General features: G+C 42.6%; 1 protein-coding gene across 1 annotated transcript; it reads left to right on the forward strand.

Annotated features, from left to right (window-relative positions):
* Nucleotides 1-29,512: 29,512 nt before the first annotated feature.
* On the forward strand, nucleotides 29,513-100,524 carry TET2 (tet methylcytosine dioxygenase 2). Its single transcript, XM_058837925.1, has 10 exons — nucleotides 29,513-29,626; nucleotides 77,061-80,448; nucleotides 82,653-82,743; nucleotides 86,217-86,310; nucleotides 87,434-87,642; nucleotides 88,435-88,585; nucleotides 90,743-90,832; nucleotides 93,337-93,474; nucleotides 94,782-95,142; nucleotides 96,416-100,524. The coding sequence occupies exons 1-10, from the start codon at nucleotides 29,597-29,599 to the stop codon at nucleotides 97,831-97,833; spliced, it is 5,970 nt and encodes a 1,989-aa protein (XP_058693908.1). The 5' UTR covers nucleotides 29,513-29,596; the 3' UTR covers nucleotides 97,834-100,524.
* Nucleotides 100,525-122,796: the final 22,272 nt, after the last annotated feature.

Here is a 122,796-nt window from a genome sequence, read left to right on the forward strand (position 1 = left end):
AATGTATTCCCAGCGGCTGGCAGAGCTGTCACTGCCTGCCAGGGGGCTGTGGGGAGCAGAGAAAGGAGCCAGGTGGGGCTCCCCAAGATGGTCAGCACCTCTAGCTTTTGAAGATCTCCAGCTTTTTTGGAGTGATGGAGCTGCTTTTCCTAAAACCTGTGCAGGCTGGACTTGGTCAGCCTGCATGCTGCAGCCTGCAACCTTGCATGCTGGCAACCAGCCCCCTCCAAAGACAGAGGTTCCATCTGTGCTGTGTGTTCCCATTTCTGCCACACTCCTGGATATCAAGAGCAAAACTGCTGCCTAGCAAAGTGGTGTTACTCAGCTTCAGCACAATACTTGGACACAGCCCTAACCCAGCACTGTTACCAATCTAAACTCTGATGTTCGTATTTGGAATAAAACTTTGTTGCATAAAATTTGAAAAAAATTCGGAGGAAGTTTGAGGTGTGCTATAAAATACTTGATATCAATATAATCACCTTCCATATTCAGAAAGACAGTAGCAGCCATAGTTCCCTTCACTACCATGGTAAAAAGCCTTCCCCACCCCCCCCCCCCAGCATTTGGAAGACTTGTTCTTGTGGCAGGCTGGGGGAGAGGACCCCATGGGGCAGTGTTTACTATTCCCATCTCTGTAAAAAACATCTCACTTGGAAAGACATTGCAAAGGACCTTGGCTTTTAAAAAATTCAAGGCAAACAAATTAGCCAGTACTCCTAAGTGGGTAATCGTCTCCAGAGACACCAACTACCCCAGAATGGCTGATGTAAAGTCACTTTTAAAATAGGAATGAATATTCATGAGAAACATCACACTACATTCACCCACTTGCTATAGAGCAAGCCATTCCATAAATCCTGATCTCATTCCTCTGATAATGATCTGTCACCGTACACTGCAGGTGACAAGGACCAAGTTGCCCTGTGCCTTTGTTTTCAGGAAGAATCAGGTCATTATTAGAAGTTTCCCTTATTGTTTTCAATGTAGCCCAGCCTGACAAGAAAACTGGAAATATTGGTGACATTCCAAAGTTTAAAACTTTTAATTTCCAATACCATCTGCAGCAGTTATGATCAACTTCACCAATAAACAGGCTGAGTTGTTCAGAAATAACATTTTGGGACATGGGAGCAGGGTAAACAGTAAGTAAGGTATGAAATAGATTTCGTTCCCAGGAGCCATGCCATTGGGTAAAGACAGCACTTCACCTAAAAATATGCCTGTTAGGGATCCCCTGCCTCCCTTGCACCAGCACAGACTCTTCTAATTAATCCAAGTGACAAGAATGAGCAGTTTCACCTCTTTGCCCTCAGTGCATCACCAGCAGCACTCGTGGTGCTTTGCTGTCAGGAATGGCAGATCCCGGATCCCAGTGGAGCGGGTACCACCAGTTTTCACTGCTGGAGCAAGGAGGGTTGAGGCTGATGAGCAATGCAAAGGGCAGCAAAAGCATCAGCACCTCCCCTGCCCACTTCCAGCTGAGCGCGAGGCTGTGGGAGCAGCCATTCCCTCAGGTTTGTACATGCCTAATAACCAGTAGGCTGTGGCACTCAGCAAATTGTCGGTCTCGGGCTTTTTATTCCTGGTTGTTGAAGCACAAACGTCATTCCCTGTGAAAACAGGTGATTGTGCTCTCAGCCTGTTGGTTCAGGTTTGTACTCCCGGCACTGCCTTAGCAAAAGGCTAGGAGGGAAGGAGGGAAGTGACTATTAAGCTGCAGAGGCCTTTGATCTGGTCTGTTAAGTTTTACAAGGCTTTAGAGCTGGACAGAAGTTAGGGCTTGCACTTCTCATCCACTGCTGCCTTGGGAGGTAGAGCAGCAACAAATGCAGCTGGACAAGTTCCCCCCACCTCATCCTACGGGCATCCTTTGGCCTCCTTAGTTTTTTTTAGAATGCACCGTGGTCAGCCTGGGGACACAGGTGGGAATCAGCTCTGGGAAGGCAGGGCAGATGAAAACTCTGCTCCACCCCAGCCATGCAGCATTTCTGGCAGGACACTCTCACCCTCTCCACAGAGGAAGCTTTTGGGGGCTGCAAGTGAAGGAAGAGCAGGATGAGGCAGCAAGGCTGCCAACAAGCTTCCCTCTGACTGTTTCTTTGCTTGGATGGACTTTGCTGCCTCATGACTCGTCATGAAGCTTGGTTAAAAGACAGCATGTCTGACCTTGCCCAGATGCAGCTCATTCATCTCATGGGATTGATGACACACTTTCATACAAATTGAAGTGGTTCAGATAGGTATTCTTAATGCATGGCAGGACTTCCTTCTGTGAGTACTCCTACAACACAAATCTCTTTAAGAAAACTTACTTTCTGTTTAGCAGAAAGTTAAAGTGTTTTCAAAACACTGCATGGCAGAGAAAAAAATAACAGAAAAGTGTCTTCAAAATAGCCCTGGTTACTGGGAGAGCTATTTGTGCACTTTAGAAAACATGACCTCTTGTGGCCCAGGAGAAATATGGTGAGCACATTGCAGCAAAGAGGTCGGAGAACGTGAATGTGACTCTTTTCCTTCCCTTTTGTTTGAAACAACTACAAAAGCAGCTGCTATTTTTCTCACGCATGGGTTGTGGTGTGCTCAGCCCCTGGGCTTGGTTTCAGAGCTACAGAGGATCCCACCGGGGCCTGTGGGAAACCAAAGCTCCACACCTCTGTGAGCCAGCACCAGGATAACCGGCCTGATGCACACAGCACCGCGTCTTAGAGGCTGCTCCTGAAAGCGTGGGGCTAAGGAATGAGGTTCTCTGCTGCCATAAAGTCACAACGAGCTTGGAATGTATTAGAGTGGCCTCATCCAAAAAAAATCCCTCCACTCTTCTGTACAGGAAAGACAAAGCAAGCCCTCTCTGCTCCAGGGAGATGCTTTCACAGAGAAAACCCAGTCTCTAATGTAACATGTTCACAGAGTTTAAGAGAGCTTTGTAGCACACAAAAATACCCCAACTATGGTTATGTTATAAACACCTGCAAAAGCAGATTAGAACAGCCTGATAAAATGCTTAAATAATACCCTAGGTTAATTTTAGTGCAATTAAAATTTCCTGCAGCAGCTCATTAATGGAGATGTCAGTGATACTTCACTGCATGGCATATCTTGCAACAGCCCCCAGTGACCCTCACCACCCCTTCTCACACCAGCCTTTGCAGCAGCAGCAAGTTTGCATTGAATCATCCATTCCCCTGCTTTGGATTCTACAAAATAGCAAGGAGAGTATCTGAAAAAGGCCTGAGGTCTCTTTTACTTGACAGTCTCATGCTAACATTATTGAGGATGACTTTACTCAGACTGTAAACTAAACCAAAAGATGTGAGGTTTAGAAGGGGCAAAGAATGTCCTATAAACAATAAAAAACCCAGCCGGCTGTCAATTAAACTGAATAATTTAAAAAAATGATAAAAATCCCTTTCAGAAATAAAGCATACTAGTCCTGCCTCATCAAAAATCTTACTGACCTTGGGAAAGGGAAAACATCCCGTGGCTGTACCTGCTCTGGCTGATTTCCCTGCCAGGGAAATCCTCTTCATGTCCCTAAGCTGCCCATCCCCAGAAAGGCAGCACAGGTGCCTGTCCGCAGTCAGCCCTGCTTCCTATGCGCTGTCATGCCTTGATAAGAGTGTCCCCTGCCCATCCACTTCTTCTCTGTGGCCTCATTCTCCCATGCTGGAGAAAACCAGAGGAGCACCCAGCTCGACATCCCTACCCATGCCCAGCACTCAGCTCAACTCTCCCAGTGTCCCAGTGGAAAAATCCTACCCCAGTATTGGCCTGAAGTAACACATTTGTCCTCTTCTTCTTTAATAATAAATTGAAGGACATAGTCCCTAATTGAAGGGCGCTGATGTTGACACTGTTGCCTCAGAGGTGGGGATGAGAGGCACTGCATCTTTGTTTCTGCTTGATGTCAGTGAAAAGAAAATTCTCATATAAAAAAAGAACATTTCCCCATGTACAAATAAAGACTTGGCTGAAGTCTCTGGGTAAGATACATCCGTGCAAGTCTTTCCAGCAGATGTAGAAATTTGTTAAACATTTCCATCTGCTGACGACTCTGGCCATCAATTTGTCCTTCTAAATTCTTAAGTGGCATTGGTTTTCCAACACTGAAAAGTGGGAAACTTTATTTGTGGGAATATCCAAACCAACAAATATTGCACAGACATGCACACAGGAGGGAAAAACAAGGGTGGCAGGCAATGCACAGGCTTGTTCTTGCTGATTAGTAAGGGGGGTTTAGGAGTACTCACAAACTCTTCATGAAAATGGCCTTTTAGGCAGGCTGACATCACCCAGATGTTTTTAATTACAATGACTCTGGGACTAATTTCTCTGCTTATCTGTCACTGCCCTCCAGCACTGGTTCCTGTTGATTAAATCTGCCTCAGTAACAGAGTACAATTTTGGCTGGGAGTTTCCTGGTGACTGGGTGTTAAGGCTTCACTGCGTTTTCATGCAAGTTTATAAGGGAGAGCAGACCCATAGCACGCTACCTCTTTTGCTCTGACAGGGGTTCAGAGTGTGCTCCTGTCCCTCTCTCCACAAAAGTATTCCTATGTGTCCTCACAACCCCACAGGCCAGAAGCCAGTGGCCACAGTTTCCAGAGGGGACCAAAACCTGCAGCTTCATATTGAAAGGCAAGAAGATCATCTTTGAACACAAGGTCCTCTGCCCTTAGTGGTGGAAATGGTTCATCCCACAAGTGCAAGCCCTTCTCCCTTCCACAGATGGAAAACTCACAGGGCTACGTGAGATTCCACAGTCTGACACCAAGCATGTCGTGCCACTCAAGCCCATGAAGGCATCACCATTGGACTTAGCAGGGCAAGAGAAAATTTGTGGACTGAGGCCCCAGCTCCAAACTGGAACAAAGCAGCTGTACCAACACAGCCTGGTAAGAAAGCAAAAGCAGCATGAATCACTGGCAGCTCAGTGTGCCAGCAGCAGCCAACAAGCAGTAGTTTTTTCTTCTAAACCCTTAGTGATTCTCCAAGTTTCAGAGCACTTTAAAAAGCCCTTATGAGTGTGGAGCAGGATTTGGGATTATTAAACTAAGTGAAATTTATTTTTTTGCAAATCTCTGGGAGGACTTCACATCAAAGCCTGGTCTTGAGAGATATTTTCAGTCATTAATTTTCATTGGCTTCACTGGGGCACTGGGGAGGTGTATCTTGTATATAGCTTAAACTGTTTCTCTGAAACATTTTAAGAAAGCTACAGGGAAGAAAAGCCTGTCCTGACAACAGGTGACCCTTCATTTGATGCTCCTATTACATGGGCTCTGGGGTAGTCTGTATCTCTGTTTTGGTCCAAGAAGTCCCTTCTCAGGGCAACACTATTAGCTTTTATGAACTTCCCCTTACATATTTAAAGTGACTGTAGTTCCATGTAGTTATAATTGTTCCAGACACACATTAATTTTGATTTATTAACTTATTCAATTTCCCATATTGTAGTCTTGCCCACACTGTAAGTAATTTACTGTTTTAATATTGTGGGTCAATACTAATCATATCATCTGTAAGTTGTTTAATTAATAACAATTAGCACCTCCCATCAAGAGCTCATTTTCCTGAATGAGCACTGCTAATGTGATTTTTCAGAATCATTACCTGTACCCACTCCCAGCTGACTATTCAACATGTTTCACCAGTAAAGACACTTTAAGCAGATACAGTAGCTTGTCATCTCCCATGATTTTATCAAGAATCTTTTCATATTTACTTTTCTTAAGGCCTTGGCCCTCCAGCTGAGTAATATCATGTGCACCTCATTTTCAATGTAATAAAAAAGTATTGATACAGCATATGAGTGTATGAAAAGAGCTTTCCAGCATAAACAGCAGTTCAAAAACCAAAGGGTAAATGAGAACTAAAATGGTCTCTCTACAGATGTGAGTATATATTCCTTTCCTTCTTATGATTTTAAGCTGAATTCTGTTTTTTCTGAGCCCACCATTATCTTTTAATATCAACCACTGTCTTTTCTGTGGTGTTTAACAAGGAATGCACAGGTATAACAGTATTCAAGCCCCTTTCATATAGATCTCTCCAACCCCTCTATGGTATGGCCACTTGGTCTTTCATGTCAGCAATAAACACAGATATTAATACTCAAATTAGTCAATATCTATTTGCAAACCAAATACTCATCTTCTATCAGTTTTTCACCAGAAAAAAAAAATCTAGTTTCTGAATTAAAACTGAAATTAACCCCCAAAAACCTTCACATTAATATGCAGTGACATGTCCAGTGACACAGCAAAGGCAATGAGCTGTTACGCTTCAACAGACATGGATTGGTCACATTCATTTTAACATAGGAGCTAAGCAGGAATGGAAAAGAACTAGCAGGCAGTGTGTTGGAGGTGGGAAAGCAACTCATCTGCACAGTGGTTGGCCAGTCCTGGCAGCACATCCTCCTGGGTGCTGAAAGCTTACATGGGTTTGAAAGAGGCTTAGATGAGCTCCTACAAAAGAAATCCCTCCAGCACCATTATGGAGCACCTTTACTGGGGAAATTCTTGCTGGAAAACCCCACTGTAGCTCTGCTTTCCTCTGGGTGCCCACGAGTGTTTTGGCCAGAGGACAAAGCAGAGCCAGAGGCTGCTATATCCCCACCTACTGCTGGGTATGATTCCCGCCAGCAGTCTTCCCCTGCGTGGCTTTAAAATCCAGAAGTGAAGGCAAGGGATCAAAAATGCTGCCAGAGGATGCTACCTGAAGGGCTCAGAAAAGCACTGCTAGCACAAAACCTCCCCACACCAATGGAAGCAAAATAAAAGACAAAAAATGCACACAGCAAATTTATACAATATAACACAAATGATTGCTTTTCATCTGACCTCCTACTCAATTTCACTATGAGAAAGGTATCTTCTGGGTGTAACCAGCTTAAGTCACTCACAAACCACACATCACTTTTGTTGCCATATTAGCATAAACCCAGACTTTCCGTGTGGTCAACAGAAATGCACACAGGACATCAGCTCTTGTGCTCTCACGACCTCTCAAACCACCCCAGGAAATGTGGTTAACCCCTCACAAAGTACGGTAATGCCAGCAGTGACATAGCAAACAACATGACACAGAAAAAAACCCCATCAATATTACTATTTTTACACAGATAAGGTAATGCAAAGAGAGGTGAATGAAGAACTTGAGAAGAATGGACAGCCCCACAACAGACCTGAGCCAGATCCTTTACCCATCCTTCTTCCTTGTGGTCCCCAACATGGGACGGTCACTGCTCTTCACCACATCCTCACCTTTCCTCCCCTGAAACTGGCTCTGCTGTGGCAGGTGCCCATTCCAAGTTTGCTCTTTCCCAAAGGAAAGGGAGGCAAGGGAGCAATTAATATAAAGTTTCAGAAAAATACCAGACATGGGGGTTAACATGTCAAATGCTGTCAGAAAGATATTTACCCCAACACAGCTGGAAAAGGTGTTACAATACAATCCTTAACAGCCACTTTATCTTAATCTTCTGTGTTAAAAATTAAAGACTGTATTAATACAATGTCAGACTAACTTAATAGTACTCTTTTATCAAGTTGATATGATGGTAGCTAATTATTAAATGAGTTAATGTACATCTTGTTATTTAATCTACCATGACTGATAGTGAGCTGTGTCAAATACTTATTAGACACTCATTCCCTTTACACCTAGCTGACACTAACATGGCCCACAATTAAACACCCATGCTCCCTCACTGCCAGGCACAATCACACTGTCCAATATGAGCCCACTAGATATTCCTTAGTCCAAAATGAGAGCCTCATTCTCCATTTGCCTTATACTTAAATTTCTTCATTCAGTTCAACATCAGCTTTTTCATTAAGGTGGCGGCAGTAACTGAGATACAGACAAGATGCTTAAGAAACTCTAGAGCTCATCAGGCTCTAGAAACTTCATTGAAACATCCTTGAAGCTTCATTGCAAGAAGCTGAGTGGGAATCCATTGAGACATGGCTTTTGGTCACAGCACTGCCAAGGGAGATGTTTCCTTTGACCACAAGAGGTCTTGCACTGTCAAAGGATGACTGTCCCTCATCAGGAGGCAGCCACCACAAGGTACTGCTCAGAGCAAGCAAATTTCTTCCCTATTCCCAGAACTTTTCAAATTCATGTTGGACAGGGTATTGAGCAACCTGGTCTAGTGGAAAGTGTCTCTGCCCATGGCAGCAGGGTTGGAACTGGGGGATCTTTACATACACTTCCAACTCAAACCATTCTATGACTCTGTGATTCTTGGGCCACACTCTCATTGCCTTTCTGCATCACCATTCAGTTGATTCAGCATCAGCATTCAGCTAGACACAAAAAAACTCAAAAGGAAGGCACCCTCCTCTCTTCTTCAGCCAGACACACTGGCCACTCCTTTTGGGGTTGCTGTTAGGGTCAAACTGAGCCTCAAGGTAGGAGCGGTGAATGCTGTTGTACTGAAGCAAGGCTACTGCTCTTGGAACCAGAAAGGGTGGAGAAGAGGAGGAGGAGGAAGATACAAAGCTCAACATACCTAGTTTGCTTTAGGTCTTCTCGAACTGCTGCTCTTTCACCACTAAAAGAACAATTGCCAGTCAAACTGACAAGCAGCCTAATATTGCGTTCACCTCAGACATCAAAAAATACACCCTTCCTTAGCAGAAACTTCTCACAATCACCTAAAGCCACCAGCAGAGTGGGGCAATTTCAGACAGGCAAGCACTTTCTAAACACTTGCATGAGCCATCCTGCTAACTCCCCAGCCTGCCCCATCACTTTGGCTTTGTTTCAGCTCATGTCTGACTTCAAATCTCCTGGCCAGGGGAGCGTGTCTGCAAGCAGCCCTGAAGTTCTGACTGCGTGTGAGCTTGCGAATGAGATTTAGCAAAGCGCCTCTGTGTCTGTTTATACCTCTGGAAAACATCCCAGTGGGCTTTCAGAGGAATCTGAAGGCTAGGAAAATGAATGCTTTGAGTTATTCACACACCACTCTCTTCTCTGGAGAAGTTTTTATAACTTCTAGCAGGCTTAGGACAAATCTTCACCAGGGCTTTCGCCTTCTGTATTGTAAGGTCGCCTTGCAACAGGCCAGGGCATTTTGAAGTTCTTTCTACTGGGAAAAATCAAGAGTGGAGCAACTGGGTATTTTATTTGTTGACTTACTTGGAGGAAAGGGCAGAAGTCAGAAAGTATAATATTAAAAACCTGCCATAACTTCAGCTCATATACCGTCTCAGGAAAAGGCTTAGTCCTAAAAATGGAAGAAAGTTGTTTGTCTGCCCATAAAGAAGTAAATTGAAAATAGATTAAAATACAGACTGTATAAGAACAGCTTCCCACCTGCCTATGAACGCCTAAGGGAAATTACCTGAAAATGCAGAAATTGTTATACAGATCAAACAAAAGCACTTATCTATAATTACTGGACTTATCTGTTTGTCTCGGGACTAGCAGCAATAGCTCCCCTTGTCAGGAATAAATACAGTGCTGTGATTTGTACTCTCTTCTTCTATCTCTTCCACCAAGATCACTCAGGAAGGACTCAGTTTATTAAAAAAAATGTTTCCTTAACTTCACTAAATAAAGGCAAATTGAAGAGATTTGGCCAGATACATGAGGGAGGGAAAGAGAGCAAGAAGAATAACCAAAAGCTCTTTAGAGAGGATTTTCTTTCCTTTTAATAACTTTAGAGCTGGACCTGTTAGTATCTCAAAGACTTTTGAAAGTCACCTGGGAAACTCCTCACACTTCTGCTACATCCTGACTCTCATCCTACTTATTCAATAAATAATTATTAAAATTTTAAGTATTCACAGAGGAAACTTCCTGTTGCTTAGACTGAACAGGCTCCTGCCAACTTGACAAGCCAACACTGCACTGACGATACCGAAGCCAAAGGGTAATTATCTGGTTTATATGAAGCTGAAGGAAGTGAGTGCCCTGCTGGTTTGTAATCATTCGCTGTTGGCCAGTGGCCATAGGGACTTGTCTCCACCACACGCCCTCAAGTTTACAGCTTTCTTCTGGGAAAAGATGTGCCTGTGCAGCTCCCACTCAAAGGTAAAAGTGGTTAATCGTGCTCTACTATTAGAGTTAAAGAGGCAATTTTAAATACAATATAATAGAATACCAGAAGTATGTCTGTTATGCCCTAGGTATGCCCAAAATGCACCTCAGTGTGCAACATCGACATCCAGACAATCTGTCTGTGTCACATTTGGCACCACATGCAGATGGAGACCCTGCCTGCCTGAGCGGTCACACCTCCAAGTGCAAACACTCACAAGCCTACAGCCTTATCCTTGTTCTGTAGCTATGGCTACGTCTTGTCAAGCTATGGCAAGCTATGGACAAGATATGGTTTGTCCTTTAGCCATAGACTTGTCCTGAGAGAGAACAAGTCACTCCTGCCTGAGCTACCACCCAGCACCACTGCATCCCCAGTGTCACCGAATGCTGAGGTTCCAGGTGGGAAATGAGACGACTGTGCACCAATTCCTGCACTCTGCAGCCACCCCTGCATGTGCCAACACCTCCCTCCCTGCCCCACAGGCTTCAGCACCCAAGAGAGACCAGGCACAACCCTTGTGCTGGGGCCAGGGTGGGAGCTGTTTGCCATCTCTATCACATTTACACTTGCAATGAGGCTCTCATGTGCAAATGGGCAGCACAGAGGACAGAGCATGGGGCTCAACCTGTGGGGACAGACAAAGCTGAGAGGGATGGGGATATTGGAAGGATGAGGTGGGACTACCCCAGGGGGGTAAACTGCACAGGCTTGGTAATCAGAGCAGGTCCCAGTAACTTCTAAGCCATGAAACTGTCATTATGTCAGAGAGGATATAATTGCTAGAGGAATTACTTAGTTAATCATCAGAGGACAGATCCATTATGAAAAAAAAAGAAAAGCTCTATCCACGGGGCTCCCAAAAAATCAATTACTGGAAATGGTCTGCTGGGGCTCCCTGGAACCACTATTGGCTTAACTGATTATTTCTATTTTAATACAAATCACACACTCCTCCTCACATTTTCATCCACCCACTTCCTGGAAGCCAACCTGATGCCTGTGCCTAGATAAAATATTCAATCAATCCCAAACCAGTGTTGCTGCAGCCTTTTAGAGATGAGAATTTAGCTGTTAGATATTTTTGAGGCCTTAATTGTACCTTTAGGTACAACACTAAGCTCCTCCTCCAGCCCTCCAGACAAGGGTATGTCCCAGAAAATGCTGAGCCCATTATCCATTTCCAAGGATAGCTCCTCCATCTTTCTTTCTTTTTCTCCAAAGATGATAGAAAGTTGGTACTAAGGTGCACCAACAGCAAACTGTGGTGCTCTTCCGTGGAGAAAGGTCCAAGCTCTGGTCATCTTCCTACCACTTTCTCCTCAGAGGAAAGGTGTAAGCAGAGAAACACATGTCTGAGAACTGCAAGTCATCAGACAAGGGTTAGGATGAATTTCTGAATCAAACACACTTTTAGGATAAAATTGGATTTCCCACCAAGCAACTTTTTGCAAACCTTTGGCAAGCTTGCTTTTTTGGTAAGCCATCTAAAATCAAAATCCTTGGATGAGGAGGAGGGAGAAAGTGAGAAATTTTGGTTGTAAAGATATCTATTTTAAATCTCTCTCCCAGGAGTCCATCTCATGCTCTCTGGACAGATTTTCCAGCAGAAGCTGTCCCACGCATCCCACCCAGAGGTGGTGCACCTGCTTAGCAATGCAACGCTGCACTGTCTAAGCACAAGAGCCTGTGGAGAGAGGGAGGTGAACCCCACAGGTCCCTTTAAGGAACCCCAGTTTCCCAGGCTGCAGCCACCATCTCCTCCTGCCTCCAGCCTCAGCTGCTGAGGAGGAGCATTTCATCATGCACCATGGTCAGGGGGCTGACAGGGGAAAAAACATATGGGAAGAAAACCTGAATCCTGAAAGCTCTGGAGAGTTTCTAAGCAAGTATTTTTGTATTTGTAAGGAAACCAGCTTCTTTCTGCAGCAGCTGTAATGGGTGTTTGGGCCCAGACGTGGCAGAGGTAAAAATCATCATCTTGCCTCTGCACTTTTCCATCCTATGGGCCCTAGCCACTTACCCCTCAGCCTTCTCACCTTGCTTTCTCCAGCCTAACTGCAGTTCCCTACAAAACAAAGAACTGCACTCTCTGAGACAAATAATCAAAATTTAGCTTTTTCTGTTTGGTTTTTTTTTTTTTTTAACAATGGTAATTGTTAAAAAATTGTAATTGTATGGTGAGGGTGCAGTAGGCTGTGAGATGTCTGTGTTTTCCCTTTCAAAAGCAAGTGATACTGAAACTAAACTAGCCTCTTCTTAACTTCATCTATTTTTTGCTAGCTTTGGGGTTTTCTTAATATGCAGTAGGGAGTTTTTTAGGAAATGTGTTCTCTTCATAGCTTTTTTTTTTTTTTGTCCTACAGTAAACCTTTTTAAAATGCTGAGTATATGCTTGCTCAGATAAATGTGTATCTGAACACACAAGCAATTATCCTATTTTCATATAATTAATTTTTTTCAAGCTTCTATATGCATTTCCTGCTCATTTGACCATGCAATAATTAATTAGCATTAATTATCTTAGATTACACCTTCTCCATCTACACACAAATTCAATTAGAAAGGCAGGCTTTTTACAGCCCACTTCAGAGGGAGCACCACAAGGAGTAAAAACATTATCAGTGGTGAGGACATATTTCACACCTGCCAGAGTATTCTGAAAAACTATTACTATTTTTCAAGAAACACTAACGTTAAAATCAAAGACAGAAACCCATGTGGTCTCTGCTGCATCCATGCCAGGGACTGGACCTTCCCCCTTCACTGTCCCTCTTTTCCACATCCCTGGGAATATTTTCTTCCAGGAAGAAAGGGTATTTCCTTCCTCTGGATATATCTGTACTTTGGAAGTTCTCTCGCTGTCTGGACCACTCTCATGGCTCTTTGATGTCCTCTTGTCCATCTCCAGCTGATGCTTGCAAACACACAATTTAAAGCCCTCATGTGCCCAGTGCTCATTACCTCCAGCAGCTCTTTCTCTCCACTTCAGGAGCCAGCAATTATAACTGAGGACTAATAACTAACATTGCTGGTAGATGAAAGGATTTCACCTCTGCTTTGCTAAAAGCTGAATATGTGTTTTTCCTTGCTGGGTGAGTGTTTTGGTTTCCTTCAGGAGGGGCATGCCCACTCAATCCAAGGAGAGGCAGTTGGGGGGATTTTCTGGTAGTGTAAGACATTTTCAACCAAACCATTTCACCACCTTTAGACCAAGTCCTGCAAGAGTGGGATTGGAGGATGTCATGGTAATCACTGTCCTCCTAAATTATGAGGGATGAGGTGGCAGGGAAAATTATCACTCCTGGATAGCTAATGCTATCTGGATGCTACAAAAAGCCAACCATAAGTCAACATGAAAGGAAGGAGCAAAGTGCAAAAATCCAGACAACACAGCTTAGCACAGAGGAAGGGAAGTGGTAGCAAAGTTTTCTTTAGAAGACCAACCACATAAGACAGTGCCCCTGGGACTGAAGCTTTTGAAGTACCAGCACAAGGAGATTAATCATCTTGCCATTAAAAAAAAAAAAGCAAAATATAGAAAAAAACACATCTAACCTGAGACTGTGCAGATGAGCATCATACTGATGTGGGAGATGAATCATCTGCCACCTGTGCTGACTCACAGCTGCTCCACGGGAAGCAGCTGGTGCCAAAGGCTGTGCTGCTGAGCCCCTGCACCCACACATGACAGAAGACCCCCCTAAAGCCCCAAGGAGGGAGGGAGGGAGCCAGGGATGGGGGGGAACATGTGCCATGATGTGACATCTCTGTGCTACTGAGTCAGACCCTGTTCATTGATAAAAGCTTTGGGTGCACATGCCATACACGTGCATATATGTGTACATATGAATCTTCATATATATGTACATATATATGTGTCACCATGCATATGCAGTCATACTCACACCCCAAGACAATACACTTAATTTGGCAGCTGTTTGGCACTGAGGGATGTTTGTGACTTCTGAGAAACTGATCATCCTTCAGCCACATGTCATAAACCTGTCACCTGGAAAAGGGAAAGGAGCTTCCCCTCAGGGCATGTAAGCAGCTTCTTATCCTAGCCTTCCCAGCAGGGCTTGGTCCAGTCACCATCTCCTGCCCAGTCTCTGAGTAGGGGATTAGTTCCCTAGAAGTGTTTAGTGGTGCTCCTGAGATCTCTGCTTCCTTGAAGGGGAGCTGGCAGTGACATAATGCCCTTTTGCCCCTTCCTTATGAAGCCCCTTTCTGTGGCAGGAGCCATTTCCTCCCCAACAGATGTTGCAAGGAACAAACTTGGCCTCTAGGTACAGTGGCAGGTGTGCAGTCCCCACACCTGCCCATGTAGCTGGAGGCTCAGCTGTGGCAGGGAGAGCACCACCAGCACCCCTCTTTCCCAACAAAGCCAAGAGGAGATGAGAAAGGAGGTGGGAGAGACGCGCAGTAGCCACCTTTCCAGTGTTTTGGTCTGGTCCCTTGCAGAGCAGGGTGAAGAAGCAAGAGATTTATGGGCTGCCTGAAAAGAGCATGTTGAGCCTGGATTTTGGAGTCATGAGCCTGCTGTTCAACTGGTAGTCCTAACTTTGTTCCTGGAGCACTTCAGAGCATCAACCAAAACACCCTTTGGTTCTCCTAGGCTTTCTACATTTGCCTGAGGATTTTTAGCATGTGTCTCTCCAGCAGTGCAGCCATCAGGCAAGCCTGGCATTCCTTTGTCTCCTCAGTTTCCCTTAAGACTGTTTTTGGCAAATGAGATTAAACCAAACTGCCCCAAACCACCCAGCAGTTCTCCCTCCCACCACGTACAAGGAGACCAGCCCCCAGGCCCGGCCTCGCCCTGGTGAAAAGAACTGAAGGAATGAGGGAGGATGGTTTTCACATGTTGGTAGAAAGCAGGTCAAAGGATGTGCCATCAGCTGGGATGTAGCTGCACCTTGTGGCTTCCCAGGCCCCTCCAAAAAAGTGTCTTCCATGGAGGAAATATGCTCACCAAACATCCCTCAAGTCCTCAAGCATGGCTTAGGCACATGTGATGGCACTCCTCGACTGGGCACGTGTGTAGCCTTCTCTCAGGAGGCAGGCAACAGGACAGCTGTGGGCCATTACAGGCAAAAATGAGGTTGTCAGGTTTTGTTTGCTTATAGAATTTGGTTGTGTAAAGCAGCACCAAGGAGCTAAACTTTGCTGGGCAAATTATTTTCTTCTCACTAGGTTAATGATTTGTATACAGATAGATATGCCAGAACATGGTTACAGTTCATTATCTCATGGAGCCACGACCAAAAATCAGAAAATATTCCCTCAGGACAAAGCAGCTGGGCAGATATGTTTTTATGATGGTTGCCAACATCTAAAGATCATTCCCACATAGCAGACCTAAGGATGCAAAAGCTGCCCTCAGGGTTGGCATCCCAGCCAAATCCTACAGGAAACCTCTTGACACCTTCACTGTTGTGCAAATGAGAGACTTACACATAAGCATTCAGGAGGGGGAATTCATGTCCCTGCACATTTTAAATCCTCTGGAAATGTCTTGCCCGTAGTTAAATGGAGTAAATGAATTAGTGTTTAATGCCACCACAGGCTGTGTCAGTACCTGGCATCCCCGGTGGTGTCTCACGCCTGTGGATGCTGAAATCGCAGGAGTCAAGCAGTACCGCTGGCAGCAGCAGCTTCTCACCTCTGGCAGCCGGGAGAGTTTGCACAGGGAAATCTTCCACGAGACTGAAAGGCGATTGCAGGGGCCAGTGCTGCCAGGTGTCTCCAGCAAAGAGCCTTTCATCTGGGCAAGGCAGAGGTGATGGGGAGGAGGGTGGGAGGCTCGGGAGGAGCCCTGTTCACTCAGGTGGTGACTCCCGCAGCACTGGGATGTGGTCCCGAGGGCCAGGATTGCCCAAATGGCTGCAGGAGGGTGTGATGGGAAGAAGGGGCTCTCCCTGTTTCCCCGAGTTTTGTGTCAGGAGGAGAAGAAGCGCAATAGTTTGAGGAGGTAGAACCTCCCTGTTCGTGTAAGAACAACTTCTCTTTCCCTCAGTGTCCCAAGGAAGATTGAAGTTTATCCTTGTGCCTAGCCCAAACCCCAGCTCCATGAGACCTAGCTCCCCCCACGTCCCTCATGCTGTCTTCTTGCACCTCAAAATCCTGCAAAAAGGCTTGTGCCTCTCTGGGCTGCAGGATACTGGCATCTCCTCCTATGTCTCCTTGGAAAATAAATCCATTAAGGGACAGAGGATGAGGATGGCGGTGGGAGCAGCACACTGACGTCTCCCACACCTAACAAGGCTCGCCCTTCCTCTCAGCTGTCCCTGCTGTGGACTATACCAGCCAAAAAGCAAGCTGCTGCTGTTCAGCCCCAAGGGAGATCAAGCCCTTTCCCCAGGCTGCCCTCTGGGAACCCATAACATTTCATCAGAACAAGAAAAAAAAAGCCAGAGAAAAACCCCAAATGTCCCAAACCAAGCGGTCTCAGATTTTTCTAAATGAGAATTTAAATGTCTGCCAGCCTATCTGCCGATAGCAGAAAGCAGATTGCATTTATAACAGGATGCAATCGAGTCAGACAATTCCAGGGAGAGCTTAATATTAGGACTATTGGCATTCACAGCCTTTGCTAATGCTTAACGATTATTTGTGCTGATTTGGGTTGGCTTTGTAGTGCAGAGAACAACACTTTCTGTTCAAAACTGAGAGAGACCATCAAGGCTTTTACTGGTTATCTTTTTGCTGCCTTCTTGTAAATATATATTTTCCACACATTAATGTTAAATAAATACATTGACAAAATTAACAAAAAGAAGTCAACTCCCCAGACTCTACTCTCAGATGGACATCTTACAGGCAATTTTCCACCCAACAGCATTACCTTGGGAGAAAAAGCACACCTGCAGGACTCAGAGGGATTTAATGCCATTGAAATCCTGTAAAAAGCACCAAAAGAAGACAAGAAGTTTCTGCTGCCAAGGGCTACCTCTCTCTTCAGGGAAATCCCTCCCTAAATTGCCCCTGTTGCAACTGAGAGCTGTGCTGCTCTCTTCAATTTGGTGTGTGAAAGCCCAGGCAGGCTGGGTCACACTGTCACTCTCTGAGATTGCTCCCCTGACTTTAAAGTGCCTGTGTATTTAAATTAAAAGCACTTCTCCATGCTTTGGAGGTGAGTTTGGCTGCTCACTGAGCTGCACCAGTTGGTGTCCATCCTTCCTCAGGATGCTCTGCGGTTCATCCTGTACCAGCACAGAGGCACTTTGGAAAGAGGTCCCAAGCCCTCACCTCTGGGGAAGGGGCACCAAACAGAGCAGGCATGTGGGGATGGCCACCACACACAAGACTCCCAGCCACACATGTGAGACTGATCGGCACTTGCAAGGTAAGTACAGACAGCTCAGTGCCTATTGCTTAGCACCTAACAGCAGGAAGAGTGTCAGCTCCTTTTTGGTGGCTTGGAAATAGATGTTAATCATTAAATCTCATTTAGTGTTTCCCATGGGATGAGGCCTGGCATACTATGAGTGTTTTTTCTAAATCCACTGGAAGAAGGAAAGGCCAACAGTTAAGTGGGGAAAAGTGGGGGGGAAATCCTTTTTTTAAACCTGAATAACCTTGAAAGCCACATGACAACCAATGAATCTACTAGGAGAAACAGCCCCAGACCCTCAGCATCCTGAAACATCCCACCCAGAACAAACCAAGGTTTGCTTCTCCCTTCATTGGGCAGGAGCACTGACAGCATCCTGCTTTCCCCACACTCAGGCCAGCCAAAATTTGTGATACCTTAAAACAGGGCCAGTTTTCCAGCATGAGGAAAAGGAGATGAATGCAGGCTCCCTGCTTTCTTAACTGCCCTGTGGAGAGGGAGGATGTACCTTGAAAAGAAGCTCTCCATGGCTGCATCCTGTGGATGCTGCTACAGCCGTGGTGACGGGGATGCCAACCAGTTCCCAGAAAGGAAAGGCTGTTGCTTTCCTGTGGGACCACAGGGTGGACTGGAAAGGTGACTGGGAAAAGAGATGAGAAGGAGGAAGGATGAGAGGAAGATGAGCCCAGGACAAGGCCTTTACCTGGCAGGTTTCCTTACATGTCACATTTCATACCCAGCTCAGTGCTTTGCTGCGGAGCAGCTCCCTGCCTTCACATACCATACTAAAGACAGAAAACAAACCAGGAAAGCAAGACGGCGGGCAGGTAATGAGGGCATTGTTAAAAAATGCAAACTCCCTGCAGCTGCTGGATCAACAGAATATGCACACAAGGTCTCTGCTCTCCCATGCTGCTCTTCTCCACTCTTCCCCACCCACAGATACCACCGCAGGTGTACGCAGGCCAAAAGGGCTTGAAGGCATCATTAAAACAGATTGTCACCTCCGTGCACAGGTGATGCACATTGGGTACAGCAATGCCATGAAGAGGCTTCAGACAAGGATTTTTACGTCCCCATTGCTGCTGATCTGCACATAGCAAAACCATGGAGTTGGGAGAAATATATCGGTAAGTTTAAATGGACTGAAATGCCACAACCATCAATTCTAGGTGATGTTCAGCTCCCAGACCAGATCTTGCCCACCTTGCCTCAGGAAAGTTTGTCCTTAGTGAGACTCAGACTCTGGCCTGCACTGAAGCCTCAACGACAAAATTCATTGTTCAAAAGCTTCACCAGAGAAGAATAGTCTGAATGAGACAGCACACGGTAGGGGACAGAATAAATGTTGTCTGCTGGGAAAACATCACGTTCAAAGTGCAAGAGGAGCAAATGAAAAATTAAGAGCTTGTTTTCCAACATGTAAAGTGTGGGTCTCACCTAGGTTTGGAGTGAAGAGGCATTATATTCATCAAACTTTTAAGCTGTCTTTCCTGAGAGCATTTATGCATACATATGTTTACATCCCTGTCACTAGCCTAGTGCAGACACGTGTACACACGTACAGGCAGTGTCTGCCTTCGCTTGGGATCAGCGTCTTTGCCCTCAGCACAGCTGACCTGGTGAAATCCCCCAGCAGATGCCCAGAGCTGTTACAAACATCAGCCTCAGCAAACATCAGCTCTGCTGCCTGTTCGTTCTCTCTAATGCAATTAGGACAGATTAACATGGGTGACTAGATGTGAAAGACGACTGCACCTCACCATCCCCATCCCACCCACATTTATTAATTTGAGTCCTGCCCTTTTCATAAACTTGTTGCTCTCTTGACCTCCCTCAGATGGAGAGTTTTTTCTTGCTCAAAAATTAAGAAGAGTTCTGGCAGGGAAAGACAGCCAGCTGAAACAGTCAAAGCCACAGAAGCCCCACAGAAACAGCCCACAAAGTTTCTTTGAAAACCAGGACACATGTGGGAGCTTCGTGAGCTCCCTAGTGGCCTAGCAGCCACCTCTCTTGACTCCTCTGTCAATCCCTGGCTTCAAAAGCCCTGGAAGGACTGTGAAATTAACACCATTACAATTCTTTTTGCATGGGACATCTTGATTTTATCTGTTCACTTTGCCAGGCCTCTGCTCTCTGCATAGACCTCCAGCAACAGGGCAGACATCTTCAGGTTTGTGTCATGCTTTAGTCACAGTAAGAGCACAAATGGCTTAAAAGTGTGATCCACTGACTAAATTGGACCACACAACCATCTTTTCTTCCTTCTCACACAGCACAGCCTTTAGGTAACCAGCTAAAGCACCATGATGTGTCTTTTAGACAAACCCTTTTTGGAAAGGCTCTGGCACTTCCCCTGCTAAATTATTCCACAATTTAATAAAAAAAAATGCCACTTGCTCTTAAAAAGGAGAACCTTTCAGGCTGAATTCCTCTAGCTTTAGCCCTCATCTGCTGTGTTTCGTTTTCTCTTTGCCTGATTCCAGGTTCAGTCCACTCCCTGGCATCCTAGCAAAGAGCAATGTAAGGTGTGCCCCCTCCTTCACTTCTGACAACATGTTCTGTAACTCCCTAAGTGTGGACAGCCTAGCAAATGGCAGATCTCCACTATTTATCTTACTCCAAGCACACAGATTTTATTTACTGCATGGTCTCCAGCCGGGACACTATTGTTCTTCCTGAGACTCTTTAAAAAAGTCCGTCATTTTCTTGGCATGATAGAAACATGGGTGTGTGAAGGACTGGAGGTGGTTTCTGGTCCATCTTTGGCCTGTGTGGATGTTTTCTGACAGGCCTTACCCTGCTGAGCCTCTGGTATAATATCTTCTCCAGGCAACTTCTTTAAGTGCAGAACAATCTTTACAGTCAGAAATTATTGTCCTGGCAATAGATGCACATTGCTGCCAATTAGCCTAGGTTTTTCTTGCTTTATTTCCAGAGGATGTGAAGGGCAGTTGATCCTCAGCATTTTAACAGAATTTAACATGGAGCAGATGACTTACCCTGTCCTCACAGCTGCCAAAATCCCAATTCAGCAAACCCTTCTGCTCGGGGAAGAGCTTTGCTGTATAAGCTGTCATTCCTGCAGACCACCTCTGAACTCCCTCATCTAATTTATTACTGGAAGGACAGATCTCCAGCTGGCTGCATTTCTCCATCCAAAGCTTCACCAAGCTGTGAACACCAGAGGATATCTCCCTGTGGAGCACAGTTTGCCCTTGGACAGCACCATTGGGCTGCTGGCTCCAGAGCAGCCTGTTCTGCTGATGCTGAGCCTGTGCCCCTCCTGCGGACCTGTGGACCTGCGGGCAGGGGGCAGGTGCCCTTCACTGCCAGTGGGTGACTGCTCAGCAACTGCTTGTGCAGCACCTTCCTAAACATCTCCCTTCCCACCAAGGGGGCTGTAACAATCCTCCTCTTGACACCCTCCTCTCTTTGCTCTTTATCTGTCTCCAAAGTAAAAAAATCCTCCTCTTGCTTCCTCATGAATGTCAGACAAAGAACAACCTTCCCTTGTATTTGTCACAAAAGTTAACCCCCATTTTCTCTGCTCAGTTTTCCTAAATCAGCTGTGCCCTTCCATGTGCGTCTTTCCAAGCTGTAATCTGTCCCCCAGAGTCTCTGTGGTGCCTGTTAAATCCTGGTCTGCTTCTGTGCTAAGTATCCAAATACTTCCTGTTTATTTTCTGTACTTCTGGCATGATTTCTGAAGGAATTAAAACCAAATCTGTTTATCTTTGCTAAATCCCTCTGCTGATAAGGGTATTAGTGTTTTTATTTACAAATGGAAGAGCAAGGCAAAGTAGGACTGGAAGTAAAAATCTCATAAATTGAGTCCCTAATTTGAAATGTCCTGAAAACATCCCGCAGTTTAATTTTCTGAAAAGGCCAGATAAATATCCTCTAAAATTTGTGCCTCTTAAGGTGCTTCAGTTTAGGGACCTCCAACCAGTGGCATCTCCACTCCCTTGGTACTGAAGAAAATTGAGGATCCTGCCACAGAGGTGGAGAGCTCATCCACAGCTTTTTTGTGGAAGGAAATAAGGTAAGTATATTGCAGGCTATGTGGCAAAGTCCTTGGTCACAGATTACCTTCTTCTATCAGAGCAATTACTTTTTAATGTGTCTCCTAATTTTTCAGAGATGGAATTAGCATGGCAGATATCATACCAACATCTATAATTTTTTTTTTTTTAACTTTTTACCAACTTCATAAAATCATTTTTTTCCTTGTCTCTCAACACCTTATCAAGGGAAGCAGAAGACAGGGCAGGTTGTTACCAACAAGGAGCGCTACAGCTGTTCTTCATTTTGACAGTGGCATACTACATTGGAGGCAGTGGCTGCATGCAAAGGTGCATGTTGCCAGTTTAAGGCTGACCACTGAACATGAGCATGCAGCCCTCAGCCCTGCCCAAAGTACCTGCTGATACTAGTGACCAAAAGCAAATCCCACCTGCATCACCTCGCTGCCAGCCAGAAAGGGGCACACTTTGGCACATTTTGATGACAGAGGAAACCTTGTGATAGTGAAAGCTGCCCCAATAAGCCAGGAAGGCAGCTACCTTTTCCTGAAAGGAGAATTTGAGGAGTTTTTAAGCTGCTCTGGGTGGCAAGAGCTTCTGCTGGTGCCTCATAGCTGCTGAGCCCTCTTCTCACTCTTCAAATCCTGAGATAAAAATGCACCTTTTAATATAATGCAGTGACTGTGACTCTGATGTATGCTTGCATCTTTCAGCAGAGCTTCTCAACAGCTTTTTGAAGAAGGGCAGAAGGTTAACTGTGTGTAACATCCCCACATTCACCCAAAGAAAAAGGACTGAATGTACAGCTCCTTCCTTGAGCTGCAAAACCCCAGGCTCCTGCCAGTTCATGTCCAAATGGGAGATTCTTCAGGTGTCTTGCCCCTGAGGAGATATGGTGCTGACTCCCTGCCTAAATCAGCAGCAGACGTGTAAGAAAAAAATCAAAGCAAACTGACAACTCAGCTAGGACCACAGACAAACTGTTCTGCCAGAGAAGGAAATCAAAAGAGACAAAGACAGCTACAACATTTATCTTCTTTATACATTGCTTCTAGATTAGAAAATCCACACTAAAGAGATCACCGGCATGCACGCATTTACATTGCTTTTGAATACTATTTAGCAGCTTAAATGCATACTGAAAAGCAGTTAGCTTTGAATATAGCTTTAGTTTACAGGGTAAAATTGATTTAAGCAGAATTTAACTCAATATAATTGTGCCTGCACTAAGGGTATGGACAAACATGACACTTCTGCTCAAGGGCTGAGAATTTCTGAGTCACAGGGCAATGGCAACCCTGTTGTAAGGTTTGGGTTTCTCATCTGGATGCACTTGGAGAAAGGCAACCAACAAGTCTTACTGAGCTTCTTAAAAAGACTAATGATTAAAAACAAAAAAGTAAAGCTCTTTGAGTCACACAGCCTTGCATTCCCTGCCTTTCCCAGCTCCTGCCCAGGCACACAGCTAAGGCTCCTTCCAAAGACTGGCATTTGCTGTATCACATCCCAGGTGTCTGTATATCAGACTGTTTAACTGTTTCATCAGTCTCTTCTAGTTTTCCCTTGGCACTTTTCCCTTTGCAAGGCTTTCTTAGGAGCTAGCTTTCATTATATGCCAGGAAATCACAGGCTGCACTGCAAAAAGTGGCACATATCCTTGGCTTCTCTCAGTTAACAGCAAAACCTCTTCCTTCCTAACTGAGAGATGAAATATAGAAAATGACCAAATTCCTGATACCTAAAGCTGCATGTTTAAATATATACATTGGAAAATATCTAACTGAAAGGCACCAGTACTGATTACTGAGACTGTCACTAGTGTCACCAGCAGACATCAAGCTCACCTGGAACAGAGACACCTTTCCTCAGTGCTACAGACATGAGGAGCCTGTTTTCAGATACCTAATTTGAAGATGTGGTTTCAGGAGATCAGTGCTCAGTCACTCCTTCATCTTCTATCATGGTGTTCTGAGGAATGTGAAGTTGGTTTCCAGGGAGAGAAGACACTGAGCCCCTCTCAGGGCCCAGCAGCTGTAGGAATTTAGCCTTCCATCCATCCTGTTCAATTTGTAGTTGAGTAAAAGTCATGTTCAGGGACAGAGGAGAGAGAGGCCCTTGAAAACAAGCCACTGTTCAAACTGGGACACTTTCTGGTAAAGCTGAGAAGGCAGAGTGAACACTACTCACTTGCAGCAACAGAAGCACCAAACTATTGCAAAAGCCTCCCGCTCCCATCCCTGCTTCACACAGGCTCTGCCCACACTGCTACGGAGGGCTCATCATATGCAAGGGATCCATCACTCTCACCAGCAGAGACCAGGAGGAGCACACAGGACACTCCACAGCCTCAGCCACCTGCCTGTTCCCTTAGTGCTGCTGCAGAGCCACAGGGCAAGAGCTGCCAGCAAATGAGGTGATGCTGAGCAGTGCAGCAGACCCCATGGGCAGCACTTCAAGGATCCATGCCAGGATGCCACGCACAAGGCTGTGGAAGGCATTGAAGATAAAGAGAAAACCAAACATCAGTAGAGAAGGCAGAGGGGAAAAAAATCAGTAAAGGATTTGGCAGCTGTAGCCTGCCTTTCCACTGCCCCGTCCACCCAAGCCCTAAGCTATTCATGCAGCTGCAAAACGCTCACAGTTCAGGGGTTATCAAAGGATTTTAATTACTCCAATAATCAGAGAATAGATGGATACAACTACCAAATGTTGCTCTATCCCAGAAATTCAGTGAGAGATGCACATTGTCACATACAGAACCTGACACTAGTGCAGCAGTCCTGGTGGCACTTCATTGCTCAGTGATTCTGAGGAGGGTTAAAAGCAGTTTTCTTCTCCAGAGCTGGACTCACTGATGGTGTAGCTTCGAGCCACCTGATGGCTGCGTAATGCACTCGACAGAAACACAGCACAGCTCACCACACTGCTGTGACAGGCATTTGCCTGTGGCAGAACATTCAGCCACAGAAAGCCTGACTGACGGAGTGAGACTGGTTTCCCTCTCTGCTCACAGGGAGGTGTTTTGGGGAAGGGCAACCATGCTGCTCCTGTCCCCCTGCGAATGTTGTTCTGTGGTACTGGGTTGATGCACTTGTTTTCCCAGCTTTGCTGCCTTTCCCAAAGGTGCTGCAGTCCAGGAGTGAACACAAATGAGCAATGCTGTCAGGCTGGGGAGTAGGATGAGCAGAGCAGGAAGAATTGATTTTGATCCTGAATGTCACCAACTCAGTTGCATCTAGGATCTATACACACTGCTGAGCGCTCTTCCTTTGCAGATCAGCTTCTGGCCCTTCCTTGGAAGGTTATTACCAGAAGTCAACAAAGTGCCACTCCTCAGGAGTCACCACAGATCTGGTGTCTATCCCTCAGCCCAGACCTTCCCCTACATCCCATGAGTAGACCTTCTGCTTCTCTTGCATGGAGGATTCAAGATTTTACCCTTACAACCAAGAAAAAGCAAGCTTGGGATCCCAAAGAGACAATCTGTACCTTCAGAAAAGGTCCTCCTGCTTCACCTTTGCTTAAGCCTCCCTCACCCCTTCTCCTCTGCTAGGGGCTTCCTTGCTCCAGGGCATTCATCCCAACCATGATCCTGGGTTCAGGAACTGCCTAGCAGGGTGCCAAAATTCGGGCTTTCCAACCATAAATGCCTGAGCAATCACGAGGCTACAGTCACCTTAGAGCCATAAACACTAAAGAGCAGCACAAAGATATCTACAGCCACTAGCAAAAGCCAAGGGCTTAGAAGTTGAGCCATCTACAGCTCTTAGGAAATACACATCTCCCAGACTGACAGCACTGGGCAGACAACACACCACAGCATTCCTGCAGGCATCCCCAGCCACTGGGCACCTCACTCCCAAACAGACAAACAAAATTCCTATCTGTTTACTCTGCAACAACTCATTTGTGCAGTCCTGGAAAAGCCCCTTCCTGTCCAGGGTAGGAATGCAAAGACATGACAAATAGTGATCTTTGATGAATTCAGGAGGTAAAAATTGAGGTGGCATCCTGTCATCAGCATGAGTCTGCCAGGGCCGCCTCCCGCTGCCTGCCCCAGCATCAGTGTGATGCCTCAGCTCTGAGGTTGGACTCTCAAGCTCATGGATGAGCAGATGTCTCAGGACCTGAAAAAGCCCTGCTGAAAGTATAAACCAAAGCAAAACAACAGTTCACTGAACTGGTCCTGTTCCCTTTCTCTCACTTTGTCCCTCTAGGGCTTCTGGTGGATGCTGCTGTGATCCAGACTTGGGCCCATGAGAAGTCAGGGCCCCTTGTGACAGAGACAAATGTCTCCTGGTTAGAAAAAGGACATGAGAGATTTTCTGCAGGCGCATCACACTGCAGCAGACAGTCCTCTGGGCTCCAGAGGTTTGCTCAAGAAGGTGAAATGGGGTATCTAACAAATTTCTTCCCTCTCTCCTCACATAGCTGTTCACACTTTATTATGGGGGCAAGACAATATGGATAAAAACAACATGAAAAGTTGAAGTCTCAATAGAAACAATTGAATTATGGCTCTGAACTGGTTATTGCAGAGAAATTCAAAATCAGAGTTCAATTTGTCCCTGCAACCTATGTGAAGTGGGTAGCTAATACAAATCCACTTATTCTGCAACATGGGGTACAGGATGAAATATTATCTGCACTGTACATCTCTCTGGATGTTTCATCTGGGGCTTTGAGGAGGCCAAGTACATTACATTCCTTCAGTAAGTCAGTCAGGTTTGCTCTCTGCAGCTTTAGGAGGAATCTGGCTGCAATCTGGCCACCCTGACATCCTTCACAGTGAGCAAGCTTTCCTCTAGCAGAGGGGGCAGGATCCACGCTCTTTGAAAATGCCGGATTAATTGTGTGCAATTACACGCTGTACACATAAACCCTCTAATTGTAGGATGCTTTTTACCTGATGTTTTGCCCATGAAAAATGGTGTGGCTGGGATAGCTTTAGAAAAATCTTCAGAACATTGAGCTAAGTGTGTTTTAGCACATTTCCAAAGAAGCGGCATATATTTTTTTTACAGAATATACTTGCTTTGAGGAATGCATATAACTTAAGTCAGGGAACAGCATATTTGAGAGGTAAATAACTTTTTGCCCCCAACTCTTTAAGGGTGAAAAAAGTGTGGGGGGTTTTATGTCACTTCTCACAGTGGTCCTGTTCAGTCACATTTCTCCCAGTTTGATAGATACAGCAAAGCAAAATGTGTCAAAATATCTCATTCAATAAATACAATGAAGCAAAATGAACTACTCCCGGGAAGTATTTAGGTTCATGTCCCTCCCATCAGGCTGCTAACAGATACCAAGTAACACACATTATAGAGCACACTACATTTGACAGGGGTATGCCCAACTGAAAGCCATTGTCTTGGAAGCCAAAAGATCCTGGTTTGTCAAGATGTTAAGAGGATGGCACCGGGCCACTTAGGAGGTTTGTAGGTTGAGATAGCTGACCACAAGCTGGTGGTGCAGGGGAGGCTCTGGTAAATGTGCCTTGTGATCCACGAGGCAAGATAGTACTGCTGGTTCAGCAGGACTGCCCTGAGTTTATTGAGCCTGGTAATTACAACAAGCTGTCATTAGGGCAGTAAAGTTTAAAGAGAGAGAAAGTGAGAGAGAGCAAAGAATAGGGAAGGGAACCACACCTATGTCAGGAAGCATTTAAAAAATGCACGTGTTTCTCACATTCATATATGCAGGCAACACATGCATGAGTGGTCTTATATCTCCAGCAGAGGAGCACAGTCAAAACAAAAGAATCCCAGCTCAGTTTCAAAGTCCTGTTTGTGGCTTTTGGGTTTGGTGATTGCTGGAGGAGTTCTCTTTTTTTTTTTTTTCCATTTTACCCACCCCGTCTGTTACCCAGGTTTGCAGCTGCTTGCTCATGCAAAGAGAAGATAGGTCTTTGCTCTGATGCAGCAGCGTCCTGCCAAAGCCAGTCACCTGCCTTTTCCAGCCACAAAGGGCTCACAGGCATGGGAGGAATCTGAGCCATGCAAAGGAGGGTCACGTCTCCCAGAGCAATGCAAATTGCTGGAGAAAAGCACAGAGAGAGAGACAGGCCCTGCCAAACCCTGCCAACGCTGAGCCCTGGTTGGGCAGAACGAGATGGTGCAGAGGATGGAGCTGTCTGCAGTGCCATAAGAGAAGACACAGCGCTTTAAACCCAGTGAGAGACTGAGCAAGTTCTTTCCTTGTCATGTCAGCTCGATGTGCCACACCAGGGGATAAAGCAGCCCCAGGCTTTAATAAAACAGGCAAACTTAAAGAAGTTTTAAATACTGATTAAAGTCTGCTGGAAATCAAGCAAGTTCTGTGAAAGCACAAAAAAGCGGCAAAATTGAGGCAGACCTTGACCATTTTTTGCATTATTTACTTTTCCAAAAAGAGAGAGACCAGAGTCTATTTGCATAGATTTAGGCTGCACGAAATGCTGCTGAAGTCAGCTCTGCAGAAGTAAATACAAAGGTCTTTGTCAGAAGCCCCATGTGTTTTCTTACAGGATAGGGCTAGCCAGCCCAGCACCTTTCCAAGGGCTGGGGAGAACGAGCCGCCTCAAAAAGGTACAGAAGTGACATTCTGCCACCACCACAGAGCTATTTTAGCAAGTTGTAAGGGCAAACTTTTATCTCTAGTGTACTTCTGAAATGTTTCACAGAAATTAAAGTAAAACCAAAACTCAGACAGCAACCTGTGATATGAAAAACAAATTACTCAGTGATGACCTGAACTTCCTAGAAATCACCCTGATCTGCATCAAATGCACCGGATTTGTCTTCTTGCTGAAGCCCTTTTTCACCAGTCTGCCTGTGCCAGGCAGGGGACAGATGGGGATTCAGCATCTCTTGGGCAGCACCGACGAACGTAGCGCTTGTAAACCTTCTCCTGGCACCCCCTGGGGTGAAGGACACACCGGAGAGGGAGAGGGGGTCTGGCCGGAAAGCTAATGCTCTCCTAAAATCCTCCCGGGCCCCGCACGCGTCCCGGACAGGCCGGAGGAAAGCAGCCTGGAGGCTGCTCAGCTCGGCGCAGTGGGAAGTAGAGGGACCCGCTGGAGGGGAGGCCCCGGGGTCTGTCCGGCGCTCGGGACTCCGGGCGGTGTTTCGGCTGTGTGAAAGCCCAGCGCCGGTTCCCAGAGAGGCGATTTTGCATACTTTTACTGCTGCTCCCACCAGCTGCCCAGCCGAAAGGGCTCCGGCTCCGCCGGTGAAAGGCGGCGAGCGGCGCACGGAGGGGATGGCAGCGGGGACTGGCAGCCTCGGGGGCATCACCCACCGCTCCCGGGGCTGCGGGGCTGGCGACGGCAGCCAGACCTCCCTCTGCGGCTCCAGCTGTCGCGGGCACGACACCGCTTTTCCTGCGGCAAGCCACGAACCACGAGTTTGGGAACGGTGCCGCTGGTCCCGCTCGTCGCGCCCCGAGCCGCGGGCTGCGGGCGCTCCCGGGAATGAGTGTCCAGCTCACCCCGCGCTCAGCAATCCCCGCTGGCGGCCCGGTGTCTGCTGGCACAGGGCTTCATTCTGGGGAAGCCTGCGGAGATTTTGTCGATTTCCCCCCACCCCCCCCCCCCCCCCAACTTCTCTTTCTTGGCTTTTCATTTACGCTGTCAGCCGGCCACCGAGCACTACCAAGCTGCACCCCCAAGCCTCCCGCCACAGCCCGGGGAGAGCAGCCCGGGCACAGCAGACGGGCTCCCGGGGCCGTGGGAAAGTGCCGCCGGCCCCCGGGGACGGGAGGGATGCGGGACGGGGGTGTCCCACGGGGGGTGGCGGGGGCTGGCGCTGGAGGGCGGTACCCTCCGCCCCGCCGTGTCCCGCGAACCCACCGGCGACAGCAGAAAAGTCGGGGGGAGGGGGAGCAGGCAAGAGGGCGGGGGTGGGAATCCCCAAAAGGCCGAAAGAGCGTCAGCGGCCGGGAAAAAAGCCCCGCGCGGTCGGGACCGGGACGGCGCCGGTGACGATGCTGGGGGCGCCCCCGCGCCGCGCGCTGAGGGGGGCGGGGGGGGGGGGGCCGGGGGGAGCCGCGCCGCGCGCGCGGGGCGGTGCGCGGGGCGGGCGCCGACGTCAGGGCGCCGCGCGCATATTGATGCGGGGGCCCGGCCGCGCTCGCCAAGGAGCAGAAGGAAGCAAGATGGCGGCGCTGTAGGAGCGGGGAGCGCGGCGCCCGGGCTGTGCGTGCTGGATGTCGGCGAGGCTGAGGGACGCGGCAGAGGTCAGAGCGGGATCCCCGCGCCGGCCGCCTTCTCCGCTCGGCACCGCCGGGAGGTGTCGCGGGGCAGCGCCGCGCCGCGCCGCCGGGGGTCGGCGAGGAGGGGGCGCCGCCGTGGGTCCCCCAACATGGCTGATTGACAGGGGCGGCGGGGGCGCCGGCGCCCCCTCCCCACGGGGCCGGACCCGGGCTTCGCCTCGCCGCCCCTCCCCGCGCCTTTGTCTGCGGCCGGGGGACGGCGGCCGGAGGCGCCCCGGCTTTGTGCCGCTCCCCGGCCCCGGGCGGACACAAAGGCGGGCGCAGCCCGGGGAGAGGGGAGAGAGGCGGGGGGCTTGCGGGGCATGGGGAGGGCGAGGGGGTGGCGAGCGGACCGCGGTGCCGGGGGGCTCGGGAGGAAGATGTGCGTGCGGGCGAGGCGGGGGCTCTGAGCGAGGCCTCCCTTTTTCCGTGCGATGATCCACACGCGTGTTTTGCCCGCGTGGCTAAACCCCGCCGTCGGGGCACAATGTGGCCCCGGGATGAAAAGGAGAATCACTTTCCCGAGCGTGTTCCCCTAAAATAACGCTGTCGGCGAGGTCAGGCTCGTTCCCCGCCAGATGACAGACAAGAGCAACAACCTCACCACGCCTGAGTCGGACGCGCGGCAGTGTGCGCTCGCTCGCTCCGCGGCGTTTATCGGCGTTAAATCACCCCCGTAGACACCAGCACTCGTACCCAGAGTTAAAAGGGGGCTTTCGGCTCGCTGTCTGAGTGCTGGAAATTCAGCAGACTCTTTTCTGCTAAGTAATTTTCCTTTTCGGAGTGAGGTGAAGGGAAAAGTGATGTGGTCTAGCGTACTTTCATCGAAACGCTGCAGCCAAAGATCGCATCACAAGATTTGCTTTCCATGATGAGCGGCATGCGAATGTGCAAGCTTTGAGCAGTGGCAAGCTTTGATCGGCAGCTCTGAATATACGTTCAGCATCATTTTCTTTTCTTCTTCTTCCTTTCAATGTGAAGTTTTAGAGTTTCAGAGATGAGGGGATAACACTGTCCCTAGTGAAAGCAGGTCAGTGGGTGTTGTTTGTCGGCTAATGAGGCCGTTCTATTCGCGTGTTAATGGCAGGTTGACTTACTGCAGCAGGGGGTGAGTGCAGTCGCACATTCACTTGTGTATCTGCATGTGTATTCCACTATGGCACTTTGGAGGTTGTAAAGTGCAAAACAGGACGTGGTTGCCGAAGATACTGAGCAGGGAGATGTAAATGGTCAATAGTCATGTCTAAACTCGACTTATAGGGGAATCTGACGGCTGCTGTTAACTCTCTGAAATAATGTACCCATCTTGGATTTTATCCCTCAGAAAACCACCATTTGGAACCAATGAAAAAAAAACCTCTGCCGGGCAGTATTTTGTCTCTCTCACAGAAAGCTTAGTATGAACCCTGCCAATGAAGTCAGAAAACATTTAAATCTAGAAGCCAGGGTGAGGGGAGGAGGGGAAAAGGGGAAGGCAAAGATGTGGAAAACAACAGTGTTTTGGTGGTGGGACTAAACTGCTGTTAATGTGAGATGAAGAACTCAAAAGTCATATATCAGTGGAAAGAGTTGTTACATTTTGGGAAGTGACATAAAAAACCCTTTTTGAATGCATCCAGGGGACATCAGAATGTGGTTTTGTATTGCCCATTTTGAACAAATCTTCAAAAGAAGACAAGGTTGAACAGGAGACACTGAGGCACCTGAATCTACCGAATTATCACTGTTGGTAGTGAGGTTTTTAATGAGAACTTTGGCATTGTGGTGATTCACTGTGGTGGCTTTTAGCCAGGAAAACTGGTATTGTTTTGATACAGTGCACATGGTCTTAGACTTTGACATGTCAGCATTGTTTAAAGAACAAGAAACGTGTGCTTGTTGTGGAGTTATTGAGTTATCATGATGGACAGATTTCCAAGGTCTCTTGTTGGTACCAGTGCTGCACTGGGTAGCAGAAAGACGAGGTTGTAAATGTTTTGGCTTTTGCACACAGAATCAGGAGAACCTGTAGTTACTGCTGGAATGGACAGCTGCCAAAGTTGGATGGGACTGTTCCTTCTTGCCCAAGCACTTCAGATGTTGCTGGCCTGTGTCTTCCACAGTGTTACTTTAAATATTAACAACAGCCAGACAGTCCTAAAGAAAAGGGGGAAAAAAAAACCTCATCGTATTTTGGAAGAAATCTGCTGCTCAAAAAAACATGAAGGTCAGGCTAGATTAATGTTACTGACCCTGGTAAGGTTTACAGGGAGTGCCTCACTCCTAAGTTACTTGCATGGACAGTAGTGTTTTTATCAGAGTGTGCCTAAGCAGTGACTTTAAAACCCTTATTCCCTTTTGTTCCAAGAGGAAGATCTATTTCATGTTTCTACAGAAGCCAAATAAGGTCCTTTTTAAAAAGCTGACAATTTGTCAAGGTGGAATTCCAGAAGAGCTGTCAAATTTGGCTTGTCACAGCGAGTGATCCCTCTACCTCTCTCACTGGGCTGCTGCACAGTAGCTCTAGGCATGGTAGCAGCATCTGTAAACCAGCTTCACAACTGGAGCTTGGAAGTGGTAGAACAAAGTTGCCAAGTTTCAAGTAGAGTCAGTGGTTATCTTGGAAACTGTGCTGGAGAACACAACCACAAATTATTTTGGCAAATAATATAGAGTATTTATTTAGTCCAGCTCTCTGATTGCTGTTAAGGCAGTCAGCCAGCAGCATTAAGTGTTGTGACATCATTTTGAAAGGCAATGTGCTGGTTCTGAAATGGAGTGGGATGTACTATGATTCACTATTAAAAAAAAAAAAAAGCTGTAGTCAGAACAGAGATAAAGCATATGACTGCATCATGGCTGAAAGCCAAAAAGAGAATTGTATGAATCAATCACACTTGCAGCATTATTCCCATCCCTTACTTCATAAGGCTGTGAGTACCATCTTACTCATTTAGTGATATTTCTGCAGCAGAAATGTGCTTTTGAACACTGAACAGTAATGACTAACAAGTTGCCATAGTTCCGGTTGTTACTTTATCATCAGTGCTTACATGTTCAATTTGCATACCTCGTCCCAATAATCCTAGATAATAAAACCTTGCAAATGGAAAGTACTATGAGTAATCACTCTCGCAGTCACCCATTGAAAAGAAATCACTTCTGCTTTACTTTAGGGTAGATAAGTTTGCTTAAAAAACAAAATATATATGTGTGTGTGTGTATATGTATATATGGAGGATCACTCATTTTGCCAAGGAACTGCTCAGTGGATGGATGCAGAGATTGTTGAGGTTAAGGGATAAAATTCTGACCCTCCAGCATCAGCTGGACTAATCCCAAGGACATCTGATGACTGACCCAAAAAGGTTGTTTGGATTAAAATACTGGGAATGTGCCTTGCATTATGTAGCAGGGAGGAAGAAGGTAGAGAAAAACAAGGTCTGAGAAATAGAAAGAACAGCTAACTAATTTTACCTACATATCTCACACCGTTCTTGAAATGAAGAAAAAAAAATGTCCTAACTTGTAGGTGAATCAGAAAGAGTTTTCTACAGTAAAGAATTTTAAATCTGAGATCACTTAAGAGACAGTTTCTTTGAAAAACACTTTAACAAATAAAAGTCATAAAGATTTAGATTTCTGTCTTTTCAAGCAGGCTTGTTCATGTCTGTAAAACACCTTCTAGAATGCTGAATCATCTTAGTAACCTGAACAAAATTGAGGCTGTCTTTAAAAAGTGAAGTTTTCTGTGGAGGTGGGGATTCCAAGTTGGAGTGCTGTTGCCTTGTAGTATACATATGGCAAGAAATCCCAGAAGGATTATTCTTACAGATAAATAAAGGCTTGCAGTATTTGACCTAATTCCTCGTGTGTGTGTTTTTCCTCTTACGAAAATAAAAATAAAAAAAATAAATACAGGAGGCATTTCTGTTGCAGTGTGGAAAGAAATAGGCTTGTTCTATGCTCAAGTTCAGCAAGAAAGGATAATTCAGCATTTTAATCAAGTACAAAGTTTTGTTAAACCACAACAGACAGTTTCAAAGAAGTGAGCAGGTGAGTTTTTAGATAGCTAAGATAACCAGGAATAGCCCAATAACCAAATACCCCTTAGAAGTGTCTTCCCCAGGTACAGGGCAGTACCATCCGCATTATGATTAAATACTACGATGCAATTTAGACAACATAAAATAATCTTCACATGTTCCTACAGCGTTACCTCTAATCTGAAATATATTCCACATGTTGTCCCAGCATATGAATATTGGTTTTACCACATGTATGCACAAGGAGGGGAAGTTTCCAGGTTTAAGTTGAATTTTTGCAGCTGTGTAAAGAACATCTTCTGCATTCTTTACCTACCGTGTCCTTAAACTCATATTTCAGTGACTAAAGTTTAAGCAACTCTTCTGCCTAATCTCCTTTCCAATAATGCATCAGCAGTCCAAGTTTGTGTTCCAGTGTCCTGGCGTGAGCTACTGTAAGTCACATTGCGTTGGGAAAGGATTTGGCTCCATTGCAGCGAAACTCCGGCTTACCAAGTGGGTAGGTTTAGGTCAGGACGATGACTCTCCATGTGGTTGCGTGCACGTGGTTTGAGTGTTTACAAACAGTGTCCCAGCATCCTCGGCAGCTGCCTTGACGCAGCCAGAGCGGACGGAGTTCTAGGAATGTCCTTAGTCCTCATGGACAGCGGAGGAGGGGTGAAGAAATAAAAAAATGCAGAGTTTCAAGAACACATATCATAGTTTGGGTTTTGGCTGAGATTTCTGCATCCGTGCTGCATTCTAGACCGCTGGATCCTTTGTTGAACGCCGTTGGTTTTTTTCCTCTGTGCTTTAGCGCAGTCTGGGCTGTGTTGACGGGTTTGTCTGGAACAGACTGACCCGAAGTATGAGATGGGGGTTAAGGGAATTGTTGCAAACGTTTCAAATTATTTTTGTGCCCCTCCTCCCCTTTTAAAAATATATAATTAATTCAAGTCCCAAAAGCTTTTATGACAAAACATCTCTTTACAATACAAGAATCCCACTGGAAATGGTTATATATTTTTTCCTTAATTAAGAATGATTCACTGCCTGTTAGGATACTAGAACAATTCTCTTTTTTAAAAAACAAGAAAGAAATCATGAATCCTACTAACTTTATGAGTAAAATCAAATAGCTGAAAGTCTTTATTACTTAATGAGACATGTTGACACAAAAAGGTGTTGCTGTTACAAAAGCTTATACCACTGCAAGGCAACTTTTGGATCTCCATTAGATGTAAGAAGCTTGGTGGAACTTTCTGCATTTACCCAATCAAGTAAATAATGTCACCAGTCTGTTGCTCAGAAAAAAACAGCAAAAAACAAAAAACCAAACCCCCCAAAAAAGAGGGGGGAGAAGTGGTGTTCATTATTGGGTGTGCCTTGCAGAGATGAAAATTCTGATTCTGTGGAAATGCACTGTAGCTGGTCACAAGCACCCAACTGACAATGTGTTTCATGCTCTCCCCTGTGGACTGAAACCAAACCTGTCAGGCCAGTTCTGGTCTTCAGAGATACTTGAAGCCTATGCCTTGCATGTGCTGTAGGACCTTATTATCAGAGGTTCTAATGCTCCTTATCCAGTCCCATACACATTTTTCAGATTTTCTTAGGCAGTTTTGCGGGAAGCACTCAGAACATTGTGCAAAGCACAGCATTTGCTTTACAAAATGAATCCTAAGATCTGTTTTCTCCTCACAGGGAGGAAGCAGTTGGTACAAGTACCTCTCCCATGTTCTGAATTTGTCTGGATGAGTCATGGTATTCACTGTCATGCAACAGTAGGAAGGCTGATCACAGAACTTGTTCTACACACAGCTTCTGCTAGCAGTTCTATGTTCACATTGGTTGCTCCCATTTCATGTTGATGTCTATTAAAACACTGTAATTTTGTAATTACACTGCAGTGGTGTCTTCTCATTTGCAGAACAAAATTATTTGTGTCCTATCCATAATCTGCTTCTGTTTCAGTAAGCTCTCTAACATCTTTAATTTTCTTTTCTGGTTTTTTTTTTTCACCTACAGTTCCCATTACTCTTGCAGTAGTGGGTAGCAGAAGGTAGCAAGCAAGAGTAAAGCATGTGAGAGAATATGTGACAAAGGCATTCCTGAGTTTGTGCTGACTATTTGTTCCTTCTCTTGCCACTTCTAGAACTGTTAGAGAGACCATAGAGTAAACATTAACCCTGGGCCTGATTCTGGCAGGAGAGTTTTGCCCTCATCTTCTTTGTCCTTTAGTATCTTTCCAGATTTGTCCCTTCGAATGAAAGACAACAGCTGTTCATGCAACACTCACCCCCATTTCATGCCCCTGATGCTTTTTTTCATCTTTGTTTAATCTGTTTGTTCTTTCAGTGCTACTTCACTTGTGTTTGAAGTCACATTCTTTGAAGTTATAAAATTTTTATACTTGCCAAAGGACACAAAACTCTTCCAGTTCTTATGTAAGCAAAAAGGAGAAAAGAATGATTGCATGTTTTCTCTTGTGTGCAAGTAGCATTACTCTCCTGCTCACGGTAAAATGAGGAGAAGGAATTGTTACAGTAAAACAGGAGTTTCTACTGTCTTCCCAAAGTTAAAGACCATAGAAGTGAGGTATTTCCATGAAGCTTCAAGTGCATGTGCAGCTTAATAAAAGGAATGCCATTTATCCCTAAAAGAGAATATATGAAAGCTGGCAAATACATGGGACTCACCTCTTCCTGGGATATGGAACAGTGGTGGTATGTGCACATATTACAGACTTTAACATACTTTCTTTTCAGAAAGTATGCTTCCTCTGCACTCTTTGCTTGCTTTTCTATTTCATTTCAAGTTTATATGCCCAAAAAAGCTCTGAAGTATTACCTAAATGACAACACTAAAAATCAAAAACCTGAAATCTGAACAACTGGAAAGGGTCAGACTTAACACATTTAATTTTGTGTATCAAGTAGGTATTTTGTGGGAAGGAAAATGTATGCTAGTGTGTTTCCCATTCCATGCAAAAGTAGTTGCAAATATACACATCACATACCTAGGAGCAAGTGAAAATACAGACCAAATGGGGAAAAACACTCTTGATATTCATAAAGATGAAAACTGCACAAAGCGGAAAAATACAGCCTTTTCGTTTTCTATGGTTCTTTCCATAGTTTACATGGAACATTTGTTTTCCTTAAATAAGTTTAGACCTGTACTTTTCTGCTTCCCTGTAATCCTTAATGCAGAGAAGCTTCTGTAGGTGTGAGAAAGCAGTAAGAAAACCAAGAACTGTGCTGATTTCTTTTTTTTCTCTCTTTTACTGTGTCTAGTGTCTGGGAAAGGAGAAATCAGGCAGGAAAACACATATTTCTATCTCTTTTTTTCCACTGTGTCTATGTTGTACAGTTGACAATACATTAAGTATTGGTGGCTTTTTTTTTTTCCCAATGTCAGCTGACTTGTGATCCTGCAAACTGCCGTTTTCACAAAGCCCTATTCATTTTTCTTGTGCTCGCCAAGATATACCAGAAACACTTGGAGAAGTGAGGCACCTAGTCAGTCATATACTTTGTATCACTGAAAAAAGAAAAAGTAGTTTTGGGGCGCTTTTTTTGTTGTTTTTTTGAGGGTACAGGGAGAAGAAATGGATGGAAAGACTACAGGTGTAGAAGCTAAAAAACTAATTTTTAGTTAGAAATGCCAGCTTTTCAAAGCAGTTGCAAGTTAACGTGTATTTTTGCTATCGAATGTAGACTCTGGCTGATGAATAAGAAGTTATGCTTCTGGAAGAGTGGTTCTAACTACAAATAGAATAGCTGCTTTTTCTTGAAACAACAAGCTGGTTGGAGATACTTTGTTGGACAAGCTGGAGCATGAGTCTAATTCAGGATGGCAACTCTGATGCTGCTAAATATAAGGAGAGTGGATAGAGTGAAATTAATTATTGCACATTAGGAGGCACCTCATATCCCAGCCACAAAACAGAATCCCACTGTGCTTGGGGCTGTACAAACATAAGCCATTTTTGTTCTGTCTTACTATTTAATTCAGTAAAAGAGGCAGAGAAAAGGGGTCTGGCAGCACACAAGGGGCCAGAGTGTTAGTAACTCTTGTTTATAGCAGAGGCAGGCAGCTCCCTTTGAAAAAACTTAATATTTGCAGTAAATAAAGCAAAGCTGCTATTAGTGCCTGGTCTCTCTGTATGTGTGTGTGTGTGTGTGTGTGTGTGTGTGTGTGTGTGTGTGTGTGTGTGTCAGAGGAGTTCCTAAGCAGCACTGCTGCAGCCTTTTCCCCAGGGTGCTGATGTTAATGAGCAGGCAAAACATGCAAAGAAGGAGAGAAAGGGTATAAAATTAATAAGCAACAACTGAGAGCCAAAGCACACAGAGATCATGCAATGTGGTACAAACCCTGCTGTAGTCATTCATTTCTGTGCCTTTTTTTTCTTAACCCTAGAAGACCTACAGGAAAGCTGTGGTATAGCTGGGAACTGAACCCGTATCTGCTAAACCCCAGTGCTTTACCCATGATACCCTCCTTCCTGCTCATTCAAAAGTTTACTGATCGTTTTCTCTGCTTACTAAGATAACAGAAGTATCAATTTTAAGAAACAGAAACTAGACGCTTTTCACTTTTTATTAGAATTTGGTTTTCAGTAGCATTTTCTGTTGATTGACAACATGCTCTGTGTTTGCTGCACAAACTTTCGGACCTCTAAATCAGCAGTGCTTACCCAAAACAACTCAGCAAATTAAAATTAAATAAATCTCCTTAGGGAATAGGATGACTTTTTGCTCACTGCTTTGTGGCACTTTTTAAACCATCCACTCCAAGTGAGAAAGGATGCAGGGAAGAATGTTATCTCCATTTTACTGGCACTGTAGGTGTCTCCATGTACCTCCAAACAAATAATTAAAATAACAATTAAAAGTAGTGGGTTGTGTTAGTTAATCACAGTGTGTGAAACAGTTATGACATTTCTAAAAGTAGGTACTCCAGTTAACTCCCTTTAATACCCTTGATCCTCCTATTCATTCAGGCAAGATTTCCCACAGTCTGCAAGCCGTTCACGTACATCAGCTTCAATCTACCACATAATTCCCATTTGATCTGTTTTATCAGTTAAAGGTTTGTCAGGGACCATGAACCTTCAGGCTGACATCACACTTGGTAGCAGAGCTTAAAGGAGGGAAAAATACCAAAGTAAAACCAATATTAATTTGTTGTCAGAAATCTCTCTGCTGGAGATGAGATGCACAAACCTGAGTTAACCTGGCATTAACCACAGCAGCATTCATAGCCTTCTGTTCAAGAGTCTGCCTTCATCTCCCAGATCTGAATTGGAGATGGTAAGCTTTAATGTCTCTGGCCTTTGAGAATTCCTTTGCTGTGGGTCATAGTCATAGCTCAGCCTGCCTGGTTACATAGTGCATTTAACCAAAAGCCCACCCTATTTAACTTCAGCACATTCATGGACTTGTGATACAACCCATGATGATCTGCATTTGGAAATAAAATCCAATAGGTAATTTAGCTTGTGCAGCATCTCTGAATGCTGATAGATGCAGTTGACCGTGAAGGACAGATGGATTTTTCCCTGCCATGTTTAGAGATACAATACCACTGCAAACTACTTTGGAAAAAGATGGAGCAGAGAATTCAGACTTGCCTCCCACAGATGCTCCTCTCCCCACAGCAGTTTGGAGGTTCAGCCAGCTGAGCCCAACGTGGCTCATGTGCACATGGCCATGCTGTTTACAAACACCCTCCTAGGCGTCCCCAGGCACCACTGGGTGCCACACTGCAGCTTGTGAGAGCTCCTGTTTCTCACCCACGGTCTGGTTGCTTGTAGCAGTTGTGGCTAAAGGCAGGGCTGTGATGGGCTCTGGAGCCTGCTAGCTTGTTCAGGTTTGCTCATTTTACATTTAAGCAATATTCACGCTGGGGGTTTACAGCAAGGTTGTCTACAGTGAGTCAAAAATAGAAACTTCTTTGCTCGATAGCATAGTAGCACTGGAGAGCGCTAGCTAGATGTACATACAACAGTGAGGGTGCTTTTCTGCTTTCCAGAAACACCACTAAGGAACTGAGTAACATTTACAGTAGGGCAGAATTTCAAAAAGCCTATGGAAATGAATGGACACTTTCATTTTTTTCATTTCCCACTAACAAATCAGGGACCACTTCTTGTCCAGGTTTAAGAGATGGGGCTCAACAAAACAAAAGTAGTTCGGGGCAGCTAGTATTTAAAACCAGAGTTGCATTATCACTCAGAGAAGACTGCCTTAGTTCTGCTTTGTTTTAGCAGGCCACTGGCATACAGTGAGAAAGAGGTTTGAACAGCTGTGTCTTGCAGCGTTAAATGGCCTCCCATAGCTGAGGAACAAAAAGACAAAGCCTGTTTCTTTCCAGCTGCTCAGCTAAAATTGTATGCACTTACTTTTGCTACTCTCCTCACCAGTTCAGAGTTCAAGGACTCATATAGCTACCATACCTTGGGTTCAGATAACAAGATATAACTACACGGAGGGAATCAAACAGAAAAGTTCCTGTTCTTCAAAGACGAGCACTTTTTCTGTACTTGTTCCCCTGTTTTGTTTCGGGGTGTGCACAGTTTATTTTTCTCCCTTTGTTTTACTCTCCCTCCCCGCACCCCCTCCTGCTCACCCTCTGCTGTGTGCACACCCTCTTCCAGCCGCCTCTCTGGCCGAGAAGTGCAGACTCAGCAGTGACTGGTAACACTTTAACTCTTTGTCCTATTCTCAGCTCTCCCAGGAAAGGTCAAAGTAAATGACACTTACAGTTGCGCTTGAAACAGAGCCGCTATAATGGACAGGGACATTGACCACAGACTGTTCCCCTGTCACATGTTTTAGTTTTTTTTTCTCTTCAAGCATATAAAGTGTGTGGCCAGTGTGAGGTGAAACTTTGCGTAGGTTTGGGTAGCTGGATCTGCTTATTTCTTGTTAAGAGGAAATGAAAGTCTTGTGACTTTTATTTGTACTGGCCATATCATGCAACTTCTACTGATAAACAGAAATAATTTAGGAGCTACTTCCTCAAATGCCTGAAACGTGGTCTTAATTTCATCGGTGCAAAACTATCAAAAAGCTATTACAGACACGAGGTCTTTGTTACGTGTCTTTGAAGTCATTTTGAAAACTTTGGCCATGTGCCTTTAGACAGTTCTTTTCCCTAAGAGCCACAGTTTTGCATTGTGTTCTGGGACCATGTGCGCTCCAATTTTAGTGACTTAGGACAGAAAGGAGTTCCATTTTTCTTAAGAACAATTCAGCGCTGCCATTTGCTTACACTGACAAACGAACCTGCGGGGCCACCATCAACATTAGCGCACGTCCACGTGTGCCACGTACAGGAAAAAGGTTCCCACTTGCCCTTCAAACACCCCGCTGTGGTGTCTCACAGGGCTGCGAGGGCTAAGCGCTGGTTGGCTTAGCGACATCACACTGGCGCCAAGCTTTACCTCTGGGCTTTGGCACTCCAGGTCATGCTGGTGTCTCGCCACGTGCTTACGCGCACATGGCAGCAGTGTTTATAAACATGACCCCAGAACTCTTACGGGTAGTTATGAAAGAGGCAGCGAATGCCACATCCCGCGTGCCAGGCTGACCTAGATCACCAGTGCTGGGAACGAACAGTGAGGCGCTCGTACCAACACGGGCGCTGAGAGACGTTCAAAGCAGATGATTTTGCTCCCAAACTGTTTTGAAGTATCATTGCCACCATGAGAGCGTTTTCCACCGTAAACTAAAAATAACTGCTATTAACTAGCAGGAGCGGCGGGGAAGTGATTCAGCAGCTTAGGGATAGGAGTGACTGTATTCTTCAGCACTCTAAGTCTGTTTCTGAATTGAACTAACTCAGCACATAAAATTTTCACAACGGGAAGGAAATGCAAAGCTGGATTACCTTGCCTAAAAGAAAAGAACACTGCATGATCTTGTAGCTCCTGATTGACAGTTCCTTTTTTATTGCTTTATTAACACTTGCACTCAGGCACTAATGAATGCTTTGTAGCCAGGCTATGACTATCCATTTAGGAAAAAGATGCCTTAGTAATTTCAAATGAAACACTTCCATCTACAAAACATGAATACCACTATATGGCTGATTTGTTTTTTTGACATGGGCCTTAAGGAAAAAAAGCATAGCTGAAATGCTGCTTCAGTGAACCAAGCACCGAATGCTCAAGTATCAAATGTTCATGTTCTATCTTCACATGTATATTTTTTACAGTACACATCTACTGAAAAATAGAAAGCATCACTTTGTCACCCTTGAAGCTCTTGAAAGAAGTTTGTATTGTATGCCAAAGTGCTCCAAAGCAGCTTGCTTTCTAGAAGTTAGCACTTTATAGTAAAGTGGAGTACATGATCCAACAATTAGTTTTTGACAGATTCTAGCATTCTTGAAGTTGTCTCAGAAATCCATGTATGTGGAGGAAGACAGGTAATATAACTGTGAGTAAATGCTTAAGACAGTCAGAATTTTCTTGAAAAAGCTGCTAAATGAGCAAAAATAACCCATCCCTATTAAAAATCACCTCCACTTTTCACTTTTGGAACTGAAGAATTTAATCTCAGCTTTGCAAAAGCCTCCTAAATGATGAAAAATTCTTTTTCCCCTCCCAAATAGAAAGTTTGACTTTTCAGAAGCAGATGAGATGGTAGAAAGATGGAAGTACTATTTTATATTAGTTATCGTAATACAACTTAGTGTTTGTAAATATCATAATGATAAAGCCTGTAGGAAAGACACACTATGAGCTTCTTTATGCCTCTTCTGCAATACAGTTCAATCTCACTACTGAATAAAATTTTTCTAAGTATAGATGTCATCTTTTCCAACTATACTCATGGCAGCTGTGCATTAGAGTTGTCAAAATTCCTGAGAAGTTTCTTCGCTATGTAAACAAAATGAAACAAGAGAGGGTGACACATGTTCGCTCTGGCTTGGTCACTAGCTCATTTTACGTGGTCTCTGATAGTTCTAACCTGAGCTGGGGAACTGCTCTGCAGGTCAGCCCCTGACCCACTGCCAGTTTTGTCCAGTCTCCTAACTATTTTTAATCTTGTATTTAGAATGTGAGCAAATGTACTTTGTCAATTATTGATGTCTTTGCACTGCTTAATGTTCATTACAATGTTCATTACACTGTATATAATAGACTTAGAAATAAGAATGGAAGTACCAAAAATAGGTCACTGCTCTGTTCCTATTTTAAGAGCTCTTTGTAGCATTTCTCCTGCCTGAGGAAAGCAAATCCACCTTACTGTGAAACTGTACAAGTATGGGCAGAGTGGGAGAATGGAAAATTAGAGCCTTAGTGTAAAATCATCCCTTAATGTATATAGCTTTCCTCTTGGGTATATCGTTGTGCATCCTCTGGAGTCTTTCTTCAGAAACCCTGAAGCATAGTTTAAATTGTTCTGAATCAGAAAGTACTGAGGTTTACAAGAACTGGATTATTAGTATTTATGATGTCTGTGGGCTTTACCAGTACATTTAACTTAACCAGTGTAATAACTTTACAGATACACAAATTCTGTCTGGTGAATCTTTGACTCAGAGAATGTTCTTATTGTTTGTAATATTTTCTTACATATGAAGAGCTTCTTTTAGTCACTCAATGAAGAGAATATAAGGGAAGAAGTGCTGCTTATGATGAAGTTTGTTTTATTCAATGTTTGTAGTTGGGGGCAGGAGGTAAGGGAACAGTTTAAGATTACCATTGTATGCTACAGGGTGAATATCGCCATTGTGTCAGTTTAGATGAGTATCTCAAAATAAATACAGACTCTGTCATGGGTTTGTCCTCTAGGTAAAAAAACACTGGAAATCTTGTTTAACGAGTTCAGCAAAAGGCACACCTAAAGTTTAATTATGTCTTCAGATGCAGGGGTGCAAGTCTTACTAAAGAGTTTTACTCAACTCCCAGAGAACAGACTTAGGACTTTTGATTTTTCTTTTACTTAGATGGACTGATCTACAGTCATGACAGTGCAGTTTGGGGAAGAAAATCCCTTGGCATAATAAACAACTATTCCCAGCCACAGCTCTCTGCCACCTAGGTGTGGGGAGAGAGCAAGAGATTAGCAGCACCAGTTCATATTTTTCAGTCAATACTCCTCTTTCCCCACCACTCTGAAAAGCCAGTCTACCAAAACAGCAGGGGAAGATGGAGAAGAGATGAAACAGCACTTCTGGTATGTACCTGAGGGTTTTGTATTAATGTCCGTTAGAGCTTGGAATCTTGGATAAGATCTGAATTTCATGTCAATTGTGCTCCAAAAGTTGAAGCATTCAATGAGGCAGTGAGAGGACTTCCTGACCTAGGACGTAGACGGACAGGGGTCGAATTGTTCCTCTGTCTCTCTTACTCATTGTTTTCTCAGCAGAAGATGGTTTCTTAACAGACCAACTGCTTATTGGTTTTGTGCACAGAGAATAAAATGTAGAGAACACCTGCTGGACAGTACATTAAGTTACACTAACAACTGCCCTCAGCACTCAAAGGCAAAGTGGGAACATGCAATGGGCCTCCAAAATACATGTTCAGCATAAACCACTGGCAGAAAATGTTTCTCCTCACCCTACTTAAAAACATAACAAGTCCTGTAAATTCAAGAGTCACAAGAACTATAATATGTAAATAAGAAAACAAAAACAATGAAAGGAACAAGGAGCATTTCAGATTTTTTACAGTACTGGAGAAAAATACCCAGAGATGTTATTAGGAAAGCAAGAAAATCCCACCTTATAGAGTGAGTTTAACAAAACAAAAGATGGCTGAGCCATACCAGCAATGGCTCTTCTTCATATTCACAGGATTAAACCTGTGAGGTGCTGAGTTTCTTCCTACGTCTTTCAGTCCTACAAGAAACACTACTGTGCTTCGCCCACCATTCTGACTTTGGCCATGGCCAACCTCCAAAGCTTCAAAATATGACAAAAGACCTATTTCTAGTAGTCCAGTTATATATCAATGAAAGAAAGCAGCTGCATATATTTAACAGCCAAGCTGCAGAAACCCTGATTCATGAATTCAACAGAGATACACCAGAAACAGCAAAATCAGACCTTCTCTTCTACTCATGTTTCACTATCCTGGCAGACTTTTTTTTTTTTTCTCTGATTTTTTTATCCTTGCTGTAGGTCCACAAATGTGAGCATGGTTGTCTCAAGAATGGCAATTTCCATGAAACTTCATGCAAAAGAATGTCATGCTTCAGTGTAAAGTTTCGATGTGGAAAATTTGGGTTAGTTTAATTTTGAGGGGAAGAGTGGCCGGCATCTTTCCTTTGTGAACTCCTTTGTGGCCTATTCAAACTTGCTTACACCCTTATCCAGGAAAATTCTCATCAGGATATACTAAACAGCCTTTCCCTGTACCAGTGTGCAGCAGTGAGAAAGATGGACAACCTGTTCCTGAAAGTTTTATAAAATAGTCATGGAAGAGACCATTAGTTCCATCTCTTGTTCCATCCATTCTCCCAAGTCAGCCAAATCATAAAACTGGCACTTTTGATAAATAGGTGGATAATCTCCTCTAGAAGACCTCTGCTAATAGAGATTCTGTACTCTTCCAAGTCTTCTCATTTTGATGAACATTTTTGCCTTTTGGGCAGATAAAGCATTCCAGCTGAAGCTCTGCCAAGGCTTAAGAAGAAAAGTAACTTAAAGCCTGACAAAACCACAAAAAGACCCTGTGCAAAAATTGCCTTTTTTTTCTCAAAAAGGTTGACATAACTGCTCAGTTTGATGTTCACTCTAACTCCAGGAACTCCTGTTTCTCATTCAGTGTTTTTGCTCATGATTATTCCTGCCCTGAGACACTGCCTTCGGGCTACCAATACAAGAAACCACCTAAGAACTTCAGGAAGAAAGCTGGTGTGTGAAACAGAGAAGTTGGTGTCATCAAGGAGGAGGAAGTGTATAGTGAGGGGATCTTAACTAATTACACATTTTTGTGAGGGTCTGGTGATCCATTAGAATGTGTATTTCTTGGCCAATGACCATGCCCATGTTATCTGGGCACACGGCTGCTTTTGCACTGCATAATGCAGTTTTCTGCTGTGGATGAAGATCTGGACAGTACAATGAACAACTTCAGTGTAGGCACTTGCTCAATGTGGCAGTAAAGAGAAGTGGGAAAACTAGATCCAACACTACTTAATCTTAGCAGTGTGTATGGCTTTGTTAAGCTGTAGTGAATGAAGACAGAAACATGTTGCAGAGAATGCAGAACACTAGAAAATATTTCTCTTGAGCTATAATGCCAAAGGTGTATGGTTTGTCCATGGGAAGATCTAAACTCTCCTTCTCTTTCTTGTTCCTATGGCATTTTCAGATGAAATTTGCAAATTATGAGTGTTTCCTTGTATTCTGACTCCAAGTACAATAGCTTGTGCTGGATCAGGGCCTCAAAATGGGCAGCACAGATTGAGGGAGCAGGAAGTAAAGCACAGTGAAAACATCTCTGGAGTGTGAGCTAGATAACATACACTGAAGACAGAGAAGGGCTCTGAGGAGCTACCTTTGGCTCTCTAGCACAATTTGAAGAAAGACTAGTATTTAAAGAAGGTAGCAGCCAACATATTTCAAATTGCTGAGAGGAAACAAAGACAGTGGGTGTGCTTAATCTGAAGACCTTGCCATCACAGCCTGTCACTACTTAAGCAGGTTCCTTTGTAAATAGCAGACATTTCTGCGAATTAGGACCATGTCTAGGCTCCTGCTCCTTAAGGATACAATCTATAGGGGGTTTAAGTCTCATGATCTTGGCTATAAGCTGAAGGTTGGCTGAATGTATTACTGAGTAATTATACATTTCTCTGAGGCATTTGCCCTTTAGCAGATCATGATAAAAACAGACCGTTTGCTTCAGTGTGGCACTTCTCAGCTGCTGCTGGCTGTTTCCCTGTGTGCTCCTTCCTCTAAAGACTTCACCACAGTAGAGACTACTGCTGCTAAAACAGAGTCCAGAAAATCTCTTACCAGGAACATATACAGACTGCCTGCCTACTCCAATATGCTATTTTCTTAATTTGTTCATTTTTACAACACCACATAAAGTTGTAGTTTATGCCACCAGCAGCAAGTGTGGCCACTTCCACAGTTCTTTGGAAAGCAGTGGCACAAACTGTTAAATTATCTAAAAAGAGCAAACAAGTGTTGAGGTTTTTTCAAAGATTAGATTGAAAGAACAGGGAAAAAGCTCTCTTAGTTCTTTCTTTTTGTTTCTAGTTTTAATATTTAATGAACATGTGATATTGTTTTAAGCTAGTCCTGATGGTCTTGTGAAGTTAGTATTTAAAGCAGATGGCTGCAGTGCTTTAATAAGGTGGTTACTATAGAAACACAGCACTGTGAAAGCAAGAGTTTCTGTAATGCATGGTTCCCTCACTAAACATTTTAAGACTCCTGATCTACATGTAGCAGGCTCAAAGAATACTAACCAAGAAATGGAAAAGAGAGATAATATGCCTGGAGTATTTACTTCAGCTTAGGTCCACTTAAACTTAGCTGGATAGCTAACATTTTTGTGGCTTACTAAAGAGCTGCTTGAAACAACATGAAACATGAGAAGAGAGATAAGCAAAAATATTGATGGAGGAGATGACTGTAGGCAGGAGACAGATCATTTCAGTTATCTTTTTTTAGAAAGCAAGCTGGACTCAAACACTAACACAAACAAATTTAAAAATGCAAAACACCCCCAAACAGTTAGCTAATACACCCAAATATTTACTTAATAATCCTTGGGCTTTTTGTTTACTTCATCCTTGCATATTTAATGTTGCCTATCAACACACTTGTTGCAGCCTAATGCATGGGGAAGGACACATCATGTACTTTCAAGGATTTGGGCTTTTTATTACTGCCTCTGGTTTTCTTTATTTTGTCAAAACTGTTTTAACCTGAAAGTACCTAAATTCCTCTGCATGTGCCAAAGCATTTTACAGGCTATGCCACAGACTTTAGAAATCCTTTTAAAATGTTAATTATATATATGAATTTCATTTGACCTAAATCAGGACATTCAAGGGAGTAAACAACAGTCTTTTTGTAAGGGTTATGGGTTCTGTGTGTAGAACTGAGCAGGAAAGTGCTACCTCATCTGATTGTGTCCTTCCCTCCAGGGAATTTAGAAGTTGTTTTCAGCAGTCTCAGAGGGTGAATACATGGAAATATTGGTTGTAGAACTGTAGAAACTATGGAGCAAAGAAGATTTCAAAGCAATGCTGGATGTAAAGATAGCACTTGTGAGAAATAAACTTCCTTTCATACAATCTGGGCATAATGCAGAAACTCCTGTCTTGCACTATAGTCAGCAACAGCGCTGACCTAGACTAGGTTCAGAGGGAGAAGGAGACAACCAAGGCCTTTTCTTTGTTTTATCCTTTCTTTTGTTTCTTTCTGTTTTCCTAAACTCAGCAGGTGTTTGTGCTTGCTTGTTTTTTTCCTTTCCTCTGTACCTTAAAACACCCAAAGTGGGCAGGTTCAGTTTCAGAGTTTGCCTCTGTTAGGGAGCTGAACACATCATCATTTTAAAAGCAAGAAGGGAAAAAAAACCTGTGAGAAACACTCAACTAACAGGGTTTTCCTCTACCCTGAGACTTAAATTCGTTCATCAGTTCCTGTTTCTGTATGGTCATATCTGATTCCTTTATGGGCTTTTTCTATGACTTAAAACTTTCAGAGAAGGAAAACCACATGTGATCTAAAACACCTCCCACTTTTCTGCTTTGTCACTGTGACCCTCACCACTGACATCCTCTACACACCAGTCAAGGTACATCTTACCTACTTAGCTCTGTCCTTTAGTTTCTTTCCTTGTAAATATCTCCATTTTATACCCCATCTTGCTTATGAGGCTTAGCCTGCCTCATTGCTCTTTGTATTTCTCTCATGCCTGTAATGTATTACTGTGAGCAGCACTGGCCACAGCTTTGCAAATTTAACAAGTCTAGAAGTCAGAGGTACTCCCTACTCTGCTTTACTTACTGTCTGCTTTTGGCTCTGATGTACTTACAGTGCAGCAGTAGAGCTATGAACAGATACTCAGAAACAGGTATCAAACCCTTATCATGATGCTCACTGTTTTAAATAATTCTTCATTACAGCATTCACTCTCTGAGGATGACAGTGACCCTCAGACTATCTCCACATGCACTTACAGGTACATTAAATACACAGGCACAGCACACAGAAACAGACATCTCCATCTCTATTTTCTAAAGGGGAATATTTTTAGGCATGACAGATACTATGAAGGAACTCTGCCTGGCTGCACTCAGGATAGATGGGGCAGGCTATTTTAGGTTATTACATAGCAGCTCTTAAAAAAGAAAGCTTTGTAACTTGCAGGCAAAAGCTGAGGGAAATCTGTCCCTCAGACAGCAACAAAAGGAGCCCTAGGGGAATAGGTAGCCCTGTGGTCTGTATATAGATTTAACCCTGGACCCATTTGGTGGCCTCAGGAGGACCTGTGTGATCCATGAGCATCCCTTTCCAGTCCTGCTGGACTTTGCTGCTCCATGTAGGATTGTAGTGCCTGTACTGAAAAGCTTTTTCCCCTTTTCCTTTCATTAAAAAGAACATGAACGTGAGTGCTTTTCCACAGTGGTGATTAATTAATTTCACAAATAATGTCACTGACTGCAGTGAGATCACATGTGAGAACTTACATGCATCCATGGAAGAATTCACTCTATAGCCCTTTGGGAAGAAACATATAATAGTGAGGGGAGTCAAAAGGACATTTTACATCCTTCCAGTGTCTAACAGGAGGGCCCCTAGCTCAGCAGATGCCTGAAGTCATGCCTGTGGTACATAAATAGCACATAAATATTTTTTCTGTATAATCTGTTAATTATTTTTAAGTGCAAATACTGGGTAGAGATGCAAAGCTTGGAAGTGCATTGAGTGTGATGGTGTAAGGTTGGGAAAATCCTTGCACCCTAAACCTTAAAGTTCTGCTTTTATGGTAGAATATAAGAGTCAGAAAGCTCTTTGTAGGAAGACAACAACAGAAAAAAAACCCCAAATACCCAAACCCATGCTTAGTATGGCTTGGAATAGGAACATTCATGGCTTATTCTCTACACAAGCAAAAGTAGAAAAAAAGTCTGGTGATCACAACCTCTGGCAGATTATCTCATAGCACTATCTAGGTTAGTCCTAAAGGGCTGGAAACCTTTCACATTGATGCAGTCATAATTAAATGTGATCCAATTGCATTTGTGGAATTAACTAATCACCTTTATGAGTAAGGGGCTCACAAGTCAGCCAGAAGTTACTGTGGGAAAACCTCTGTGGGTTAAACTGAAAGCTGCTGAGAAATGTTGATATTTAAATGGCAAACACAGTAGCTCAAGAACACGGGGAATAAGCAACTCTGCTACTAACATTTCCTGGCATATGACAGTTTTGATAAGGGGATTACTCTAAACAAGATTCTCACTCTCACGTATGTTCATAGCTTTAATTAGACCAAGCATAGATGGAAATTCACAGTCTGCTTAACCTATTTAAATCTCTCTGGTATGTTCCCTTTGCACACCTGTTTGAAATAAAGTGTGAGTGGAAAGAACCTCGTGGTGCTCTTTCAGACTTTTATTGTACAAGATAGGTGGCTTTGTCTGCCTGAGTTGCCCTATTTCTTAGCATTTAGAATATTTTTTAGTAACAACTGGGATCTGTGTGTGGAGAATGCTTGTTGGTGTGTGCAGCAGGAAACTGCAAGGAGCAGGCTACAAGAGGATACTGTAACCTAAGTAGCACGAAGAGTCCACTAGCTAAGTCTCATAAATGGCCATGATCATGTGCAACTAATACATAATCCTGTCCCAGTTCTGCCTGTAAATTATATTTTCTTCAGTAAAACTATACTGTTCAGCCTTTCAAAACCACAAATTTGAATGTTACAAGCTAGGGAGGGGGTTACTGCTGGTCAGCAGGAGCTACCCTCATAGGTTAAAGTATGAATACCAAGTCTCTAATATGTGATTTTACATTAGCTTTCCAAAATATTCTGTGTTTGCTATATTGGGTGTTAGGTGTTAGGTCTGTTTAATTTTGAAAAAAAACCATGCAAGGGGCTGAAGATCCTTACTACAAAATAAAAAATCACTATTGTGTAGTAAAATTAATGTAGCAGTTGACTGATGCCAGCATGACAAGGATTACACAGCTGTACCCACCACACCTATCAGCCTTACCGAGGAGACCACAACCCGCAAGCTATGCTCTGAATTACAGGGTTTGCATATGTGCTGACACTCTTTTTAAACCAAAATTCTAAAAAGACCTTCTCACAAGAAGATGTAACCACATAAGAAGACTCTTGATTTATTAAAAAAAGAAAGAAGTATGCTCTGTGAAAGTCCCTGCCACACCCCCATTAAAATGATGCTTTTTTTAAACTTTTCTAAACTCACTGAAGTGAGTGAAACAGACCTAATTTCAGTGATCTTGGGATTATATATTTAAGTTTGATTAAGCAAATGCTGACCAAATACTCAGATATAAGGCTGTGAAGAATCACATCAGCTTTTCATTAGAAAGCTTTCATTAAATTCCCACCTGAACTGTATTTCTAATGAGCCCACCAACCTTCGGGATCAAAGTTCCTGATGATTTATATTTTAGCAGCAAGCTTGCCTGAACACTTGAGTATTCTGGGGTTCTTGCCTCCTGACTTCTCCCTTTCTCTATTCCCCTTATTTACTCTGTTCTTTCCCTATCAGTATGTGCCACTGTACTGTACATGGTGCAGTTACATTAGCATTTATCTGATGGAGTTGAAAGCCTAGATCTTTCTCTGTAACTTTTGTGAGCCAAACTTTAAAAGCTTCTCCTTCTCCTCCCCCTCCCAGATCCCTTCAGGGAAGAAGCAATATGAACAAGAGCACGCACAGATCTCTCAAGAATACAAATTATGTTCTGAACAGAAAGTTGGCTCATGCATGTCAATTACTTGTTATAAAGAATAAAACATTCACCTATAGTTAACCTTTAGAGGGAATGGAAAACACAAAAGTTATTGCTTGCTATATGCTTTTTACTGAAGTGGCAACTGGCAGGATGAACTATGTAGGGGTAAAAAAAGTTGCTCTAAAGGATTCTGGGAGAGTAATTTTGAGCCAGCAGAGAGAAAGTCTTGAAGCAAAGGACAAAATTGATTTGTTGCCAGGGTGTGCAACATGGGAAGAAGAGACATGCTCAGCAGTGGTGCTTAATTGTCCTTTTTATACTCACGGCATACTACTGTGTGCAGTCAGGGGAAAAAAAAAAAAAAAAAGCCCAATCCTGAGTCAAATAATGGAAATACTAAGGAGTTTAGCCTGCCTGATCCAATGGTCCTGCTTAAGCTCCTTGCTTATGTGTGTTACTAAAACACCTGTGGTTTTGGTCACTAGAAGATGTGCCATTAATTATTTACCATGATTGTTTCTGGTGTATCTATTAGTCGGCGCTTTTGCAAAATGCTTTTGCTTTTTCATTTTTGTCCTCTATTGCATGCTCTCAAAGCAGTAGTGTCCTTGGGAGAAGGCTGTATTGGCCTATAGCAGCACAGTTGTAAGCCTGTCACTCTCATTAGACAAGATCAGCATATTCCATGACTTACTAATGTAAATATATGGAAAAGTACAATTACAAGGGCAGGAGGAATAGAAATTGCTTGACCAGAGTAAAAGCATCAGAGCTGATGGACAAGGTAGTGAAACAACCTATTGAAATCAGATAAACATTTTTTATGAAGCTGCAAAAACTCAATTAGAGTGTCTAACTCTTTTTTTGTCCTCCAATATTAATAATAAACTGGACCTCACTCACTTCTACCCTTGTCTCAAGTGCATGCTGCTTCACACTGTTAGGGAGAACAGACTCACACCCTTCACACTGAAGTGTTGTGCTATATAGACTTCTTCATACATTGCAAGGACCAAAATATCCACTATAGTTTAGTGGATAAAATAAACTTCTTAGGGTACTTTAGAAGCTACAGACTTTTTTTTTTTTTTTTTTTAATAATAGAAATATTTCCTTGGTATCTCTCTGGTGCCTGTGTATGGGTATAAAGTCTGGTTTCATAACAGAAGCCAAAGGCTTCTCTGTTCATAGTTCAGATCCAAGTGGGAAGTTGACGTGTGAGGTAATTTAGTAGTCTAGACCCTGACCTGATGATGTGTACCTCAAAAGCCACGAGGAGCAGTTCATCTCCTCACTTGCTCCAGACACTCACATTCCTGACAGAGAGAGGCTGGTGCATTACTGTAATACTATCCATGGTGACAGTCAGGTGATGAGGTTGCTGGGGTTGCTCAGGTCTTTATATTACTCTTGACTTATGGTCACCTTCTGAAGGTGAAAGCAGAGCACTTGAGCCAGGCAATTAGACCACTGGGATGTAAAGGGGTACAGGAACTACATTAAATCATTCCTGGTTTGTTTGGGGTGGAAGGTCTTAAACAAGGGCATTTCCTTCTTTGGGAAAGGGGTACTTGCAATAGAAAGTTATTTTTAGTCACTCTGTGCTCCAGGAGTTGATACACAGAGCCTTGACCTGTCTGCTGGTAACACATTACCTCATTTGCAGCTTCACTGTTGACATGTGCTCCACTATGTCCTTGCTTGAACCTGGCAGGCACCATGTGGTACAGTTGTCATGGCATTGTCTGAAGGATTAAGCTGCAGCAAGGAGGTTGCTACCTTTCAAACTGATGCAGAAGCCCCAAATAAATTCTCAGTAGCAACACATCTTAACAGGAACGCTTGAGGGACAGGCTGACATCTGTGTTATACCAGAAATATCTGGAACAGTACCATTTTACAGGAGTGTAGTAACAGCCTCACTGTGTAATGCCATTGCTCAGACCTTGAGCCAAAACTTAACCAGTATGACTCTGCTGAAATCAGGGGAGCTACCCTGACCCACAGCAGTGCAACACCTGCCCTTGTCTCCGCTGTTTCTTGCAAAATTACCAGATATTTTTTGGGCAAAGCTAACAGGGCATCCTGGGCATGTGTTCAGTCTCCTTGTAAAGCTTGTCACAAACAGTGAGTGGCTACCCAATGGACTCCCTTCCTCCTCTCTGCCAGGTTTTCACTGCTGCCAGCACAACGCCACATCCATCTGGACAGGCAGACAAGTCAGACTCCCTTTGGAGGCAGCCCGGCTGCCTTTCCACGAACTGGCGCAGGGTTGGCATGGCAGTGTGCCGATGGACTGGAAGCCTTCCGCCGGGAGTACGCGCGTCACCTCTGTGGCACGCTCGACATCCCTTGGCCTGAGGCCCATGGCCTGCAATCCTGAGTCAATGCTCACACTGGGTTTGTCACCCAGCTGACAGTGTAGTGACCTTACTGCAGGACGCAGATTTGGTTCCACGTGCCATAGAAAAGATATCGTATAAGCCATTTGATCATTTTGAATGGGACGTTTTCACAGCACATCTTATGAACTAACTAGATCGGTAAATTCATCCTCCTGTATTTTTGCCACACCAGAGACCTTTTTCTCATCATGTCCATCACTGTTACCACTTGGACACACCACACTAGCTCTTAGAAGGAAAGAACTACAACTGACATTCACAGAAAGCTGAAATTCATAATTTTGTTAGATTAGTTTTAAAAGAAATCAGAAAATCCTATTTCTTATCTCATTTCTTGCCTCTATAAACTCTTTTTCACCTCTCGTTTGCTCTGTTCACTTTCTGCAGGTTGAAAATTATCACTGCTTTATTTCAAAATATGCTTTTGTAAGCTTTTTCTTCCACTATCCAGAACCTCTTTTTTCATATTTAGCCTTCTCCATTTCACATTCTCACTCATCCCTTCTTGCTGCCTTTAGGATCCTTTCTTTGATCTCACTGTTTTACCCAAAGAAAGCCAGACATCTGAATAATCTAACCAAGGTCTGCATCTGTATCTGGATATACACAGCACTCTCCTTACTCAGTTCTTGGCAGCTGTTTGCTCCCAAGGCACCTACACATTTTCTGCCTGTGTGACTACCCTGCTTCCCTTCATATCCTTCAAACTTCTCTCTTCAGTTCCTGCAACCAAACTTGGCAACTATCTTCAACTGTTTCCAAAACAGTTCCTTCCCAAGAAGGGACTTCTTCTAGTACATTCCCAGCTTTCTGACCCTTTTAGTTTGAGGCTCTCCAGCCTTTCATGTGTGTGTCACTTTACTGTATGTGAAATGTTCTCTGGGAAAACTTGTTGACTGGCACAAAATTCCTACCCTGAAGTTGCATGACTTAGGATGCATTTAAACAACACAGAACTTTTCTAAACTGTACCACCTGTCTGCCTATCCCCTTCTGAACCATTGCTCTGGGCTTTATTTCCGATTTACTTTCCCCAAAACATTACTTATCAAGCTTCTCTCCATAGAAGACAAGAAAGCTGTAAATCCATTGTACTGTCCTCTAGATAGTCAATTACAGTAAGTCTGTTGCTTCAGAAAGGCCTGCTCAGTTTCACTTTTTACCTTCTCACCTCTGTGATCCCAAACAGGGAGTGTCTTCCATGAACCTGCTCCACTTGCCTCCTGAGGAGCTCCTAGCATAACCCCCACTGGGGATTGCAAGGTCCAGGACTTGACAACTGTCCAGACTTGTTTAAAATTACCCTTCTCTGTTGTCTCCTCTCTACTTCCAATTCTTAAAGATAGTGTTCCCTAGTGTCTCTGACTTGTGGTTAAGGTTCTGTGTCTGACAGCTTTCTGCTCTTTGGCTTGAACATATTTCCTTTTTCCATGAATACCGGTGACTATTTTGCTCACTACCACAAACTATTGCAGTCATACATCCGTGCTGTGACTAGAAAAATATATATTAAGCTAGTTTCCCATCAAAAGGAGTAATATGGGATGATACTGTGCGTATGCACATGTCCATCCCCCACAAAGGAAGTCTGATTCAACTGTTTGCTTTCAGCCATGTATGACAGATTTAGTGCTCCAACTGTTGTGAAGATCAGAAGCTGAGAAAAGGAAAAAGACCCTGTAAACATTCCAGTGAGGGAACAACAAATGCATAACTTCACATGTTATTAAACACCAGAGAACCATCATGGGAAGAACCCTTAAACATGTTCCAGCCACAGGAAAAGCATCCTGTAAAGCCTGAGAGTTTCACAGCTGAAATTCTCAGTCACCCAAGAAAAGCAAACCCAGGGTAATCTTAGTCTTCCTGAGGCTTGGTGCTCTTGAAATTACCTGCTTGGAAAGCATGCCATGGGTCCCAAATCAGGAATAGCTCCCACACCAGCCAGAATAATTTAGCATTTGCATTTCAGCTCACGAGTACCAAATATTAGTTCACAACATGTGTTCTTCATGCTCAGAATTCCAGTAACAGTACCAAGAAGACCTTACCTCTTAGGTTCGCACTTGGTTCTAAAAAGCTGTATAACTCAGGATAATAATAGGTATATAGTGACTCTAGAGGAATCATCAGCCTGTTTGGGTTATTGGTCTACTAATCCTCCTGTTACAGCACTTTTACTTCCTCAACAATGAGGTGTCTGTATAACCTGCTCATTGCAGAATGATCTGCTTCAAAGAGACCGAGGTACAGCTTTGCAGGATCCTATTAGAGGTGTTTATTCAGGGGAAACTTCAAGACAAACCAGGAGGTTTTGAGGAAGTCTCAGAATACATCGTATTTGTACTGAAATAACTACCATAAAAGGCAAGAAAAATTATTTTACATAGTGCTAAAGTGATTTAGAATAATCTATGCAAGGCTATAGGGAAGAAAGAAAGCATATGGCTGAAAACACTCAGGAGTATTCTGGCTTGCATAGTGTCATGCTCACTTATACAGTTATTCACATTTCTATATATAGCTCTGTGTATCCCCAAGATTGTCAAGGTGTTCTGGATAGTTTACATAAATAAAAACCCAACATGTAAAGATCACTCTTTTCAGTTCTTGCCCTTTCCTTACTTCGAACAAAAATATAGCTAACTATTTCAGAGGAAGACAGATTTTTGTGCCTGTTAATAAGGCTACTTCATCTTTCTGTGTTGAGGATTTGCGGCTAACATAAAGGAAGCTGGATTTACATGTGGAAATATTAATCCTACTTTCTGTAGCATTTGGCTTTTCCTTGTAACTAAGTTTATTTACCTGCTTAGCAAGGTAGTTTCAGTATCAAGGTGAAATTGCTACTGCACTTTTTTCTGTTTGTTTGTTTTCATAACGCTTTGACCTCAACTTCGTAAGCCTGATTCAGGCAACTGTCCACATACTGGTAGGATCTAGTGGAGGTCAGCAGCAGTTCCACAAACTACATATAGAACTGCTAACTGAATGGCATAGGTTGGTGTTATGGAGAGTGGGCTACCAAAGCACCAGCAGTCCACAGCTGAACTCAGGTATCTTGGGGAACAGTTGTGTTCACAAGCATCTGACCTGTGCATTCTGTGGTCAGCAAACCTGCATACCTGACTTCTGGTCGAACAGGCCCTAAGGACCATCTCTCCAGCAGCATTCAGATGTTTGGAGAGTCAGACTGGTATTTCTATAATTCCATAGTTTATGTTTATAAATCCCCATGACATGTCCATCTGCAGGTCTATGAGCTTAAACACCACTGCACAATTTGGCCCATCTTTCATTAATTTCTTCAGTCTTGCACTCAAGTTCTGCTGAGTGCCACGCTGCCATCCCTTCATAGCCTCAGCAGGAATAACCACGGCTTCCCCTCCGTGTCCCTGTGCACTGCGGGCACTCACCCAGCAGTCTGGCTGTGCATGGAGAGCTGCTTCCTCAGCAGCTGGCTCACACCCAGCGAGGAGGCTGCCTCCAAAGCACGTGGATGCACATGCAGCTTTTTCCAGCACAGCAAAGTTGTCCCTTGCCAGGTCTTGAGATCAAGGTCCTCAGAAGGAGCCAGCTTGCTTCTCCCTTAGGAGTTTGTCCATTCTGCCTACAGGAAAACTCTTATGTGCTTGAAAGTTTCACAGCAATTATTCCCAAGTTTAGACAACAATGAACACACATGCAGTGGAGTAGCAGTGAAAGCAGTTCTCAGCATTTCATGTACACACAGGGCTGATGTTAGTCACGCACAGCAGCCAGATAAAAATCCAGCCCGTTGCTTCATGATCTCTGATTACTGTGGAAATCATTCTGTTGCCCACTTTGCAGCAGTCACCTCACCACTGCATTCTCCTCCTGAATTTGCTGGTTTTCCCCATTACACAACCCACTTAGCTATTTTTCCTGAATTAAAGTTATTCCCATTCCTTGCATGTTTCCATGATTACTCTATTATTATCTATGATGTAATTAAGAGCTCTGCCCATTTGGCATGGTGTATGCTTTCTGGAGTAATGCAGCACTCTGCACGCCTACTTGGTGCCTTCTGGTTTCCAAGCAAGGCCATGGGGGAACAGACGCTCAGCTGAGCAGCAGAACCCAAAGGGTTTCTCACTGAGACCTAACCTTCCTGGCTTCATGGAAAATCTGTTTATGCTCCTCACAAATACCCAAAATACTTTTGGAATAACAGAAACAGAATTTTTCAGCTAAAGCATATTTCCTCCTTTTTCCCTATAATTAAGAATTGCCTGGAGTGACTCACCTTTGCCCATACACCCCCTCTTGATGACTTCCTCCTGGACTGTACCCTCCCAGCAAAGCTGGCAGCCATTGGGGTGTGAGAGAAGAAAAGGACAACCACCCTTGATATTTTCTTCAGACAAAACTGTTCCTGAATTGTTCTTTCTTTGGTGTGTTCATTATTGTTGCCCATAAAATAATGAAAGGAAAAACGTGTCTATGTTAGCCTGTCAAGGGAAGGAAGCAGGGCAAGAGACTTGTTTTTAATTAGTCATTTTGTGAACATTTGCGCAAGGACAGAGTCTGCTGCCAAACAGCATCTCAATTAGCATGTCCCTGTGGGCAGACCTTGCTTGGATTGATCCGTGACTTACAAAGGTGACAGAGAGAAGATGCAGAAAGGATTTGTTTGCTTTTTTATTACCTCCCTCTTTTTTGTGTTGCTAGGAGAGGAGACTGGTACAGTGGGTGGTGTATAACTGGGAGCAGTGACCCAGTTCAATAAACCTGGCTTGGCTACTGTGGGATTGGAGCGAGACAGTGCAGAAGAGCTGGCTGGGACCACACCAGCCACAGAGCAAGAAGCTGTTTCTAGTGCTTTGTTAGGCAAGAGAGGTGAAACATGAAGCAGTAAGGCAAGGATGAGGAAGGATTTGAGAAAGTAAAAGTACACTGAGCAAAGACACAAACCCAGAGAGCAGGTTTTGTCACTGGCTGGAAGTTCTTTGAAAAGCATGTATCAAGTTCTCCAAACTTGGAGAGGATTTTGGGGAGGGCTGGAGAGGAATTGAAGGAAAGGAATACTTTTTTCTTCAGAAAAAGTTAATGAAAAATATTTTTTCCTGCTGAAAACAAGGTGTGCATCCAGGCTTAAAAAACACATGATATTTCACCAGAGATATTTTAAAGATTTTGGTGTTTTTGTCACACAGCAGAACAGTGTTTTGCATCACTGAAACTCCCTGAGGAGTGCAGTAGCATTTCTCAGCATGTTAATTGTCACATAGTGCAGCGGGTAGCTTCTGCTTGGGAGAGGGGGGTGGCAGTGAAGAGATTAAAATGATGATTCAATCAGGAGACTCTCAGAAATCTGCCTAGTGACAATTTTTTTTTAAAGACTCAAGCTCTGTGGCATAGTTACAAAGGAGAAGTCTTAATTAAAATTAACAGGCAGATGAAGCATTTGAATGGGCATCTTTCAATTCTTTTTCTCTTTCAGCTCTCAGTAAACCCTCTTCTTCTTTTCTGTCTTTTCTCACAACAGCTTAAGTTTGCTTGAACAGTTTTGCTTGTCCATTTTCTTTCCATCACAAAAAAAAAAACACAAAAAACCTTTAAATTGTAGTCTCTCCAGAGTGCCATGCAAATAACTTGCATTTCTATTATTCCTTTCAGCGAGGAACAATTTAGAGGCAGTTCTGCTTATCAGCCTGTGAGTTAGTCGGTATATCACTCCCTATCCCATTGTAGTTTTTGAAACAGGCACACAAATTTACTTAGGGTCTGCATCATGATTAGCTTTTGCTGGGTGTCCATAACAGAAGTTACACGTGGTTTATTTGCAAGTTTATCAGATCAGAACAGAAATGTTGTTCAACTCTGGCTCCAGCTGCATCTGTTTCTGACACCTGTTGATAGTTAGGGATAAAATTTTATGCACTAGGACAGACAAGTAGAAATTCCAGCTTTGGAGATCCTAAAGCTAACATGAGCCCTTGAGCTTTTATGTACATATACATACACATATACATACCATACAAGAATTCACTGCTACTAGCAAAAGTCATGTCATAGTACATGAATTCAGATATAGGTGTTATAAATTATGGTAATCAACAATTAAATTTGCACCTCCTGTTTCACTACCCTTTCATCATGCAGGAAAAGCAGGCAAAGCTCCATTGTGTGCTCTTACCAAAGAAATGAACACCCAAACCCATTCATATCCTTAAGCCAAATTTTCCTGACTGAGCAGATAGGAAAGAAAGCATGTACTCTTGAGTAAGTGACTACATTTAAAGGACACACACATGAAAACTTTTTGATTATCATTATCATATGCTTAAACAGAGCACAAGGCCAGGTAACTTGGCTTTTAAGTTTGTTACATTCCTAGATCTTGGAAGCTTTCAGTTGAGCAACTTGCTATGTGTGTACTTTGCCACACAGAACAAGCCTGCTTGCTGTATTTCTTGCTAGGGCTTGGAATTAAAATGTAGATTCAAAGCAGATGGGGATGTTTCTGCAGCAGCTGAATAGAAGTACACAGAAAATGAGAAAACTCATCCCTCCCCTCCCCCTCTCAAACAGAGTCAGCTATCATCTCCTTCTGACAAAGGCCTATTCTTTTGCAGACCACATAAAATTATCTATCTGGTGAAGATCTGAATTTATGTACTATCAGAGCTCTTTGTGAAGTGCTGGCGAGCCCTTGGGCCAGCAGAGCCTCATTGCTTGTAAGGCTGCTCCTCAACAGGAGCAGAGCGGCCTCTGTTCAGGAACTCCTTCAACGCTTGTTTTACATACAAAGGGAAGGGAAAACAAAATAACGAGAACCAAAATCAGTGAAACAGAAAATTATTTCCTAGATGGCTGGTACCTCACTGGCATTCAGTCTAACCTGTTCTGTATTGGAGCAGCACAACAAAGCCATCCTCCTGGATTAGAGGTTAGTAAGCACAGACAGCTGGTCTCCCCCTGGATCTTTCCCCTACACTGACCTTGCACAGGGAATCCCTCCCTCCTTTATCCTTAGATAAACTCCCATCGTCCCTGAAACTGGAATAACTGTGCCATCTCACAGTCCCATTGCCTCTGCATCTGTCATGCATCATTGTGAATCACATTTGTTTTCAGCAGGGAGTTTCAAGTCATTACCTGCCTAAAATAGGTTTCAATCAATGTGTTAGTGACTCTGAGAGTTTTCTTTACACAGGAAGATGTCTTGTACTTGGATTTTTTTTTTCTTGGCTATTAACTAAGCACTGCAGCAGATGATGACTTAAAAAAATCAAACAAGAACAAACCCAAAAAACCCATCCCCCCTCTTTCTTTCTCTAGAAAGTCAGAAAATCAGCTCAGTTTCAAATCTGAATGCTAATCTCTGCCATTCTACCCTTGGTGGGTGCATTTTACTTCTACAAGCTTTGGATTCCCCTCTTCACTGTTGCGGTTTCTTTTTCTTATTCTTTTCAGTGTAATTAGTCTCAGCTGTGATACTACGTATTTTTTTCTTCCCCTGGGCAAAATATCCCATCTAAACAGTTTCTGTCTGTTCTTTCCCTCCCTCTTTAAACAGTAATTTACCTTTTAAAAAAAACACAACTGCCTCCCTCTGTGATACTGTCCTTATCTCTTCCATGCACAGCAAGAACAAGAATTTCTACTTCTTGAGAAAACACCAATAAGCTCAAACAGAGAAAAGGTCAACTGTGACAAGGATTATGCATTTCTGAAACTCCTTCTCCTATCTAAAAAGATTCCTACTTTATGTCTGAACTACAGAGCTAGGGTTTACCCTTGCAAAACCAAAAAATCTTGCTATACCACTTGCATCACCTGCTACAAGGTGATGATACTGTTCTTCATTATGATAAAAGCTTGTTTTTCTGAATTGCTAGAATGCCATTTAAAGCTAGGAAATAATAATCCCTTTCTTTCACCCCTAAAGATAGCCAAGAAAGTTCTTAACTCTGTTTTACAATTGCAAGGAATAAAAGAAAAAGGAATATAGAACTTTTTATGTGACACAAAAAGTATAAGCACGAGATTTTCCTAGATTTTCTTTCTTCCTCGGCAGCTCTCAAATACAGCTAAAGTTGAAATGAAGACAATAAAAGCAACCAGCTGTGAGGACTGTAGAACTGAGGAAAAAAAAAATTTCTGCCTATCCAATACGGATTCAGTTTTCCTCTGTAAAGCATTTTTCAATTCTGCTTGGAAGACAGACACTGAACATGGACCCAAGTCAGATAGGGTACGAATAGCTCTCTGGGTATGGGGAATCTTTCAGGAATATCCCTCTTATCTAAGACTTTGTGCTGTCATTTTGACTTTCTGGGGCTCTGCCTCAAATGCTCAGATGCTAAATACGCATTCAGGATCAACATCATACAGGGTAGGAAACTAATGCATCTACTTTGTGCATTTTAAAATCACCAAAGATTTTAAGTGAAGAAGCATAGTTTCTCATTTTTCATCGGGGGTGACTTGACTTTAACTAAGCTTTGTGTTGTGAGTAGAGATAACAAGTGAGAGAACTGTGTAAATCTTCCCAGCAGATGATCTATTTGACAGCCTAACTTTGTCAAACGCACTAACTATAACACTGAAAGAGAAAGCTGATGATCTTTGCTGTTTTGAGGTGTCAGGTACTTAATATTATCTGTCTTCTTCATTCAGATATTATAGATTTTTTTCCCCCTTTGAAAAAAGAGAAGATTAGAATGAGATGAGAAGATGAGAAATACAGAAATTAGAGTTAAAAAATAAACTTAAAAGGCTTATAGAAGAGCTTCCCTTCAAGCAAAAAATATAAAGAATCCAAATAAACATTGGATTAAACACTTGGTATTACAACAGAAGAGCACTGCGGGAGTTACAGGGGCATGACCAATATACAAAATGCCACCACTTCTGTAATCAATGGTAGCACCTTTAAGTTACAAAAGTGTAATGTTTCTGTGCAAAAATCTGATCTCTGGCCTATTCAACATTAGTTTTTCCATCCATTGCAGTGGATGCAAAAGTTTATGGTCCCTCTTTTCCACGTACAGTCCACGGAAATGAAAGTAATAAAGTAATATATCATTTTGTAGTTATGTAAGTTGTTGTACTTAAAACTAAATCTAAATGATAAGGCCACAAATTAGAACAAAAGTTAAGAACAGGTTGTTACAGCTGCTCTTCTTTTCAATCAGCTTACTGAAAACCCACTAAGTCTCAAGTCAAGCAAGTTCATTTAAAACTTAAAAGCTTAGCTGTTAGTTTTACAATGTCTATGAATACTTCATATCCTTCATCCTTGAGTTTCTGGTTGGAACAAACCATCCTATATCCTGTTCTATGTGCTCAACATTTTGCCATGCCACGCTGTACACAGTTCACAGGCTGTGGCCATTGTTTTATAATGTCTGGCCACCCTGAATCCTTCAGGGAGAGTTACTCAGTTATGCTCAACATAACATGCACTAGTTACTGTTCATGTCTTCATGTGTGAAGTGTAAATCTACTTCTGAAAGATAATATTGGGAGTATTTGCCTTAATTAACCTCATTCTGTTTATTATAAATACCTATCGGTAGCTTTAGCAGAAAGAGGTAACAATGATGCTCAAAGTGCTTACATTTTGTGCATTGTTATGTATTGGTTACTGCAGTTCCCTGAAAGTCTGTATCTGTGGTTGTGACCTATATAAACAAAATAACTGGCAAATGCTGCTGTCCTGTTCCAGCTGGAGCATAAAGGAAGTGGTGTCATGTGCCCAGCATCATTGAGTAACTCTCTGTGGGGAGTGAGAGGGCTCTCCAGAGACAGCCTCAAAGAAGTTGGCTTCACAAATCCTACAGGTGGGATCTCAGGTCAAACAAGTGTGTGTGCTGGTGCCAGGCCAGATGGGAGGAGAGTACTCCAGTACAAGTCAGCAAAACTAGGAAGCCATTTGGAGCTGCTCTGCACTGGAAGGGGGTCAAAAGCTCATATGGGCCAGTTCCTATAAAAACTGATTTGAATCGAAGTTATTGCAGTTACATGGAAATGAGTCCCATAGTTGCAAAGCATGAGCTTAAGCTTTCAAGTAAGTCAGTGCAAATTCTGCAGCATGTTCCTAGTGAGCCAGATCCAGAGGGAGGCCTCTGTAATTAACACCCAACAAAGGTCACTGCCTGCCAATTCCAGGGTTCACAGGCCAATCCCCACAGGTGCTGCAGGGCCATCACAGCAATGGAGACTTGAAAACTGTTGGTCGGCAGTCCTTGGTAATTTAATCTCTAAAAACTACTATCAGTGTTTTTAGTCATCAAAACTTTTAGCCACAGTCTCTAGCTTCTGCACTGCCTTCCTCCAGCTTCAGCTTCTTGCAGTTTTGTGGAGCACATTCCCTCATCCCCATCCATTTCCTCTTATTAACCTTGTAATGGAAAATCTCTCTCAAAATCTCTCTCTCTCTCTCTCTCTCTTCCTTGTTGCTATCTGAAGTGCACCAATCTTTCCTCCAACACAATCTGACACAACAAACAGAGGGAGAGTTATTACTGCTGACCACATATTTAATCTTTTATAGCAATTTCCTTTGGAATCCTGATTGAGCTTTTCAGTATTCGGTAGACACAGGCTGTTCCCAATGTGTCTCTTGTAAAGGGGACTGCAAATCCTTGAGCTCTGTATTTGCCTCCTTTAATTTAAAGCAACAGCAGTGCTTACCAGCATCTAGTTATTTCCATGACAGTTCGCTTGACCAAGGATTTAAAACCAAATATCAAAGAAGCATCTTCTATATCATGGAGGTTAGATTCATTTACAAGGCCGTGCACATTTTTGCAAAGCAGTTCCTCAGCCATTAGCCCACAGTACCAGACTGGTTTTATCACAATCTCAGGATCTTTTGTCTAATTCATTGGCAGCAGCACCACTAGAGTTAAAATATTTTGGTGTTCTGTTTTAGCTCGAACATCTTTTTGCTGATTTCTGAATATCTTGTTTTACAATAGCCTCCTTCAGGCAATAGAGTCCAGAGCAAAATTTAATCTTCAGAGAGCGTAACAAAAGGAATCAGTCTTAGTTACCAAAAGATCATTAAGTAGTACCAGCTGCTTTCAAGACATTGAATTTTTTCAATGAAGACAGAAACTGAAGCTCAGACTAAGACTTCTGTGGTGCCTGGTTATATTGCAGTGTATGAGAAAACATCTAATAACTGAAGACATCTCTGCCTCCACAGCTCCAGGAACAAGGGCTGGAGCAGGGAGTTCAGGCAGGCGGAGGCTGGGAGTCCCTGGGATATCCATCAGTTTCCAGGATGGGACTGGGGCACTGCTGGATGATGCTGACACATAGCCTGCATACACTGCATACTCAGGTAGCCCCTCTGCTTGAAGAGAGGAGCATGGTTTTGTTGGGACCTATCAGTGACAGGACTTTAAAAGTGCTAGAGGGAAAACGTAGGAAATAGGATGGGCTTGGAGTCATCAGCACCCTGAACATAGAGTCCAAATAGCTTCATGACAAAATTTGTCTCTCTCATGCTACACGCTTGATGCACAGCAGTATGGGGACAGTATTCTGTCTCTAGCATTCACCTGATTTACTTTAGTCCTCCACATGCATTTTTAAAAGTTAACTGCAGATACTCTGGGATTTTTTTTTTCCCCCCATCTTGTTTTCAGTTCTAACTTTAGATGCAACTAACTTTTCAGAACATTTGCTTAATCACCAATACCTATCAGACTTTTAAGACAATTTTGGTTTGGGAAGCTGGGGCACACATCTGATTTATTATACACATTTCTGCATAAAGCTTTTGTGAGCTATATGAAACTGTTAGAAGGTCTGTTTGCTGGGGAATGTAATAAGCAGATAAAATTTCGTCATTCATCCTTGTCCCCCATCCTTCCCATAGTAAAATTATTAGCTCATTTTTTCATAATCAACCTGGCTGACCCTCAAAGGTTGACAAACCAAAGATAAAGTGCCCTTCTTTGCATTTGACAGTGACATGCATATTAGCTTAACTGACGGCATTAGACATTGAGTACCCTGATAGATGTCTGCTCTCTTCTCCCAACTACCCTGTATTTTTTGGGTTTTTTTTTAAAAAAAACAACTGTTCATTGCCCCCAGAAACTGTATAGAAGTACCACTACCAATCACAGACTGTGCTGTATTTCTCCTGAGTAAAACCAGTTACATATATCAGAGCTCAATGCCTATCATCCTTGCTTTGCCTCCAAAACTGTTCTCTCCCTGATGTGTTTGGAGGGGAGCAAGGGTGACAGAGGGACCATAGGTTTGCATTGGCAAGAAAAGCAGGGACTGTGCTGTGCAATCCACTTGGCATACGAGGACACGCACACACTTATGGGAACTCAAGCACACAATGCAGGGCGTTCTTTCCTACACCTGCATTCCTGAGCTCAAGACCACCACAGCTCTGAGGCTGCTGGCTGAAGGACCAGCCTGGCAAACACTCTGCATAACCTTGCCAGGTAGGAGCAGTTCTGCAGGGCTTGTGGGATCAAGTCCTCATTGCTGGAGGTGTGGATTTAAAGAATGGAAAGTCACCTGATCCTTTTGAGGAGAGCTCCCCTGCTTAGGTCCTCTTAGGAAGACTAAAGAGAGGCATTTAAAAGGCTTCTATTAACTTTCATCGTCTGTAAAAGATGTTTACTTAAGCTGAAAAAAGTCTCAGCTATGATTTATGAGTTTCATTCAAAGTAATCTCATATCTTAGTTTTGTCTGTAGTTCCCAGCTTTCTAAATCCAGTTGAGTGTGTACTTTACAATGGTGAGCTTTTCATCCACACTGCTTCTTTGTGCACTAAGAGCATGGCTGTGTTGTGGACAGACAATAATCAATTAGTGAAATGGTATCTCGTGACTGAGAATATGAAGTGGGCTTTGCAGAGGCTGACAACAGCTCTTTTAACTCACCCATTTCTGTATGTCTCTTAAATATCCCAAAATATCAAAGGTCTTTCATTAGAGCTTCAAACTCTCTCAAATCCATGCAGGCCACTAGATACCTCAGAAGACTATGAACTGATGTGAGCTGGCAGCAAGTGGCAAGTTGCCAGAACGAAGAACAACCGACTGTTTTCAAAGCTTTGAAAATATTTGAAAAGGAAGGACAGAGAGAGAAGTGTTGCACTTCCCTTCAGGACTGCTCAAATGCCACTCTTGCAAGTGTCAGCTGTGGGAGTCTAAAAGTCTTAGTGAGAGTTAAATCACAATCTGCCAGTTCCCCTGGCTCCTTTTAGCTTGGCAGCAGTGAATTTTCTGCCTCTTCATGTTGCATCCCACCACAAAGGGAAAAATTTAAACAGGAGAAACAATGTTTCTTTGAATTACTGGAAATTAAAGGAAAGCAGGAATGCCAGCTCGTTCTGGGGTCCCAACTGTCTCTCAGCACAGCAATTCCAAGTTTTTATCCAGTCTTTTAATTTGGTTAAAGGGAGAAACTTTCATGCTAGAGCTGTGTTTTTAAGCAATCATCCCATTCACAAAATCTAGACTTGTTACCAGTTTCCAGTTTCCCTGGAATATTGATATTCCACAGAAAGGAAAAAAGCCTGTATCCTTGTAATAATCTTTTTTCTCTAGTAGTTTTCTTACATGTTTCTTGTAACAAAATACATAGAACTCACCATATACTGCCCATTTATGCTTAAATACTAAGATGTTTTAAATGGCTATGCATAAAACCCACATCCTTTGCAAGTGGGAATAGAACAAGATAAGAAACTGAGAAATGGCCTCAGTTTTGTGGAAACATGAACAGGAGCCTATCACTTGATCCTCAGAACAAGATTAACAGCAGCCTTCTAAAGAAAAACCTAAAAATTCTCTTGGCAAAGGATATCAAACTAAAAAATTAGAAAGGCAAGAAAAATACTGTAGCCAAGATGGTGACTACCAAACAAATGTTTTTCAAGCCAGGCTTAAGAAGCTAGGCTGTAACATGTCCATAAAAGCTGCCATGATGTGAAGTTGGTGTCTCTTGACGGACAATTTGTTTGGCTCCTGAGCCCTTTTTTCTAAGAAGATCAATGATCAAGTTCTTCCCAAGTTTGTACATTGAGTATTCAAAATGAAAACATAGTCCCACTTCTTCATCTCAAACCTGAAGCTGAAGGGGATGGCAACAGTACCCATGCCGAGCTCTCTTGTGTTCTTGGAACTGTGGTACAGCAGCACAGACCTTGGCTGTTCTTAGGTCGTCAGCTGTCTCTGGTCATCAAAACCACCTTGTCTTTCATCTCTGTTGTATCTGGAGAGATAACTATAACTTTTCTCACATCTGGATTTCAGCCCAATAATCCATGCCATTGTTCTGTGTAGATTGCAATAACCCATGTGAAAACTGCTCCTGAAGACCACACACAAATGCAGAAAAGCTGAATGGCAACCTTAGCTCCAGGGAGCACCTTCTCATAGACCTCTAAAAATGCATTAGATTCTTATCTTCTGTGGTGCCTCAGGAACAGTGAAAGTCAGAAGAGATGTTTGTGTGAGTAGTTTGAAGACTTAAACACAGAAAGGTTTTAAGGAAACAACCTTTTCTATAAAGCTCTGCTAGAAGTAACAAGCCTGCTCTGTTGAGTTCAGTGTGATTTATACAGCGAGGGAATAAAACTGCTTAGTTACTGAGGGGAAATTCAAGGTAATTCATACAGGTTTTTGGAAGATTATACAGATACATGTTATAGCTGCTTGTATATCAAACATCTGAATTTGGAGAAAATCTAGCAGAGTGTAGCATGAGCATAATGTCTCCAGAGAACAGACTGTGGGTTTGCCATGTGACCTCGATGCATTTGGTCAGGGAACAAATGGTATGGATATAGATCCACCTAGGGAGGAGACTGGATGTCATGAACAGGGTTGTTTATTCTGTCTAAGGGGGGAGCATTAATGACAGTCTTTAGTTACATGGGGAGAAAGAAGCCATAGCACAGAAGGAAAAAAAAACCCAGCTCCACATGTCTGTGGCAGATGGGAAGAGCTGATCTAAGGTTATATTTTAAATGGTAGAAGCTTTCTGATAAGTTAGATTAATTACTTCACGTCACTGTGTGTTATTATGCAACCCTCATCATCAGAGACTTTTATAAACAGGTTGGAGTAGACTGGTACAGGTCTGGCCGGTGTTGCCCTGAAGCCAAGGAACAGGGCACTGACAAACCCATTTTTCCTATGTGTTCATGAGCAATTGGTCTGTAAGTCACGAAAGGCACAAACTGGGAGAAATAAAACTAAATCACAAGTGGGAATGAAAACACATTTTTAAATTAAATCATGCAACAATTAAAACAGTGTACGATCTTTCCAAAACAAGTACCCTTGTTTTGGCTCCTCCAGCTCCACTGTGTGGAAGTGAAGCCTCAGCAGGACATGCAGGGGCAGGCATCATCTCTCACAGGGACACAGGACATCTCGTGGCTCACTGCACCTGGCAGGAATCCCCAGAACCTGCCCCTTGGCTCTATCAGCACACACAGTGTACACTGTGTGGTGTGGGAGCTGCCTCTTTGGCTGCCTCTCATTTCTCAAAACACAGCAGCCAAAGTTGAGTTCACTACAACATCTTAGCCTAGGTGTGGCAGAGCCATGAGAAAAACAGAGGACGAATGGGTAGAGGGGTGTAAAGGCTACTGTAGTGAGGCCAGTGAAGGGGCTGAAAGCTCTGCTTTACCATCTGGACATGCAGGAGTACCAGCGTAGACCTTGGAGCCATCAACCTTCTTATGCTCTCCTCTCTGTATGACCATCAACTTTAAAAAATATTTAACAAAACTGCATTTTGTAAAAAATTCTGTTTTCAACAGAACTGTGAGACCAACAGGATTTCCTATTTGAAGTTCAAAAGATAATGGAAACCAGAGCTGTGTGAATAGGTTTCCTGAGGACACTACAGCCCACAAGGTTTTATTCTCTTCTATCAGTTCTTCCGCTCATATGTCTATTTTCTAATGTTTCTGTCCCAACACACGATGAAACCTTGAAATTTTTAGCTTTGTCAGTGTTTTTTTCCTATCCAGTGGTTTTTCACTCTGCCAAAAGCTGTGATGAAATCATCATGGATAACTGACCTTTGACTAGTGCTAGGAAGTCATCAACCCAAGAAATCCGTGCTATATCCAGGTCTGAAGCCAAATGGACAAAGATCACAGAAACTGGAAGATAATGATGACAGTGACCTCTTGGTAACCCTCCCTAAACAGCAGGTTGATAACATCAAGTGTGCCTTGAGGAATGGTTCAGCCACCAACGCTTGCTTATCCTGGCGTGCTCACAAGAGGCTGCACTGCAGAGCTTGGCCAGAACGGCAAGAGCAGTCAGCTGTTGCTCTCGGGGAGCTGATTTTAATCAGCAACCCATATCACCATTGCCATTTGACACATGGAATAGCTGAATTGCTGAGAGGAAAATCATCCCTCAAATCACATCCTTTCTGCAGAAATCAAAAATGGATCAAAGCACCAGTTGTGCACCTGATTAACACTGCTCAACACACCTAGCCTAGCATATTAGACTGAGATGAAGAAAAAGAGGGTTTGTTCTGTTTTCCAACCCAAACATCTTTGCCAGTGTTGAATTCACAGCACTGGGGAATTACTGAATTAGGTCCTGTGTGGGTCACAATTTGAAACAATTTTGCTGGTCCAGACTCCACAGAGAAGTTTCTCATTATGTAAACTCATCTCACTTAACACACACTTATTTGAGCACCACTGAGATTTAAGACTAACTCCCATTCCCGCAAGCTTCCTATTGTAATTATCTAAGATTCTCAAAAAACCAGCAAAGATGAAAGGGTGCTTTAGTTCAGCTTCCCTGTGTTTGTTAAAGACATCTAATAGTCAGGGTGGTGCTCAAGAAATTGAGAAATACTGGTCTTAGAGTATGTTGGCATCCCTGCACCCAAGGTAGTACTAAACAAGGTAACTCGGGGAGCAGTGCAGCTCTGTGGAATGGCCTGTCCATACAAACCAGCTGGATCCACCATACTCCAAACCTAAACTACGGAAAAGAGCTCACAACTGGCAAGAACAGACATAGATGCCAACATCATCTTGAATGATCTGGTTATTGCAACAGGACGGTCCTTTTGATTCTTAAATTCAACCTGGTTCTGAAGTTTGACCTTTCGAGAAACATTTCAAATCTGGTCCTACCATAGTGGCATTTAAAACAACTACTTTTGGAGCTGAGTTTTGCTAGAAGTGCTACATAGTACAATTAGGTACAAAGTTTGTATGGAACACAAATCACAAAAAATGGGAACTGGAGAGCTGTGTGATGTGACATTATTATTTCTGTTTACCCACATTTTATAATCCTGAATTCATTTCCTTTGCATAATTGGTTTTTTCCACCTGTACTGTAGAGGCATTTAATTTTACTTCCCTTGATTTTATGCAATTGTTAAAATAGTACAGTTTTTCACATCTGGGTAGAAATTACGCAGTATCCAGTCTTGTTGATGAGTACTGTAGGAGGGGAAATCACTGTTTAGCTTTACTATCATGCCCTCTGTATTAAGGTAAAAAATCAAACTGGTTCAAGTGCTTTCACAATTAGACCGTTGTATCACTGAAATGCAGGAACTGGTGTCAGTAAATTGAGGGGGGTTTAGCACTAGTTGATTTTAAAAATGCATGAATTTCGAAGCATCTGGCTTGGATAAGATTTAATGAATTATTAATCCTCATATGTCACAAATCCCATGCTCTTCATTCCTGTATGTCTGCTTATATCTATATTCACTAGTCACCATTTTCCCTGTAAATTAAGGATAAATTAGCTATAAATTAGGTAACAAATTTTATCAATCCCACATTTTCTTTTGTTTGACACAGATTATCATAGATCTAAATGCCAGAGAAGACAATTATATTCATGTAATATGACCTTCTGCACAATGCAGTCACAGTGTCATTGAGGAGTTTCTAGATTAACCCCTTAACTGCTCTTTAAAGTGACAAGAAGAGAGCAATATGTATATTTTAAGAAGAAATAAAGCTTTAACTAAAAAACTTCAAAGGACAAGAAAGGTATGACACCCTTATTCAAATTTTTTTCAAAGCATTGTTAATGGCCTAAATAAATAAGCTATCGAAATGGAGAGACAGTTGAACGTAGTGCAAAAGTACCCTATTGTAAGCCATAGATCCCAGCCAACAACAGTGTCCTTGTCCTTCTGGAGCCTCCTTTACATCTGCCTTGAAGTTTCACTGTGTTTTCCTCAGCCACCACATATTCAGTGGGGCAACAGTGATGCTGGTAAGGAGCAGAGGAAATCCTTAGGGGATGTTGTGGGGTTCTGAGCCTCAGTTCACCTTGGGTATGAATGCAGTTTCTCTTGAAGCTGTCCTGGTCTTGCCTCTCCTGTCCTCTAAGGTCATATTGTTTCTCTCTGTATAAACTACAGTACTTTAAGTGCAAAACATATAGGAAATCCTTCAACTATACAACATGTGTTCAACTTTTATCCCAGCAATAATGGAAATGTCTCACTAATAAGGAGCTTTGATGTGTTACATCACCCCTTAGCCATCTGAGTTCACTGCACATCTTTTCTCTTCTAGGGACTCTGGCAGCTGCTTACAGGTGTTAACCCAGGGCACAGCTGCAGCAACTGGTTTTCAGCTTGGCCAGGGAATCACATCCCATAATATCAAATCTTGGTGTTAAGTGTCATTGTAACTGCTTACTTATCTTGTTCCAATGTTAAAGAAGTTTCTGAATGTTAATCAGAAACAATTTTGCACGTATGCAAGTCCAGAAGATTTAAGGTTTTAGAACAGAAATTGAGCTTTCTGACAATGTCATGTATGAGTGCCCTTACCTAAGTAATAATCACTTGTGCTTCTTCTCAAATTTTCATTCATTAGTGAAATAGGAAAAAACCCAAACCTCTAACTTCAGGAGTTTTTTCACATGTTGGAAGTTCAGTATTTATAACTCTTCGCCAGATGCATGAGCTTCAGAGGAGAGATGCAACCACACAACAGCACATATGGATACATAGCCGCAAGTGAAGCCAGCTACTGTACACAGACACAACAGGAGCAGAAAGTACAACTTACCAAACTGGAGTTTGGCAAGACATATGGGCAAATTCACCTCCTGCTGAGAAAGTGCTGGAGGGGTTTCTTGTCTGGGAGCAATTTAGACCTCTGTGTCATCTGGCAGTGGCAGAAGGGTGCCAGCAGGATGGAGGCTGTGGCAACACTCTGGGAACAGCCCAGTGAGCATCAAAAAGCTTCTGGGTATCTGACTTCTGCTTTCCTGAGTGTCATACTGATAATCAGTTGAGCACAAGTCAGCTGAGACTTTGATCTGAGGATGTGTATTTCTGCTGGGGAAAAAAACCTCTGAGGAGATAAATGTCTATCCCAGCTAACCCCAGAAGGGGAAACAACCCATCTGACATCCCACCTTTTGGTCCTTTTAGGTCCACAAGTGCTCTACCACAGCTGTTCCCCCACCTACTTTTTCTCCTGGGAATCTTTCCCAGTTTTGCAGAAGATTGTACTCCCCTACAGTGGGTATATTTATCCATTCATTCATCTGAGCTGCTTTGCATTCACAAACTCCCCAGACACAGGTGCTATAGAAAATAAGCTATGAACCTCCAGAACTGGCTAAAACTGAATAAAGATTTTCTGTGGAAAAAATATGACACAACTTCTGATTCTGCAGAAATGTCTTGTTGTACTTGTAACACCTTCCACAGTATACTGATAAGAGGTGGCAGGAATATGCCAGACTAGTCCATAAAACAAACAACAAAAACACTCAGGCTCTCATTCAGTGCCTAGTTTCCAGTTTGTGCCCTGTGTGCAACAAGAAATAAATGTACATACATCGATTGTGTCTGAAAGAGTCAAACAGTGGTAGTCTGAAATATAACTTGAATGCATATTGATGGGATGAGATGCTGATCCATTTGCACAGTAATGTGCTATATTTAAGTCACGCATCGTGGCATCTTCAAAGAGGCCAGTCATAATTATGATGGATTAGACTGCAGAGTCAGTCCTAGATGCAGTAATTGTTTCACAGATGCTGCTGATGTGACTTGAATTTCTAATGAATTATAGCTGAAGAAAAATATGTGGAGGTTCTAAATGGTCTGGATAGAATACAGCTATGGGAAAGACTAAAAAGAATAACTGCTGCACTTGGGGGAAGGTAGATTTACTTTGAGAGGTAGAGAGTTCACCCCACAATGATTGTAAGGATGACCACAAAGACTTCCTAAAGTGCAAGCAAGTAAGAGTACTACTTCCTGGTGTCCCAGTTAAAACCAGTAATAAAGATATTGTGGCCATTTATTTTTTGCCAGTCCTACATTACAAATTACATTATTTTACATTTGCTGTGATTTGTAGTTGCTTGAGGAAGATTTTTACTCAGGTGTGTCTTGAGGATAATGAATAACTTGAGTGTAGATAGAGAGAGAAAGAAATATAATGCAAAGTCACCCCCATCCTAGATGCATTTCAAAGAATGCAAATCTGGCACTTTTAATGCATGAATTAACTTTGTATTCTGAAGAACCAAATGATTCCCATATTCTTTGCAACGTCTAACACCAGTGCCTTTTTAACTGAAAGTGGTCAGAATTTGAGGGTACATACCATGAGGTCTTTAAGAATGCCATGAACCATAATTCATCTCACAAGGTAACTTTGTGGGTTTTGAGGACAGCATGAACCTAAGACTCTGTTCTGACCACAGATGTGCTCCTTTGAGGGGTTTTCAAGCTAAGTTTAGAGAAATCAGGGAGCCCCTACTTCTAAAGAAAATGGTGGGTTTATCTGATAGATAGTAAGGAGTTGAGGAAGAAAGATTGCCTGGGAATTCTCAGAAGGAATTTGGTTGCAACCCACAGGTTACACCAAAAAAAGCTGCAAGGCAGACTTTGAGGGCCAGACAAAGTTTCTCACAGCTTAGTTGCACAGACTAAAACTTTTTAAAGAAATAAATCTTTTAGAAGCAGCTTGACAGCACAGTGTTAATTACTATGGTGCCCTTTATTTCATTTCATACTTGCAAAATGCAGCAGCCTACACACTCACGTCTGTGGTTCACCTGCAGTTTTTAGGAATGAAAGGTGTGAAGGCAAAGAATGGCTTCCAAATTAGTCTGGCATTTTATTTTTGAGACACTCCAGGAGCATCTTCCTGCTGCCTGGCCTAGAATGACACATCAGAGGAATCCTGTTCACACAGCTTTCTGCTCAGCATGGAACATTGTCTCCCTGGGAAAGCTACAAAGGCTCATGTCTTGTGGTACTATAAAGCTATGGTGGGAAAGACCTCTAGAAGGGAATAAGCCTACACTACCATGTAAAAAAAACCCACGCAAGACTGACAAACATATTTTTCCATCTCCCTGTTCTTAGCTTTCCCTGCAAAATTTCTTTTTTAAAGTACTGGTACTTGCAACAAGAACTTCTCTACTTCTGTTATAAAAAAACATAAAAAATGAAAAATTGAGTAAAGAAAGAAACAAAACCCAAACTTCAGGAGGTCAAAAGTAAATCTAAAAACAAGTCTGGCAATCGAAGGAAATTAATACGTTATTGAATAGGTGCTTGCTGGTCAAAATGTGCATTTGAATTGTCCTTCTACTGAAATCAGAGGTGCAAGCAGAGAGAATTCTGCTGGATGCAATGTATTTAATGAATTAATATTAGTTATAAAAGCATTTTAGAATGACATTACTAAACTGAGTACAGCAATACTGCACTGAAAACTATATAAATTACATTTAAATAACATTTAAATTTACATTTTAATAACATAAAAATATTAATGTAGGATAAATACATAAGCAGAGCAACTGTGATGGGAGAATTTTTTCAGCATAGTAGTTCTTCCTATGTAGTGGCAATACCAGCCACATGTAATGCTTCTCCTGACTGCAGTCCAAGCACAGCTTACCTGGTAATGGAAAACCCTTCAGATTCTCCTTAATGCAAACCAAAAATAGAAGCTTCAGAACAGACATGCATATGTCCAGATTTTCTCTGTGCAACTTCATATCAGTAAGACCCACTGTCAGTCTGCTTTCTGTCATTTGTGGCTGGTTGAGAACCATAAACCAACAAAGAATAAATAATGCAGAGTCAAACAAAGGCTTTATGTATGTTAACTGGGTCTGTGAATTCTGGGAAGATGCATGTGAACAGGATTAGCTTGTCATTGTATGGAATTTGCTCACTGCATATTGTCAGTACTTTTATCTAGCTAAAAACTTCACTTTGTAAATAAGGAGTATATGAGAAAATGGGATTTCCCATATCAAAAAAGAAGAAAAAAATCCTAGCTCCACAGCTGAAGAGCTCAATTCAAAACCCAATGCACAGTTTAAGCCATGCTTGATGCCTATATATAAATTTGAAAGGATATTGATACCTGAAAAAAAGCATTTCCATCAAACCTTTCATAAATGACTCTATTTCTGTCCACATTACCAATCTGTTGATGAACTGTATGAGTTCCTGAGGACAGCAGTCAAGCATGACTTTGTCCTGTGTATTGTGCCACTTGCGTGGTCTTTAGGAATTCCAGTTTAAAAAGACCCTGTCAGACAGCTGAGGGCAGAAAAAAAAGGTTTTCCCCTCTAATTGGAAACTTGGTGGCAATACTCCAAGTCAGACAAAAGAGGTTTGGCACACTTAATCAAATTACAGGATTAGGACCAAGTCTAGGAACCATAGTTTCAACATGACTTTCTGCCTTACCAAGGGCAAAATGTGATGACAGAAGAGTCTGTGCAAATCATTCAAAAGCAAACAATATTTTTGCACCACTGTGAGAGATTTCTTCTGGTAAAATACCTTCTTGTGTGTCATATGGGGGTAAGTCACTCCATATTTTCACTCTCTTTTCATCTTGAAAAACAGACCTTTAAGAAAAAGGGAGACCTGGGGGTGCAAGATGCACTAGGATAGTGAAACACCCCTTGGGTGTGCTTGCAGGTTCACACTGTGTTTGGGAGCTGGTCAGGGCAAGGGGTGCTTGAGTGGTGGAGGAATTGTCAGTAACTGTCTGTCCTTCAATGGAAACTAAAACTGACTTAGATTCTTTCCTTGTTCCTTATCTCTTTTAGATACGTTCAGAGGGTAGCCTTGTGGATGGCCCCGGAGCAGGCCAGATGGAACAGGACAGAACCAACCATGTTGACGGCAATAGATTGAGTCCATTTCTAATACCACAGTCTTCTCACGTTTGCCAGGCAGAGCCTTCTGCAGTGAAGCTACAGAATGGGAGTCCAGCAACAGAGAGGCCTGAAGTGGAAGTAAATGGAGAGCACAAGCCGCTATTCAATAAAAGCAACTTTGGAGTGCCCCACCTGAAGGGAAGTCCAAACAATTGTGTTAGCCCTGACCTTTTACAAGAAAAGAAAGTATATTCCAAATATATGCAAAATGGTGGGATCAAACGCACTTTTAGTGAGCCCTCTCTGTATGGACTTCATGAGAGCAAGAAAGTGAAACAAGACAAAGAGGTAAACGGAGAAAAAGCTGAGCCAGAAGACAATAGTGAAAAACCAAGTGTCTCCAATTGTTACAGTGAGAAGAAATCTGAGAGTTTTACAAGACAAGAGAACAAAGCTTCAGATTTGATACCGTCTACAAGATACAACAGCGTTGGTTCAGAAAACCCTCATGACCTTCCGATTCAGAATGAGCAGGAGCGGGAAAATATTCATTGCCATAACAGGGACATTGTCTTACTACTTAAGAACAAGGCAGTGCCAATGCCTAATGGTGCTACAGTTTCTGCCTCTTCCATGGAAAGCATGCATGGTGAACTCCTGGAGAAAACACTGTCTCAATATTATCCAGAACATGTTTCCATAGCAATGCAGAAGAACACATCTCATATCGATGCCATTACCAGTCAGGCTACTAACGAGTTGTCCTACGAGACAACACATTCATCCCATACCTCAGGGCAGATCACTTCCCCACAGACCTCAAACTCTGAGCTGCCTCAAGTGCCAGCTGTAGTGGTTACTGAGGTCTACAACACAAAAGACTCCGGTAAACCACCTGTATTGCCAGGTAGCTGTTCACTTCAGAAACCAGATCTACAGCTACAACAACAGATTCCAGGCTATGATCCTCACCAGTTACCTGTAGGAAACAGTAATATTCATGGAAGCATAGGGCAGGTTCCCAACCAAGACCTCTCTCTAAGTTCCAGCAGTAACCTGCAAGCTCAGAGCACTGCTCTGGAAAGGTACTCTGAGCAAGCAGAAAATAATGGTGCTTTCTTTACACAGAACTCAATGTTTCACAAAGATTCCTCCACCACTCCTGCTCCAGAAATGAATAGTGCACTGTCTGCCGTGGTGCAAGAAGGACACCATTCCTATGACAACAGATGTGATGAAACTCTTCCTGGGGAGATAAAAAATGAAGGGCAACAAGAGGGACCAATGTCAGAAAGTCCCAGCCTCAGCCAACAACAACTTCACCCTCAGCAGAGCCTTCTGCAACAGGCACAAATGTCAGAACAAGATGTCAGTGAAAGCAACCCGCAAGCTGCTGTGGCCGCCTCGATTTCGCAGCGCCCCAAAGAAGTGACACTGGCATCAGAATCTCCCCTCCAAAACCTGCACGCACACAGAAGTGAGGGTGAGCTGCAACAACACTATCAGCATTTCCCAGGACAGAGAGAACCTGAGACTCCTCCTGACAAAGAGAAGGACCAAGTGAAAGAGCCTGTACAACAAGCTCAACATTATTCAAAACCAGCCTGGATAGAACTGGTTTCCACCCAGTTCCGCCAGGGAGAGCCTCCCCAAAAGCCCAGTGAAGCATTATTGCGGTCAATTCTTCAGTACCAGGCAAGCACAGCCCAAACAGTCCATACAAAACAGTATGCTGGAAGTCCTGATTCATTAAAGGGGCCTTCAGGACAGGCCCAGAGCCAGAAGATAATGCAACAGGAACAATTTCCTTCACTGTACAAAAGCGAGAGCTCCCAGCTGCAGCCGCATCCCCCAGCTGACCAGCAGCTGCCGTTCCAGAAACACTCACCGCAGCCACAACTCACAAAGGTAGATTCCCTTCTCAAGTCCCAAGTGCAGCAACACCCTCCACAGCAGCTCTATTTCCAGCCAAGATCAGAACAACAAGCTGAACAGCCTTTGGGGGCCCCCTTGAAACAGCAGCACTTGAATCCCCAGCCAGGGGAAAATGGGCAATTCTTGCATTCACACATCTTGCAACAGATGCTGCAAAAACAGGCACATCCAGTGCAACTGCCATGCAGTCCACAGCTAACCCCAAACCAGCAGCAGGCTCTGCAAATGAAAACTAAAGACCTGCCCCAAGCCATATCCCATCCCCAAAGCAATGCTGAGCAGCCTCTAGACAGGACCTCCTTCAATCAACTTAAAGTAGATGAATGTTTCCAAACTGGGAGTAAGTATGCTAAATCAGCTGCATTCCCACTGCCTAACGCTCAGCTGGGTCTAGAGCAGGTACAGACCATGAACAACAAAGCTCCCCTTTACACTCAGAAGGCAAATGCCAGTCTCCAGCACGCTTGCCCAAACAACAGGCATCTGATTTCCGAGAAGAAAGGGAACGCCACAAATATGGAACGCTTTGGAGCCAACAAAATGCAGGAATTGCAGCATGTGCAGTATTTTTCAAATAACTTGACCGCAAAACAAGATGTGAATCATTGTTTTCAAGAACAAGAGCAACAGACACAACAAGCCTCAATTCTGCAGGTGCCACCCCTCCAGCCCTCACAGGGCTATGGTGCTAGTCTGAACCAAGACCTCCCGAGCAAACATGCTCCACAGATCCCTCAGCAGTACTTACCACACAGCCAAACTGCCCCACACGTCCAAGACCAGAGAGGCTGTCATTTGCAGTCCCAGAACCCTAAGGATTTTCAAAAGCATGCTGCTCTGCGGTGGCATCTTTTGCAAAAACAGGAGCAACAAGCATACCAGCAACCCAAAACTGAGATTGGTCCCAGTGCAGCACGCAAGCCAATAAAAATTGAGGCTGGTACAAAGTCTAATGTCTGCATGCGCCCATCAGCTGGGCAGCTGGAAAACAAAATGTGGAAAAAAACAATTAAACAGGAGAATCAGCACTTTGTCTGCGAGAACATGCAACAAAAGAGCATCATTGAGACAATGGAGCAGCAGCTAAAACAGATACAGGTCAAATCACTGTTTGATCATAAGACATTTACTCTCAAATCACCCAAACATGTGAAGGTTGAAACAGCAGGCCCTATTACCATCCTATCACGAAATACCAGTGCTGCAGATTTTGACACTCAAACCCCAATCTTAGATCAGCAAGCAAACTTGTCTGCTGAGAAAACCCCGACCAAAAGAACAGCTGGAACTGTTCTCAATAATTTTTTAGACTCACCTTCCAAGTTATTGGATACTCCTGTAAAAAATTTATTGGACACACCTGCCAAAACCCAGTATGATTTCCCATCTTGCAGCTGTGTTGGTAAGTGCTGAGATGTACTAAAAACATAATTGTTCACAGGAAGGAAATGAGCCTTCAAGTTAGGATCACAGGGTTAGTTAGATGGTTTTGCTAGATTTTTTTGAGGGATTTTTAAGAACAGTTATTTGTGAAGACTTATAAAACTGGGATTTTACACACTTATGCGTACTTCACTTACCAACCCTACACATGCACCTTTCTCATCATTTCATAAATCAATTACCTATTTGATTTTTCAGTCAGAATGCTTATGGCCTCATATTCATTCTCCTTGAGCAGCACACATGTAACAACAACATACTGCTAAAAAGTAGATCATAACTTTATGACCTAATTTATTTGTCAAGGTTAGATACAGCTTTTAAAAAAACAATCCCGGTCCAAAACTTTAGAGCCTTATGGGCATTTTTTGCTCTAACAGTGAAATTTTTCCCTTAGTAAAGCCTAAGTGAAAACAGATGTCAGATTATTCCTCACTTATTGCAAGAGTTTATCCTCCTTTTCAGGCATATGCAAGAGATCCACAGTTTCATAGAGAAGCTACACAAGCAGACCAAAAAAAGAGTGGGGCGACACTTCTTGTTGCGTGATGGCAAACCCTATCTCCAAGAGCTGGAAAAATAGAGCAGAGGGAAGCAGAGTTACAGGCATGGTCCCCCAGCCCAAACTTTCTTACAGTACTGACCTTGCATGTAGCCAAGTGTAACAGGCACTTTCAGACTCTACTGGATACCTACTGGATAAACTATTCAGGCTGAGACAAAAGGTTCAGCACCAAAAGTGAGAAGAAGAAAATAAAAATCCTTGTTATAGTTTCAGTTACTAGGATTTTGTATCACCTATAAGAGGAAAGCTGAATCAATGCTCCTCCAAAATACAAAATGGACCTTTTTGCCTTTTTGAATGTTGGGGCTATGTCTCAGAGAAGACATGTAGGAACAAAATCAGGAAGTAGTCTATTTCTAGAGCTCCCAGGAAGAACTCTGGAAGCCAGTTCCTTGCTGTTCCTTGTTTTATAAGAAACAACCTTCAAAATGTAGGTTTTTTTGATCACATAGTTGTCATTTATTGGAGTTTTTAAATATTATTTCTTCCATATAATTAGCACAAGTTTTTCTGGCAGTTATTTCCTTATCCTCACTTTTTTTTTTTCATATTGAAACCACTAAGCACCCTTAAGAACTTACTCTCCATTTACATTTTAATTCTTCAGTCCTAGCAGACACGAGGAAATACAGGAGTATGAAACTCTCTGAAGAACACAGTGCCACAGCATAATCTATAGGTTTATTGCTCTTTCTTATCAATATTGTCCTTAAGAAGATTAAATTAAGCCATTCCCCACTGACACGTTCAGATTTATACCATACCTTCATCATACTTCCAGAGGCTGTCTGTCAGGAGCAGCACCACCCATCCAGCCCTTGGAGTTAGCATGGCATCAAGTTATGTTAGAAAGCATCAAGTCAGCATTCAGACATCAGCCAGCACAGCTCCACCATCTCCTGAACCCAAGCAGGGCCTGGCCACTTCTTTCACACAGCTGGAGCATGCTTCCTGGTACCAAACCAAACATACAGCATGTATTATGACTGCTGATATGGTCCTACCTACACACAGAAAACTGAGGCAACATTCTTGGCATACAAGGGTTTTGACCAGGCCTTGTGCATGAATTTTTCCAGCAAACTTGGGGTTTTTTTCATTTCACAGTTTTTCTGTGGGAGGCAGGAATTCTCTGTGTAACCTTAGTGGCCAGTTTTTCAAGCTGTAAGTTCCTGCACTCTAACATGTCTGCTGAAAAACAAGTACGGTACAACTCCCTAATATCAATATTTACCACTGTTATCCCATTATCCTCCTTTCTATATTCTGGGAGAGGAGGAAGTGGGAGAAGGAGAAACAATTGTTTGCTGATAACAGGAAAACGCCAGTGTGAACGTCAGTGTGGAGCCTGAGATGTGGAATAAGTGTTTGTGCTAGGGAAGGGCACACAGTCCCTATCACGGCTGCTTGCAGGATTAGCCATTGCTTTGCATGTTTTGTACAAACTGTGTAGGCAAATACCTTAGACTTAAGTGTTTGAAAACTGACCCCTGGCCCATACAGCAGCCTTCTAACAAGCTAGGTAAGCTTTGCAATGTGACATTTTACATGAAAGAATTAAGCTTCAAAGTAATAACCTTTATTTTTGTTTTAAACAGAGCAAATTATTGAAAAAGATGAAGGTCCCTTCTATACCCATCTAGGAGCCGGTCCTAATGTGGCAGCTATTAGAGAAATCATGGAAGAAAGGTAATTAGCGCAAAGGCACAGAGCACATTAACGTTTATCCTTTTGTGGATGTCAGAATTTTTCCAGCTTTTGCACATAAAGAAATAAACAACTGCAAATCAAGTAATTACTTGTAGGCATAGCTACTCCAGTGTTGCCAACATTACGCACCCTGCTATTCACCAGAGAGTCACAATATTTGACAGGGCTAATAGTCTGCTGGCTGGCACGGGCTGTGCCCTGGGAGACACATGCCAGCAAACCCAAGCCGGAACAAGTTCTCAGCAGCCTGCCAAGCAAGGCGGCTGGCAGTGGCTGCAAAGGCAGGCACAGAGCTGGTGTTCCCTCTAGCTAGGAGAATGCCAGCGGAGAAGGAGGATGAAGAGCACAATACCAAATTTTAACATTAGTTTCCCCTCACTAAATTACTAAATATCTAAATCTCATTCGTTCATGTCCAGAGGAGTGCCACAAAATTGCTGGATGGGATTTCAGTCCAAGAATTGATAAGTAGTGTTGTGAGAAAACATTCCCCTGCCTTGGAGTATTGCACAAACCCAGTCTTATCTTGATTATGGACAATCCCTGTTATCATGTTGCATCCTGTGGTGTATCTATTACATCAACACCAACTAAATCAGGAATTTTTAAAGGCAAAGAAGAGATACATGATATGTGCTGTTTAAAAATACATGTGAGCACAAACCCCACCAGCCTAAGATATACAAATTAAAAGCTGTCACAAAAGTGACTTCTGCACTGTGAATTCTGCACTACTTGTAGTCAATAATGACTAGATTTTTAGAGGTATCTGGGAATTTAGTTCCCCCCTGAACAAAGAAGCTAACAAAGAACTCTTCAGTTAAGTCAAAGACAGATGGGAATTTGTTAGTACCTTAAAAATCTGGACTCCAGAACAGCAGTGAAGCTCCAGCTAGCTGCAGAACCAAAAGCAAGTGGGCATTATTGCAGTGCTGGGTCTGAGCTAAGGAGCACCATTTCTTAACAAGGTCTGTTAGTTTGTGCTCATCACTGCACAACCATGGGGCACTTGTAGCCTATTAAACCCTTCAAACTAAATCCTAAGGTCCTTTCTCTTTCTGAGCACCTCCTTCCCTGTGACTCTTGTGCACGGCTTGCCCCAGTAATTTTCAGCTTTGACAGCAGCTCAAGTGCATGTAAGCTACATAAATCAGCTTCCTTCTGGGAAGGGAGAGTGAACACTGATGCTCTGAAGAAATTCTTTACCATCTGTTATCTCTAGAGCTCTCATCAACTGGTTCTTTAGTATTTACAAATAATAAATATAAGAGGAAAGTCATTCATGTTGTAATGTCAATTATAGAGATTAATTTTTTTCAGGTTTTTTAATTTGGAAAGTAATTTTTCATTCTTAACATTGACCTCACCTTTTTTTTTTCTTTTTTGAATTTAATTTCATTTCATGTTGGCAGAAGGAAAGCATGAGATATCATAGATAACGTGCAACTAATCAGCCAGTTTCAGCAGAGTATAGCAGCAGCCACTTGAACAATGGCCAGTGTTCAACTGTATGGTATGAACTGTGAAATTCTCTGACTAAGAAACTCCAGAACTCATTAGTTAATTTTGTATCCCTAAGTAAAAAAATCCAAACCCTTTACTATAAAGATACTGTCAAGCATACATGTGCAGTTGGTGACATTAATCACAACTCAAGCACTTTTAACCTGGCTTCCCATGCATATGGATTGACTGTTAAGGTATCAGCACTGCTAAAGAAGCCAGGATTTGGATTTAGACTTACAATTAATATTTTAGCTATAGCAGAACTAATTTCTTGCAGAATCCACAGCAGATACAGACATTTTACCTCTTCCTTCTCTCAATTCCTACTTCATGCTCAGATAGATTTGCTCTAGTTTTTAAGCCAATCAGCTTTGGCCTGAAAGCAAGCATGACAAACATCAGGCACAAATTCCTTTCTGACAGTTGAAAAAATTTGGGATGAAGTCCATTTCATTTCCAGTGTATAATGCACAGCATACTTCTACAAAGGCATCCACACAGTTGTCCAGCAATCCAGATTAGAAAACTGATAGAAAATGTAAAGATATAATTTTTTTTAATGTGGTTAATTAAAGAAACAAGTAAATACTAATATCCAAGCCTAAGCAGGAAAAAGTGACCTAACAGTTGCCTGCAGAACATGTGTAGTACAACTCGATTCTGATGTTGTAGTACAACTTGAATTTGTATGATTTTCTGTGACATTGGAACTTCACAATGAAATCACATCTAAAAATAAGCATTTTTCATTTCCTTTACAGGACAAAAGTTTAAATGCAGATACTGGCCCTTAAATATGTCACCAAGATTTTAGTGCAAAAACAAGAGGAAAAAGGGCCAAAAGTTCATAAGGCATCACTAAATGGCTGCATAACAAGAACATACCTTGACTGCTGTGTAGGTAAAAGGCAAAGAACAAGGAGATAGATTCAGTTAGTCCCCTCATTTGACTATTAAAAGTTAACACCAATGAGAGTGGCAGCATTCCAGAAAAGGAGCAGCTGGACAGCCAGGGTGGCTCAGCCTGTAATACTGTGGTTTCTGCCCTGGCAGATCCCTGGCACACCTGCCCTGGTGTGCTCCCAGGATCAGCAGGTGGGCAGTCCCAGAGAAATGCCTGGTAATGGCTCAACACATCCAGCACTTCCTACAGAGTCAAGATATCCTTCACATGGCATTTGCCACATATTTCCACCTGGAAAGTGGATCCTTTTTGCTCTGGCCACAGGACTGCTTGCACATGGAGCTAGAGCCTGCCTTGAGAGCACCATCCCCTTGTTTAAATGCTTCACCCATTGGGTGGGAGCTTGCCCACCTTGGCTGCAAATAGACACACAAATGGTGTTATTTGAGGGCACCTTGTGATCCTAGCTGGAGTACAGAAGTTGAGTATAAGTAAATAAGTAACAATTTATGATGGATGATAAAGTTAAAAAAAATAGATATGATACAAATTAATTCTGACTTAACTGATTCACACTAAGACAGAAACAAGCACAGAAAATTAATAGAGTGACTATTCCATGCCAGCTGTTCCATGACAACTTAATTATGTACATTTCACAAACAACTTCAACCCAGAAATTAAAAGAAAAATATAAAATTCTTCACCAAAATAAAGAGACTTCTTTTGATTTTAAAAGAAGTCCACTTTCCAAAACGTCATCTATAACAAATACTCTAATGATATGGTTAAAATATTTGGTAATATTAATGTGATAGTGATAATTTTTACCCATCTGGGATGTATTAAAGACATTTGCATCTCTTGATATATCATTCCACCACCGTAATAAAATCATCAAGACAAACCACATTGCACATCTTTCCTTGTAATTCACAGTGTTTATTTTCTAAGATAAGACTGGCAAATATTCTCCATCTCTTCAGTGTTCACACTGAACCAAATGAATCTGCTCATTGTACATATTTTTGCTTTGTTTAAGATTTGGACAGAAGGGTAAAGCTATAAGGATTGAGAGGGTTGTCTACACTGGGAAAGAAGGCAAAAGTTCTCAAGGATGTCCAATTGCTAAATGGGTAAGTGATGTAAACAAATTAATCTAGTCTAGTATGATGGTTCATGTAGCTGACAGCAGTGACATGTCCTGTTAACTGACACTAGGAAAGTTAAAATAGCTCAACAGCAGCAGAAATATGAGGTGCCTGTAGCCTGCTCCCACCCATCTCTGACTCCATTGACTTGTTACATGGAGAATAGCAAGAATAAAATTTAATTTAAAAGTATGGAAACCTAAGAAGAAGGGCTTGTTTGCCTAGATTTAAGTTTTGCACCACCTGACATTTTCACTGCTGTTTAATTTTAGGCTACAAATAAGTCCAGTAAGTTCACCATTGTGATGTCTTTAAAATACCCTCCCAGGTTGAGAGAGGTGTTAGGACACCCTCTTAGCAAACACTGTCATACTTTGGAACAAATTACTGAGTGATTTGGATTGCTGGGGAAAGACAGGATGAGGAACATTATAATTTAGTTTTCCTAAAAAACTACATTATAGTTTTTATGCATGCCAGACTGCACCCTTTTTAGGAAATTCTTCTCAGTGCTTATGCTACTGGAAGGATACTGTTTTAATTGAAAAACATCTACTGCTTCCAACACTGCAATATTTGTATGTAATAAGAGGGGGTCACAAAACTGTGAGGCTGGTTATGAGTATATCTGCTGAAGTTCAGAAGGAAAGGGGAGAGAGCTCCTGTGTCCAGTTATTTAGTCCCTTCCTTACTGCCTGCTTTTCCCTGCATGCTTCCTGCCCTAGCAACCCAGCTCTGTTTAGGGAGACACCTCACTGCTCATTTCCTCTTCCTCACCAATCAATCTGGGCCACAACCACAGATTCAGGAGAGGATTTCTGCTGAATCAGAGCATGGAGGATACTTTTACAAAGTTGGTTTCCACCACCATGGCCTTCCATGCCATCAGTCAACCCCTTAGAGTCAGATTCATTAAACACAAAGGATAGCCCCGGCATATCATCATGAGAAAAACAGACTGAACTTCCAGAAGCAAAGAGAAGGACACAGGTAGAAGTAACGTCCCCACACACACAGTAACACTGAGATTTCCTGTTTTCTCGCTCTTCACATTAAGAATGGCATCATTTGTGTTGGGGCTCTGGGGTGTGTGTTGCTGTACATGCAGGTAGTCCGCAGAAGCAGTCAGGAGGAGAAGCTGCTCTGCTTGGTGCGCGAGCGAGCAGGACACACATGTGAGACAGCCGTCATCGTGATTCTCATCCTGGTCTGGGAGGGAATCCCAACCAGCCTGGCTGATAAGCTCTACTCTGAACTCACCGACACTCTGAGGAAATACGGCACGCTCACGAACCGGCGCTGCGCCCTGAACGAAGAGTAAGTGGAGCAAAGGCTGTGCTCACCAAACCTGCAGGCCCACCTTCAGACCGAGCACCTCTACTCATGCTGTTATCCTGAAACATCTACAACATTCCCAGCTATTTCAGGTGGTTTGAAAACCCACAAACAAAGTAAACACTCTTATAAATAGGGACAAACATTTTATCAGAGCTGTGCAACATCTCAATATATTTAAAAGAAGAGATCTCAGCAGGGGCCAGGATAGCTGATACTTCAACCTTGAAATAAAAGCTGGGTGCACTAAATCATACTTGTGTAAGCTGACACAGACTAGCCTCAGTCTAAAGAAATTGCATCTTTTTCCCATGTCTTTCTGAGAAACAAGAACATTTAGACCAAAATTACCACAGCTATTACTGTATGTTACTTTGACTTCATGGGTAGAGTCATATTTCAGTAATTATTGCTTAGCCCCTGTCAGAGGGCTCCCACATTCTTGCAGTGCTGTCAGCACAAGCCCCTGTGGCACCATGAGTATCAATACCTAACAAGGCACCACACAAACATACCCTCACCCGGGCAAGCTGGGTTTCTCACACAAGTGTAGAACCCCCAAAGAACCTGCTTTGTAACCATGAAATTATTCACTCTGATAAATTCTTCTGTTATGATGTGTATGTCTCCCTCTTACATTTCTTCATTATTTACTGCTGGAAGATGATCCACACCACTGGTTCCCTGGAGCACTGGTAGAATGCTGATAGCTACTGCCTGAGCACCACAGGGGGACCTGCCTGCTGCTAACAGCTGTGTTCTCTTATCTTTTAGACGAACTTGTGCATGCCAAGGGCTGGACCCTGAAACTTGTGGTGCTTCATTTTCCTTTGGTTGCTCCTGGAGCATGTACTACAATGGTTGTAAGTTTGCCAGAAGCAAGATTCCAAGAAAGTTTAAGCTGATGGGGGATGACCCAAAAGAGGTTAGTGTCCATTTCTGAAACAAGCTTCATTTGCAAAGAAATGTTTTCTGTCGCTCTGTAAATAGAGATACAGTACGAGAGAGCAGGGCCCGAGGCCTCCCTGAGTGCTGGACAAGTAGGGTAATTAAATAACCGCCAGTCAAAACCGATTGATTCCAGTCACTGAGCCAGCTGAATTGACTGTCCAAATTCTGACAGCTGGTAAAAGCCCTGAGACTTGAAACCATGTTTGCAGGCTTTCACAATTAGAGGAGAGGGCATGGCCTGAATAATTCTGGCTGTATTAGGCCTGCAATTGAGCATTCCCCAGTGGCACAGTGGAAGGTTTACCAGTAAATGGCACAAAACACTGCAAGTGGGAACCAGAGCAGACTGGTTCAATGGAGGCAACCATGATGAAACTCCGAGATGACAATAGGAAGAAGAGGGTAAGAAGACGCATTCTACATACAGTCCTGCCCCACTGAATGTTTCCAGACTGGGCTCTGTGTTACATCTGGCAAGTATTTAAAACAAGCCAGAGTAATAAAGATTGACCTTAGCCTGGACACAAGATATGCTGAAGTTATGACTAAGTGTCTCTTAGACACCTCCAGCAAGTTGTGAAGCTCCAGTGGCCCAGTCTGCTTTCTGGCAAGGATGTGCAGATTGAGTCCCTTGCCTGTGCACTGGCACATTACTGCACAGTCTCACTGTATTCTGATGTGTTACACATATCCAAGCTCCAATTACTCTCTCATAATCAGAGAGACAGGTACTTCTGCATCCTACCACATGTGTTGAAAAAAGTGCACTGTTCAGAATATCATCATAACTAACATACAGGTTTTCCTGCCCCCTGCTCTTCTACAGCACCAAGAACTACAGAATAGCTCTCCTCCAAACATGCTGTGGGAGAAAGCCTTCTTTATCACAGCCTGCAATCCTAAACTACCTACATTTCTGAGATGGATACCTGGCCAGAGCACACCAGGGCACTCTTCCAGCTTGCATTCTTGGATTTACTTCATATGGAAGCCGGATTCAGGCAGGAAAGAAGGTTTTACCCTCCAGTCTTGGTCCCAAAGTTGGGGCAGCCAAAGTATGCATCCAGACCATAGGCTGGGTTCCACAGACACAGTATAGACAGCACAAACAGAATCCTCACCAATAAAAACCAGAAGTTATATTAACAAATACTAACCTACAGGCCATACAAAAGCTCCACATTCTGACAGCAGGCACAAGGTCACAGCAAGATGTTTTTTGACAATTTCATGTCAAAACCAAACTAGGATATTGTCCTGTAGTAGGGAATACAAACTTTCAACACACCAAATGCATTTCTCTCTGAAACCTGTTTTCTCACAGTGCTTCACATCTTCCTTAAATATAAAAGCTCCTAAAAACAAAAATGCCACTCCAGTATGCCACCATTCTGTATGCATTTAAAATTAAAGATCAGGGCCTCATACAGACAAGGTTTTGAATTTAGGATTCCCATCCTTAGATGATGGGGAACAGCTCTGAAGTATGTTATTAGATTATTTTTTTTAAACGCTTTATTTTGACAGTGTTCAATTTAGAGGAAAAAGGAGGTGTGGTCATTCCCACTCCATATCACCAGTTACTAAACACATCCATGATTCTTCATTGCTTAAAAATTGGGAACTTTTTGAAGGCTGCAGTATTTAAATATTTTTAAATTTCTACGTGTAAAAATATTTCAGCATGTCAAAGTGTTGTCATTGCAATGTGCAAAACCCTTAAATTAGCCATATTTACTTGGACATTCTGATGTTATTACTCTCAAGCTTTCTGAAGAGTATTATTTTCCCACAACTCCAGAAAAGGAAAATAATGAGGATTATCAGACTTAGGTCTAAAACATATCCACGTTGAAGAATGTGATTTTTCTTAATTTTAAACAAAAGTATAGTATGTGATGTTCTACTGCAAGTTTCCCACTACACTGCTGTAACTGCTTCATTCCTTCAAAGGCCTTGGAACAATAAAATTAAAAGGAGATTCGTAACAGTCACTGTCTAAACACCAATGATATTGGTTTATGCCTTTACACAACCATCAGTGTAAACATGATAGTGTAAAGACCCTAACTTGCTGGATCTCAGATGTACAGTATGGAAATGTCATTGAAACCTGTTTCATCTCTAACAGGAGGAAAAACTAGAATCTAATTTGCAGAATCTGTCAACCCTGATGGCACCTACCTACAAGAAGCTTGCACCTGATGCATATAACAACCAGGTATGATGGGGATAAAAAGGAATATGAGCAATCATGGAAATAACCTGATTTTTAACATACTTCCCAATGCTTCAGCCTTGCACCAAACCGTTATATCCATTTCGTGCCAACATTTCTTTGACATCAGCATGAAGACAATTAGAAATGAACAATTCCACTTAAAATGCTCTCACAAGTAAAACTAGCAGGATTTGGTCCACTAGATAGCTATATCAAAACAATAAAATTAATTTGCTCTTCAGCTCCAAAATACAAATTTCTGAATTTAGCATGACTTACCATCCAAACCAGCAAAGCTGCCATGAACACGGTTTGAGATTGGCAACGGTTTGCACTCAAGTCCTGAAGCCACAGTTTCAGTTCTGCTCTCTCAAGAAGCAGATGAATTTAGTTTTTATAAACATGCTTCTAAAGTGAAGTTTTACATTTGAGTACACTCAGCTCTGTATGTACACAAGTGCCTGCACCAACCTTCTTGCATGAGGAGATCGTGTGCGCCTGTTTTCCGTGGATCTGTGTTCTTGGACACCAGCACGTTCAGAGCTTTGACGATGTTCTCGCTGTGGCTGTGTCTTGCCTACATTGCATTACAAAATATCTTTCAGTGAGTTAGACCAAAATGTGACAGCACACCACCTGCAAACAAGTAACTGTTAACCCCCTTTTTCGTTGCTCAGGTTTACTACGGTTAGGAATATTCACAGAATTTACAGTCCCCAAACTTTCAGCATCTACTACAAACTGTGACATTACCCTGCTCTCCTATTGACAGAACTGTACAACTAGCACAAGACAGATTCTCAGAAACAGTAAACTAACACAAAACTGTCCATTATTATCTGCAGTAAAATTCACTCTTTTACTGCATATTTAGTAGCAGCTAGACAGGGTAATCAGACTCAGTGCAGACTTACCCAGTTTCACTTACCTGATCAGATAACATTTGGAGACTCATTATGGAGAAAACTGTGGCTATGTGTCCACTAGCTGTGCTGTGTCCACATATTATCTGTCCAAATATCTGAGAGACATTCTGCAAGAGAAAATGGGAAGAGAAAAAAAAAAAAAAAAAAGAGATGGTGACCAAGAAATCGTTTCTTTGCTTGGGCTGCTTTTCTTTTTCCACAAAAATTCACTAAAGAACTTTTCTCCAAGTAAGCTGTGGTGCTGAAACATTTGCTGAAAACACATGCTTTTACATGTTCCAATTTTTACCTTATGTAGTAAGGCATGTGTATAGCTTGGCTTATTTCATGAGCTTCATGCAGACCTTATATTTGTAGGGAAACTGTACTCAAGATACTGTCAGGGGCTTTAAAGAAAGATGATTGAGTTCTAATTTGTATGATATTGTAAAAGGTTCTAAAATCAAAAAAGCACTAAAATCACATTTGAAATTCCCAGATTTATTCTAATCCAAAATCTGGACCACTTCTGGGTTACAACCCAGAACTGGAAAGAGTCTGTTTCCCAACTGGACTGAACAGATAATTTCAGAGAGCAGCTGCACTGTATAGCTTGATCAGGCAATTATAGTCTGGCTAACATTTCAGATCACTCACATTTAATTCCAAAAAAGTTTAGACAGTTTTCAAGTTTTGTTCTGCTTTTATTTTCAGATTCCAGTGAAGTAAATAATCCAGATTTGAAAAATCAATGAGCAATGTGAGCAAACTAGACATATTTTTAGTGATTTTGAATGAAGACTTGGCAAAGCTTCTAATTTGACCTTAACTTAAAAAGGGATCCATTAAATTCCAGTAAGTGTAGATGTTCTGTGCATTCACTTGAAAGGTTCAGGAATTTCAGCAAAGCATTTTATAACTGTGGTTTCATTTTTAATTTTCTAAATAAAATATGAAGCCATAATTTTTCCAAGGCTTTATCTTCCATTATAAAATCCTTTCTTTTTGTTTAAGGTCTGTTGTTGCATTATGAGTTCTTTGTAAAGCTCCTTAATAATGACTGCATGGGTACAAAGCACTGTCTTGACTGAATTCTCTCTTTTTAGTCAGGGGTTAGATTTGTACTTAAGCTAATGAAATATATGTTTAGCATGCCAAAATATTACAAATCAAAAAGCAAATTATTATTTTTCATTAAGTCATTCTGAAGTCAATTTTCTAAAGGCATTTTCCCTTAATAGCTTGGTATACTTCCAGTCTACACAAACATATCACTCTCAGAGTGCCAGTCATGGAAATCATGCACTGCATTTGTCATGTAAAAACACCAACTCCTGGCAGAAAATCAGGAGCAATACACAAGGAAAAGTATTATTGACTAATCTCACAATCACACCAGAGACTGAAGGTACCAGGGAACAAAGCAGCAAGGAATGAAGCATGGATACAAATCAGCCATCGAATTTCTGTAGTTTATTTGCTTTCAAGATGTGTTGTCACCTCCAAGATGTGAGGGAGACCTGCCCTTTGTCACAGCAGAGCATTCCTTGTGCACTCAGTGTCCTGCAGCACCCAGTGAAACCTGTCCTGTTTCTCCAGATCGAGTATGAACACAGAGCCCCCGAGTGTCGCCTGGGTTTGAAGGAAGGTCGCCCATTCTCAGGGGTCACTGCCTGCCTCGACTTCTGTGCTCATGCTCACAGAGACTTGCACAATATGCAAAATGGGAGTACTCTGGTAAGTCTGGGATGTGTAACAGCCTCCTCACTCCAGCACTCAGCTCGTGGCTTTGATTCATTGTCTCCTCTCCATTTAAATTTATACTGCATAATGCAGATTAGTTAAAAAAAAAAAAAATTAGGCAGTAACTGAGCTAACTTATTACCCCCTACACACATTTTCCTTTCAAATGAATGAGACTTATGGTGTATTAAAGAAAGGTTTAACACAGACCTGGTAAAAGAGGAACTGTGGAGACAATGGAAAGAAGGTCCCAGCAGAGCTGAAATGCCTGTTTCAGTGTTCTTGGCACTAAATGGTTCATATTTATCCTCTTGAAACCCTTCTTCTTCTAACAACTTTGGATTATATTCCTGCTTTGGATGAGCAGAAAGTCTGCAAGTCCATGTATCCTTTACTCTCCTCAGTTCTGATTTCTGGCAGGTGCAGCAGAAGTTCTAAAGAAGATATAAGAAAAGCAAGATGGTTCTCAATGTATATTGGATTATTTCTGTGACAAAACAGTTGGGCCAAACATAGGAAAGAATACTCTTCAGTTCTGAATAATCATAAAGGCTGTGGTTTGAAGCAGCTCCCTAGACTTACAGTGCAGCTCTTACTACAACCAAAGAGAGTATCTGCCTTTTCAATTCAAACTGAATTTTTCTTGTTTCCAGAGTCTGACTAGATTCACAAGTTAATCACCACTAATACAATGTAGATTTCCAGCTGAGCTTTCTTCCCAAATCTGGGACAATGATTTTCCTGCAGAATATGTCCCTATCAGCATCTTTTTCCACAGAGATCCTCCCAATACCTATTCTAGCTAGAACTAATACTACAGGCTTGCTGCATGACAACAGTAACTTCCCTAAATCTTGTTATTTACATTACAGCTACACTGTAGGGGGGTGTGAAGTGTAACACCAGTGTGTTACATTGCACACTCTCTCTAACCAGTAGCTGCCCTATGTGCTGTAGTGAAAGAATCTTCAGGTGAGTACGAAGTCCCAAATTCCACTGCTTTAGCTCTTCAGCCACAGTACAATGGATCACAGAGTTTATTTCACATGAGGGTAATCCCTAACTATACTGTTTATTTCAGCACAAGAAAAAGAAATAGATATCTATACACCTTCTGTTTCTTTTAACACTGTCCAACAAAGTAACGGAGGAAATTATATTTGCAGGCTTGTTGTGATATGCAAAAATTGCACAGAAACTTACAGTTTACAATGAGCTTGCCAGATGCCAGTGCTGACAGTGTCAGGGCAAGGCACAATGCAGAGGTAGAATTTCAGATCTCTGAAACACTTTTCTAACAGGTTTGCACACTGACTAGAGAAGACAATCGTGAAATTGGCCAAACACCAGAAGATGAGCAGCTCCATGTGCTCCCATTATACAAAGTCTCTGATGTGGATGAGTTTGGAAGCACTGAGGGCCAGGAGGAGAAGAAGAAGAACGGCAGCATCCAGGTCCTTACTTCCTTTCGACGAAAAGTAAGGATGCTAGCAGAGCCGGTTAAGACCTGTCGGCAAAGGAAGCTAGAAGCAAAGAAAGCAGCTGCAGAAAAGCTTTCCTCCTTGGAGAATGGGTCTAGCAAAGCTGAGAGAGAGAAGTCTGCTGCAGCACGCAACAAGCAAGGCACCTCTGAAGCAGCAGGTCACGCAAAGCAGCTGGCAGGTAAACACAGGAATCTGAGCGGGGTCAGCAGTGGTAAGCATCCTACAAATCAGGGCCAGTTACAATCAGCCTCAAGAAAACCATTATTTTCAGCCCAAGAACGTACTGAAATAAAAAGGCAAGAGATTTCTTGAAAGCGAGTATCACTATTATATAAATAATAGAGTGCCAAATTTGGTACAACTCCAGAGAAGAAAAAATAAAGAAAAGTTGCAATGAGAAATCCTATACTGTTGGATAGTTAACACTTGTAGAAATCTAGAAACAAACTCTGATTGCCATCCAGTGTATTGTAAAGTATCTTTAAAGCACTAGTAGTGCTAGAAGCCATGAAGAGAAGTATGTAATGCTGCTGCCAAAGAATGACCTACTCGTCACCCCATGCCTGCCACTGTTACAGAGAACCTCCTAATTTCAGGAGATACAAGCACAACCTCTTTACCACTATTTATACTCTCTACCTCCAGACCAAAAGCAAAGCAGGTTTTCCATAGTGGAGTAAGAGTTTATGGCATTTCTCAGCAGCAGATTTGAGAGTCCTGAGCAAAGGAGTTACCAGAACCATTTCATTGTTGCAGCAGTTTTCCCAGAGAGGAAAAAAGCCATACATCCAGGGCCACCCAGAAGGTCACTGAAATACCTAATAAATGAATAGAAGTCAGCTGTCCCATGACCCAGGCAAGGGTTGTGGCCATTAAATGATGCCATTGCACTTTAATGAATAGTATTTTTGCTCTCATGTCTTCAGTTAATGTCACTTATTACTGCACTCTTCTATCAGTGAATGTTGGTTTTAACATACTGCTAGGAACACTTCTTGGAGTCAGTTCTATTCATGTAGATGAGACGAACTATTTATTCTTGGGGAAAAGAAAGTCACTTTGTGCACAGCTGTTTGGGAGCACTTTGATGCTCCATTTCATGGGGTACTTAAAAGATAATTCAACTCTTTGGATTTCGTGCATGTGACTCAGAACAGAATGCACTGTCCTCTTTTCCTCACTGCCACTAGCATCTGATCTTGTTGGATACATGCCAAAAAGGAAGAGTAGCCTTAGTATTTATTCAGCTTCTTAAAGGATGGTGTTTGAGATACGAGAAAGGGAGGGTCTTGTTAATGAATCTACTTATCTTAGAAATTTCATATAATGTATGCAGTTTGTTGGGTGGGTGGTTGGTTGGGTGGTTGGTTGGTTGGTTGGCTGGTTGGTTTGGGGCCTTTTTTTAAAAGCCTGTTTGTTGTGTGGTTGTTTTTTCCTTTTTACGTCTACAGATCTTTTACGTCTTTCAGGACCAGCCACACAACAGCAGCAGCAGCAGCAGCAGCAACATCCACAGCACTCTCTCCCTAACAACCCTCAGTCAAATCCCATTAACTCTTACTCGGGTTCAGGTTCTGCAAATCTCTATGGAAGGTTGCCTAATCCAGCCAGTGCTTATCCAAACTCTTTGTACACTTCAGATCCATATGGAGGGTCCAATCCCATGAACCTCTATACAACCTCATCACAGTCTGCGGGGTCTTATTTGAATTCTTCCAGTCCCATGAACCCTTATTCAGGATCTTTAAGTCAAAATAACCAATATCCCCCCTACCAATGCAATGGAAACATAGCTATGGACAACTGCCCCTCTTACTTGGGCTCCTACTCTTCCCAGCATCAGCACATGGACTTGTATAGTTGCCAGAGCCAAGACCATATGTCTAAACTAAGTCTACCACCCATTCAAACATTATACCAGCATAGGTTTGGGAATAACCAGAGTTTTGGTCCCAAGTACTTGAATTATGGAAACCAAAATATGCAGGTAGACTCCTTCAGTAATTGCACCATTAGACCAAATTTACACCACGTAGGGTCATTTTCCTCTTACTCAACCCATGAGGCCAATGGCCATTTTATGGAGGTTGCCTCAAGGTTAAAATCTAATCTGAGTAATCCAAGCATGGACTATGCCTCCATGAGTAAAACAGGTGAACATCATCACATTCAACCCTCTCCACATTTATCACATGACTACCATTCTGCTCCAAGTATGTTTAGTGGTCCTCCTAATTCACTGCATCTCCAAAATAAGGATAATGAGATTATTTCACATGCAGTTAATGGTTTGTCTAACATGCTTCCAGGTCAAAATCATGACAGGACTACTCCCCAGGGTGGTTTAGATAAAACTGACGTGCTGAATCCAGAAAAAGCAGAGGATCCTGATGAAGTCTGGTCAGATAGTGAGCAGAACTTTCTGGATCCAGAAATTGGAGGAGTGGCAGTTGCTCCATCTCATGGGTCAATTCTCATAGAGTGTGCAAAACGCGAGCTCCACGCAACGACTCCCTTAAAAAATCCCAACAGGAACCATCCCACCAGAATATCCCTTGTATTTTACCAGCACAAGAGCATGAATGAGCCAAAACATGGTCTGGCTCTGTGGGAGGCAAAGATGGCTGAGAAGGCAAGAGAGAAAGAAGAGGAATGTGAGAAGTATGGCCCAGACTACGTGCCTCAGAAATCCTATGGCAAAAAAGCCAAGCGGGAGCCTGCGGAGTCCCACGAGCCCTCTGAGCCAACGTACCTGCGCTTCATCAAGTCCCTGGCACAAAGGACACTGTCGGTCACCACGGACTCCACCGTTACTACATCTCCATATGCCTTTACACGGGTTACAGGGCCTTACAACCGATATATCTGACTTCACACCTTGGTTGGTTACCTCATTTGAAAAAACACCTTGTCACTAGGGTAGTAGTGCTTTAGGTTTCGTGGACAGAACTCATCGGTTGAAAAAGCCTCAGCACACCAGCAAAAAGAGGTGAATCTCACTAGAGCATGTGTTTTCCACTGATTTTTAAGTGGTCACAGATGGCATGTAGGAAACAAGACCAAAGCATCCTATGCAAAAACAAACAAACAATAAAACAGAAGAAGAAAATAAAAGGAAAGCAAAAAGGAGAGAACACAACAAAAAGCATTTCACAAGTTACATTGGAAAACACTGGCTCTATTACTGAAAGAGATAATCTGCAAATGGAATTTTTTTTTTCCTTACAGTTTTGCACATCTGTGGCCACTTTTAATGTCATCAAGTTTGCATAGTCATGGAACAGGAGCAAAAAAAAAAAAAAACCCTAAAAAATAATACTGTAGTATTACAACTGCAGGAATCTTAAAATAACATCTGGTGCTGAATCTATGATGTACTGAAATACTGGAATTATGGCTTTTTAACATGCAGTTTTTACTGTAATCTTAATAGTCTTTTGATTTTATTTAACAAAGTAGGTAAGTATAAGACAAATAGACAGCAAAACACTGAATTTGTTTGAATATTCTAAAACCATGGTGCTATCTAAGAGAATGGTGTCTTTATTTTATCAGTCAAACAGTTAATGCCTTTATAACAAAATGTCAATGATATAGTCAAATGTTCTTCAGCAACTGGGAGGACCTTTTCATTCATGTATGTATTGAAGTTACCTGGTGTTAAAATAAGCTTACTTTTTAACATATGGGAATTACAAAGACCTCTGGATTTTGCTCATCCAGTCAAGTCCTAGAAAAGGACAATAAAAGAGAGAGATATTTTTTTTTAAATAGTGTTTCGAAAGCACTTTGTCTACCTAAGCTTGGCAACTTGAACAATGCTAAGGTACTAAGACATTAAAAAAAAAAAAAAAGAAGAGTTTACTTTGATTTTAAAATACAAAGATAATTTTTTTAAACTAAAAAAGCTTTTAAATACTTTTGGTTTAGCCATGCATCAGCTAGTGGGCTACATATCCATTTTTAATACAGTCAGTTATAGTAAAAATGGGGCTTACTGGATATAAGGGAATACTTAAGTACACAAAACACATTTTTTCTGGTGCTCATCTCACACAGCTATACTGTAAACTGTTTTCTACAATTATTATGACAAGTTCATTGCTCAAATATGTACAGTTTTAAGGAAATAATTTTATATTAACCACAGGTAATAATTAGCAGCATGCAACAAACTACACCTAGTTAGCTTGGGCTTCTGCTGTTTCTAGAGATCTTCGTGCTCCCATTATGGAATGGCAGAACTGCTTCTGTGTTGATAATTATGTACATTGTGGTGCAAGTCATTTCTCGGTGCAAGTGGCCTCTTTTCCAGAAAGACAGAGCAGACTGATGCCTACATAAGATGAATGAAACAGGGTTAGTTCTGTGCGATTCCGTTGATTAATAAAAAAAAAAAAATAGGCAGCTGGCTTGCTGTGGTGGTTTTAAATCAATAATTTCTATTAAAAATAAAAAAAAAAAAAGCAGGAGAGTTGTATAGTAAATCAAATTGTAAACAAAACTTTTTTTAACGCAATGCTTTAGTATTTTAGTACTGTAAAAATATTAAATCTATATATATTTGGGTTTTGAGCTGAATTCACATCATGGTGCTACTCAGCCTGCTACAAATATATCATAATGTGAGCTAAAAATACATTAAAAGGTTTGAGTGATGTTCCTACTTGTCATATACCTCAACACTAGTTTGGCAATAGGATATTGAACTGAGTGTGAAAGTTTATATATTGTATACCATCTTTTTCCCCCCAATAGCCTTTGAAAAAAACAAACAAAAAACTAAACAAAAAAAACTCTCGATACTTGACATTTTAGCAAGTATAACTTGAACTTCAACTCTTTTTTTTTTCTTTTTTTTTTTTTCTTTTTTTATTTTTGGTTCTAAAAATTCAGGGATATTTCAGCTCATGTTCTCCTATGCCAACGTGTCATCTGTGTGTATGTAAAGCTGTTGTAGGTTAAATATATTATTCTTGGGGTTTTTGTGTTTTTTGGTTTTTTTCAGGGATTTAATGTTTTTCTTTTGAATCCCTTCTCTTATTTTTCTTGTACATGTATTGTGTAACTAAAACTAATTTTGTAAATTTGTTAGCTCTTTATTGTAACAGAAGTGTTTAAGAGATTTAGAATGTTTTGACTGTTTCAAATGATTAAACAAAAAGAAAGTAGAATGCACTGAGCTGATTAAAGGGAAAAATGTAAGTCAGGGGTTTGGCAAGTGACTGTTTGCTAGAGTTGTTCAAGTCACTCTCTAAACAAGGCTTCTTAAATACTGTAATGAATAAAATAAAATAAAATATAAAAAGGTACAGTCTGTACAAGGGCTTCCCTAAACATGCAAACCTCCATGTCCCAGCTATATCTTGTGCAATATACTGTAAGATTAAGTTTGGTCGAAATAAATTCTATCCAACAGAATCACAACCTAACTCAAGTAAATCAAAGGAGGCCTTTGGGTTTAATGGTCAAGTATTTATTATGACAATTTTGTTTTTTCTCAGTCTGTGACTTTATCCACTCACTGAAACAAAAGTTTTGCCTTTTTGAAAAAAACAAATGATGGTTATATGTCAGATTGAGTAAATCATTATATATCTTCATCTTTTGGTGATTTTTTTTTTTTTTTTTTTAAATCCTATATAATTCACTTAATCCATAGTAGATGTTTGGTTAATATACCATGCACCGTCATTTGCCAAACTGCTGGCAGCAGGAGCAGGAATCTTAGTTGGTGAATCAGTTTTGTATTGTAAATACCTGAGCTGTAATTTTTGGTGTACAGAACCCTGCCTCAGTTGGAATGAATGACAAAGCAGACAGAGTTGCTTGTATAGGATTATCAGGTTGACTATAGCCATACTTGAAGATGCTTCTGAGAGTTGTCAACTTTACTTGAATGAATTTTTCATCTTGATTGACGCACAGCAGTAAAAAGTTCACTTCTAAAGCTAGTGGTTAAGTTGTGTAGGAAACTTTAGCAGTTTGACACTAAGGTAATGAACTTCTGTGTGCATTTTCTATGCTTATGTTCTACTTTTTTTTTACGTTAGTTTCATTCATTTTCATGAGATGTTTGGTATGTCTATAAAAAGAATCCGAGGATGGTTATAAATACTGTAAGTATTGTAATGTAATGCAGGTTATTTGAAAGCTGTTTATTATTATATCATTCCTGATAACGCTGAGATGTGGGTGTTTTTAATAAAATTTATATTTATTTAATGCACTCTAAGTCTGTCTTGCAGAAACTTGTCTTTCCTTGTCATTTCTACCAGCTAACAACAGAGCAGGCATCATGCTCAAACAAAGTGCATCACTAGGGACTCCAAAACAGGAAGCCTCAGCCTCATATTTATTCCTAGTTGTGCTTTGACTCTTACCTCTAAGAGGTTGGGACACAGGCTGCTGAGCCCAGGCTACTGCTCCATAAAATCTGTGTTTACAGGAAAGGAGGGAGGCATTTTTATGGGCAGGAAGAGACAGTAGGTTAAGAACTTTTCTACTTTATTTCAAATCACTCCCAAATGGTGGGAAGCTCCAAAAAATAGCATTGTGCCAGGGGAGGGTTAGATTGGAAGTTAGGAAAAATTCCATCACCAAGAGGGTTGTAAGATTGGAAAAGGCTGTCCCGGGAAGTGGTTGAGTCACCATCCCTAGAGCTATTCAAAAGACCTGTACATGTGGCACCTGGGGACATGGTTTAGTGGTGGACTTGGCAGTGTAGGTTTACTGTTGGACTTAATGACCTTAAAGTTTCTTTTCCAACCTAAATTATTCTGTGAGCAAGAAAAACCCCAAAACTATAAAAGCCAAAAACCACAGGTATAATCTAAATCACTCAGAAGCTAGAGAAAAGCAGAAGCAATAAGAAAGTGTGTCTGAATAAATACCAGGACATACATTCTTGGAGGCATCACACAAAAGCTTGTTCTCCTGGTCCCTTTGTTTAACTTCAGGGGGGATATCAGGACTGAATTCTGAAATAGCCTATTCTGAGGGGAAAGGCAGAAATTGCTCTCTCCACAGTTACAAAATGTTTCTGTGACAATTGCAAGAATTCTCAAGCTTCCTCTTTTAAGAGCCTGAGTTTGTGCCAGCACTGGTCACCCCATCCATCAACACTGCACACCTTGCTATGCACATTCAGATCACTCAGTGTCTTGGGAATGTGGCAAAAACTCAGCACTCGGTAATGTTCCCCCCAGCTCTCAGTGTATTCCCAGATGGGAATGTCTTGAGACAGGCCAGCACCCTGCAGCAGCCAAATGTTGCTCTTTTCTGTGCACAGATGCACTTTCCTGCATCAGACAGCTGAACAGATGGATGCACTGGCTTTGACAGAGCTCTCACAGCCCTTTAGCCTTCCTTGGAAAAGAATCCTGCCATTAATGAACATCCCCACTGGATGCCTTTCAGCATAATTTCTTCAGTGCCTTTCCAGAGATCTCCTTCCAGAGGTGCAAACATGGCACGATGTGCTCATAGCCAAGACCACAGAGAAGTTAAACCAGACCTTCCCATGGCTCTTCCTGAGACTTGGGCAGTTTGCTCCTGTGCCCCAGGGGGCTGTGACAAGGCACCGCTCACCATCACCAGCCAAACCACTGGCAGTAGCCCCCATACAGTGGTTACAGCTGGGAATGCCCAGCTAAGCACCCAAGTAGCTTCTGCCTCACCTTTTCTCTTCACTTCCCTGTCTGTTCTGTCATTTCCCACCTTTTGATATCTCACAGGACAATGCAGCTTTATAATGGGAATGACTGCAAAGCCTGTGGTGGCAAGCCAAACCAGGGTGAACAAACCCCAAGTAAAAATTAAGAGCAACAGACAATTATGCTCAGACATATGGAAAAGTATTCAACACAAAAAAGATGAAAGTAAGAACACAACAGTTTCCCTTGGAGAAGCAAAGCAACTTACAGAAAGCTGGGATTAAGTCATGGGCAATGGTGGTTTGTCAAGAAACTATTTCATTTGGTCATCATGCACATTTTCAACACACTTTCAAATAGAAAAAAATTTAGAAAAGCCCAAATCTTTTCACTCAAGTTAAGCTCTAAGCAGAGGAACAAGATCTTGGATTTAAACATGAGCCCTGTGGTTTACCCTGCCTGCAAAACTGAACCTATAGAAAAGCACGTTCTCTTGCCCTTAGCTGTTCCCAAGAGCAAGGCCCTGCCAGCAGAGCTCTCCACTACTTCTACACTTGTGTGACAAGTGCCACCCCAAACCTGCAAAGGCTTGCTGGTAATCCAGCAGCACTGATACTAAAATTGGCACATGTCATCTCAGCAGCAAACTAATACTCTGCTACTTAATTGACACAGTAACATTTCTTTTTCCTGAAAAAGATGCATCTGTCAAGTTCCTGTTACACTGTTTACCTAATGCAGACACAATTAATAATTTTGAGGCATGTTTTGTCTGAGAGAACTGATGGTTTCACCCCCACCAACCCATGAGCCACAATGACCACTCTCCTTGCATCACTCTGAGACACTCTGCTTTCCAACTATGCTTATGCATTGTGAGTCCATTTACTATGACCTGTAAATGATCCCCTAAATTAATTTAATTAGGGAAAACATTGTGCTAGGAGAAATTCTTGCAGAACTTGGGAGATAAGTCAGCTCTATGTTTTATTTGTCTCAGCTCTAACCAGCAAAGGGAGTATCTGTCATTAGGAGAGAAAGTTCTGGTGATTTAAAGAAACAAAAAATGCTCATTATTAGAGGGAAGAAAAATCTTGCACTGGGGGCAAGAACATGAGAAAGAAGAAGAGGTCTGTTCAAGATCTACTGCTGTCCTTTCCACTGGGAGAACATTGAAGCTGGAAGCTGCTTACTTGACTTGGATGTTGCAACATGGGGCAGTTAAGCCCCAGACAAACACCACAGTCACTGCAGCAGAGTGGGGGGCCAGGGGCCCCGTCCATACAAAGGAATACAAAAGAAGGATCCCCAGATGCTAGGCCATGGAGAAGGGAATGGCATACCTTCTACAACATACTGTAAAAACATCCCCAAAGATTTTCTATTTACAAATCTCTTTACTCTTGACTTTAAAAAGTGTCCTTCCTTGCAAGTTTGTGAGAATAAGGCACATTCTTTCTCCCTCAAAACCATTTTTGCCATTAGTTCAGGTGTTTGGAGTACTCACAACCTTGGCACTCAGGTCCTCCATGTCTGAACAGATTCAGATAATCATCATTCTAAAATGCTTGAAGTACTCAGGGTACACACAAACACATCCCATCAACCCCCTCCATCCCACATCACAATGAAACACTTCCCACCATTATATGAAGGAGTGAGGGAAGCCTGCTGTTCTGTGTCCTTTTAAGATGGGGTTTAATCCTCAGTGTTAAAACCAGTGCCACCCTCTTTTTTCCTGGTCTCTGCAGAAGCAGAACATCACTGCTGGAGGCAGCCACAGTGGAGGGTTTGCAGGGATTTTTCTTTTTACAACCCATTTCTCCCACTCAAGACTTGCTTCAACTACCACATTAAATACTTCATCTTCATAATATTTCACACAAGGAAAACCATCCCAGGGTAGGTACATTTCCTCCTAACATCATGGCAACACAGCTGTACACTCCTAAATCACAGCAGAAAAGCCCTCCTGGCATAAGCAGCTTGGGATTGTGGTTCAGTTTCCTTTTAGTTTCCACTGCATTAGCAACTGGAACCTCATTGCACTTTCAGGCATAATCATCTTCCTCTTATTTTTCTGCTCCTGTTGTGATTATTTGTAAAAATGACAGCACCATTATCTTCTTGTATCTAAGGCCTCATACAGACCACTTTGGTAAAGAGATTTAACTGGAGGGGATAGCTTGAAGTGCAGTCTGCTCTGAAAAGGGCTGGGTAAAGTGGCATCCTGGGGCTCCCAGTCTGCATTTCAATTATTGTTGTAGGCCAATGTGCCTGATTTGGATAGGGGGGGTGGCATTTCCCCCCATCTATTCCTCCCCAAACAGATGCAACAGATCTCCTCTGACTGGCCCTTCTCCGCACCTGTGTAGTCCTGGCTCTGTTAACATTTGCACAGGCACAAAGCTGGTCAGATGGCAGCAATCCAGTTCTAATTAATGGGAGCAAATGGTTTGCTATAAACAGAGGAAGGGCTGGCATTAGGGAAGGTGACAGATGTCAAGCAAAGGGAAAACATCTATTAGCTGTTCAATCCTCCACTGCAACCCCAGTGCATTTGTTTTGCATGACAGCCCTTCAGTTCAGGCCCCGGTTTAAAACATCCAGACTCCAATTATTTGATCTGTATTAGAATATTTGTAGCATCCACACAGCCTTCCTAAGACAGGATACTGGAAGAGATTATATTATGTATAAGGCAGAATTTTAAAACCTCAGGCTTGCCTGCTTTTCAGGAATTTATACAGTCTTATAATCAGTAACCCCGGAAAATCTGCACTCTGTCTCTTCTGTGAACACTCTCCATACCAGAAGCAAGCAAGCATTTTTCAGAGGGCTGCAGTTCACAGGCATTTATTCTCCCAGTGCTTAAGATGAAAATAATTGCTCATTTGCATGAAAGAATTCCAGTACCTCTGGAACAGGATGCAACCAAGAGCAGCCTGTTTGCACCTTGCCCCAGCTCCTGCAGGAGCCTTTGGCAAGCTGCAGAAACTCCTCAGCTGAGCTGCTCCAGGGAAAACAGTGACCAAGTCCCTGGCACAGTGCTCATGCATTGCAGAGGACACTCTGGGCTCTTCTTGCCCACAAAGCCATGCATTGTGAAGAAATACTAGCACAGAGGAAAGTCATCTGTATTAAGACAATGCCGCTGTGAGGGGATGCCAGGTGATACCAGCCAAATCAAAGCAGTACAGGGAGGAGAAGGAAGACTGACAGTTCCTGGAGCACTCAAATTGCCAGGCACAAAGCCCAGCCACATAAGGTGACAAGACAAAGGTGAGCCTCTCTCACAGGACTATCGAGACAACATTTAGATCTGTTCTCTTGGTAATTTTCCCAGCAGCAACACACTGGCATTTTACAGAAAGATTTGCATCTCAGGACTCCTAGCCCCAGCATAGGCAGAACATAGTTTCCAAGTTAAATCAAATTGAAAACCAGATGTGCTTTTGACAAGGAAACCAGGTCAAGTGTAGCCATGAAGTTTCAGATCTCCTGCAGCTGTGCCTGTTACATGAAGAAAGCAGTGCTGCCTCCTCCTCTACTACATTCTCTGTTGCTGCACAACAGCAGCTGCTTCCTTGGGAAAGCCAGGCAAGCAGCTTAGTTACACATTCTCAAACTCTCCCCAGAAAAACACACTTTAAGTGTGAGGGAAAGAAGAAAACTTCACAAAGTCTGAAGAGAACAAGCTTCCATGAATCCAGCAAGTATTTCTATGTGCTCTCTTCATGCATTTGCAGCTAGGCACTAAGGAGCTACCCAGATACACAGCTAAGTATATATATCACAGAGTCACAGAGAATGGGTCAGGCTGGAAGAGACCACAGTGGCTCATCTGAGCCAACCTCCCTGCTCAAGCAGGGTCATCCTAGAGCACATGGCACAGGATTGCTTGAACCAGAGGGTTCTTGAGTATCTCCAGTGAGGGAGACTCCACAGTCTCTCTGGGCAGTCTGTTTCAGTGCTCAGTCACCTGCACAGTAAAGAAGTTCTTCCTCATGTTCAGGTGGAACTTTCTGTGCATCAGTTTCTGCCTGTTGCCTCTTGCCCTATTGCTGGGCATCACTGAGCAGAGCCTGGCTCCATCCCCTTGACACCCTCCCTCAGGTGTTTATAAACATTGAGTTCCCCTCTCTGGTGTCTCTTCTCGAGGCTGAACAGGCTCAGCTCCCTCAGCCTTTCCTCGTAAGAGATGCTCCAGTCCCCTCATCGCCCTTGTGTTCTCCACTGGACCTGCTCCAGGAGCTCCATGTCCCTCTTGTGCTGAGGAGCCCAGAACTGGGCTCAGCACTCCAGATGTGCCTCAGCAGGGCTGAGCAGAGGGGCAGGATCACATCCTGACCTGTGGTACTGTTCCTAAAGCACCCCAAGATACCAATGGCCTTCTTGGCCACAAGGACACACTGCTGGCTGATGGACAATTTGTTCTCCACCAGGACACCCAGGTCTTTCTCTGCAGAGCTGCTTCCAGCAGGTCAGCCCCCAGCCTGTGCTGGTGCCTGGGGTTATTATTCCCTATAAGGTCAGGTACAGATAACAATTAACTAGCTAGGAATATTAGAAGCCACTTTCTTCCTCCTAAGACAGAAATTCGCTGTCAGTTGATAACCACAAGTTACACATGGCTGCTAAGTTACACTGTGAAGACCTCTCTACAGAGAAAACTATGGGTTGTCACTCTAGGAAAGCCAGTGCCCTCTTTTAGGGGGGGTTATGTGTTATGCTTGTGCTGATAAACAAACCAAAGGTTTGCTGCATATGTGATGCCTGCCTGGTTGCCTCTAAAGCACAGACCAAGCAGTGAGCAGACAGTTTGATCCATGGAAGGCTCTGCTGCTAGCAAGTATTCCCAAACAACTCCTGCAAAACAGAAAAAAAAAAAAAAAAAAAAAAAAAAGAAAAAAAGTGCTTGTCTGTTCAGTTAACAATGATCAATCAGCTACACTTAAGAAGAGAGATTACACATTACACAACCTCTTGCCATAGAGGCTGGAAAGAGATCTCTTGCCTACCACACACACACAAAAATCTTCCAAAATGCAGCTGGGTTCCTGTTAGGAAGCCTGGTCATCATTTTTAAATGACTGCCAGAAGAGATTCAAGCCTTCAGTGCAGGGAAAGAGCATTAGTCCAAGACATGCCTCTCCTCCAGGAAAGGGATTCCTCCTGCCACTCAATCCAAATTATAATAATGCATGTGCTGGGCCAGAGGGAGAGAACTATGCCTAAAGGGAAGCATGACTCTGTAGTACGGGAATGAAGAGCTTTGCTGCCTGTTCTCATTTCTGCTTATGGATGTGATGTTAATATTAAACAGCACATTAAAAGATGGTGCTCAGAAATCGCACTTGACCCCTGCCTTCCTCTCTACAGGCAAGCACCTTCCCCTGTAGGCTCTCTCCTTTCCCAGCTACAATTTAAAAGCAGCCAGAACAGAGGTGTGATGCTTGTCAGGAGCTTGGTTCCCCCGAGCAATGAGTGTACTTTGATCACAACTTAGGCAAAGAAACTCTTCATTTTGGGGTCAGGCCACATTTCCCTATGAACTGTGCTGTGGGACTCCCATTCTAAGCAGTCCTGGGTAGGTACAAAAGAAAAATGCAGCTTGTCATGGATGCCAGGGCAGTTCCTCACCTCCAAGGGTAAGTAGTGACTGAACAGGGAATACACAGACTGCAGTCTGGATTTCAGCATCTAAACTCTGCTTAGAACCTACTTTAAGTATCCAAGCCCCTAAACTCAGTTTCTAGGTCATAGCTCCCTTCCAAAAGGTTCTGCTCCAAACCACATGGGAATGCTACAGCAGTAAACACATTATCAATTTAACTGCTCAGGTACTGTGGTACCAGCACCTGAATTTTGTATGCTTGAACTGAGCGAGCTCAATGGCTTTTTTTCTGTTTATGTTAACTTTCTTTTTTCCTGCTTTAAACTTCCACTCTTATGAGGCAAGTCCTATTAAAACACTTACACTTGGCTTCTCCTCATCTTTGCTTTAAAAGTACCTCCTTTCAAGAACTGTTCCACTGCCAAGCAGTTTATTTAAAAAAAAAAAAAAAGAAAAAGGGTGGCGAGGGAGAATAAATGAAAAGATGGCCTTCTATAAAATCTTCCAGCTCATCTAGCCCACCTCAAAGCAGGTATAGACAAGAATAGCTGCTCAGTGTGCGTGTAAAATTGTTTTACTAAATGTGGAAGGAAAAGCATTGATTCAGTCTCATAGACATGAGAAGTCAGGATTGCACAGAGTTGCCATTAGTGCTCTTGCTGCTGTGAAATCTGAAAGGAGTGGAACAGCCACTCGCTCAGAGGCCAACATAAAGGCAATGAAGGAAGCCAAAATTACTCTTCTGAATTTCCTCTCACTGCTGCTATAATTGGGCACCCCAAGGTATTTTCTTCTTGTTCACAATGCTGAGCAGTCAAACCCATCACTGCATACATAGTAGGCAGCATAAAACTGACAGTTTTTTGTTGATTTTTCATAATATGATCAATCAATTATTTCACTACGACCCAAAAAATCCTATGCGCATCATCAAAAGATTGGAAAGATGCTGAACAGAAAAAATCCCAACCTAAAACACTAAAAATCCCCAGAGATGCAGATATACTTACTGCTTTTTTTCCAGTAAAAGTCCATACAAAATGGTTTCCTTTCCAATTCTAATCACATCAAGTTCTGGCATGGAGAAAAAAAACAAACCCCATTGGCCAGAATAAACTTTCAGCTGGAGAAGTGCCACACAGTTCAACAACCATGCTTGTAGCTGCCTCAACAGCCAGAGCAGTGTAACAGGACTGGCTCTCAGCACTACAGGTACACTATATTCCCTTGCTTGCAAATAACAGCATGAAACAGCCCCCCATGCAAATTTTACCAGCTTGCACTGAACTGCCCCAAATGTCAAGCTGAAAGGTGCATCCTGCCACTGGCTGACAGCTCTACAGGCAGAAAGGCCCCATCCCAATGCATCATCGGTGACCTCAAAGAGCTGATGGGGATTGCAAATGGCCCTGGGGCAAGAGGTGTTTTGTACTCAAATACATTTTTTGGCCCATTGGGGTAAGATAATTAGAGGTGAAGACACTGAAATTCTCTTCCTCCAGTGTAAATCCATATGTGCAGAAAGGAAACCCCCCTATCACTGTGGCTGAAGGGCCCTCAACTTTAGAGCTGGACTTGATGATCACTGTGGGTCCCTTCCAATTCAGAACATTCTGCAAAAGAATGAAGTAAATCTTGAAGTCTATAGAAAATACGTGGACAAATACACTACAAACTCTTGGAACCTTAAAAGGTTTCAAGCTATGCATGCTGAAATCCTTGGAAAGCCACCTGATTATTGGAATATAAACAGGTACTTCAACTCCTTTTTAACAGCTCACATTAACTAGCCAACACTCAGCTGGCCACTCAGAGAAGTATTTGAGTGCAGACTAACTGTGCATCAGATTACAGTAACATCCATTTCCATACTTATTGAAACATCTTTATTTTTCCTCCCCCCTCCCCAGTTACAGATTTACAAAGTAAACCTTTTTTTATACAATTTTTGATTGCTCACAAAACAGTTCAGCTACACTGCAAAACCCAAGTTTTGGGATATAAGTAGTATAGATTCTGGAAACTGGTTATGAAATGCGGAGCTTCCTCAGAGCCTTGCCTTACAGGGCTGAGCTCAGCCAGTGACAGCCGTTTCAGACAGTGCTGCTCTGACCCTCTTGCTCTTTTAAGATCCAAGAAACTCTCGCAATAGCCTAGTTCTCCAAAGGTCCTTCCCAAAAGGCAATTCATGAAGTTTGAAAGCACTGAGATGCCAGTGGATATAGGACTTGTGGGAAAGTTCCAGGCAAGACAATGCAGCCACTCTGCAGAGTGCTACAGAATGACCACAGAAGGTGTAAGAACTGACACAGAAACGAGAGAACTGCCCTCACCCTTACCCATTAGTCAGCAGTACAACAACTGGGCAGTGTTTGCACAACACCAGCCAGGCTCACCAGAGTTTTTACCCCAAGATGCACACAAGCAACACTGAACCAGAAGCACCATCTGGTAACTACTACCAGTCACAGTAAGACATGGATTGAGGATTTCTGAGTGGATTGCATGTGACAGAGGAAAGGCCAGCTTGAAAGAAAGAAAAAGAAAAATATTCCATCTCATTCAATATTCTCCTTAGAGAAAAAGAAAAAAAAACTTGTAACAGAAATAGTGAAAAACAGCACAATTCTGGCATAACACAGAAAGGGGAAGGAGAGGGAGGACAGTCTGAGAAGGGAAACTGTGACTGTTTTTTGCTGTGGATGCGATTTCATCATTGCCTGTTAGAAGCTGCAGGAGTCAGGCTGAGACAAAGAGGATCATTTACACTGCAAAGGCAACCTCCTGAGTGTCCGGTTTCTCCATGGGCCTCATAAGCAGAGACCTGAACACAAACCATGACCAGACAGCACTACCTACAGAGCAACCCCTGGGAACTGAGCTCGGTGTAAAGTGTATTCATGGGAATGGCAGAGAAATTGATCCCGTCAGCCAGAATTCAGTTTTCAGAGCTGCAGCATGGGACTACCAGGACATCAATAAAAAACACAAAAACCTCTCAATTCTATGCAGGGCTCTGGGAGTTTCTGCAGCTTGCAAATTCCTCCAGGGATCTGAAGATTTCCTTCTTTGCATCCATTTTCAGGTGCTGAAGAGATCTATTTGAACAACAGGTTGGAAACAGATTCCTCCTAACAGAGAAGGAGGGTCTTTAGCAAACACCATTTCCCAGGTTGTTACTTCTGCTTGGGACACTCAGACTTTTATGCATCAGTTACAAGACATCTTACATCTTCTAAGAAATCCTGCTTTCCTCATTTCAATAGTCTCAGACATTTAAACTACACTGCACTGTACAGGAGCCTTTCAGAGCTGTCCCCTCTTATGCCAGGCTCACCACTCTGACTCAACAGCATCAGCTGGCAAAGAAATTTAAAGAACAAAAATAAAAAGCCATCCCTAGAACTATTAGGTGAATTCTACTTATCATTGTGCTATTTCTGTTCACAGTGGCATATTTTAATAAATTGTATGCTTGTGCACTACTTTCCATCAGTCAAAAAAAGCCCAAGCCTGCTTATGCCTTCATGACATTTTCCTGCCGTGGATCTTTAATACTGTGGCCATTGATACTAATCCCAGGAAATGAACAAAAACCTTCAACCATCAACAGGAGCTCACGGAGGACTCAACAAGGGAACATCATAGCGGCTTTTGCAGCCACCAAAGTGCTTGTCAGAGTTTCCAGAAGAATCATACCTATGAGCTCTCTTCATTCTCCTCCTCTCATTTTGTTTAATCCCCTCTACCCCCCTTCACAGAAACTCAATAACCTGTTTACCATGCCTACAGAAAACAGTATTATAAAAAGAATACCTGTAAGAAAATTAATAAAAAAGCTTATCTCACAAAGTGTCAAGGAATGGGATTTAAACCAAGATGCTATATGGGACCCAAAATTCATTGATATGCATTGTGACCCTTTCACATCTTCCCTTTTAACAGAAGCAAAAAATATGAAAAATAGAGTCCCTCACTTCAGATACTTTGAAAGGAAAGACAGTGAACAACAATCTCTTTAAGTACTCTCACATGGAAGCCACACCCAAACTTTAAATTTTTGATTTTAAGACATCTTGAAAATGAGAAAGTTAAAATGGACCTGGGGATGACTAATTCCCTTGGGCTGGAAGATGGCATGATGACTGGATAGTTAATAAAAATAAATTATATTCAGAAAGTCTAGGAAAAATGTAATATACTCTAATGTAACTAGCAAACAGGAGGAAACCCAAGGAGAAAATTCCAGAACCTCCTCACATATTAGAAGCATAACAGCCCAGCTCTTTTTCAATATCTTTCACAAGAAGAAAACACCTACACTTCTGTAGCCAAAACAGACCTCTTGTAAAACGGCCTGACTCATTCTGGATACAGTCAGCAGGCAAGTTTATTTATTTGGTCAACTAGCAGTGGGTTGTGTAAACAGTGTAAGATCACCAGGTTCCTTCACCTGCTCCGTGCCAGCCTTGCTCACACTGGGCTTGTCCCCGTTGGAACAGGGACATACCATTGCTTATGAGCTCTCCTAAGTCTCCACCCTGCCCAACCAGGAGCTGTCCCACTTTGAATAGTTACACTTCTAACACAGAGTGCTCCTTATCAGCTGAAGGGAGAGGTTTCACCCTGCAAAGTAAATGCTTGCAAGCTCCACAGGAACAGAATCTAAGCTGTGATTCCTTCTGTAAGGCACAGAGAGCATTAACAGGGTGAGTAAACAGAGAGAAAGGTCAGTAGCAGCCAGTTAATCAACTAATTCTTGCTTCTTAACTGGAACTCAGTCCCAAAGTAAGTAAAGATCTAGCTGAAACCTGAAATGTTTACTCGTGCAGGCAGCATCTCAGATTTCTCTTTGGTAACCCAGGATTTAATGGCATCATTCCCCTTGACAGGATGTTTTACCTGTTTTCTTGGGCTCCAAGACACTAACCTAATTTAAACACACGAGTTCTTGTGCTCAATCACATATTTACTTCCAAAATGTGTTATTACACTAACAAAACAGTCTTACCAATGCTGGATTAAGAAAAAAACCCAAAACAACCCAGAAAAACCCATTAGGTGTAAGAGCATTTAATCACAGCCTGAAAATGGTTAAATGAAGGAGCAGACTTGTCCATACATCACAAAAGTCCTTTTCAATTTCCAGGGACAACACAGACAAGCCTTTCACTTTCTCACGGCCCATCAGATGAGCCTTAATCACAGCCTCACACTCATTCCCTCCCCCATCAAACCAGAACAGATGCCACACCCCTCATCACGGCCCATCCTTGGGTTTGCTCACAGAACACCTCCAGGCAAGGAGCTTGGGAGGATATTATAGACCCTCTCCCAGGCTATTTTATCATATGTGGTGCACAGAAGGAACATGGATAGTTACAGCACGGTACAACCCAGAGTGGTTTTATCATTTTCCAACTGGGTTATGTTTTTATTTAATGGGTTTTTTTTAATTTAATTTTTTGGAAGTCATATTGTAAAAACAATCAACCAAAAAGATAAAATCCAACTATCCCCTGTCAGTTACCAGGTGCTTTATTTCACAAAGTATTTTCACATGTTTCAGTGATTTCTTTTCTTACAGTGCTAACAACAAGGAATTCAGCCACAGTGGGACTCGAGCAGCTCCACAGGTAGCACTGCAGGGTCTAACCAAACACTAGGCCTTGAGTGGAACTTGGGACTGTGTCAACAGAATCACTGAGCTTACCCAAAATTCAAAGACAATCAGGTTCCTCAGGACATACAGAAGTGGCAGAGCCCAGCCTCCCTGGGACCTTCAGGTCTTTAAGTAGAAGCAGCATCACTGATCTATGATGCACATCCTCTGACTAAAAGAAAACACCTCTAGCTATATTTTAAAGGCAAGAATCATTGCTTTTAGAACCATGACTAATTTGGCATTTAGCTGAGATGTGGTAGATTAGGCCTTAAACCCTCTCTAATCAGGAGGGGGATCCAATTTTATAATTCTTAGTTCCCAAGAAAGCATCCTAACACTTAAGCTAACAGTATTCCAGAGCCCAAGATTTCTCTTCCAGTGGTTGCTCATACATTTCTCATTATATGGCAAAGAGCATGAAACACTACACCTCTGTTCAGAGAAAGCTTCACTTCAGATACAGGCATTCAGACTACAAATCTCTCAGGCTTCAAGATTAATAAAAAATTGGATGAAGGCTTCTTCCACTGAACAACCAATTGTTTCCACCTCACTGTAAAACTCCACTGTAAGGAATAAGGCAGAGACCCCAAGCCCTGAGACCAAGGAAGGAGTTAAATTGCTGCCTCCTCACAATTACCTACTACCATAATCTCCTTTCCCCTTCTCCTGAGCTTTGCATGTCAGCCATAGCTGCCATTTCATGATGGGAATTACACTTCCACAGCACCAGAGCAATGATACCCAAGGCCATAAAGAAAAGGTCCTGTTAAATCCTGTCAGAGCAGTCACACTACAAGGAAGAGTAACACATACTCTGAGGTGCAAACACGGTGGGAGGGGGAAGAGGCAACAGAAAAGAATTGTTACTGCTCTCCAACACACTCTTAAAAACCTTCCAATTTTAAGCTTCAAGATTTCTTGCCAGTTACAGTGCTCAATGCCTTCCACACACACCAGTGGTAGGTACTAAACTGAACTCACCTACTTGTTTTCCCCTAAAAGCTGCCATGATCTACCTTGGAAAGAGGCCACCCCTCCTTTGCTCTTATTTTGTAACCTCACTTAAGAGGCAGCAGGTGCACCCTGGGAAGGAAAAACCCTCCCCTCACTGCTGGAGAGCAGCCCCCAGTCCAGTGCTGAACAATTCCCAGTCACACCCACTCTGCCCAGCTGCAAAGCCTCCTGTCAGCTAATGGAGAGCAGGTGAACACGTTACTAAAAAGCTGTAGTACTGTGTCAAAACCAGAGCAGCTTCAGCTGGGTGCTCTCCTCCAACAATACCTGTCATTTTCACCTATAAACTGAAATATTGTGCACTTGACTGATTCTGTCTCATAGATGTGCCGGTTTACCTTTAAAAAAGTGGAAATGACAAAACTTGCTTTTTGCATTCCTCACAGTTAATTGGATTTAACTGGGTGGGGAGGAAGAGAAATCTCTCTGCACTGGTTTGGTTACTTTGCATGTAATGGTGTAATTCAGCTTTTCCCTGATGCTACAGAACCCAGCTATGCCTTGCTTAAGAGCAAACTCCCATTCTGGGAGTCCAGACAGTTTCTGTGGCTCCACAGCAGACTGTCTGAGACTGCTGTCTGGGGCCCAGAAGCATAATTATACTAATTATGAGAGAGAAAAGATAATAGATACAGAAGTTCTTTTCCCTAATCAGCTCTAGGTCAAAGCTTTACCTACAGCTAACAAGGAAATAATCTATTAATGAGCCCACGTCAGGAATCGGCATAGTCACAGCAGTGCAAACACAGAAAGTCATAATTTGCAACAAATGGGTTAGAGCTACATTTTTTAAAAATTGGAGTCTTGGGCTTATTACTAAAGACATTATTATCTTTTAAACTGCAACTGCCTTGGTGCTTGGTCTTAGCTTAGGAAGAAGGGATCCACATAAAGCAATGAATATGATATACTGAAATTTCTGAGTTAGGACTACCAGAACAAATGCTGAAAGTCTAAATCAACCTCTGAAAATGCCAATGCATTACACCAGGTATTTTGAAGACAGTTTTTCTTATTTCTCCTGCTAAGCATGTTGGTTATTCAAGAGAAAGATGCCATTTATTCTTGAATGATGCTAGTGCATATATCACAGGATTCTGGGTGTTGGACCATCCCAGGTGGCTTAGAGCTTCCTAGAGAAAGTGGACTGTTTTTTTCTTGTATGACTATTTTATTGTGTACTCTATATACAAATAGTAGACTAAGAAACTGATTGACAAAAATATCAGTGCAGCCTTTGGATATGCTACAGCTGGTATTATTTTTTGTAACAGCTGGTAGACGACCCACCAGCAGCTGAAGTGCAAAGAGATGCAAGGAACTGACTGTCAGTGCTGTGTGTCCTGTGCTTCTAAGAGCATGGTGATGCACACATTAGAAGCTATCCTGGCTGTATCTCCTAGCTGTTGCTGTGACTGAAAAGCTTTTCAGGGTAGCTGTCTGCAAGCAAGCCTGCTTTTTGTTTTTTCCTTTCAGGGAAGAAACAATTGCACAGATGCAAATCACAGCTGACGGCTCCTCTGCTGGCAGCCTGTGGTGAAGGTGGGACATGGGGTCTGGGCTTTATGGTAGCTCCTCTAATTCTATTTCAACTGTCATAATTGTGTAGTTATTGGGGGAGTTAATGTATATTTAATATGCAGCCTGCTGGGAGGAAGGTTTGGGAAGAAAGCAGTGCCAAATGCTACTTTTCCTCTGTACAAGCACATATTTCCAGAGTATTGTGGTGTTAATGTTCCCTAAGGAACAAGCTGTAAATCTATTTGTGGACCTAGGTTTTTGGCACAGCAGGGCTGCACAAAAGGACATAAAAGTATTGCAGTCTTCAGATTCTGCAGGAGAAGCAACAGTTGTGATTTCAGCGAGTTCCCCATGCAATGTGCGGGAGAGAGCGCAATCCATGCAAACTGCTCTCTGCAGCACGAGCTGGTTCAGCACCAGGGAGCTCTGAGGAGGGAGAAGCTCCTTAAACCTCCCCCTCGTCAGGGGGCTCAGGCTGCTCATGCAGGCTATCAGGAGTCCCCGCTTTTCATCTGCAGTTCAGCATACTGAGCTCTGCCCTGCCTCCCCCTTTGCTCTCATGAGGAAGGGCAACATCTCTACTACACAGCATGAGCAGAGGAAGCAGCAGTTTCCTTGCCCTTCCTTAGCAGTTACAGCACTCATTCAGGATGTGGGAATAAAACCTCGTTCCGTGTCTACATGCTGGAACTCAGATCCATCTGTTCAGTTTTGCAAGGGCCGAATTTCCTCAGAAATTGGAGAACTGAACACTCTGAACCATTGTGTAAAATGACTTGTCTGGAAGCTGCTTAGATGGAGCACCGCAGGGAGAGAAGCCTACTTATGGCTCAGGTGACACAGACGTGCCACGGCACTTAGCCATGAAGAAAAAAACAAAGGTGTTTCTGACAATGTCAACAGCCGGAATGTCCAAGTCCAAGGATTTATGTATGAAAACCAAGGATCATAGAGCTTCCAAATTTAGATGGCCACAAGCAGGCTGCAATAGAAGCTGTATTAGTTCTTCCTGCAGACCAGTGCTTGTGACTTTCATGCTCCAGATCAGAGGCAGAACAGACAGCATCTCATGTCCATGATAATCAGGCTCACCAGAACAGAGCCCAAGCACAGTGCTTCCCAACAACCCAGACATAAACAAATCATAGGACTATCTCTTCAGTCAGAAAATTAAACAAACAATATCCAAGGCCATGCTTGCTTCCCTGTTACTTATTAAAATTTCCCAAAAGGAAACAATGCTTAAACTGTGTATCTGCTAATAATTTGCCTGTAACTTCCCATGTTTTTTGGCCAACCAGCAATCCAGGATTGCAGCCTGAGAACCACCCAAACAGTGATGGTTCTTCAAATACTACCATCCTTTTCTAAAAAGATTTAAATTCTGACAATAATGGGGAACAACTATCCAAAGCCAGGCAAGGCAGTATCTCGTCTTGCATAAAGGAAAGTCTGACAACCTCATGTCAAAGACAGATATCATACTTTGTTTGTGATAACAGCTAAGAGTTCAGGGATAAATAAGGAAAGCACTCACTGTAATGGAATTGTTAGGTTCAGCTGGGAGAACTAGCTTACACTCTAAACAGGATAAACCAGCTCCTACCGGTTTACATAAAACACCCGAAATAACAATGCCAGCACCATGTGTCAAATCACTGAACCAACAGAGCACAAGATCAAATTGCTGTTGGATAATCAACAGGGCCTCTGAGGCAGATTGTGCTTATCTTCAAAGAACTGGTATTCACCTACTGATTCGTTAAGGCGTCTCACGCTCTTACACCCTAATTTTCTTTCTAATATCATAGAATGCCAAAAAGATGGTAAAGTACAAGCATAGTATGGAAGACATCTTATCTTCTCTGTTCAAATGCACCTTTTGTGGCTATCACAGGACTCTCAACATATACAGGATGGTGCTAAGCACTGCACTCCTTCTGAGTCTCTTCCTCACAACCCTGTATTTCTCATATTATCTTCTAGACCCTCACCCAGCTGAAATGACTTGGGCTGGTGTGCAGAAATTACTTTATATTGCCACATACTTGAATTTGAACCTCTCTGCAGTGCACTGTTTCTGGTCTGTCTGGCTCAGGCAGCTCTGCCTCAGTGCAGTCCTATGCTTTTATTTCTGTACTGCAGCAACCATTCAATCACTGTACCATTCATAAATATGATTCTAGAAATGACATAGCAGAAGTTCATTTTTGTTTGTACCAGCAATTACTGATCACTGCCTGCTTCTCAGCTTTTGGGGTGGTTTGCTTGTTCCTAAGTTTTTGGTGCTTTTTAGAGAAAGGATTCTGTTTTGATTTAAAAACAGGAGAAAGAGAAGGGAAAGTAGTTAACCTTAAAAATCTGTGTACATGAAAGCTGTGTGCTTTTTTTCAAGTAATGCAAGTTATTTCCTGCCTTTTTATTTGTGATTGCAATTATTTTTATGTTGATAATGCAGAAGTCAGAAGCCAATCTGCTTGCTTTTAACTATGTTGACCATACAAAGAAGATTTTAATCTAAACAACAAGCAGATTGAAGCTAGAAATAAATGTTGGTCTCCAAGTAAAGGAAGCCTACAGGATATTCCCAAAGTAATATTTTTCGGGATTGGATCCACTGATATTTGTTAAGTGAAATAAGTTGGCAACAGTTCCCTTGTTGACAATAACAACAAAAAACACAGTAATTCCAATCATTATTTCCATTTCTTAACATTTATAGAGATCACAAGTTTTTTGGGCTTTCTGGCTTTTCTTTTGTTTTATTTTTTTCCCTAATTGATTACACAGCATGGATGTAGTTAAACAGAGGATCCAAATGCATCTGCCCACCTTTGTCAGTGCTGCATTTAGCCTGACTTATTTAGTAAAAAACAAATTACACTCCAGATTTATGGGGTCTGAAAAAAATCCATTAGTGAGAATTTGATTTGCATAATTAAAGTATCACCATGGAAAGTAAATGTTATTTATTATCACAAAAAAAACCCAACAAAATTGAACTGGTGTTATTAGGTGTTCACTTGCATTGCAATGGGGAGAAAGGTCAAAAGCATTTACCATTTCTAATAAAGCAAAAATATCTTCAAAGTTGTTCACTTCCAAACACCTAATTCATTCCTAACAAATCCCTATAGCTCCCATAATTTATGAATCCCAAGGATGCACTTAAACATCTGCAATTTCATTATTTCATATTTTATACCATTGGCTTAAAATTTTGACGAGTCATTGTGCAGGTAACAAGTCGAGAAGTTGAATATTACTATTGCAGGAGAAGCAATGAACCCAGCTGTTCAGCATCATCAAGAAAGGATTATTTCCTGTGACAGGTCATAGCAGAGGATTTTCTTGCTGTTGTTTAATACCTGCAACAGCTGAAAAAACAGCTGCTTGGTTTGAACATTTAAAATTCCCCAATGAGAAAATAACCTTTGTTTTTAATGTCTTTTGTGTTTTGAGGAGGATTGTTGGTGTGTGTTTTTCAAGAAAAAATGCAGAGCTCACAACCAACTTGTTTGAGATCTTTCAAATTCATAAAATCCTACTGCTCTTTTACCAAAGCATAGCAGTCTTTCACAAAAAACCAGCAGGGTAGATATATCACAATAGCCTCATGAAATAAACAAGGATGCTTTACGTATACATTCAGAAAAAGGTACTGAAAATTTGGAGAATTTCCAGAATGGCAGTGAAATATTATGCAGCCAGTAGTGAAGTGCCTCTCTCTCCTGCCCTTCCACAGAAGTGGCCACAGCCACTGGCAGGGCAACATGCCTTGAGGATATCCTTTGCCTCACAGGACTTGTCTTTAGCCAGGGTCTAACCCCTTATTCCAGTTTTCTCTCCCCTTGTAATTACAGGAAGTGAAGCCAATGTCTCAACTACTCCATGGCTTTCAAATTCACACACTTTCTCCAGGAGTTGCTCCATCACAACAAGCCATACATGCCTCTCACATCCTTTTCTGAACTGTTCCATGAAGCCAAAGAACTACAGCAGCAGAACTAAATCAGCCACTACCCTGTCTGCTTCTACTGCTCTACCCAATTTCTGCATTTAGTGCTGGACTAAGTTTAGAGAACGCAAATGCTCTGTCTGATTCAGCAGTTCTGCTAATGATCACACAAAGAACAACACTACTGGCTTGCTGCACCTAAATGGTAACAACTCCTTTTAGAAGCTTGTGGCACTGTAGTTTCAAACAGGTTGAGAGCAGTAATTCACTGTCTCCCCTTCATCTAGGTCAGGACTTCCCAAACTGTGGTTTCCACACCATGTGTGATGTGCAAAGCCAGTTGGAAGAGATACGCACTAAAAGCAGACACACCCAGAGTTGTTTGTGTGGAGGAAATAGGGACAGTAAATGCTGCCCATGCAGCTCAGTGCTTCCTCTTGTGCCTGCCAGCAGTCCCAGACCTGCCAGCACGTCTCTTTGTGTGAAAAAAGTCAACGTTGAAGATGGAAGTTAACAATCTCTGAGCATTTACTTATTTGGACAAGACTTCTTCTGTGCTCTAGGCCTGGGTTCTCACAGAACCAAGCTTTATGCACAAAGGTATTTATTTCACTGTTCACCGTTTTCACTACCCAGCATGAAGTATAGCACCAGAGATTCTCCCGTGCCACATGAGAGTGGGTCCCAGCAGTCCCTCTGCTTTCCCCTTCCCTGACTTGTCTTTCTGAAGTAACCAACAAATTACTTGGTAAGGATGTGAATAATGTGACCGTGCAGCCTTGCAGCTGTGCTCAGTCATCTGACTGCCACGTGGCATTAACTTGCAAACTAATCTGGATGAAGCTGTCATTCACTTTCCCTCACCTCACCTTCCTTCTTTCCATACCTCATGAAAATCTCCTATAGGTTCAAATGGCATTTTTCTGCTCAGGGTATCGCAGCATTTGCCACAAATTCATTTCAGCATCAAGAAAACAAACTTCATCAACCGAGTCCTGCATAGGGGTGGGAGAAAGAAAAGGCAACGGCAGTAACTCCCATCTCCACGCACACCTCCATAGGCAGCAGCGTGCTCCCAGAAAAGCAGTCCTCTGAGCCACCAGCCTGCACCACTTCCCCGTTCCTGTCGCCGTCCCCGCGCAGGCAGCGAGGCGGAGAAGCTCTGTGGTTACTGCCTTGGCCCCTTGTGCCAGGGAAGCAGGAGCGAGGCGGGGAGGGGAGCGGGCTGCCCGGGGAGCAGCGGCTGAGCTACCCCTGCTGCTGGCGGGCAGAAGTGCGGGGCTCTGCCCTCGGCCCCGAGCAGCGCCTGCCGCTCCTCGCTGCTCCGGGCCACGCTCCGTGTGCGGGTGTTTAACCGAGAGTCACACAAAGGGCACTGAGTGACTCCGTCTGCAATAAAACTTGAAAGTCCTGACGCTATAAATCTGCCACTTGCTGAAACCACTAAATCACGTATAGAAATCAACATCTGTAGTAAGTCTTCAGTTTCACAAAGCATGACCACACTTAAAATTTAAGATCTGGAACGCAAGAGACAATTTTCCAAGTACTTCAGGAGGCTAAATTACCCCAGACTTGAGCCCACTTTTTTTTTTTTTTTATAGTTTAAAATTTGACTTAATACTTATGCAGTTCCCTCCTCCAAACATACTTATTTTCATTTGCCTGCACCACTGAAATATGCTCTCCAACCAACTTCCCTAGGTGATCACCTTAATGAAATAAACCATTGTCTGTTTAGATAGAAGGGATTGGACTGGATCACTGGATACAGGGCAGTAAAAAAAAGCCATTAACAAAAATTTGAAAAAATATGGTGAGTGCATGATCAAGGGTTTTTGCAATCATGGAAGTACTACTACTTTTGTTCCATCTGGCATTTCCAGCTACCATTTTTCTTCCTGGGTCAGTGCCTGCATTCTACTGGATTATTTCTTAAAACACAGTAACTAAGAAAATAACACAAGATAGATGGAGAGCTTGAGAGCTTTTAAGAAGTGAATGAATCAACTGTTCCCCCAAAGATCATCCCTCTTTCAGAAGTGGTTTGGGCCTAAAATAACTGGGGATGTTGAGGCTACCACCTCTGTAAGCCCTCTCTAACCGCAGTCTGACCATGTTCTCATAGTGAGAAACAAGCTGCTGTGGTCAGTGTGTGTCACGGGGTTTTGTGAATGATACAGAAAAGATGATGGGCTCTGAGACACACACCCAGGCAAAAGGGTCCTCTTTCATTCACTCCCACTCACAAGTATAAAATCAGAACAGTAATGCACAAGGTGGGAAAAAAGATCCCTCACAAAAATATATTTCTTTTAACTTCACAGTCTCTCGTTTTCATATATATATCACCTTCTCTCACCTTCAGCGCCCAGACAACTCCCGTTCCAACACTTCCT

Source organism: Poecile atricapillus, chromosome 4 (assembly GCF_030490865.1).
Source record: "Poecile atricapillus isolate bPoeAtr1 chromosome 4, bPoeAtr1.hap1, whole genome shotgun sequence".
Lineage (NCBI taxonomy): Eukaryota > Metazoa > Chordata > Aves > Passeriformes > Paridae > Poecile > Poecile atricapillus.

Bases quoted from the DNA above. Each gene is read 5' to 3' on its own strand.
- TET2 (XM_058837925.1), top strand. From the start codon at position 29,597: ATGTCGGCGAGGCTGAGGGACGCGGCAGAG. The intron at 29,627-77,060 runs GTCAGAGCGGGA...TATCTCTTTTAG, and splicing joins GGCTGAGGGACGCGGCAGAG to ATACGTTCAGAGGGTAGCCT. The intron at 88,586-90,742 runs GTTAGTGTCCAT...CATCTCTAACAG, and splicing joins TGGGGGATGACCCAAAAGAG to GAGGAAAAACTAGAATCTAA.